At 39.0% G+C, this 124,451-nt stretch overlaps 1 protein-coding gene across 4 annotated transcripts; it reads left to right on the top strand.

The window, feature by feature from the left end:
- The first annotated feature begins 34,789 nt into the window (after positions 1-34,789).
- Positions 34,790-95,896, top strand: plppr2a (phospholipid phosphatase related 2a). 4 transcript variants are annotated; one of them, XM_057861563.1, is made up of 8 exons: positions 34,790-35,182; positions 52,763-52,881; positions 66,701-66,889; positions 81,490-81,610; positions 83,612-83,862; positions 84,134-84,310; positions 86,841-86,968; positions 90,622-95,896. In XM_057861563.1, the coding sequence occupies exons 2-8, from the start codon at positions 52,813-52,815 to the stop codon at positions 90,728-90,730; spliced, it is 1,044 nt and encodes a 347-aa protein (XP_057717546.1). In that variant the 5' UTR covers positions 34,790-35,182; positions 52,763-52,812; the 3' UTR covers positions 90,731-95,896. The 4 variants fall into 4 exon arrangements, with proteins under 4 accessions (XP_057717546.1, XP_057717548.1, XP_057717547.1 ...); XM_057861565.1 differs by having other exon boundaries at positions 34,791-35,182; positions 86,841-86,984; XM_057861564.1 differs by lacking the exon at positions 90,622-95,896 and adding an exon at positions 90,330-90,490 and having other exon boundaries at positions 34,791-35,182; positions 86,841-86,984.
- Positions 95,897-124,451: the final 28,555 nt, after the last annotated feature.

Here is a 124,451-nt window from a genome sequence, read left to right as displayed (position 1 = left end):
ATGAGTTATTTACCCAATACATGGTGAATGAAGTTGTTCCAAGATCAAACTGTCCTTCATGAAACACACAGATTTATTGTGTATCACAATATTAAAAAATTCTCATGTAAGCAATGTGTGAGAAAAATAAACTACTACTGCTACTTTTACAACATGAAATGGAGAGCACACGGCAAGTTGTTTGTAGCGCGATACTGTTGGAGTTAAATACCGTATTGGCCTGAATATAAGACAGCCCTGATTATAAGACGACCCCCTCCTTTTCAAGACTCAAGTTTGAAAAAATACTTTTTGAACACCAAATTCATTTTTATACAGAAAATAATTACAGTCCATCTGAAACAAATACTTATACCAATATATTTGAGAGATAAAGCATGTTATTTTGCCTCATTCAAATCTTAATATCTGAACATTTAAATATGTAAACTAAAGTGCAATCACATTTGTAAATGAATGGCTTCTGGTTTTTGGAATGCAAATAAACCAATCTATTGTGATAAAGCAACAAAATTGCAATAACTGCATTAACTATCAAAGTGAAGTCTAACTGTAACTGTAGTCTTGAAACAAATCTGAATAAGTAAAAATATTGCAATAAAATAATGCAAACTGGCTAAATTATTTGCTGAGATCTGTCATGATAGAACATCGCTTCAATGATATCTGGCGCCATCTAGCGTCGTGAATGGGGAGAGTAGCTGAGATCTGTCATAACAGAACATCGATTCAATGATATCTGGCGTCATCTAGCATCGTGAATTGGTACAATGTCTAGACTGCGAATATAAGACGACCCCCTCTTTTTCAATCTTATTTCAATGCAAAAAACACCGTCTTATATTCGGGCCAATACGGTAAGTGTCTGTTGGCACGCAACATAAGAACAAAACATTTCATTTGTGGTTGCTTAGTACTATGACCATGGAGGAGCAAGAGTTGTTTTTCAAATTGTATGACTTTTTGGAGTTTAACTTCAAAGGTCAACCTTTAAAATGCCTCTGCTACATTGCTTTGCTTTCAATTGAAAGTAGGACAAAAGAATATGGACGTTAAAGCGGTAGTTCAGAATTTTTGACATTAGGCTTAATCTTTGAGTTAACAGGGGTTTAATTAGTTGGTGGAGTTAATTTTGACAAATTCCGTGCAGTTTGCAAATTATTACTTGCTGTTGGCTACAACTTAAAAAATCAGCGGTGAAAAAAAACTATGTGATATCACTCCGCCCTGCTCATCTGCAGAGCTTCTGGATTACAAATGTTGCTGTTCATACTGCAATTATTGACATGCAATGGTAAGTTTTTATAACTTTATCATGAAAACAGCCAACACTATTGATTGCATGGGTCTTCAATGATTTTCATGTGGGCGTACAGTGGTATTAAAAAATATCTGAACCTTTTGGAATTTCTCTCATTTCTGCATAAAATCACCACCAAATGGGATCTGATCCTTGTCAAAATCACACAGATGAAAATACAGTGTCTGCTTTAACTCAAACCACCCAAAATTTATAGGTTTTCCATATTTTAATGAGAATAGCATGCAAACAATGACTGAAGGGGGAAAATATGTAAGTGAACCCTCTGCCTAAGGAGACTTAAAGAGCAATTGAAACCAATTTTTACCAAACAATTTAAGTCAGGTGTGTGCCCAATCACTGATGAGCTGCCCTGCCCACTATAAAACACACACCTGGTAAGAATTGTCTTAACGAGAAGCATTGTCTAATGCACATCATGACTCAGTCAAAAGAGCTGCGATCAAGGATTGTTGATTTTTATAGAGCTGGGAAAGAATACAAAACCATCTTATGAGTGGTTTAAAGCTGCCCTGCCCACTACAAAACACACACATGGTAAGAAATGTCTGGATGAGAAGCATTGTCTGATGTGCATCATGGCTCAGTCAAAGGAGCTGTCTGAAGACCTGCGATCAAGGATTGTTGATTTGTATAAAGCTGGGAAAGGACACAAAACCATCTCTAAAAATCTGGATGTTCATCAATCGACAGTCAGAGAAGTTGTCTACAAATGGAGAGAGCTTGGCACTGTTGCTTCTCTCCCCAGGAGTGGCCGTCCACCAAAGATGATGCCAAGAGTTCAGAGCAGAATACTCAGAGAGGCAAAAAAAGAACCCTAGAGTGTCTGCTAAAGAGTTACAGACGTCACAAAAATCTGTGCACACATCAACTATATATAAAACTATGACCAAGAATGGTGTCCATGGGAGCACTCCACGGAGGAAGCCACTGCTGTCTAAAATGAACATTGTTGTTCGTTTAATTTTCCCAAAAAGGCACTTGGACACTCAACAGAAGTACAAGAACAAAATATTTTGTGGACTGATGAAACCAAAGTTGAATTGTTTGAAAGTAACACATTGGAACAGCTCACCAACATCAACACCTCATCTCCACCGGAAGTATGGTGGAGGGAGCATCATGATTTGAGGCTGTTTTGCTGCCTCAGGGCCTGGACAACTTGCAATCATTAATAGAAGAGTGAATTCAAAAGTTTATCAGGATGTTTTGCAGGAAAACCTGAGGCCGTCTGTCAGACAGTTGAAGTTAAAAAGAGGATGGATCCTGCAACAAGAAAATTATCCAAAACACAGAAATAAATCAACTTCAGAATGGTTTCAGAAGAACAAAATACACGTTCTGGAGCGGCCAAGTCAAAGTTCAGACTTGAACCCCATTGAGATGCTGTGGCAAAGACAGCGATTCATGCCAGACATCCCAGGAATCTGACTGAACTACAACATTTTTGTCGAGAAGAATGGGCCAAGATTAGTTCTGATCGATGTGCCAGACTGATCTGCAGCTACAGGAAGCGTCTTGTTAAAATTATTGCTGCCAAAGGGGGGGGGGCACAAAATATGAAATTGTGATGGTTCACTTACTTATTTTCCCCCCTTCTCTCATTGTTTGCATACTATCCTCATTAAAATATGGAAAACTTATAAATGTTTGGGTGGATTCCGTTAAAGCACTGTTTTTTCATCAGTGTGATTTTGACAAAGATCAGATCACATTTGATTGTGATTTAATGCAGAAATTCCAAAAGGTTCAGATTCTTTTTCATACCACTGTATGTTATTTTTTTATTGGCATGCTAAGATGGTTCAGTTGACTTGTGCTAGCTCAGCCACTCCGGAGCCCTGAAACTAACAAATAACAAACAAACTACACGGAATTTGTTGAAATCAACTTCACTGACTAATTAAACCCTCGCTAACTCGAAGATTAAGCCTGATTTTAAAAATCCTGAACTTCCCCTTTAAGGAAAATGTATCACTGTATTTTTAGGACAATGAGGCACACTTAAAATCTTTTTATTTATCCACAAAATTGACAGTATGCCTTACAATCTAGTGTGCCTTTTGTATAAAATCCAGCTGTTCTAAACTCATTGGCTGCCAATGACGCCGATAGACGTCCTATCCATTTGAGGTTGGAAGGCTGGAAGTGAATGAATGCCCTCCCACTTCTATCGGATTAGATGTCTATTAGTGACAAAAAAAATTAAATTCAGAGCCGAAGGATAAACAGAGGCACACGATTGAACGTCTATCATATTTAATGGCAGTCAATGAGTTCATGACTTTGAATCTATTTTGTCGGCACATTCCTGCTACCGTAGTCAAATGACTAACATTATTGCAGATTAAAGTTTTAAAGACAATATAGGATTTTAATTTATTGATAAAACAAATTACAATTTAAGAAAGAAGTAGCAGTAAACTAATTAAAAAAAATACAATTAAAGACAGTAGTAGTAAAGTAGTATTAAATTAAAATAAACTCGTTCATTAATGGTGTGCCTTATAATCTTGTGTATTTTACAGCTAATAAATTTACTTAATTTTACTCCATAATACAGCATTTTTACTAGTGATATTTTGTGAATGTATTAGTATATGAAAAATCTATTTTGTTGTTTGTTTTGTTTTAAATTACCATAAGCAATAAATTACACAAGCCAATTATACAGTACTTCAATTTATTATTATCATTTTTAGTACAAACAGTTTAAAGTTGCCAAGTGATTTAGGCGACCTTTTGTCAATTGAAGCTGGAAGTCTTTTCAACTTAAAAAGCCGATATATAAAATGTTGCCAAAACATCATGCGCTGTCCATGGGAAAGTGGAAGAGACTATCTTTCTGGCGTGAAGCTGTAGATGGATGCAGAGCACATTCTTCACGTGTATAACTTTACACCCTGAACTCTCTTCATACCACTCAGGCAATAAAATGTCAGCCCATTTTAGCTGCACCTGTTTTCACAGTAGTAACATGGACATTGTTATATGTTTTCAGACTATAGATTGTACACACGACATGTTATGGTATAAATAGTGAAGTTTAAGGTGACTTCTACTGAATTTAATTAGTTAAAAACAGTGTGATGGAAAACAAGCAAGCAAACAAGCAATAAAGTAAGTAAGCAAACACACAAACAAACAAATAAACAACTTCTACTTCAATATTTCACATATTACTATATTTAAAGTTTTGTGCGATTACAACGTATTCTATGTTGATTGTCACTTGGGCTACGTCTACACTTGGACAGATAATTTTCTTGAGGGTATTTTGCTGATTATTTTTATACATGTCCACACTTATGTTTAAGGTGCATTTAAGGCCCCCCTCTTCTGCAAGGTACGCCTGCATTTGTGCAAACTATGCATGCGTAGAAAGGAGCAGCCTCATATGTTACGTCATCGCCCGCGCGGTTTCCCTTTGAACCGAAATTAATTACTCGCTAGCGGCAAATTTCGAAATTACTACACCTTCTAGACTGTCATTATTTCTTGATCACTGTTTTTTTCGTGATTGCAATTGAACGCATCACGCAGGAGCGAGAGTGAAGGGAGAGCTCGCTCGGCTTTTACGAGCAATTGCCGAGTTGATATAGAAATAAATCTTAGGAAAACAACGAAAGCCAGACATCGTTACTTGGGATGTTACAATCGATGCTCAGTTGCGCTCTCACCACTTGGAAAAAAACAAATAGAAGAATATGGTGAGGTGCTGCGTATATTTCCTGAAAGCTGCAACCAGGAGTGCTTGTGCATAATATTGGCGATCATGGAAGTTGCGACAGTTTTGAAGGACAGAAATATCATAGAGAAACTGATTGCGCGCCTCTTTGATTGGGAGTACCAAGCAGGTCACTTTTCGGGGTTTAATTTTTCTCTACGCATGATCGGAGACATTGCAGGAGACGAGCTCTGTAAAAAACGCTCATCCCCGCGTCACCCGCGACGGAAGGACCACAAATGGGCACTGAATTGAAGCATATTATTGCGACATAGTTTGAAGGTTCAAGAAAAATATGTGGAAAAGAAAAGAGGAGCAAGAATGCCATGTCGTGATCTTCCGCCTCCATTGTTTATGATCAATTATGCGGCACTAAAAATGGCAACGGAATGTCGTCGGTTCCCTAGTATCCGATTGTTGTACAGAGACAGCACTCCATATGAAGCGGCGTGTAATATTACACGCCTACAATATCCGTCTAAAACAGCGGTCTCAAACCGACTCCACAAAGGGCCGCAGTGGGTCCTGGTTTTTGTTCCAACAGATCCAGCACAAACAGTTCAACCAATGAGGTTTCTACTAACATAAGCAGCACCTGATTGCAATCAACTGATTACACTTGTAAGAAACCAGATTGGTGAAAAGGTATTTGTCTCGTTTGGTTGGAATGAAATCCAGTACCCCCTGCGGCCCTTTGAGGACCGGTTTGAGACCACTGGTCTAAAACTAATCCAGAAAATAAGCATACTAGTGTAGCCAGCATGCCGCATGGTCCAACTAATTACACGTTTAAGGCCATTATCCGTCATAGTGTAGACGTAGCCTTGATCAACGCTGCGTTATTTCTTTTAATACCAGGCTCATTGATCACCTATCAACTGAGTTGTAAGCAAACTCCTAAATTTCTTTAATGCCTCAATCATCCCCTACCTGTTATTCATTTCTAAAGCCTGCCTTCAGGAATATGTCTATTAGACAAGATGTTCACCTAAAACATTGTTTTTCTTTTCCATTTTGTTCAAAAGAATACTATTAACTGCATTAAAATATACAGTAGATGAAGGATGATGGCAGATGTTCTAGAGATGAAGAAGCACCACCTCATTGCTGTTTGAAAATGAAAAATAAACTTATTAAGAAGGTCACTGACATCCCAGGAGGGAACTGCTATCTTCTCATAACACCCACTGCCATGCACATGCATACTCAAACACTACTGTACATCCGAGTGGATGCTATCCTGTATGCTGCCTGCAGCTTAATGAGATGAGAAATCGTAGTGCTTGATGTGTTGGTTGGCACTGCTGCTGAGGTTTCACAGATGTACATCCTTATTTCCCTAATTTGGAAGACCTATTTGCAGATGTATGAAAATGCTAGAAAGCTGATCATGTCAGGGACACAGCGAAGAGGCTCTAAATGTCAAAAGAGCACTGAATTAAAATTTGGGGATTAAATGGAGTTCAAGCGGACAGTATGGATGAAGTAGTCTAACCAAATTGAATTTCAATTAGATATACTACATCCCCGGAGCAGAAACTACTGGACAGAACATATTTATAATGCTCTTCATACTTCGTACTTTGAAACGAGGCTGTTTTCATTCTAAAAACAAAAGACAAAAAAAAACTTTGTTTTAATAAATCATTTTTGAGTACAAAGCGCAGCAAACTTAACTTTTAGCTTACCAATGATTGAGGTCAACCACAATACTTCTGCATGATACAACAATCAATCAGCATTAGTGATTGAATATATTTTCCTTATCGAGGATGGCCTGAAAAAAGGAAGTAATTGAGAACCACTGTTGTAAATGTAACGTGTGTAAAAGAAAACTTGTTTTAGACAATCTGTGTAACTTTGAAAAGAGGCACTTCTGTAGTGCACCTCTTAGCCAAATTCTTTGTGATTGTTGTTCATGATGGTCTGCTGATTTTGTTCTCCAAATAAATATACCCCCTTTAAGAAATAAAAGTGTTCAACCAAACATTTGAAATAACATATACATGATGGACAGAGGTGGGTAGTAATGCGTCACATATACTCCGTTACTTTTACTTGAGTAACTTTTTGAGAAAAATGAACTTCTAAGAGTAGTTTTACAAAGCCATACTTTTGACTTTTACTTGAGTAGATTTGTGAAGAAAAAAACGTTTCTCTTACTCTGCTGCTTTGGGCTACACAAGAGTCGTTACAAATTTTTCCTCTGTATTCTACATATTAGACTTATCTTTCTTTTTTTTTTTTTTTTTTTTTTTTTTTTTTTTTTTTTTTTTTGCTAGCGATGCCATTGCCAAGACTAGCGCTACTAATTTCACCAATGAGATGTCGCAACAATAATCACGGGACTCCATTACACCAATCAGACGCAAGCTTGCCGTTCTATGATCACGCAAGCCTGTTGCGCGTACGCGTCTTTAAAGCACTGTAACAAATAAAGTATTTCCCAGTTCTCCCAGTTTTTATTCTGCACTGATTGACCAGATAAAAACAGAGATATGATCCTTTTAATTTCATATTAGTAACTATGAAGAAACTGCAGTACTCACTATTCAAACTAGGAACTATTTTGTCCACTAGAGGGCAGGGCACTCGTACTCTTTGGACAAATAATGCTTCATTACTGTTTTTTTTTCTCTCTTTAATTGAATGTTGTTGTTTTTTTGTTTTGTTTTTTGTTTTTTAAATTTCTTTAGTGTGGTTATGTAATGGGTTATTGTACAGTATCATTATAGCAATAGTTCATATCGATAAATTTGTGCTGAGAGAAAAAAATACCATTGTTAAAAAAATAAATAAATAAAAATCTAACAAAAATAAGCAGTTACTCAAAATGTTACTCATTACTTGAGTATTCTTTTAACAGGTTACTGTTTACTTCTATAGGAGTACATTTTTTGGGATGACTACTTTTACTCTTACTTGAGTAATATTATTTTGAAGTAAAGCTACTCTTACTTGAATAAAATTTTTGGCTTTTCTACCCACCTCTGATGATGGAGAATAAGTTTATATTAATACAGTATATTTGCATGAACTGTTAAATATGTTAAACTGTACAGGTAGTCGCAGGGTTACGAACGAGTTCCAATCTTACACTGGCAATGTAACCCGAATATCCACGTAGGTCAGAATTAACCCTTTAAGTACCTTTAAATACCCCCTAAATCTAAAAAATAAATATCGAAAACAAGTTCTTTTTTTCTTACGTCATATCAATAAAATAAAGTATAAAATAAGATACTGTGAGGTATGTGGTGTTAAATGGTATTATATTCAATGACAATTTGGGCTTTACTTGCGAGTGAGAAGTCTTGCTGAGAGAAAAGTGCTGTGGAAAGAGTGGGGAGGTGAGAGAAGAGAGATATCATGGCCGCCAGCATCACCTTTCTCAACACGAGTCCGCCGTCCGAACAAAAAAAAAAAAAAAAAAAAGGATCGGGACTCGCAAGAGGAGATGGTGCCGAGGGAGAAGCAGCAGCAACAGCAGCAGCTGCATGAGAATAAGGAAGTGGGACTTGACGCAGTCAGGAACTGCAGGGCGGCGGTGATGCTGCAGGGGGGATCCTGACATGAAGAACGGCAACGGGAATTGGGAATTAGGTACTGTTTATGTGAAAAAAAAACAAAAACAACTTGAGACAGAATGTCGGACAAGACTCTTGCGTCGTAAAGTCGAAAACATGTTAGTCGGGTACGCCACAACCCGGGGACTACCTGTATATGCACAAGAATATTTTAGAACTCATATTCAAGCAAAATGCTCTGAGAATGATTTTTTAGCTAGTCTCTGGCATTAAAAATGGGAAAAACATGTAATATAGTCCATAATTAGCGGACCGGACCACGGCACCTCTCTGCGAACCCAGAGCAAATGGCACTTTTGAAAAAAAAACTTTTTTTTTTTAAAACCATATAGGCTGTTATTTGTATGAATTGCCGATCTATCGCTATGCGCTACTATTCAATCGCTAAATTCTGTTTCATTTTTAGTCAGACATGTTCCATGTTCCCACTTCTGTTGTCATCTCTATGACAACGATGCGCTGATTGGCTGAGAGAGGCTGCATGGATGCGTTGTTTGGCTGAGAGAGCCTTCATTGATGTGCTGATTGGCTGAGAGAGCCTGCATGCTGCTAGCAGCTAGCAGCATGCTGGCTCTCTCAGCTAGCTAGCAGTTAGCTAGAGTGGATGGACCACAGCAGTGTGAAACACGAGTCGCACCCGGCACGTTGCAATCTGTTTGTTTACATGCCACCAGCAGAAGAACGAATCTAACAAAATGGCATGCTCAAAGTTGACCAAGAGAAGAAAAGTGGACAACGAAAATCGCAATAAGGAATGGACTAACAAATAATCATCCTTTTTACCAACTGCAAGTACCAAACCTATGTGCTTAATATGCTTCAAGACAGTTGCTCTGATAAAAAGTGAAAATGTGAAACACCATTATGTTAAAGAGCACAGCTCTTTTGAAGATAAGTTTCCTCCTAAATCAGAATTGAGAAGGCAAGAAATTAACAGGTTGAAGCAGTCATATCAAGAGTCAAGAAAGGTTATTGTTAAATCTATGACACAACAACAAATTGCAATGGAGTGGCTCACTCAGAGTGTTGTGGGTGTTGGCCAAACATAAGAAGCCGTTCTCTGATTGAGAAATAATAAAAGAATGTATAAGTGAAGAGATGGCAGCAATGCTCGAAGGAAAAGAAAAGGAGGAAATGACAACAAAAATCAAACAAATTTAACTCTCAGATTCATCAACCACAAGACGCACTGAAGTACTGGCTGATGATGTTAGTAAACAGCTTTGAGACCCCCAAATGCCCTTTCTCTAATTGAGCAGTGTTTTACAGTTAAAGTTACCGTCAATAATTACGTATTATGTTTGCACCTTAATGACAGAGCTTGTCATTTATGTTCTGTACATGTGAACATGTACAGGACTAATGACACTTTTTCTTTTTTTGTCCAGCATTGTTTTACACTTACAAAATGTACTGTCTGTCAATAGTTATTGTTTGCACCTTAATGACAGATCTTATCAATAATTTAGTGTACACGTGTAAACATTGTACTTGCCTTTTTTTTGTATTGATATTTCAAGTCAAGAAAATGTTTTCTTAATTTATTTTTATTTAATCGGAATGTGCATTGTATTTTTGTTTGGTCAAAACCTTCGACCTGCGTTGTACTTGATCGATATTAATAAATGGACCCATGCTTATAATAAAAAAATTAAAAAAAAAAACAATTGTGGACCTTCAATATTTGTATTTAAGGACCCCTGTACTATAGGCTCTAAATCTCCTCTAACTTGAGTGGGAGTGGCGGTCTTTAAGTCTTTCAGTGTCATTGGCGATGATATATGTCTCATCATGTGGCTCTTTTCATCATTCTGCTGTGCATTTTTTAATTCATTCATTCGCTGCCTCCATCCCACTTGAAATTAAATGGACGTCTAGTGCTGTAAGTGGCAGCCAATGAGTTAAGTGTAAGTCTGATGGACATGACAACAATCAATCCGATCTTCCAGATAATGCTTACACACGACACAGGTACTACTAGTACTTTTTAAAAAATGTGATTAATATTTTTCCTTTTCATTTCAGACCTCTTCTAAATGTCATTCTGATTTATTGCAATAGAGTTGACACCCTGCAACAGACAGATTGAGATGCACAATGTACGTGCATTTTCAGGCCTGAATGTAGCGTGATGTAAGTGTAACTTCATCATTGAGTCAAATCAGCATCAAAACCTCAGCATATGAGGTTGCTGCAGATGGCTGCTATGAGCTTTCTTGTCATGTTTGTCACAGAAGCTCTGTCAAACACTTGTTAATTAGAAGGAGGCGATGACTTGCTAACAGTCTTTAACTCTTTCCATGTCCTCATAGCCGTCTCCTCAAGGAACAAATCAGTGCAACATGAAATTGTGCAGTGTTGCATAGAATATCTGGAAATCACTTGCTCTCATTTTACGTCTCATTTTCAAACTCAGACATATTGAGATGCACTCTCACTTTTACTGGAATGATGAACAATGTACCAACTACAATAAAACATTTTCTCCTGTATAACCATTATTTTTGTATACATGTTATTTTTGTATTTATAAAGACACAGATACATCACGATTAGTTTGTAATTTTTTTCTTGAGGGGCCTCAGCTGTCTGTGGATGAAAGGAATATTGAACACTGGTTTGTTCGCCAGTCACATTCACACCTACAATACCACAGTAATCAGCAGCCAAAATGCTGATGGAAAAATTATTCAAATCCATTAATTTTAAAATGAGCAAAGCAAGCAGTTCATTTGTACATTTACAAGAACAAATGGATGAGTTTTTGTTGTTCCAAATTCAAAATCTGTAAAAAAAAAAAAAAAATGAAACTACAAATTAAATATGTGCACCAGAAAAATGCAAACATCCTAGTTTGAAAACTGATGTACAACGTTAATAGGTTTAGCATTAGAAGAACCTGATAGATAGTTTTTAATAATTATAACCATTAGCAACTGTAACAGAAGCATATTGATATCTAATGCCTTGGAGCAGTCAACCTGTAGGCAAGTTTCCTGAGCGAAATATGAGCCGTGCCATCTTGGAAAAATGTCTGCTCCGAACTTCTGGTTTAGAAAGAACAAGATGAATTGCGGTTGAAGTACGCAATGTGTTGACAAAATTAAAACTGCAAAATCAAGCCAGAAGAACCGACGGAATCTCCAAAAATGGATGCAACACGACGTAAATGAGATTGTATGATTGGGCTCACACGTATTTTGTTGTCACAAGGAAATACTAAAAGGTATGTACATATAAACAAAAATACCATATTGGCCCGAATATAAAACAGTGTTTTTTGCATTGAAATAAGATTTGAAAAGAGGGGGTCGTCTTATATTCGCGGTCTAGACATTATACCCATTCACGACACTAGCTGACGCCAGATATCATTGAAGCGATGTTCTTTTATGACAGATCTCAGCTACTCTCCCCATTCACGACGCTAGATGGCGCCAGATATCATGAAGCGATGTTCTGTCATGACAGATCTCAGCTACTAGTTTAACCAGTTTGCATTATTTTATTGCAATGTTTTTCCTTATTCAGATTTGTTTCATGACTAGTTACAGTTAGACTTCACTTTGATGGTTAATGCAGTTATTGCAATTATGTTGTTTTATCACAAAAGTTTATTTACATTTCAAAAACCAGAAGCCATTCATTTACGAATGTGATTGCACTTTACATATTTAAATGTTCAGATATTAAGATTTTAATGAGGCAAAAAAACATGCTTCATCTCTCAAATATATTGTTATAATCATTTGTTTCAGATGTACTGTAATTATTTTCTGTATAAGAATTTATTTGGTGTTCAAAAAGTCTTTTTTCAAACTTGAGTCTTGAAAAAGAAGGGGTCGTCTTATAATCAGGGCTGTCTTATATTCGGGCCAATACGGTAGTATGTCATTGTTTTTTTTATTGCAGATATTGATCGCAATAAAACATTTAGACAACATGATTCCATTTCTTGTTTTATTTAAAATGATTGTTGCATGTGCAAAGCAGGTCAATAAATCACAATGAATAAATTTGTTGGCAAAATAGCAAACGAGAATGTGATATCAGACAGCAGAGCTCCGGAGCCTCGCCAACTTTCACCCGACATTAAGGCCTCCAGACCGGCTTTATTCCACTGTCCTTGGTAATTTAAGCTCCAATAGCTGCTGCAGTTAGTTGCAGCTCGGGATCGAGCTGAGGTTCCGCCGCGATGTGAGCCACCGCCTCCAACCCCAGCCTCTCGGCTGCCCCCGGTTTGAATGATGTAGTCTCGATATACTGTATGTCCATCAACGTACAGTAACTGTTGCTGTGGGGCAAAAAAAACACTAGCATTTATGAGTTGACAAAATTGTGCCTTGCTACATGTACTGATTACCAACGGGCTAGCAGCAGATACAGTGGTTGAAGTAAATAATATTAAAGATCATCATAATTACAATCATCATTGTAATAACAATATCAAAGGTTAGAAGTCGTTTCATGAGCAAGATTTTAGCTTTAGTATTTTTTTGAGCACCGGACACATGAAAATGCAGGGATAGGAAGAACACATCTTCCATAACACAGCGGCAACATGGCTACAAAAACACCCAGTCTTTGTGGTGGCACGAGCTTGGTTTCACATCTGCCTTCATGAACATGTTGTCCTCCACTGTCGTGATGATGGCAAATGGATGTGGTATTTCCAAATTGTCTTTTTTTAAGGGATTTTGATGAGTAATGTTACTCCAGCTCCACTGTTGTTTTGGATGGAGAAATTCGGAAGTTGCTTGCAGACATAAGGAAGTTAAACATAAGTTCCTCGGAAACTTGTCTATATATTAATTAAATTAAAGCAAAAAAAAAAAAAAAGTTAAAATGTTAAAATATTTTGAACATATTAGCGCCGTCAATAGCACCCAATGAGTTGATGACAAATTACTCCTAATCAATTTGTGTATTAGAAAAAAAATAAAAGATTCAACGTTAGTCCCTGTGTTTCTCCCCTGCTTTTCATCCGCCCCCACCTCTGGATGGCCCACCTAATGAGGCGCCTCGCTTCAGCATGTGGGTGCATTACAGTACATTTCAGCTGCCCAAGGCACCAATCTCAATGCTGGGATCTTTGTCACAGCCTCAGTGTGCTGCGAAGATTTGGAGGGATTTGTGTGGAGAGAGCATTTTCTATTAGAAACCTTTATTTTTAGCATATCAAAAACTAAATAGGAAAATACAAAGCAGGAAGATAAATTCGTAGCACTTAATATGTTCTGCTTGATTTGCGGCCACCATCTACTGTGTATAAAGGATTTTGGAAAATAGTCTCATTGCAATTTTTGTCCACAACATTGTCATTGTGGTTCAATATAGAGATTAAATTATAATAAAGTAAAAGAAAAGTGCACACAGAAGACTCAGTTACAGTGGGGCAAATAGGTGTTTAGTCAACCACTAATTGTGCAAGTTCTCCCACTTGGAAATAATAGCGAGGCCTGTAATTGTCAACATGGTTAGACCTCAACCATGAGAGACAGAATGTGAAAAAAAAAAAAAAACAGAAAATCACATTGTTTGATTTTTTAAAGAATTTATTTGCAAATCATGGTGGAAAATAAGTATTTGGTCAATACCAAAAGTTCATCTCAATATTTTGTTATGTACCCTTTGTTGGCAATAACGGAGGCCAAACGTTTTCTGTAACTCTTCACAAGCTTTTCACACACTGTTGCTGGTATTTTGGCCCATTCCTCCATGCAGATCTCCTCTAGAGCAGTGATGTTTTGGGGCTGTCGTTGGGCAACATGGACTTTCAACTTCCTCCGCAGATTTTCTATGGGGTTGAGACCTGGAGACTGGCTAGGCCACTCCAGGACCTTGAAATGCTTCTTACGAAGCCACTCCTTTGTTGCCCTGGCTGTGTGTTTGGGATCATTGTCATGCTGAAAGACCCAGCCACGTCTCATCTTCAATGCCCTTGCTGATGGAAGGATATTTTCACTCAAAATCTCTCAAAACATGGCCCCATTCATTCTTTCCTTTACACAGATCAGTCGTCCTGGTCCCTTTGCAGAAAAACAGCCCCAAAGCATGATGTTTCCACCCCCATGCTTCACAGTCGGTATGGTGCAATCCAGTATTCTTTTTCCTCCAAACAAGAGAACCTGTGTTTCTACCAAAAAGTTCTATTTTAGTTTCATCTGACCATAACACATTCTCCCAGTCCTCTTCTGGATCATCCAAATGCGAATCGCAGACGGGCCTGGACGTGTACTTTCTTCAGCAGGGGGACATGTCTGGCAGTGCAGGATTTGAGTCCGTGACGGCGCATTGTGTTACTGATAGTAGCCTTTGTTACTGTGGTCCCAGCTCTCTGTAGGTCATTCACTAGGTCCCCCCATGTGGTTCTGGGATTTTTGCTCCCCGTTTTTGTTACAGTGCCTGGCAAAAGTATTCGGCCCCCTTGAATCTTGCAACCTTTCGCCACATTTCAGGCTTCAAACATAAAGATATGAAATTAAATTTTTTTGTCAAGAATCAACAACAAGTGGGACGCAATTGTGAAGTGGAACAACATTTATTGGATAATTTAAACTTTTTTAACAAATAAAAAACTGAAAAGTGGGGCGTGCAATATTATTCGGCCCCTTTACTTTCAGTGCAGCAAACTCACTCCAGAAGTTCAGTGAGGATCTCTGAATGATCCAATGTTGTCCTAAATGACCGATGATGATAAATAGAATCCAACTGTGTGTAATCAAGTCTCCGTATAATTGTACCTGCTCTGTGATAGTCTCAGGGTTCTGTTTAAAGTGCAGAGAGCATTATGAAAACCAAGGAACACACCAGGCAGGTCCGAGATACTGTTGTGGAGAAGTTTAAAGCCGGATTTGGATACAAAAAGATTTCCCAAGCTTTAAACATCTCCAAGAGCACTGTGCAAGCCATCATATTGAAATGAAAGGAGCATCAGACCACTGCAAATCTACCAAGACCCGGCCATCCTTCCAAACTTTCTTCTCAAACAAGGAGAAAACTGATCAGAGATGCAGCCAAGAGGCCCATGATCACTCTGGATGAACTGCAGAGATCTACAGCTGAGGTGGGAGAGTCTGTCCATAGGACAACAATCAGTCGTACACTGCACAATTCTGGCCTTTATGGAAGAGTGGCAACAAGAAAGCCATTTCTCAAAGATATCCATAAAAAGTCTCGTTTTGCCACAAGCCACCTGGGAGACACACCAAACATGTGGAAGAAGGTGCTCTGGTCAGATGAAACCAAAATTGAACTTTTTGGCCACAATGCAAAACGATATGTTTGGCGTAAAAGCAACACAGCTCATCACCCTGAACACACCATCCCCACTGTCAAACATGGTGGTGGCAGCATCAGGGTTTGGGCCTGCTTTTCTTCAGCAGGGACAGGGAAGATGGTTAAAATTGACGGGAAGATGGATGCAGCCAAATACAGGAACATTCTGGAAGAAAACCTGTTGGTATCTGCACAAGACCTGAGACTGGGACGGAGATTTATCTTCCAACAGGACAATGATCCAAAACATAAAGCCAAATCTACAATGGAATGGTTCAAAAATAAACGTTTCCAGGTGTTAGAATGGCCAAGTCAAAGTCCAGACCTGAATCCAATCGAGAATCTGTGGAAAGAGCTGAAGAGTGCTGTTCACAAACACTCTCCATCCAACCTCACTGAGCTCGAGCTGTTTTGCAAGGAAGAATGGGCAAGAATGTCGGTCTCTCGATGTGCAAAACTGATAGAAACATACCCCAAGCGACTTGCAGCTGTAATTGGAGCAAAAGGTGGCGCTACAAAGTATTAACGCAAGGGGGCCGAATAATATTGCACGCCCCACTTTTCAGTTTTTTATTTGTTAAAAAAGTTTAAATTTACCAATAAATTTTGTTCCACTTCACGATTGTGTCCCACTTGTTGTTGATTCTTGACAAAAAATTAAAATTTTATATCTTTATGTTTGAAGCCTGAAATGTGGCGAAAGGTTGCAAGGTTCAAGGGAGCCGAGTACTTTTGCAAGGCACTGTATCATTTTGACGCCACGGGGTGAGTTGAAAGTCCGTGTTGTCCAACGACAGCTCCAAAACATCACTGCTCTAGAGGAGATCTGCATGTAAGAATGGGCCAAAATACCAGCAACAGTGTGCGAAAAGCTTGTGAAGAGTTACAGAAAACGTTTCGCCTCCGTTATTGCCAACAAAGGGTACATAACAAAGTATTGAGATGAACTTTTGGTATAGACCAAATACTTATTTTCCACCATGATTTGCAAATAAATTCTTTAAAAATCAAACAATGCGATTTTCTGTTTTTTTCCCCCACATTCTGTCTCTCATGGTTGAGGTTTACCCATGTTGACAATTACAGGCCTCTCTAATATTTTCAAGTGGGAGAACTTGTACAACTAGTGGTTGACTAAATACTTATTTGCCCCAGTGTATATGCAAGCTGAACAGAAACATTTTCATGAACTCACGTCATTAATCAGACTGCTTCAGAGTTTAGCTACACAGAACTGAAACACAATTTTGTCGTGTTTGGTAACTTTACTGTAGACTATCGACTTCATAACCTATTGACATGACACGATTCATATTCCTATTTTCAAAAACTTCAAATTCAGATATTTTCAAAATCAAAGCTGCTACCAACCTAAAACCAAAACAGGCACCTACCTTGACCATATACAGTATGAGTCTCCATGAGCCGCGGCATGAAATTTTTCTTTAAGTCTTTTCCTAATAAAATCCTGATTAATTATTTTTTTATATAAGTATAACAAAAGTTAAAATGGCTGTAAAAGTTTTTGCCCAAAATACCAATTTAGTTTTCTTTTATTTGCTGCTTGTTTTCAACAGCTAATAAATCACTCAATTTTCACATCAGAAACTTAGTACTTGAGTCATGCGTGCAGAATCAATTATAATATATAAATAGATTACTACCGGTAATAAATTCTATATACAATCACAACTTTTTATAGAATAGAATATGCCTTTATTGTCAGTATACATTTGTATAATGAAATTGTGGAGCATTTCCCTTCACAGTGTATGTTATGGTTAAAATCTCAAAAGTGACTTGCAATTATAAAATCTAAATAAACAAATATAAAATGCATATGAGATAGCCCTATGCTCAGGCAGTGCAAATAATTGAAGTGAAGTAGCAGCAGTTTGATAGGTAAGGCTTTGAATATTGCAGGTGAGTAAGTATTGCACATAGAATATTGCATATAAATGAATATTGGACTATGCCTTGAGCATTTCCCTTTGCAGTGCATGATAAGTTAAAATCTCTAAAGTGACTTGCGAGTGTAAAATCTAAACAAACAAATATACAATGCGTATGAGATAGCCATTCTTTATAGATACGGACGTAAAACCGTCTCGATTCCTTGTTAAAAGCAAAAGAAACTGTACTGGTAGTATTTCTTTTACGTTAAAATGGCGAATGTGCGACTCGTCTTTTAGTTCAACTGTGGCCTTACCACAAGTCCACAGCAAAGAGCTTTTTACGTTGAAATTCTTGTCAATAAAATGCTTTAATCCCTGAATTCTTTATCGATATGGATGTAAAACAGTCTCGATCCTTGGTTAAAAGCAAAAAAAAAAAAAAAAAAAAGGGTAGTGTGGAATTTATTTTACTTAAATCTGTCAAAGAATGATGCTAGTCTTTTAGTGTTAGGTTTTGTGTTGGTTCCCTCCTAGTGTGTTCCTGTGATTACCCATTGAATACCTGTTGTGCCTGCTCCTAGTGTATCCGCCAATCTGCATCTCTCTGTGTCACCCATCTGTTCCTCGTTGTTTCGTTACCCCTTGTCTGTGTGTGTGTATATAAGCTCCCAGTTTCTTTTCATTCCTTGTTGCGTCATTGTCAAAGTCTATGTCAAGTCCTGTCCAAGCCCTCGTGTACCAGTCCCTCCGGTTAAGTAAGTTTTGTTTAAACATTGCCTTTTTTATCCCCAGTCCTTTTGGTTGTACTTTGTGTTTTTGTTAGTAATTATTAAAACGCTTTTTGAGTTCACCGCCACCTGCCTTGTTGTTTTTTTGTTTCCCTGCATTTGGGTCCACACCACCTGCCTGCCCGCGATTCCTGACATTTAGCTCTTTGTTATGATAAGGGGGCTGCCACAATGGCTTTTTCCGTTCAAATTTCTTGTGAATAAATGCTTAAATCACTGAATTCTTTATAGATATGGATATAAAACTGTCTCGATTCTTTGTTAAAAGAGCAAAAAAAAAAAAAAAAAAAAAAAAAAAACGGGCATATACGCATCTATTTTACGTATATATGTCGAAGAATGACGCCAATGCAGTAGCAGTTCCCATTCTCCCATTGATTTTTTTCACGTTTCAAAATGCATGCATTGTACAAAAAATGTAATATTTACCTGGAATCCTATAAACAAATCACTCCTTAAACAATCCTTCCTGTTTGTACGCGGTACAGCTTTCGTAGTTCTTAAAAAAATCCAACCTTAAATCCGACATGAGTAAAACACACCTTAAACAAAGTTTGGACAGGTATTAAAATAGTCGGCAAAATACCCTGGACAAAATTATCTGTCCTAGTGTAGACATAGCCTTAGACCCCAAACTTTTGAAAAGTGGTGTATACACAGGGTCACAGGACACGATCAGGTTGAGTGGCGAGAGCAAGAAGTAAAGTTAAATCAAGGAGGAAGGCCACTACCAAAATAAAATAATTCCACATGAACCAACACAAGCCATTAACAAGACTTTCGAGACGTGCAGATGGTTCTTCTTATCATTCCAACATGTTTTTTTTTTTTTTTTTTTTGTAAACCTGTCCTGTTCAGCTGTTTGACACGGAGAATGAAAGTCTAAGTGCCTGGATGATCTGAACAGTTTTAATGTTTCACATTGAGAGTCTGACATACTCCCATTGTGATCATTCAACATACCGTGTTTATTATGACAAAGCAGCGAACAGGAAGGGGTTATGGGGGAACAGAAGAAAAGAAACACAAGAGAAGAAAGAAAAGAAACACAAACTACAACAAGAAATACATTGAACGTCTAGAATAACTACTAATATGTTGGTGCTATCGTCAGCTAGATGTATTTCCGGTTGACACCATGTGGGGGGCCTGTTGACCAGGGAAAGAGGGGGACAGGGTTGGGGAGTCTATATGCTAAATGATTGAAAGGGGTACAGTGTACACAAATCAGCTCTGTAATCTTGAACCCAGTAATCGTGTGAATTCCTTGTGAGTGTAAGCCCATTGACGACCAACCCTACGCCGCCCCATCGCCAATCCCGGCACCGGAACCCCCCACCCGACCTATCACTTCCAGCTGTACGCGAGCCCCACCAGGCGCGCGACAGCCATGCAGACGAGCGGAGACGCCACGAGGGCGCAACCCAGGGCCACATCCCCCACCCAGCCAGCCCGGGGAGGGAGGGTGGTCGGGGGGGTTTCAGTGCAGCCCATCCCTCCTCCCGCAGCCCAGCAAAGAAGTAACCCCCCCCCCCCCCCCCCGGGATCCAGGGTGGTCCCCCGGGCCACCCACGTACCCACAACCGGCCTTCAGGGATTGCAAGAGGGGACGCACCACCAACCCCACGCCCAGCCCCACCCCTGTCCACCCACCCGCCCCACGAGCCACAGCCGCAGCCCTCCAACCGGCACGGCACGCCACGGGACCCCCAGCGGCCCACCAAGCCGAGGGCAGGGCAGGGTCCCCCGCCAGAGCTGGCAACACCCAGCCGATAAACCAGTGCCCAGCCAGCGACCCGCGACGGAGCACAGGGCGGATACCCAGTCAGAGAAGAGAGGGGAAGGCGGAGGCAGGAGAACACCAAGGAGCCGCCACGGGGCGACGCAAAATCGGAACACCAATCTCCCCCCACTCCCAAGGCCGGCAGCCCGGGCAGAGGGGAGGCCACGCCCCAGGAGCCACGCGATAGGGAAACAGTGTGGGACCCACCTCCCACCCTATTACTGTGGCTGCCAGGTTCCCAGCTGGCAGCCATTATCCAGCACCGTGATGGGATTGTGAGGGGAGGGTAGTGCTATGTATGCATTAAAATAGGAGAGCTTGGCTTGGGGCAGTGGGACCGCAGCATGGAATTTGGGCGTCCCACCGCCCTTTGCTGGAGCTCTCCTGTGGAGTATGATGTGTGTGGCGCGTTAAAAAAGGTGCAGGGATGGCGGAGCCTGTCGTGAGGAGGCAACTGTGAGGCACCCCCCCAACAGGTCCCATCCATCCCACAAACTTGGTGTGTGATGCATTAAAAACAGGGGGGAGCTGGGCCGGGACTGTATGGCCCCGTCCCAACTCTCCCCGGAGAAATGTATGAGTATGTAAGTGCCAGGGATAGATATTCAGGGATAGTGCCAGGCAAAGATATTTACCGTGAGAAGTGCTTGAGTTAAGAGGCAGGCTCCCGCGGGCGTGGCCCCATCCACTGGAACCACTGGCTGCAGGGCGGGAGAAGCACCAGGGCCCCGATCAACCCCCGCCCCAGACCACCCACGGCGCACCCGCAACTGCCCACCCCTCCCCCCGCCGCCCGAGCACCCACCCCGCACCCCGAGCAGGCGCTACGCCAAGCTCCGGAGACCAGTGGATGTCCACCCCACCGGCAAGGGACAGCAAGCCTGCGGGCCTGCGGGCCCCGTCGACGACCCCTCCGGCAGGAGGGCAGCGGCGGCCGCTACGGTCCAGAGAGGCGAACTGGGCCTGAGACAGACCAAGGGGACGGAAGCGCACCCCACTCCAACCCACCCCCGGGCCAGGAGGGGGGTGCGGTATGACACATGGGGGCACCTTCCCGGCACCCGGTATGAGGAGACCCAGCTCCGGCCGGGCCGACCTGGGAGCTATGGCTGCCGCATCCACTACCCAGCCCCCACCCCACCCCGCCCGGCCGGGGAAGGGCCGTGGCCGGCACCTGCGTGGCACCCCCACCCGCCCACGAGACTAGCACGCGCCCGACGGGACCCCCGCACGGCCAGACGCAACCAGATAAGCCCTAGCTGAAAACCCCGGGGCCAAGACCGGCGACAGGACGGCACACGGCAGGACGCCAACAAACTCCACCTGTGAAGCTGATAGAAGAAGAGGTTTATCAAACACCCTTGGATGTATACCAAGGACCAGTGAAGTGTATTATTTAAGCATAGGTCCTTAATTGTTCTGAGTCTGGTAATTAATATATAGGGTGTCCCAGAAAAATTGCATACGTTCCCCAGCAGCTGGCAACCAAATTGTCTATGGGTTTCTTTGTAGATTAAACCCATTGACCGACTAAACTGTGAAGGAAGAAAAATGATTTATTACATACTGCTGGGAGTGTATAAAGTAGTTCAGATTTAAACATGTGCAGTTTTCAGCTGCAAAAGGATACATACAACTTCCCCGGACACCCCGTATACATCAATTTATGTATACAATTGTTTTTATTTTTATGGCATTCCTTCGCAGGCGAGTGAGAATCCTTATTCTATGTTCATCATTCTTGCGACTGTTTCCCACTGCTGTTCGTATTTGTCCATTTTACTTGTCTGTTTGGCATATTTTCTATAATGTTATATATTCAATGTACGGGTGTAAAACGATTAAAATTTTTAATGGAGTTAATTACAGCTTAAAAATTAATTAATCATAATTAATCGCAATTCAAACCATCTATAAAATATGCCATATTTTTCTGTAAATTATTATTGGAATGGAAAGATGAGACACAAGATGGATATATACGTTCAACATACGGTACATAAGTACTGTAATTGTTTATTATAACAATAAATCAACAAGATGGCATTACCATTATTAACATTCTGTTAAAGCGATCCATGGATAGAAAGACCTGTAGTTCTTAAAAGATAAATATTAGAACAGGTTATAGACATTTTATATTAAAACCCCTCTTAATGTTTTCGTTTTAATAAAATTTGTAAAATTTTCAGTCAAAAAATAAACTAGTAGCCCGCCATTGTTGATGCCAATAATTAAATACACATTGCTCATGGGTGCTGAAGCCTATAAAATCAGTTGCACCCAAGTGCCAGCAGAGGGCGACAAAACTCTAAAAAACACAATAAGTACACATTTCACTGTGCTGTCATTTTAATGTTTGAGCGGGGCATGTGTGTTAATTGCGTCAAATATTTTAACGTGATTATTTAATAAAATTAATTAACGCCCGTTAACACGATAATTTTGACAGCCCTAATTCAATGATTATATTTAGCCATTGGTTCATGCTAATGTTTTGTCTGTTTTTTCAATTCAACAATATTGTTTTTCTGCCTGTCGTTAAACTTGTTAGTAGTGGACGGGTTTGATGGTTAGAGATATTCACTGTAATCAGATCGCCAAGCAGACAAAGAGTTGGAGACAATGGAATCCTGCAGTTCAATAGGAAAGAGAGTTTCTTCGTTACCTGTGACCAAAACTCTTGCACTGGTTTACATTCCCAAAGAGCATGAAGGTATGTGTCTGAAGTATCTTCGTTGCAGCTTGTACATTCATCTGATTGGGAGTACCCCATTTTGTACATTTTAGATTGAGTAATATTCCATCTGTGGAGTATTTTGAACTGTATGAGTTGAAGGTTCTTATGCTTTGTCATTGTAAATGTATTTTCACAGATGTTGGACCAATAGTTATTCTCTAATGTTACCGAAAGTTCGTTATTCCATTTTTCGATTGGTAGACAAGTAGAGTTGCTACATGAGAAGGCTTTATATACTTATATATTGAAAGTATTTTTGTTGTTGTTGAGGATGGATGTTTATTATTTTATTTGCAAAAGGTGGTGGGTCTATAACATACCCATTAGACCCACCACCTTTCGTAAATAATCAGACCAACATGTTTAATGGAAGTCCAAACAGAGACTTATTCAAAAGCAGCGCTGTGCAGGACTGATACGGTAGAATTCCTGGCCAAAAATGGAGCATCAATATTCATGATGTACGGAAGCTGTCTTTCAGCTCATGTGCGGAGCCAGTTATATAACCTGGTAGGGATACATTACAGAAATATGTCTGTTGAGTGGATTGGATAAGTAAATTGTTGCTATTTTTGAGATGTTACAATGCTGATAATGCTGTTTAGGAATTACAGTTGTAAAAGCTGAGGTCTGAAACTGAGTACATTGCTACCTCATGACTTCCAACCAAAATTTATACAGATAAAGTGTGTGAGATTTAAGGAATACCGTAGATATTTTCACTAAAGAATACTGCAAACTCATTGCAGTTACGTAGATATGGACAAAGTTCTAAAGGCAGTGGAACAGTAAGGTTAACCTGTGGACTGTGAAAACCAGCACGTGAGTGGACTTCACAATCATTTCTGAAAGCAGCCACATGATGGGCGTCTACCATCAGGCAAATGATAGGCTATCTGCTCTTACCCAAGGGAAAGGCTATTTCCATGAATACATCGTAGAATAGAATGTCTTACCTGCCTTTTTTGAATAATATAACTTATTTTTCATGCAGGTTTGTTACCTGTCACTATCATCCATCGAAATGTGTTTCATTCCAAAGACTTACCATAAAGTCGAATCTATTAACATCTCATTATAAAGAGATTGCTGTTCCCCGGCTTCAGGACCCCATCTGGTGTGCTCACAATAACATGCATCATTTCCTTCTGCCTGAAGGTTTTATTTCAGGCCAACGCGATGGAGTATCAACTTCAATGGAACCCTTGTAAATGGGAATATTAGCAAATTGCTGCTCAGGCAAAGAAATCACTTGAGATGGAATTTTCCAATCACCGTAAAAAAGAGAAACACCTGCACTTTTTTTTTTCTCCCATTTTGACAGTTGTGGAGTCCCTTCCCCACATCTGTCAGTAAGCATTTACTCACAGCAAGAGCAAAAATGTTTATAACACATAACAGTATTTTATTGGTGATGCATTAGTTGAAAGTTTTTTTTTTTTTTTTTTAGATTCAAGCCTTGTGCGCTCTGGTACAAAATACGAGGCAAGCACATTTTCGTGCTTATGTAGCACAGCGTAGTAATGTTATTTTTACTAACATTTTATTAATTTTCTTTATCAATAAATAATGATTTATTAATACTGAACAATGTTCTTTACCTGCCAGCGCGCCCAGATGGATTGAACGTCAATTACCTTCAATGGGAGCCAATGAGTTAAGGAATTGATGTTAGCAGACCACAGCTGGAACCCTCGGCATAACGATACAGGGCAGGAAGAATTGGACTGGGGGGTTGTGTTTTCACAAGCACACTGCTTTCAGTTGATAGGTTTTACACGTATGTCTGTGCATTGTGTTTATGATGATGGGCTTCAAATTGCAAATTGCAGTCATGCAATGATGTGGCCTCTTGAGATTAGTTGTATATAAAATGTTGCAATGACTGCACAGGTATCTCACCTAAAGGAATGATGTGTTAGTTTAAACTTAATTACTGGCTTTGTTGCTAGTTTCTAAGCTCATGCGTCCGCTGTTACCTTTTGGCTTAAATGATTTACATAAATTTTGGAATACTTTGTCATCACATTGACCAAAATCCTGCACAAGGACTCATCTGAGGTTGTACTGACACTAAATCGATGATGTGAATAATTTAAATGAGATATTTCCAGTGACAGTATGCGGCAACCGTAACGGAAGGCATCCATCTGTATCGAGCAAGCTGTGAATGCATTTATTTGTGCATGCATTTCACTTTGTTGAATGTTACTGGATTCGTGTTTGTGCATGGATGATTACTTTTTCTCTCCTATACATTTAACTCCAATTGGTTGATTTTTTTTTTGTATGTTCATACTTCTGTGTGTATTATAAATTATAACGATTACATAGTTTCATCTCTGGCATTTACATCTCATTTACGGCTGACCGATTTTGGATCCAAGTGGGGGGTGGACTGAGAAAGGCAGCAGAGTAAATACTGTAAATGGCCTAAAGAAGAGGACACCCATGGGACAGCTACCAAGGTGCCGTAAACTATAACAGCCTGATAACATACATTTTTCATTTCCACGACGGTGCAGTCATATGTCATCTACTTTCATGACAATTCCAAGCAGATGCATGTTAGCTAAGCAACATTACACACTCGGTAGTGGAGGAGGTCAACTGGAAAAAGGTGAAGTAGAAATTCGACAACAATGGCCAAAAATAGTAAACTAAATGAAATCTACTTGTAAATTAACATTATTCAATGACATAACCTATTAACTACTTTCCCCCCATTGACAGTCATAGATGTCGAATCCATTTGAATGACGATAGCTGGCAGCGATCATTCGATCATAGCCAGCCCCTTCCAGTCCAAATAGATTGGACGTCTATCACCATCAATGGCACCCAAAGTTAATTTATGAAATAACATTAAAGCCGAACTTACAGTAGGAATGTTGTTGGTGTTTCCTTAGTTTCAACTCGTCCATTTGTTGTTGTAAATATACAAATGAATGGTTTGTTTTGCTCAATTTTAAATGACTGGATTTGAATCACTTTTCCATCAGCATTTTGGCTGCTGATTAGTATTGAACTGTAGGCAAGGGCGTAGGTTTGGTCCAGGCATGTGCCGGTATGAGATTTTGACGGTTTCACGGTATCACAGTATTGCAATTATAGCTCCAAAATGTGTTATTTTGAGATGTATGGGTTAAAAAAAATGAAATTTTTCCACTGAACAGGATTAAAAAAAAATTTTTCAGAACATTGTTGTAAATTGGAATGTGAATATATTGTTAAAATAAATTATCAAATAAAAAAAAACAAATATTTTAAATAAAATTAAAATAAATATAACTTATAGACTATACCCACAGCCACAGCTCAAGTTGCTCAAGATTAGAGCAAGAACAAAATAGTTTCTACAAAAAAGTAAAAACACTTCTGAATAAATTTTTTAAAATTCTACTGCATGACTTTTTTTTGAGGGTGGAAAAGCTCAAATGAAGTTTCGCCATTTTCAGCCACTGTGTCAGCTCTAGTCTACATGATGTCATGCCCATGTGTTAAAAAACAAAGAATTCATAAGTTAATAAGTAAGTTAAAAATGTATAAGTTAGTTTAAAGTGTAAATATTGTTGTGGAAAGGTTTCATCTAAACAAACAAACAAACAAACAAACAAAACATTGGGAGTGAGACCTCTCCGTGATCCAGCGAACGTGGATTTGTGCTTAGGGCAAGAGCATCTTTCGCAATTAGCTATCTTTGATGCTATCCCCTTTTCCCCTTCATTCAAGCAAATCAAGCTTGTTTTCTCACTCTGCGGCTGTAACACTCGACGAAGTTGCTCTCCCAGCTAAGCCTAGGTTAACATTCATTCGTCTTTGTAAGCTTTTAGTTAGTTTGTATATTGAATTTGAAAGGAAAATGTGTGTTTTGTTTTTGGCGAACTTTGTAATGGTGCTAATTTGTTGAAGCTACTCACACATGGAAAAATACAATTGTACAACGTTTTAAATGTATTCATTTTGTATATTCCACTTACCACGATTTGAGAGCTCAATAAATTGAAGAAAAGTACGCCTTACGTTTGTAGTATTTGTTTTTGGGTTCACTGGCTGTCTAGCCGATAGCGTCACTTTCACACACACCAACAAACGGGAGGGGGTGAGCGCTGCTAGCCTGGTACTCCAGACCCACCGCTGTTCCAGCTATTGAGTCTGGCCACCATTAAGCGGATAAAATTTCCAGGGTGGAGCAAACCACAGCAAACAGACAGCGGAGTGGACCGATCAGCGAAGGGCAGATGTGACGTTAGAAACACGATGAGCGACTTGCGCGCGGAAGTAAACATACGAGGAGAGTGGAGTTTATTCAACATGGCTAGCGCGAGACAGACTGTTGTCAATGACTTGAGTCGATGTGTTTTTGGTAATTTAAAACTGATTTTACCGTGGATTGGAACATATTCTCGGCTCTCCTGTTCGCCATCTGTGTTGTTGTGGAGACGACTTCCGACGCGGAAGAGTGACGTTGCTCGTTAAGAACACGTCACGAAAAATAAACGAATCTGATTTGTCGATTGATTTCGTACTTACTCGAGAGGCCGTTAACGGGCTGGGTCCCACACTATACTCTCAGTGTATGAAAAACATGGGGAGAACAGTCTGGCCGTGACAGGCAAGGGCGCTGCTGCGCCAAGCCACTTCTGGCTGCATTTTTGACACATGAAAAATAGTGAATACCGTACTACGGTCTGACGGAAAATTTTAGTGGTTTTGAAACCGCAACGTTTTCACACCACGGTAAACAGTGAAACCGGTAACCGGCACATGCCTAGTTTGGTCTCAACATTGGCGGACAATATAACAACATAACCTGCTAACACTTTTTGCTGGGGTCGGGACATTAATAACACGAAACATTAATAACCCTAACCCTTTCTCACAAATATGAACCTAATTAGCTGACAGGCTAAAACAGGGGTCGGGAACCTATGGCTCGCGAGCCAGACCTGGCACTTATGACGGCTGTATCTGGCTCGCAGACAAATCTTTACTTATTTAAAAAAAGTAAAATAAAAGTTTCGTCATACTCCTTTGCGCATTGCGCGGAACGATAGTCACCGGTCATATGCTGGTGTTGTGCAGTAATAAGCAGACGTGACTTTTGCGGCGTATGTTAGCTTTTTTATTGCTCCGACAACACGCGTGCAATTCGCACTAGATATTTTCCAATAGCAACCTAGATGTGCTATGTTAGATCCCTCTAAGTACTATGCCATTGGCTGCGTGAGCCCAGGGTGATCATGGGACACGTAGTCCGTATACTACAACCGGCGACTAGAAAGCCGGTTCGCAGTAATTTTAGTGGGAAAGTGGCAAACATACATGTCGCTGTGTCGGCGTTACTAACGGCGTTATTTTCTTCAGTTGTGAGTAATCTAATTAATTACTTTTCTCATCTTTGCAAGGCCATTACCGTTACTGAGGACGTAAAGGCGTTCGTTACTTTACGTTACTATGTTGGTTGACTGACGTGAGAAAAGTTTGCGAGACACGGAACGAGAAGAGTGGGAAAGAAGGAGTTGTGACGCAGTTGCAAACGCGATGCTAGGCTCGGCGGCTCCAATAAAACCTGATTGTAGCTGACAGCCTACAAACTACGCCCACATGCTGCTACTCTAGATATCACATGCATATGATCTAGATGCGAAGTGACAGACACAGCGGCGTTAGCAAATGTAAAGAGAAGTAGATGCGAAATGATACACTTGCCGGCGTTAGTAAACAGCCGCCATCTCAAAGCAGTAGACTTCTCAGAAAGGCTCTGTTGTAGAGAACCTTTCTAGCGAACCAAAGTAACTTTTTAAAAAAAATCTAAAATACTCCTAAATTGGCAAAATTTTGAATTGAATCCATCTTTAAATAATGAAACAGTTTTAAAACTTTCTCGTGTTGAAAGTAGACAGAAGCGAACTAATGCAATAACGGGAGCAATTTTAACAACTTTAACGGTTGATTCACAACATTAAATGACTTCCAAACATAGCAAAGGTTACTATCTAGTTATCGCAATATCCACAATACCCCTGTGTCTAGTTAAGTTTGGGGTAAAGAATTGGGCTAGGGCAACTGTCCCAAAAACCCTTTGAACTATGTTTTTTTTTTTTTTTTGAATGGAAAAAAAAATCCATGAAAATTAAAATCAGTTACTTTACCAAGTAACTAATTACTCCTACATTCAGCCAACTGAGTTACTCAATTACTTTTTGGGAGAAGTAATTTTGAACTGTAATTGATTACTTTTTTAAAGTAAGATTAACAACACTGGCGGTTGTCAGCTAATTTTAGAAACCCTTTTGAGAAGATGGCAAAAAGAAAAAAAGACGAGGCGTATCGAACTTTTCATCAGGAATGGACAGAGGAATTTGCCTTTGTGGAGAGTTTTTGACGACTTTTCGGATAAAGACAGGATAATTAAATGGATAAAAGACATGCCTCTGTCGGCAAAAACTGTTCACGATCTTACCGTCATAATGGCAAATCAAATTGAGGCAACACATGTGAAGGACATAAATTCGGCACCGTTTTTTTCTCTCACTTGGATAAGTCAAAAGACGGAAGCGATTTATCCCAATTCAGTGTGATAGCAAGGTTTTGACTAAGAAAGGGACAACAAGAGGGGAGGATTTATTCAAGTCCTTTACTGAGTTCGCTAAAGAAAAAAAAAATCTATGGATTTATCGATGGATAAACATGTTTCGGTGTGCACTGATGGTGCTCTGTGCGTGGTGGGGAAAAACAGGATTCGTGGCACTTCGTGAACATGAAAAGAGACATGTCCTAAGTTTCTCAACGCCAGCATGAAGCTTAAGCCCACCAGGTATCAACCAGACTATAAAGCCATCAGCAAAACCATGCAGCACAAGAAGTCTCATTAGAAAGAAATATTCATCATTGATTAGCAGCGGCACAAGCATGTTATTAAAAAGAATTCAGAGACTGTACTTTAAAAGTGTTGAAATTAGATAATATGCGCACATTACCTGTATTTTCAGTTTTAAACATATTGTATGGCTCTCATGGAGTTACATTTAAAAACCACGTGGTGTTCATGGCTCATTCAGCCAAAAAGGTTCCTGACCCCTGGGCTAAATGATCAATGCAAAACAAATCTGTCTTGATTTATACTAACTTTCATATGTATTGGATCAGTTGATACATTGATTCAAACCTTTGTTTTCAAAAACAACTAATGAAACATTTTGAACGCTTCCAGAATAAATGTCTGGATTTTATTAGCAATTTTAAATTGCAATATTTGACCATAACTTGAATTATATTAACATGCACAATAAATACAAACTTGTTAATAATCTCTTAACTATCCAAGAATGCAAAAAAATAAACATTTGTCTTAGAAAACTCAAAATTGTATGTCTAAATTAAGAAATTAATAAATATAACAGAAAAAAACTTTTTAGTCACGTAATGACAAAAATGGAGTGGAATCTTCCTTCAGGTAAAACACGACTGCTTTTCTACAGCCAAACTCAACAAAAAATGAAAGCTCCTTTGGGCTGCTTTAATACAACATAAATAAAATAAAAATGAACATTGGGGAGAAAGGGGTAGACCTCGGTTCACTCCATTTCTCACAGTTAAATTAACGTTAACTGTAGAAAACACATACAGGAGGACAATTCTCTCTAAGCAGCTTCCTACTCAAGTTTTGCAGGTTATTTAATTCACACAGTTTAATGTTATGCTAACTCTGATGCAGGTCGGATTTTAGTAGCAAAATTAGTGATGTGTTCCCAACCACCAATACATTGCCCTTATTTTACATTACTTACAGTGGCTGCTGCTGCTGCTGGCCGAAAAAAATACTTTTAATCTTCAAAGGGGGCGGAGGAAGCGGCATGTTGTCGACATGTTGTATTTCTGTCGAGGCTGTGAGTGCGTGCGTGTGTGTGCATGTGTGTGTGTGTGTGTGGGGGGGGGGGGTCAAGTCATCACCCAATCAAACGTGCATTTGAGGGGGAAAATGGGTTGGTACATTCAGTAAATGAAAAGGGTTAAATGTAAGTCTGAACATAATGAAAATAATTCACTTAATTATGGTTGGGTCAGTTCTATCCTTACAACGTATGGGAAGACAATCTAAATGACCTATATAACCAAACTCATTATACAATGCAAATAAGGTTGCTGAAAAGTTGGTGGGGACAATTTGAATATCCTGAAAAGATGGTAGTGTTATGTCCCTACTCTCTTGGTTTCACTGTTGAAAGTGGTAATTTGACAAAGTTATAGTGTGGTCAATGTTTCAACAGTTTTGTAAAAAGAACTTCTGGTTCAGCTATCACTGTCATTGGCAGCTAATGAGTTAATATGCAATATGTAAGTAAGCTAAACAGAGAAGACTGCAGGTCTCAAACAGACCCATAGATTCCCTCATTGAAATTTTAACATTGTTTTGTTTTTATTTATTTATCTTTTCTTATTTGTTCTACCCCAGTTCACCATTCATAATATTCTGCCTTAGTTGTTCCTCCTAATTCTAGTGCAATATGGTGTTCTTTCCGAATGCAATCTGTAGTATTTTATAAAATATAATCTTGGTTGCCTAGTGGCTACTACTGGCTCAGAGGTAATTTAATATTAATGATAGCAAGGCAAGTACTGCCAACACAGAATAGAGCTGACCTCCTGATTCATTTAGTACACCCAAGGGTGTCACTGAGTAAGAGTTCACCTGTACTGCAGCAAATGTCTGAGAGACTGCAATGCTTTATTCCGCTGGGAGATCAAGTAACCACTCTCATATCAAAGCTTGCCCATATACTGGGACTGTATGTGATCTGTTTAATTAATTTTTTACTGCTCAACTACAGTCGATCAGACAGTAGGGATTGATTAAATGATAGCCGCCAACCATCCCAGTCTAAATGGATTGGATTGGATCAAAGGCTGAAACATCATCATTCAATGGCACCCATGCCAGTTAAAATGTATTTGACATCTATCACTGCAAATGGCAGCCAATGGGTTACACGGTTCTTGATATTAGCCCCCTGGCAATTACACTTGTAAAAACAAAGGACACAAACTTAGTCAATAACACTACCCTTTAATTTGCAGTGGCAAATTGAATACATCTCAGAGCAAGCATTTCAAAATTGCAAATGAAAATATCATATTAAAATAACAAAGATATACAATGTATTTTTTTAATTTCTATGTATACATTTTATTTCATGATATTTGCATGTATGTATGTATTAGAGGTGTCCGAAATTTTCTATTCTTAGATTATTCGCGATTCAGCCGTGGAAGGTTCGAGAATGATTCACAAACATCCAAATTCCAATTATTGAAATATGTCAAGTAAAGCGGAAGTAAAACACACTCAGCGCGCCGCAATGAGGAATGGAGCGAGAGTAGCTAAACATCATGCTTGTCATTAGCCGGCCCCTCCGGTAATGCCAATGCTCAACTCACGGCTCTAGCTCAACTCATGCAGCGAGATAAAAAAACAACAACATACCTGACTGTTGCCAACAGCTGCTACAAAGTACGTCCACATAATGTTAAGGTAGATATCATATTTATATAGGACTAGATGCAAAATAGACTCAGTGGCGATAGCAGCACATGTGCAGAAAGCTAGATGCGGGCGTTAGTAAACGGCCGCCAACTTAAAGCAGTAGACTTCCCTGCAAGGCTGTTGTAGCGAACCTTCCAAGCGAACCTAATTAACTTTTTATCTAAAATACTCCTAAATCGGTAAAATATTGACTTGAATCTATCTTTAAAATAGTTTTAAAACTTTCACGTGTCGAAAGTAGACAAAAGGGAAATTATGGAATAACAGGAGCAATTTTAACAACTTTAACGGTTGATTCACAACATTAAATTAATTGAATGTAGTTTAAAGCTGCTGATACAGAATGGGGATTTGAGTACATTATTTATTGTTTTTAACTGTTAGCTTGATACTGAAATAGTTGTTTATTTAAGCCTGCGAGGCTTTTTTTTTTTTTTTTTTTTTTTTTTTACAGTTTTTGTAACTATTGTACAAAACATTAGCAGCTAATAGCGGGGGGAGAGGTGTCATCAATAAGATTCCCACCTCTAGTATGCATACAGGGGTTGGACAAAATAATGGAAAAACCTTAAAAATTCAATTTAATATGGTGTTGGTCCGGGTTTTGCAGCAATTACAGCCTCAATTCTATGATGTATTGATTCATACAACTTGTAAATTGTTTCCAAATGAATTTTAAGCCATTCCTCTGTTAGAATACCCTCTAACTCTTTTAGAGACGATAGCAGTGGAAATCATTGTCTTAATGGAATCTCTAAAACTGACCATAAATGCTCGATAATGTTGAGGTCTGGGGTTGTGCCGGCCACACGAGATGCTCAACTTCATTAGAATGTTCCTCATGCCATTCTTTAACAATTATGTTCAATGATTATGATGCCAAAATTTTAGGTGTTTCCATTATTTTGTCCAACCCCCGTAGATATTTTTTGCTGCCTGACTCTGTCGCTCATAATTAGCACCATTGACATCATGCATGTTTACGGAACAAGGGGGCAGTGTAAAAAAAAAAAAAAAGAAGTAAAATAAAAACATCCTCAAGCACCAGAATATTTGTTTTTATTTCCGGTCCGGTTACTACTGGTTACTTTGGAAGTTGGAACTGATACCAAATTCATACTGGGTTTTGGTATCCAACATTATAAGACATTGTGACAGGCTAGGAAACTACATGCTCCAATCAACAGAACCTGTCAACAAGATTCCTGTTATGAAGGAGTCTTACACATCCTAAATGGAAAGAATTGACAAACACATGATCCTCCTGTCCCAAGAGTCTGACGTGTATCCAGCTGTAGATGTTCCAACAGGGCAATCGGGCTCAACTGTACAAGTTGATTTAAAAAAAAAAGTTTTTTAAAGGAATTCTGCGAGAGGCTGAAATACATGAGACATAGCTCAAGACAAAGTTAGCAAGTAGAGGGGGGATAAGGTTTGAGGGTGTAAAGAGAAAAGCGTTCACCTTTGTCAAGAGCCTGCAGAAACAGAAAGGTTTCATTCCTCAATGGCTTCTGATTCCCAGTAGGTGTCATTTAATTATGAATAGTAGTTTGTCTCATTTTTTTGTTGGTGGGGGGAGGGCACACTTTGATTTTTATTGATTTGGATTTGAATGAGGTCGCATGACAGAGTTTGTCGCTCTTTCTAAAATTTCAGTATAGGTAATGTATTCTTTCAAAAGATTATTCCATCTTTTCCATTCATCCTCTCATGCAAGCACAAGCAGAAAAACAATGATTTTCTTGTCTTATTTTCTTATCCTTTCTGACTAGGGATTTTACATGTGCCCTCAAAGGGGCAGATCAATAGTCATCTTTCATCTCAGACAGAAGCAAGCTGTAGCACAGCCTTAGAGGGAGAGGGAAAGATCTTTTTTTGGCTCTTTGCTTCCTCCCTGGTCTGCAGCACCCCTCCTACTTTGCTCTAATGTTTGGGGCAGGTTCATGTCCTCTTGGTTTCTCACGACATTAACCAAGAGGCAGGGGAAAGAATGTAAGAGCGACGGGAGGAGGACAGAAAAGGCAGAGTGAAAAAGAATGGAGGGAGGAGAGATGGACAGTGGAAGACAAGGGGAGTAGAGAGGGAACACAAGCTCTGAATACAAATGAGCTGACACATATAATGCATCCCCGCCCTCTCTTTCCTTCTCTCACTATTTCACACACATGCAGCTACACTTGGACTACTTCACAGGCATGCTTTCCAACTCTCTGTTTCTCTATGTGCAAGTAGCTGCACCACAGCAAATATTGCACAGGAGGCTATTTCAGCCACTTATGTCATTAGTCATGGCAAGTGTGTGGACTGTGCATGTTTGTGCGTGAACGTGCAAGGTTTCGGAGGGTGCTGAACACCGCCTTCTCTTCGTCTGACTGGACTAGGAGAGGGCAAGGAGAAGAGGACACGGAGAGAGATTTGTCACAGCACTTTTACATCATCGACACCTGATAAGAAATGGTCACCGCATAGGAATCTGGCGCCACGGCAACCGTCAGCCCAGCAACGAGATACCCGAGGTAAGTAGGGAAAGAGGCGGGAGGAAGGGGGATGACTGCATGGAGGGATGGTAGGATTCCCTCTTTCATGAAGAGTGAGATCTTAACTGCCATTATGCCTCTGGTGCAGGAGAGGCAAAATCTGCATGTGATTTGGAAGGGACTGTTTTACATATGCAACACTTAAAATGAGTAACTAGAGGATTTGTTTGTTACAGGGCTCATCCTATAATTCTCAAATGTGCCTGTGGGTATATGTGATTGGAGGAGTGTGTCTTTGCAATCCAGAATTTTGCAGTGGTACTCCCTAAACAATGTCCAATTGTACAGCTGTGATAATCCTATTAACTCTTCCAGTGTCATGGACAATGATAAACGTCCAAAATGAGTTTTTCACCAGTAGACGCCCAATATATCTGAACTGAGAGGGTGGCAGCGAATGAACATGCCAGCCCTCCGGTTTAAATTAATTGGACATCTATTGCTGTCAATGGCAAACACTGAGTTAAGGTATTACACTTTTGCTTTTGTAGTATATCACTATAGTTAGAGGATTCACGTGCTCACTTTAAGAGTGTTCACTGATTGGCACTAAATTTATAAGCACTTGCACAATATGAAATATAGCAAAAGAGCTGTATCATGCTTTAATTGACTCTCAAGGTAACCGGATAAATCGAAACATGTTTCAGTGTAATTAACTACACCCACAATAAAAATCAAATCAAAACAAAACAAAAAAAAAAAAAACAACAAGCAAACAAAATAGCTAACGTACAATTAAATCAACAAATACTACAAATAATTTTGTATTAAATTTCTGTTGACAATGTTAAAAATACACTATATGGCAAAGAGGCATTCAGCAGGTAAGGGGTCTTATACTCCTGAGCACTCTCTTGAATATTAATTTGGATTGTGGCATTGCTTGCTACGAAGTGCACTGAAACAGAAGACTGACTGACTGACTGACAGTTGGCACTTTAATGCTGCATCACTGCACCTTATCTCTTGTTACTGTTGCTTGATTGAGGATTTATGCTCAAAATGAGACGTGCGCTGTATTGCAGAGATGAAAATTTGGGTCAGGGCAATGTTTGCTAAAATTACTTTTACTTTACTCATATGTACTGTATGTTTCCTGAGGCATGGTGATGGACTGCAAAGCCAGAATAGAGGGCATATGGCTGCCCTCATCACAGTGCTTTGACTAGAGTCCTTGGAGCAGCTCAGGACACTAATGTCCTTTGCTCCACACTGTGTGCATGTATTTGCATCAACTAAACCCTCTGTGGTTTGACTTTTTGGCATTAAGAATGCATATTCATTTCATCCTTCTGCTATGAATTTAAATGTTTTCACTAGTAGATCTATTGGACATCTAGCACTGTCAATGACAGCCAGTGAGTTAAAATAAAATTGGCATTGGCATAAAATTGGCTGTAGATGTGTTGTTTCATTTTTGTAACATTATAGAAGGCACATAAATGGGCCGATATTAGAGCAGGGACTGTCGAGCTCATCTTCGTTGCGTATCACATTGCGGTTATAGTTTCCTTCGGAGGGCCATATGTTGGCCAACCTATATTAATATTTAACTCATCTGGTTGCCATTGGCGGAACTACACACTTAATTTGATCCATCTACTAGTGAAAAAAATCATTTACGTAAATTCACAGCAGTAGGATGAAAAGAGTATGCATTCTTAATGGAAAAGGTAAATCACAGAGGGTTTGAAGCAAGTGAAATGTCAAGCCTCTTAGCAGGAAAAAAAAAAAAGGTTCACAATTATAGAGGACCAAATAGGACAGAATGCAAAATTGAAATATATAAACACATCTTTGAATAATTACTAAAATGTGTCATGAATTAATTATAATGGGAATTACATTTTTTTTTTTAAAAAGTGTCATTAAATGTGTCAATGTGTTATTCATACCATTCTGAAGTTGATTTACTTCTGTGTTTTGGATCATTGCTTTATTGCAGCATCCATCCTATTTTTAGCTTCAGCTGTCCGAAAGACGGCTTCAGGTTTTCCTGCAAAACATCCTGATAAACATTCTTAAAGATTGTCCAGGCCCTGAGGCAGCAAAACAGCCCCAAATCATGATGCTCCCTCCACCATGCTTCATGGTGGGGATGAGGTGTTGATGTTGGTGAGCTGTTCCATTTTTCCTCCATACTTGACGTTTTGTGTTACTCCCAAACAATTCAACTATGGTTTCATCAGTCCACAAAATATTTAGCCAAAACTTCTGTTGAGTGTCCAAGTGCCTTTTTGCGAACATTAAACGAGCAACAATGTTTTTGATTTAGACAGCAGTGGATTCCTCCATGGAGTCGTCCCATGAACACCATTCTTGGCCATAGTTTTACATATAGTTAATGTGTGCACAGAGATATTGGACTGTGCCAGTGATTTCTGTAAGTCTTTAGCAGACACTCAAGGGTTCTTTTTATACATCTCTGAGAATTCTACGCTGAACTCTTGGCGTCATCTTTGGTGGACGGCCACTCCTTGGGAGAGAAACAACATTGCCAAACTCTCTCCATTTGTAGACAACTTCTCTGACTGTCGATTGATGAACATCCAGACTTTTAAAGATGGTTTTGTATTCTTTCCCAGCTTTATAAAAATCAACAATCCTTGATCGCAGCTCTTTTGACTGAGTCATGATGTGCATTAGACAATGCTTCTCGTTAAGACAATTCTTACCAGGTGTGTGTTTTATAGTGGGCAGGGCAGCTTATCAGTGATTGGGCACACACCTGACTTAAATTGTTTGGTAAAAATTGGTTTCAATTGCTCTTTAAGTCTCCTTAGGCAGAGGGTTCACTTACTTATTTTCCCCCTTCTGTCATTGTTTGCATGCTATCCTCATTAAAATATGAAAACCTATAAATGTTTGGGTGGTTTTAGTTAAAGCAGCACTGTTTTTACATCTGTGTGATTTTGACAAGATCAGATCACATTTGATGGTGATTTTAAGCAGAAATGTGTGAAATTCCAAAAGGTTCAGATACTTTTTCTCCTCTGTGGACACTATGTTTTCAGATGACAGCAGTCCATTAGACTGAAAGCAGCCTTAGTCCCGCCCACTGACTTTGATGGGTGAGTTTGATAGATTTAAAAAAATTGTTAAGTATTTATTTAAAGATGTATTTATATGCAGTATATCAGTCTGTCCCATTTGGTCCTCCATACAGAAGAAAGTTCCACCACATGACTTGTAGATCAGCCCAGACGTCCAGTACAGCATGAGATGGATTTGTCATTCCAATTAGATCATCCCTGGCTAGCCGTCCCACTACACAGTATATCTTTTAGATGATCAAAGCTTCTCCCACTCTTCTCTGGCACCCTAAGACGTTTTTCCCAAAACACAGCTGCTGCCACCAACACATCCCTGTACATTCTCCGGCAGTGGCCCACGTTGAACAAGAGATATTCTTTCTGTTACCTTCCACAGCAAAGAGGAGGAGGAAATCTCACATTTCAATCATCATCCCCCCAAAAGTCAAATTTATTTAAAAAAAAAAAAAAAAAAAAAAAAAAAAAAAAAAAAAGGCCACCATCCCATCCCCTTGTGTCTTGGAGACTGCAGTTGTGATTGTAGTGGAAGTGAAATGGTTGGAAGTAATTCCTACCGTTATTTTTTTTTCTTTAATTGAGCTTCTTGTTGCTCACCTGACATCTTGTCGATTTACACACGCGTGAATGCTTTGTACGTACACATTGATTCTTAATGATCTTCCTAAAAGCAGTTCTGTTTTGCACACAGCATTGTTCTAAGGGCAGCTAAAAGCTCGGCGTCATGCCTTATTCATCCCATAGGCCTTTTCTCTCCTCTAGTTCAAGGATAACATTTGAAAAAAAGAAAGTTCTCCTGCACATAACCACTCACCTCTGCTAGAGGCTCCCTCTTTGTTATCAGTGAGGATATTTTCAAAAGACATTTGGGTTTGATTACAAAAAAAATGAAAAATACTCACTAAATGTACAGTTGATGTCAAAACTATTAGCTCCTGGGATTCATGAAATATTTTCGTAGTGTTACAGCATTTAGGAAACTCGATACAATTAAACCTCTTGAGTAGCATTTGATGAATCTTAGAATATAAAATACATTTTCAGATTTGCTTTACTGTATATCAAATATACTACAAAGTAGGTTGGTCCCCAAAAAAATATTTGCCTTATGTGAATGCTTGCTTTCCAAACACCTAATCAGCCAATGAGCTTCCAAACCACAGCTTTGCAGTCATTTGTCTTTTTAGCTCTTTGACTGTCAATGACATCTAATCCATTTTAAATTTTCGAATTGTTCAGATGGATTGAATGTTCACTACTGATAAACTCATTTAAATTCACAGCAGGCTGAAAGGCTGAAAAGGCCTATGATTGGACATCTATCATCGTCAATGGAAGTGAAAGAGCTAACAACACATTACAGTTGACAACATTTATGAAAGTAACATAAAACATAGGGGAAGGCAACACCACAATTTCCAAGTGTTTTAGAGTGTCTAGAACAGGGGTGTCCAAACTTTTTACAAAGGGGGCCAGATTTGGTGTGGTAAAAATGTAGGGGGCCGACCTTGGCTGACGTCCTTTACGTAGAACAATATATTTAAGCAAATTTTAGCAAGCCATTCTGTGCGTCACATTTGCTTTATTATTTTTTTGAATTAATAATTTCAACAATCTCGCAACTAGCCTTTGAGGCGTTCTCTTTCGACTCTCGGGCTCTTGTGAAATACTACTGTGAAATTAAACTAGCTTCAAGTTGCTTCAATTTCTCGCAACGTATCTTCCCTGTAATCTTGTCGTACATGTCAGCGTGTCTTGTTTGGTAATATCGCCTCACATTGAACTCTTTAAACAGTGACTGTCTCTTTGCAAATGAGGCAGACACAGTTGTTGCGTATTTTAGTGAAGAAATAGTCCAATTTCCACCGATCCTTGAAGTGTCGGCCGTTGCAGTTAACTTTCTTTTTTTTGTTGATTGTCGCTATTTTAGAAAATTGGGAGTAAAGGGTCACACGAGGTAATGTGCTTAGAAAAGTCTTAGAGTGCTGCTGCCTTTTAGTGGGTAAATGAAGAGTAGCATTTCGTGTGTAAACTACTTCATATGCTGGTAGCAGTACTCCTGACCAATTTATTAAGTCTGCGTGCGGGCCAGACGTTATTGATTTTAGGACAGAGGCTGGGGGCCGGATGAAATTTGACCACGGGCCGCATTTGGCCCCCGGGCCGGACTTTGGACATGTCTGGTCTAGAACAATTGTACGCTGTATCATTGCCAAGTACAAGGTAACACATTCTGTTTGAAACGAACTTGTATATAGTCGTGACCACAAATTACCAACAATTCTGGTGTTGATGTTTCAAAAAACACAGCCGTGAGCGTTCATCATCAAAAGTCTGAAAGGGCAAGTTCAGAATTTTTGACATTAGGCTTAATCTTCGAGTTAGCGGGGGTTTAATTAGTCAGTGGAGTTGATTTCAACAAATTCCGTGCAGTTCGTTTAGTGTTTTAATCTTACTTTTAAAACAGTAATTACAGTTACAAATTACTTCTCCCAAAAAGTAATTGAGTTAGTAACTCAGTTACCTGAATGCAAGAGTAATTAGTTACTGGGCAAAGTAATTGGTTTTACGTCTCATGTACTTTTTTCAAAAAATAAAAAAATAAAAATAAAACATAGGTCACACTATGTGAAGTTCAAAGGGTTTTGGGACAGTTGCCCGAGCCAAATTCTCTACCCTAAACTTACGTAGACACAGGGGTATTGTGGAAATTGCGATAACTAGATAGTAACCTTTGCTATATTTGAAAGTCTTTTAATGTTGTGAATCAACTGTTAAAATTGCACCCGTTATTGCATTAGTTCCATTCTGTCAACTTTCTACACGTGAAAGTTTTAAAACGGTTTCATCATTTAAATATAGATTCAAGTCAAGATTTTGCCGATTGAGTATTTTAGATAAAAAAGTTAGTTAGGTTCGCTTTGAAGGTTTCTACAACAGAGCCTTTCTGAGAAGTCTACTGCTTTAAGATGGTGGCTGTTTACTAAAGCCGGCAAGTGTATCATTTCGCATCTCATTCTCTATACATTTGCTAACACAGCCGAGTCTGTCATTTCGCATCTAGTTCATATACATGTGATATCTAGCGTAGCATCATGTAGGCAAAGTTTGTAGGCTGTCGGCTACAGTCACGTATCATTAGAGCCACCTAGCCTAGCATCACATCTGCAACGGGGTTACAACTCCCTCTTTCCCACTCCCGCTCTTCTCTCTGTGTCTCGCAGACTTTTCTCGCACCATTCAACCAACGTAGTAACGCAAAGTAATGCACGCCTTTAAATCCTCAGTAACGGTAATGGCGTTGCAAAGATGAGAAAAGTAATTAATTATATTACTCACAACTGAAAAAAAATCACGCCATTTGTAACGCTGTTATACTCTGACGCCGTTATTCACAACACAGAGTTCGTTAGATATCTATTAGTTTCAGGGCTCCGGAGTGGCTAAGCTAGCCCGAGTCAACTGGCCCGTCCTAGCATGACAATAAAAAACAACATATGCACGCATGAAAATAACCGATGACCCATGCAATCACAAGAGTCAATAACTGTAGTATGAACAGCAACATTTGTAATCCAGCTGTGCTATAGGTTACCGCTGCAGAGTGGAGGGATATTATTTCCACTGGTGTGTTTATGTCATAGCCAGCAGCAAGTATCCACAGTTTGTATTGTTTCTTGATCTTCATAGGGAATTTGTGGAAACTCTCTTTTGCCCATTTCTTATGTCTGTTTCCACAGCCTCTAAATCCACATTTCACTATGTTGCTGTTCTTCAGTCAAGACTCCGTACTCGGATGCTGCATTCGAGGAGGTTGGGAAGTCGGACTTTTCCAACCTCCGACCAGGAAAAATATCATTGGAACGCCACTCGAACTGGGAGGTAGTCAGAAAAAAATGTTATCCGACTTCACGAGTTGCTTCAATCAGACGTTACTCAACAAAATGCGCTGCCCATCGAAAAAAGGACCGTCAACTAAAGAAGGCAGTTTACAGTGTGGTCTGTATACATTAGCCATAGTTTTTCCTCCACCATTTGATCGCTTACGAGAAGGCAGCTTTGTTGGAGGTCTACATGTCTTTTGATGGCTAAAATAAAAAACGCTTGGAAAGCTTTGAGGTCGCAACTGGTACCATCTGAGTGGGATAAGTCCGACTTTCTACCTTCCTCGAAAGCACCATGAGTACGAGTGGTGAAGCACTCCTGTCTATTGTAGTGGCGTTACACATCTAAAAAAATAGTCCTGCAGAAATAACGGAATTAAGGAAGTTTGGTGTGACATTGTTTTTGCCGTATGGGTATTTTAAACAACGATCTCCATTTTTAATTTATTTGACTATGTTAGATATGTTAATGTTGTTTTTATTAGCATGCTAGGATGGCACAATTAACTCACGCTAGCTTAGCCACTACAGAACCCTGAAATTGATAAATAACTAATATACTGCACAGACTTTGTTGAAATAAACTCCACCGACTAATTAAACCCACGCTAACTCAAAGATTAAGCCATAGACTTCATTATCAGCTGATGGGACACGGGGCTCGGGGCCGATCCTTTGGGGGCCTATTTTAAAAAATTAAGTTCAAATATTTTGGAAACCAAAGTCGCCAGCGACCTAAAACCAAAACAGGCACTTCCCTTAGGCATATATGAGTCTCCATGAGCAGTGACATAAAAAAAAAATTCAAAGTCATTCCCTCATAAAATCACGATTAATTATTTTTTCATACACGTATAACAAAACTTAAAATGGCTATAAAATTCTCAAATTTTACACTAGATGCACAAAAAACACCAAATACAGAGATAATCTCATATATTTTCAGGATAAATAGCAATATTTAACATATACGAATTATTACCTAAAATAGCAACTTATTTTTTCTTTTAATTTAGTGTAAGTTTTCAACAGGTAATACACAATTTTCACATCAGAAACATAATACTTGAGGAAAGCATGCAGAATCCTCTTAATTTTACTCAAGAAAAGCACATTTTTGCAGTTATTTATATACAATCACAACTTATTGAGGTTGAATTCCGCTATTATGTAGAGATACAAAATCCAACATGGCGGCCGTCAAATGACAAAGAGCTTTTTGAGTTGAAAATTCTTGTAAATAAATACGTAAATCGCTGAATTTCTATAGATATGAACGTAAAACATTCTAGATTCTTGGTTAAAAGCAAAAAACGGGCAGTTCCCATTCATTTTATGTAAATATTTCAAGCCAGTTACACTAATTTTATCCATTGATTTTTTTTTTCACAACATTTCAAAATGTATAGATGGCTCTTTTTTAATATAACAATTACCTTAATCCTCGACCAAATCACTCTTGAGCCACTCCTGCTTGCTTGTATGCAGTAAAATATTCGTCCTGTTTCCACCTAAAGTCGGCGTGAGAACGCAGCATGTGTTTGAGTTTATCACAGTGAAAGCCAACTGAACGTTCTGCCTGGGTCTGCCTCTTATGAGAAGGTGTGGCGCAATGTCTTTGGGAGCTGTCTTGTCAACTGATAGTGGAGTCTACGATTAAGCCTAATTCTGAACTTCTGCTTTAAAGCTTGGTTTATGCTTCTGCGTTGGGCCGATGGCGTAGCCACATCATTGACCATACGATGTCGATGAACATTTGAAAGTCTGCATAGAGGTTACTGCCCAGGCACTAGGGGGATATAAAAATCTTTATGTTGTTTTGCGGGCTTTTGCGGGGCTTCGCATAGCACTCCTTGGTTACTTCAATGTCAGAGACAGACAGCTGTTTTTCAAGATGGAGCTCATTGAAATCGAAAAGGAATTCCTTATACTCCAAATGTTGAAATAGAGGAGACACAGATAACATTTGCAGAGATGGTCTGTCCGTCCACTGAACTAGTCGAGGCAAAAAACGGGGGAATTTAACACACTTGTTCACCCACTGAGGGGCATGGACGATGAGATACACTTTCGATATTTTTGGATTTCAGTAGGCAGATTTGACAATTTTCTACGCCTAATTCAACCTTTAATATTATACAAGCAAACACACAGCATGCCATGAAAATAAAATGAAAGCTATGACTGTACTTATGTCATGTTTTATCTATATTTATTTATGTCATGCTATTTTTTGTGTGGACCAATCACAGTCCTTGCCGTTCACCTAAAAATGCGTCACCGCGGAAGCACAAAAAGCCCTTTGGGCCATCATCCCAGAAGAACCTCTTTCTTAAAAAAGTGGCACATCCCAGTTAGCTGAGGTGTGCCTCTGAAAATTGAAAAGGTAAAAATGAGTTTTGGAAGACTCTTCTTTGCTCTGACATGAGCAAACTGGAACTGTATTGCCATATGGATATTGCTTATGTTTGGCGCAGAAAGGGGGAAGCCTTCAACCCCAGGAACACAATTCCCTACTGTTGAACATGTCCTGGGGCTGTTTTGCAGCCTCAGGCAATAAAAGCCTTGTGGCATTATGGGGGAAAAAATCTTGACATTTTGAGGGGAAAAACTGAAGAAACAACTTGGTTTCAGTCATCCCTGGGACACAATGGTCCAGAACATGCACCAAATTAGTAAAATACCAAGGTCCCGGAGTGGCCTGCACAGAGCCCAGAACTCCATCCTATTGAGAATATGTGGCAGGTGTTCAAAGTGAATGTCCATGCTCGGAAACCATGCAATTTGGACCAAATAGAACTATTTGCACTTTGTACAGAACTATTTCATGAGGTGGTTGCCAGTGGTGGCTCAGAAAGGATATGGTAGCTATTCATGGCCAAGGGTCTTATAATTTTGGGTGTTTCATTTTTGCCTTTTATTGTTTTAACTCAGTGTTTCTATAAAATATCCAAGTTAAAATTAGAGCATATTTTCTATTTAGATTTTTTTTTAAAAAAATCAACAGTGCTCATTGTTAAGGAGAAACTAAGAGTCTTGTCTAATTCCATGAGGGGGGCTAATAATGTTGGCCACAAGTTTCAGACAAATTTCATCCTAATTTTTGAAGCTTACAAACAGTCACATCTCACTCATTCGTTATTCAACCTCATTTTTCAGTAGAACACAGTTGAAGTACTCTATTAAAATAACATTGTTTACGTAAATTATTAATTTGATGTTACACAATGTAAATAAATGAATAAATATATCTATACGTACGGTATGTTTCATATTTATTGATTTACTTAACATTACAGACGACATCATTTGGATGCACAACAGGGGCCAATATCATATTTTTGTATTTGGCAGCATGCATAGGAGGTGACCATCCATTGAGCTGCCTAAAAATGTATTTCCATTAATGTTCTTTATTATAATTTGTCCAATGTCTGCTTGCAATGATACATGTCATAAGTGCTAAAAAAGCTACTAGTTCCCTCTAAGTGTCTTCTCTTGGCACACATTCAAAATGTAGACTCAAGAGTCTAGACCAGGGGTGTCCAAACTTTTTGCAATGGGGGCCAGATTTGGTGTGGTTAAAATGTGGGGGGCCAACCTTGGCTGACGTCCTTTACTTAGAACAATATATTTAAGCAAATTTTAGCAAGCCATTCTGTGTTTCACATTTGCTTTATTATTTTTTTTTACCAACAATCTTTTTTTTTTTTTTTTATTTTTTTTTCACAACATAACAAAAATACAATAACATGTATTAAACAAACACAAACACATCAAAATACTCTGTCTCTTAGTTGGGGGTCAAGATAATGAGTTCTAGTCCATTTCAATTCACTATATTGCAAAAAGGGGGAAAAGATAGACCCCCACACACATTTCTATTCTATTGATTACTGCAGAGGGCTACTGTTTACATATCCCCGGGCTCTTCCATCACACATGACAGATCTGTTCTTGACACATAATAAATGAAGGGGTCCCATATCTGATGAAAATGATGCTGTTGGTGTTTTATTGTATAGGTAATTTTCTCTAAGGGGAGCGTTGAAGATAACTCAGACAACCACCTGCTCAGTGTAGGTCTCCTGGTGTTCTTCCATGAGAGGGCTACTACTCTCTTTGCTGTCAGTATACTTAAATCTACAAATACTCGTTGATTCTTTTTAATCTTCAATTTATCTGGGTATAAACCTAATAAAAACAGCTGTGGAATTAAGGGTACTTGAATTTGTAAAATATTTTGAAAACATTGTTTCACTTCTTGCCAAAATTTTTGTATTTCTGTACATTGCCAAATACAATGGAAAAGTGTACCTTTTGCTTTTTCACACTTAATACAAGTATCTGGTATAGCACTGTTATATCTGTTAAGTTTTTCTGGGGTTATGTACGTTCGCATCAACCAATTGTATTGCAGTAGTCTTAGGCGGGTGTTAGTAGTTCTCAGTTGTGCTTTAGTACATGCCTCCTCCCACTTTTCCACTGAGAGATCTTCCTCCAGGTCCTCCCTCCATGCCCCCAGTCGTCCTGCAGATGATTCTGTGCTTCCGTCTACCAGGTGTTTATACATTTTGGAAATTAAACCCCTCCTTAAACAGTTATCATTCATTAGTTTTTCTGTGGTAGACATTTCGGGAAAGCATAGCATTTGATTTTGGTGCGTTCTGATGAAATTTCTCAACTGTAGATATTTAAAAAAGTGATTACGTGGTATATTAAATTTATCAACTATTTCTCCAAATGTCATCAGAACCTTTTGCATGTTGTAAAGATCTCCTATTTTTCTTAGTCCTTTGGAAGCCCAAGATTTAAATCCCCCATCTGTTTTCCCTGGAGGGAAGGATTCATTTCTCCATATTGGGCTGAAGGCAGAGAGAGAGGACGTTTCTCCCAGATATTTTTTAACTTGATGCCACACTGTAATCATATTTTTTACTATAGGATTTTTTGTATTCTTTTTTAGGATTTTAGTGCTTGCTGAGTATAGGTATGTAGGAAGGGGCATACTTAGTTGGAGTTCCTCCATTTCCTTCCACAGAGGAGCGTCTCCTTCTGAGAAGTGAAACATCATTGCTCTCAGCTGTGCTGCCCAGTAATACCAGAGTGGGTTAGGACACTTAAGTCCCCCTCTATCAAAGGGTAAGTACAATAGTGAGAGTCGAGTCCGAGGCCGTCTATTATTCCACAAAAATCTAACAAACAGTTTTTTAAGCTGAGTGAACAGGCTACTTGGAGGAGGAAGTGGAATATTTTGAAACAAATACAACAGTTTCGGCAGTACGTTCATTTTAAGGATGTTTATTTTCCCTATTAGTGACATTGGTATGGGTGCCCACCTATCCAACGACTTTGAAATTTCTTGAATTAATGGTTCATAATTACTGGCTGCAATATTTTCGAGGCGTGGGACGATTTGAATGCCCAGATATGTAAAACAATCTACGGTTTTAAATTGAGTGGCAGTTTTAGGGGGGCTTCTACTTTCTAATGGATTTAAAAGCATTATTGATGATTTTGATTGGTTTAATTTATATCCTGAGAATTTTCCAAATATGTTAATAAGTTCTAATAATTCAGGAATGGATTTTTCTATATTTTTAAGAAATATTATTATATCATCTGCAAATAGAGCCAGGCGGTGTTCCTGTTGCCCAATTGTTATACCAGTTATATTTTGGTGTGCTCTTACTGCTATTGCCAAGGGTTCTATAGCCATAATAAATAGTAAAGGGGATACGGGGTCTCCTTGTCTACATCCTCTTTGTATTTTAATAGTTTTGGATATATTACGATTGGTCATGATTTCAGCGTATGGTTCTGTATAAAGTAATTTTATCCATTTATTAAGATTTTCTCCAAGGCCAAAACGTTTAAGAATTTCAAATAAATAGGGCCATTCGACCCTGTCGAAAGCTTTTTCAGCGTCTAATGACAGTAATGCTGTATCTGTTGATCCTTTTTCCTTGAGTAATATATTTAAAATTCTCCTAACGTTATGGAAGCCTTGCCTACCCTGTACAAAGCCATTTTGATCTTTGTCAATAATATTTGGCATTATATTCTCAAGCCTCCTGGCTATTATTTTACTCAAAATTTTTAAATCCACATTTAATAGACTGATTGGCCTAAAATTTTCACACTTGTTATTTGGTTTGCCTGGTTTAGGCAGCAACGTGATTAAAGCTCCTCTTAAGGATGTTGGGAGGATTCCATTATGGAAAGATTCTTTAAACATTTCTAATAATGGTGTTAACAGTCTATGTTTGTACTTTTTATAAACCTCTATGGGTATCCCATCCGGTCCAGGGGTTTTTCCTCCTCTAATGTTGTCAATAGCCAAAGATAATTCTGCCAAAGTTATATCTTTCTCCAATTCTTCTTTAATTATGTTTGATATCCTAGGAATTTGAATATTGTTCAAGAAATTATTCAATTCAGTTGTATTTGGATCTATATTTGAGCTATAAAGCTTTTCATAAAATTTTTTGAAGATTTCATTAATTTTAATTGGATCTACAATATTTTCATTATTGTCGTTTTGTAATGAGCTTATAAGTCTTTCATTCTGTAGTTGTTTAATGCGCCATGCGAGCACTCTGCCAGGCTTTTCGCCTTGATCATAGAATGTCTGTTGAAGTTGTAGTAAACTTGATAAAGCTTTGGTAGCAGATATTTCATTGTATTGTGTTTTAAGTTGGAAAAGTTCTTGTTGAATATCCTTAGAACCTGAGTGGTAGTATTCTTCTTCTAATTTCTTAATTTTTGTTTCTAAAGATTTTGTTTTCATATAAGTTTCTTTGGCTTTAGAGCTTGTAATGTTAATTATTTGTCCCCTAATAAAGGCTTTAAACGCTTCCCATCTAATACTTCCTGACGTTTCTGTTGTATTTGTTTCAAAATAGTATTTAATTTGTTCATCTAGAAAATTAACAAAGCCAGTATCAGCCATCCATTTTGTTTTAAATCTCCATTTAGGAATATCATTGACCAATTTGGGATCATAATAGACTAAGGAGGTTGGGGCATGGTCTGACAGGAGAATGGCATCATAGGAAACATTCTTTATTTTACATCTTAGTAGTGCTGAAACCAGAAAGAAATCTATACGGGAATATGACTGATGCGTACTGGAGTAACATGAATATTTTTTCCCGTTGGGATTGTCCGCTCGCCAAACATCAACTAGATTCATTTCTTTCATGAAATTATGAATTACACTTCTGCTTCTCGAATGTGATTGATCTATTCCTGTACTTTTGTCCTTCTGTGGATCTAAAGTGCAATTAAAGTCGCCTGCCATAATACAAGCACCAGGCAAAGAAGCAATAGTAAGAAATAAGTTCTGGAAGAATTTGGGTTCATCTGTATTTGGGGCATAGATATTTATCAGAATTAATTGTTCCCTGAGAATTCTTCCCTGAATAATCAGGTATCGTCCTGCCTTGTCCTTGATAACATTGTCAATCTGTAGTGGAATAGAATCGTGAATCAAAATCATAACACCCCTTGCCTGAGAGGTAAAGGGAGCTGATAAAACTTTACCTTTCCATCTCCTCCTTACTTTGAGCTCATTTTCTTGTGTTAGATGGGTTTCTTGAAGGAATACTATATTGGACTGTAATGTTTTGATCCTGTTCATAACTTGTTTGATTTTTTTTGCTTTTTGTAGCCCTCTGCAGTTCCAGGATGTAATTTTAACCTTTAGATCAACGGACATATAAGTAAATGATTTTGAATTTCCCCAACACTAGAGTAATTTCAAACAAAACAAAAAGAACAAAGAACAAAAAACCATTTCCCTTAACCATTATCAATCCACCTGAATGTTCTCCCATCAGGTGTTACCCCCCTCTATTGACTAGACTTCCAGAAAGCAAAAAGCTGGTCCACACAATGTGAGGAACAGTATAGCTATGCTGATGTAAAAATTAAAATACAGAATAAATCTAACTACTCTGCTACTGTAATTCAAATAAATCTTTTAAAACAGTTCAACCAAATGATGAGGCCTTCATATTTTCTTAATTGAACAGTGTATATTAAATCAGTAAATTGTCCCTTAACAATAAGCAGGGGAGTGAGAGAAATCAGAACTGTGTAACAAATTAACTTTCACTCTAAACTCCACTCATGTCTCTACAGCCTCAGGATATCAAATTAGTGTTCCAACAGTAGTTTTAGATCACCTTTCCACGGTGTCATCTGTTCATCCATACCTCAATCTGGTTGGTCATCCGACTGGATTTTCTTAACGAAGTGTTCGGCTTCATCGGCGCTGTTGAAGATGTGTGAGCGTTCCTTGTAGGTCACGATGAGCCGGGCCGGAGGGATGATGCCGTACCGCAGACCCAGTGACCGGAGTTGTCGCCTCGCCTCCTCGAACTCTTTCACCTTCTTGTGCGTCTCTGCTGTCAGGTCTTGATAAAATCTAACCGGCTGGTTTTTGTAGAGGATCTGCCGTTTCGCCCTCGCCGCTGTCATCACCGCTTCTTTATCCCTATAACTCAGGAACTTCATTATAAGGGTTCTGGGTGTGGGGTTAGATTCGCGTTGTCTCTTTGGACCGATCCTGTGGGCTCTTTCCACTGTAATTCCTCCCCGGAGCGTAGCTAGCTCCAGCGCCTCCGGTATCCAGCCCTCCAGGAAACCACAGGCGTCTTCTCCCTCTGCACCCTCTGGTAGATTAACAAGCCGAACATTGGAGCGACGAGACCGGGCCTCCAGGTCCAGTATTTTCTCCTCCAGGCCTTTATTTTTCCCCTCTAGTTTTTTCACCTTCTCTCGGAGCGCAGCCACGTCGTCCTCCGTTGTTGAAATTCTTGTCTCTGCCTGTGTAACTCTCTCTGAACAGTCTGTAGTGTCTTTCCTTAAGTTTTCAATTGCAGTGAGAATGCCATCAAATTTGGTTGAGAACTCAGACTTCAAGGAGTTGATAGCTGCCAGTATTACTGACAAAGAGGCACCGGATTCAGGAGTAATGTTTCCCTCCGGCTGCTCCTCGGGGTTGACGCTAGCCACGATGTTAGCATCGACGCTAGCCTCCATGGCTTTGCTAGCGGTGAGCTTGGCTTTGACCGTCGATGTAGCAAATTTAGTAAGGTCGGATTGTTGTGTCCGGCCGCGGCTTGTCTTCTTTTGTGACATCAGTATTCTCTTTGACACAGGAGTTATAATTCGGCTGAGTGGCACTCACGATTTGAACTTTTTAGAAAGGATTTAGAAGTCCAAGTAGCAGCGCAGACTTACACGCGTCCGCTCAGCAAGCCGCCATAACCGGAAGTCCCTTTATTATTTTTTTTTAAATTATAAAATTTCAACAAACTCGCAACTCGCCTTTGTTGTGTTTTGTTTCGATTCTCGGGCTCTTGAGAAATACTGCAGCTGTGAAATTAAACTAGCTTCAAGTTGCTTTAATTTCTCGCTACGTGTCTTCCTTGTAATCTTGTCGTACATGTCAGCCTGTCTTGTTTGGTAATATCGCCTCACATTGAACTCTTTAAAAACAGCGACTGTTTCTTTGCAAATGAGGCAGACATAGTTGTTTCTTATTTTAGTGAAGAAATAGTCAAATTTCCACCTATCCTTGAAGCGTCGGCCGTCGCAGTTAACTTTCTTTTTTGTGTTGATTGTCGCCATTTTAGAATATTGGGAGTAAAGGGTCACGAGGGGTAGTGTTGCTTAGAGTGCTGCTGCCTTTTAGTGGATAAATGAGGAGCACCATTTGTGTGTAAGCTACTTCATATCCTAGTAGCAGTACTGCTGACCAATTTACTAAAGTCTGTCAGCGGGCCAGACGTTATTGATTTTATGACCGAGGCTGGGGGCCGGATGAAATTTGACCAGGGGCCGTATTTGGCCCCCGGGCCGGACTTTGGACATGTCTGGTCTAGACAGTACAACTTAAAATGTATGAAGAATAAGTATACAGATTTAAAAAATCAAATTAGTTTCATTTGATTAAATGAATTAGGATGGTGGTATCATGTTTCAAAGATTATTTTTCTTAGTATTTTATTTCATTTTATTTAACTCAATTGCTGACTGATTAGGTAAATGGAATGGACATCTAATAGCAATTACAATCAGGGAACGGTTAACGTAATCTTTTTGTTTGTTGACATCTTTTAATGCAAAATAAATTTGCCTTCTGGTGCATGTTATAGGTAACTGTTCTTATTTTGATATAAATAGATATTTTTACAAATGTCGTTTTTTTTTTTTTTTTTTTTAAATCCAAAGTGTTGTATTGAACATGATTATGCTGTAGATGGCCAGCTACATGTACGTTATAGCTTACTGTATGTTGGCTATCAATGAAAAATTGATACTTGACATCAAATATATTTCAAAACAAAATCAAATTGTAAATAACAACATAGTGATAGAAAAGGTGTAGATTGGAAGTGTTGTTTGTGCATGCACCCATCTGTACAAGTTAAATTAAAAATGCAGGTATCCCCTCATTACAGAATAACATTACGTGTACTTTTTATCAACTAATGAATTCTTACAAATATTAATTAAAAAGATTATAATATAAACCCCTGGCTGACTTGTCTCACATTCTGGTTACCATTCTAGCTGCAGGACTAATTTACGGCAATTTTCTTGACTTCCAGACTAGGCGGTTGAGAATTGAGACGAGAGGTTGAACCAAAAACGAAAAGGCATGGCAGTAGAGGAGAAGCCACGTGTGAAGAGCAGCAGCTCCATTGTCCCCTGTTTCCTGTTTGTAGAGGTAAGAAACTGTTGATTTATTTAAAACGTGGAATTGCCAGTGTCACCAACTGTGTGATTCTGTCTTGGCTGTCACTTGTATCCCTCTATGCAATTATTAGCTCTCTGTCACTGGGGAAAAACCACATTTTGCCTTGAGAATTGATTCTTTATCTGCAATCTCACTGAGATAAATATTTCAGGATGGACTGTGGAGTTTGGGACAGCTCAGTAAACATCCTCTCTGACAATCCCACTCTTACTTCACATCTTGCTTGTTGATACACTGGGGGTAACTGAGGTGTTCTTAAGTGGCTGCAGTACTTCTGCGGCGCATTAAGTGTTTCTCAGCATATTTGTTAACTGCATGATTCATGGAGTGTTGTTGCAGCACTAGACATTTTCAGTAGCTCTACCGTGCTTTAGAGACACATTTTACACATCTTACAGTGATGCACCAATGAACAGTGGGCACAAAGCATTAATTGACAATGTTTGATTCCTGGTGTCCTCATACTTTAACATTTACATTCAAATTAAAGTAGCATAATGTGCAGACATCCATAAGCGGATTTTATGGGGTGGGGGTGGGGGGGGGGCAGTGGGTCCAGGCCCCCACTGGTGGCGGAAAAGTGTCATTAACTTTCCTATGTATGATTTTAAAATTAAAGAATTTTCCTGTAAAATATTGTCTATATAAGTTGTAAAGTAATAAAACAAACAACAAAAATGAATGAAATGAACAAAAAAAAATTATAATGGATCAAAATTATTTTTCAAACAGATCGTGTAACTATTGTAATGATGTGAGCAAATCGTATCTGCATGTTCGATTAGTAATGTCTGGTCGCCACAGCACATGAAAGTCAGATATACACAGCGAGCTCGAGACAGCTGATAAAAACCCGGCCAGTGGACAGTTAATGTTGATGATGCCTCTCTTCAGTTCTGTAACTAAAGATCTGTCAGTCAACCCTTTCAGTAAGTTGTCTTATTCAAGAAACCCACAAAGTAACACAACTAGCACCTTAGACGTTTGTTTGCTTTGCTTAGCAAAAACCACCTAAGGAATAAAGAGGCAAGATGGATAGGCCCTATATGTAAATTTTTCAAACCCAAGCTTTCAAAAGCGACAACAATTACTGCGCAAGAACCAAGGATCGAACATGTGGACCATGAAAAGCCAGAGAGCACCGCCAAAATAGTGAGCGGAGTTTCAATTTGCCCCACTAAAGACACTGATTGTACAACAAATTTTGCACCCTTATAATAGTTTGCTCCCAAAGCTGTTGTGGTGGTGAATAAGCCCTCTTTTACATTCTATTGGATTGTCAATGTTATCCACAGGTTGTTAATAAACAAGTAACATTGTATACATAGATGTTCCACACGAATATGGCGTAAATTAATGCTTAACTACATGGCGAAGACGTAAACAGTGATAGAGCGGCGTGCAGTTGTTATGTGCAGCTAACATGGCAGAATGTGTCTGAGGAGAACTTTTTTACGTGTCCGTCCATGATGAAAGTAATTAAGTAAGTAATTATTCTTTTATTTAAAGAAAGTTTGTATTGTTTACTTTGTAACCGCTGTATTATTGGCCATTTTTAACACAAAGTTACATTTCTAATGGGGTGCAAAATTTGAAAGAACACCTTTTAACACTGGCGGGCGTACTATATTCAATGGATGACGATGGATTGGCAAAAAGTATAGCTGTCCTAAGCAGCCTGATTAAGAATTCCCCTCAAAAATGATGGGAAACAAAAAATGCTTATTTTCAACTTATTATTATAATAGGAAGTTGATTTTATTGCGGAAACTGCGTTTCAGGTTCATCAAGATGTTGTGCACCTCCGCCTCAAAAATCAAACTCTGCCTATGCAGAAATCTATCTATCTACAGCAGGGGTGTCCAAACTTTTTGCAAAGGGGGCCAGATTTGGTGTGGTAAAAATGTGAGGGGCCGACCTTGGCTGACGTCCTTTACGTAGAACAATATATTTAAGCAAATTTTAGCAACCCATTCTGTGTGTCACATTTACTTTATTATTATTATTTTTTTATTCAAAATTTCAACAATCTCGCAACTAGCCTTTGTAGCGTTCTCTTTCGACTCTCGGGCTCTTGTAAAATACTGTTGCTGTGAAATTGAACTAGCTTCAAGTTGCTTCAATTTCTCGCTGCGTAAATTCCCTGTAATCTGGTCGTACATGTCAGCGTGTCTCATTTGGTTTAAAAACAGCGACTGTCTCTTTGCAAATGAGGCAGACACAGTTGTTGCGTATTTTAGTGAAGAAATAGTCCAATTTCTACCTATCCTTGAAGCGTCGGCTGTCGCAGTCAACTTTTTTGTTGATTGTCGCTATTTTAGAAAATTGGAGGTAAAGGGTCACACGGCGTAATGTTGCATAGAATGCTGCTGCCTTTTAGTGGGTAAATGAGGAGCAGCATTTAGTGTGTAAGCTACTTCATATGCTGGTAGCTGTACTGCTGACCAAATTATTAAGTGTGTGCGGGCCAGACGTTATTGATTTTTGATAAGAGGCTGGGGGCCGGATGAAATTTGACCACGGGCCGCATTTGGCCCCCGGGCCGGACTTTGGACACGTCTGATCTACAGTATGTCTTTCTTGCGCTTATTTCTTCAGATTGCTAAAACAGGCCCATTACGTGTGTGTGTGGGTGTGTGGATGATGTACAGCACAAAAATGATTTTAAAATGTGACTAGACAAACAGCTGGTGCAAAAATAGAATATCTGAAAAATAGAAAAGGAGATACTGAGTACTTTAGCAAAATATCAAAACACTGTAGAAAAAACAAAAACACCATACCGGTAGATCTAAACCAAAAATATGATACTGCAGTATATGAGACAGATACAGTATATCAAAGCAAGAACGCTATTTATTGTTTTGCTAACGTGTCATTCACACATTGCCTAAATGTAACGCCCTGAAATCTTTAATCAGTTTTCCTTTGACTAGATTACATTTGTATGTGACCCTTGTGTGGATGCACAGTACAGTATTTACAGTGGTACCTCTACATACGAAGTTAATCCGTTCCAGGACCTTGTTTGTAAGTCGAAATGGTCGTATGTCGAGCAGGATTTTCCCATAGGAATACATTATAATTCCATTAATTCGTTCCACAGCCCAAAAACCTTCACTAAATCCTTAAAAAATACTGCTGGTACTATTACAAATGGCAATTACACATAGCAAAACAAATAAATTATAAATCAAAATGGGAATAATAATAATAATAATAATTCCTGTATTAATGTAACGAATCGGGTTCTAATGTGGCGGACGTTTTTTGCTGACCCTGAACGCACCGCGGGGCTGACGTGACCGGTGAGCTTGAGTTTCACTTTCACTTTGAATGTTTTCTTGAGAACGCCGTCAATTGCTGCAGACAGAAGGTGTTTTTGTTTTGAATAAGTTGTGAAATAAATGATAAAAACGTGGCGAAGTTGGCGATTTCTCTGGAGATGTTACCACAATAAGAATTGTCAGCTTAACTTATAAAGACTGGCGAACGATGGTCGGAGGAGGACCGTGGAGATGTATTGTTGAGCCATTTCACGGATGCCCACCCTACGCTCATATTTTTCTGTCATTTGCATCTTCATTTAGAAGGTAAGCGTCAACTTTTTCCTTGTTTCACCACCTGTACCAACCTTTTCTGAAACCAGTGTTGATTTGTCACACAAGAAAATCCGCGGTGCATTCGTCTGCGGTGCTGCCACTGTCGTCGTATTTCGAGCATGTCGTCGGATGTAGAAACAAATGGCGAGTCAAATTTTACGTCGGATGTCGAAAAGTTCGTGTGTCGAAGCGATCGTATGTAGAGGTACCACTTGTATATACTTGCCTTTACTTAAACACTGTTCTCGAGGGAGGGAGATAAAATGGCACCTCCTATCTACTGTGAGCACAGGAAACACTGGTCCGCTTGGCTATAACACATAATATAATAATACTCTGAAAACTCTATTACACCACTCTGCCATGTGCCTCCCACTTGTAATCTCTCCGACCTCAAGTCTAATTCCCGTGCCAGTATGGAAGTGTGCCTATGTGTGCGTCGGGGAGATTATTTTGAGTGTGTTATTACTAAGATGTATACATCAATTGTGTTAAGAGTTGGAAAAAATCCAACAGAACAGCTCACACCTTAACCTAGATTATATTTTGACATCATAAGAGTAAACACACTTGAGTGATTAAAAAAAAAAAAAAAAAACGTTCTTTTTATTCTTAGACATCGCACTGAACCTACATACGACGAGTGACTATTTTTTGCAATTATAATTAACTTAGCCTCACAAATACCTGGCGTTCACATATGTGGAAATCACATGTCTGAGTTATGTAGGCCACATGCAAAAGAAAATAAAAGAATTACTAAACTAAACATAGACTTGCTTGTCAGTGTTGTGTTATTTTTTGTTTGTTTGGAAGATTAACATTAATGGGAATCCAAACCAAGTCAAAACGACTGGCCATTTTCGTTTGCCCCACACATCATCAACAGTTACTATAGAAACCAAACAGTTAGCCTCATTCCACATCTCTTTCTTTTCTTTGAGAATCCTTTCATTCACTGTGCCCTAAGAACAAATCACAACCTTTGATATCAGTGTTACTCATTGAGCCATCTTTTTCTGCTTGTCGACTCCATTTTGCCTTTGTCCATTTTTCCTTAATTCTTTGTTGATGTGCTTTGTGTGTTATCACGATACACTGCTGGCAAAAAGGATTGGCACCCCTGCATTTCTGTCAGATAATGCTCAATTTCTCCCAGAAAATGATTGCAATTACAAATACTTTGGTAGTAATATCTTCATTTATTATGCTTGCAATGAAAAAACACAAAAAAAGAATAGGAAAGAAAATTAAATCATTACCATTTTGCACAAAACAGCACCTGTTACTTACCTGTGGCACATAACAGGTGGTGGCAATAACTAAATCACACGTGCAGCCAGTTAAAACGGATTAAAGTTGACACAACATCTGTCCTGTGTGTACCACATTGAGCATGGAGAAAAGAAAGAAGACCAAAGAACTGTCTGTGGACTTGAGAAGCGAAATTGAGAGGAAGCATGGGCACTCTCAAGGCTACAAGTCCGTCTCCAAAGACTTGAATTTTCCTGTGTCTACTGTGCGCAGTGTCATCAATAAGTGTAAAGCCCATGGCACTGTGGCTAACCTACCTAGATGTGGACAGAAAAAAAAATTGACAAGAGATTTCAGCGAAGGATTGTGTGGATGGTGGATAAGAACCTCGACTAACATCCAAACAAGTTCAAGCTGTCCTGCAGTCCGAGGGTACAACATTGTCAACCCGTACTATCTGTCGGCGTCTGAATGAAAAGGGACTCTATGGTAGGATACCCAGGAAGACCCCACTTCGGACCCAGAGACATAAAAAAGCCAGGCTGGGATTTGCCAAGTCTTACCTGAGAAAGCCTAAATTGGAAGAATGTTCTCTGGTCAGATGAGACAAAAGTAGAGTTTTTCGGCAAAACCATCAACATAGAGTTAACAGTTCAAAAAAACGAGGCCTTCAAGGAAAACAACACGGGCCCCACAGTCAAACATGGCGGAGGTTCCCTGATGTTTTGGGGTTGCTTAGCTGCCTCTGGCACTGGACTGCTTGACCGTGTGCATGGCATTATGAAGTCTGAAGACTACCAACAAATTTTGCAGCATATTGTAGGGCCAAGTGTAAGAAAGCTGGGTCTCCCTCAGAGGTCATGGGTCTTCCAGCAGGACAATGACCCAAAACACACTTCAAAAAGCACTAGAAAATGGTTTGAGAAAAAGAACTGGAGACTTCTAAAGGGGTCAGCAATGAGTCCGGACCTGAATCCCATAGAACACCTGTAGAGAGATCTGAAACTGGCAGTTTGGTGAAGGCATTCTACAAATCTCAGAGACCTGGAGCAGTGGGCCAGAGAAGAATGGTCTAAAATTCCAGCAGAGCATTGTAAAAAACTCACTGATGGATACCGGAAGCAGTTGTTCGTAGTTATTTTGTCTAAACAATGTGCTACCAAGTATTAGGCTGAGGGTGCTACTACTTTTGTCCGGCCCATTCTTGGAGTTAATTTTTTTCATTCGCTTTTTCATTTTTTCATAGCAAGCAAAATAAATGAAGATATCACTACCAAAGCATTTGTAATTTCAATCATTTTCTGGGAGAAATTGAGCATTTCTGACACAATTGCAGGGGTGCCAATACTTTTGGCGAACAGTGTACATTCAGTTGCAATGGATGTGTACATTCAGTTGCAATGCATTACTATAAAAGTTATGGACTGATAAAACTGAAAAATACTAATTGTTTTGTTGTTTGTTTGTTTGTTGTTGTTGTTGTTGTAAATGGTAATTCATCTGAACTTGTTGTTTATTTCAACAAACTGGGAAAGGAGCATCTGTACCACTGTGTTCAGAATTTCCTATTTATATTGACTCACTTCTAGTTAATTTTCAGAAATTTCCCAGTCACTTTCTGTTGATATTGGGCCACTTTCTGGTAATTTGAGGGCAATTATGGGTCACATCCTGTTCATTACAGGTCACTTTCTGTTGATTTGTTAAATTTAAAATGAATAAAAACAGAACAATTTTGGTTATGCTCCCCAAAAACACTCTAAAGTTAATTGTTTTTATTTTATTCAAAGTTAGTATTTCAATGACTGTTCTATAATGTGCTCACTCTAGAGTAGTGTAACTTCAGAAAAGTCATTGTTCATCAAAACAATAGAGTTTAAGAACATATAGCCAATTAAAGAAAATAGCAACACACATATGCGCCTCAATTTTGTTGCCTAGAAAAAAATCACATCTCTAGTGTTTTATTGGTCGACTTGCATATTCAGGTCAGACTAGAAAGTGGCTGAAAAAATTAAAGCTTCTGTATGGGCAAATTGGTAAATCTCAGTTCAGTTGCCACATATTTGGGAGTTTTTCAAACAAAATTAGACTGTTGCGTTACTTACTAATTCAATGTTTTCAAAAGAAACCCTTTTTTTTAAAATGGTTTGTGGGATGTTCAGTTATGGTGTGATTTATGTGATGGTTTTACAAGGAGAGTAAATATTGTGCAAAATTTTGAGTGCAATTACACCACTAGATGACACTGCTGCTACACGATAGAAGCTCACTCCCTAACAAGTAAAAAATCTTATGCATGTAAAACCAAATATTTTGATGCAAGTTATAACTAAACCTATGACTCATACCATTCATTATTAGCATGCTTGTGGTGTGTGTGAGAACGTTTGACTAGTGTGTGTTAAAGGTAATCCTGAATTATGTCCCTAACGGCCCCCCATATTTTGATCTGTAATTTTTTGTTTATCTGTATCCAGTGTTTTCTTTCCTCACTGGAAGTTCATAAAAAAATCAATGAATGAAAAACATTTTAATCCCCCTGAAAATGTTATTTTTAAATTAAATGTTGCTTTACAATAGTTTTATTTGAGTCATTTTACCACAACAGAAGGTACATTCTGTCTCACATGGTTGAGGTTTACCCATGTTGACAATTACAGGGCTCTCTAATATTTTCAAGAGGGAGAACTTGCACAATTAGTGGTTGACTAAATACTTATTTTCCCCACTGTAAATATTGTCATGTTCTGGGATGTTTTGAAATGGTGACATTTTCATCTCTCCCTATATAGATCAGTGGGTTTTATAGTAGGTTGCACACTGATAACTTCCTAACTGAAAAAGAAAGTCACATCTAGTCAACAAAATAAAAGTCAAACACTTCCATGTAGGACTTTTTTTATTATAGAACAGCAGCAGAGCTATGCCGGGATGCTCTTTATGGATTATAGTTCTGCATTTAACACCATCATCCCGGACATTCTCATTACAAAGCTCGGCATTCTGCCCCCCCCCCCCCCCCCCCGCCCCCTCACATACTCCGAGATTAAGTATTTCTTGTCCAATGGACCCCAGAGTGTAAGACTTGGCCCCCACCATTCTTCCATCCGCACACCGATTAACTGTGCTGAGCCCCCTCCTGTATTGCCTCTATACCTACGACTGCAGTCCAGTCCACAGGAGCAACGCCATCGTCGAGTTTGCTGATGACACCACAGTGGTTGTACTACGAGACAGCCTAAAGAGACAAACTCCACAAAATCTCAGCCTGGTGCTCAAACAACAATCTGGCCCTGAATATCACCAAAACCAAAGAGGTCATTATGGTCTTGAGGAGGAACAGAACCGATCGGCCGCCCCTGTACATCAAAATCCAGTGTGAGGAGAAGGTCCACACTTTTGGATTCCTGGGAGTCCAGATTTCAGATGACCTCTCATGGACAGCAAACATAACAGTTATCATGAAGAAGGCTCAGCAGCGTCTGCACTTCTTGAGAGACCTCAGGAAGAACAAGCTGGACAGGAAGGTGCTGCGCTGGCCTTCTACCAGTCATCCACTGAGAGTCTGCTAACAAACTGTATTTCCACCTGGTACGGGAGCTGCACTGCCGCAGACAGGGAGAGGCATCAGAGGACAGTTAAGGTAGCACAGAGGATCACTGGCTGTCCTCTCCCCTCTGTAATGGACATCCACATCTCCCGGTGCCTCAGCAGAGCTGTAAACATTTTCAAGGACAGTTCACATCCTGGTTTCCAGCTGTTTGAACTGCTGCCCTCTGGTACACGCTATACGTGTTTGTAAGCAAGAACAAACAGACTGAACAGTTTCTTTCCTAAAGCCATCTCCATCCTGAACTGCCATACGTACAGTAACACCACATCACCCAATGTCCAATATTCATTTACATGCAATACTCTATGTGCAGTACTTACCTACGTGCAATATTAACGTGCAATATTCAATGCCTTCCTTGTCAGACTGCTGCTACTTCACTTCGATTATTATCACTGCCTGAACATAGAACTATCTTATACACATTTTATATTTATATTCATTTAGATTTGATACTTTTATACTTACAAGTCGATTTTGAGATTTTAACTTATCTTATCCTGCACTGTAAAGGGAGATGCGCCACAATTTGATTGTACAACTGTATAATGATAATAAAGGGCTATTCTATTCTATTCTATTCTATTCTATTCTATTCTATTCTATTCTATTCTATTCTATTCTATTCTATTCTATTCTATTCTATTCTATTCTATTCTACATCTGAACAAATGTTGCTCACAATGTTAGTATCTTCGCGAATGTGTGAGCAGCCAAGAAGTTTGAAAACAAAACAGAAAAATGATTGCCGTTTGTTTCTCTGCAGATGCTGTATTAGTAATTTATGATATTGCTTGTATGCATGATTTAGTAGGCACAGGAACCTGTATGATGGTCAGCAGATTATTTAATCAAGAAACACATACACACAAAACACTTTTTCTGTGATGCTGTGAATTTAAATGAGTTTGTCACAAGTCGACGTCAAATCCATTTGTACTGGGAAGAGTGGTGGCGATTCATATACGTAGATTGGACGTCTATCGCTGTCAATGGCAGCTAATAAGTCAATGATGACCATTTATGTTCATTCATCCTTCAAATATTTTATTGCTTAAAAATGTTTTAATTCACAGTAGTTATTTTTATGTTCCACAATCAAACAAAAGCAGTAACATGTTGTCATATGCATTTTGTAGAATGAGGACACATGAGGATTACAAAAATATGGATTTAAATGTACCGACTAGAAATGCCAAAGTAAAATAGCTATCTCTCGATTTCCCCAATCTGTTCATGTCTGTCTGCAGGAAGCCTTTCATATTATTTCAAGTGACAAATCAGTCTTCAGTGCAAGCCAATGATCATGTCCATCTCCTGCTGAGAAGCTCTAATTAGTTCTGACTGCCTGTCAGTATCTTCTTCACGCGATGTAACCTACATCTCTATGATCGGCATCTTCCTTTTAAAAGATGTGTCGTAACATAACTGTGGTGTTAATACAACGTAGGAAGAGACACAAAGGAATTGCAATGGTTTTGGAGTATAAAAGTGGGAACAATATGTGTGGGCAGATTTGGTGTATGTACTGGCAATATTGGAGTGAGTGGGTGTTTTTTTTTTTTTTTTTTGGTCAGAGTTTAGAACACTATAAAACAATACAATGTCCCAGATTGACACTGTCTCTGTAATACAAAGTTACAGATAGCTGCAACAACATTCCCGCATAATTTGTATTTGTACAGCGATGGTGCTTCTCTCAGTGTGTCGGAATCTCATGATAAGAATGCACCAATTTTTAAAAAGTCATACAGGTATGACCAAAAAACACAAGTGACTGCAAGGTTTTCACAGGGGTCACAATCAGAAAGGGATACAATGAAGGCCATACAACAGGTCAACTTTGAGGGATGGAGTGCATGATGAGTGATACTACAACATCATTAAAATATCTTGTTAAAAAAATATTTAATTTTTGGACTATAACCCACTACTTTTCCTCCACTTTAAGCCCCGCGGCTTATTTATAGATTTTTATTGGGTAATGAGCTGCATGTCTTTTAGTGTAAATATCCCATAATACATTGTGGACACCTGTGGCTTATAGTCTGGTGCAGGGGTCATGAATTAAAAACCCTCTGGGTCCGAAATTAAAAAATTACAAACTCGGGTCCGGAAATATTTTTAATGTTTTTTTTTTTTCCAAAAAATACAAACGTATCTTTACGTGGCCATGCTGATAATTACAACATTCAAAAATGTAAATAAAATATAAAAGGTGCATAAAGCTAAAAAAGTGCTTTAATTGAATCATTAAATAGCAACATAAGAGCATGTTCGACTTTTTTTTTTTTAATTGTGGATGCTGACAGGGGGACTTGCTTTATTTTTTGACAGACCTCTTCTTTTTGCTTTCCATGAAGCAAAGTTTCAGCAACTGCACTCATACAATCTTTGACAATCGGTGCGTCACTGAAAGACTTTTTTTGTTTTGACCCAATAACCACGCTATTCTGAGGGAGCATTCATTTGCACGTTGCTGTGCAGAGAATGAATGAACCATGAGCCTTGAGGTGCGATCATATTGAGCCCTTAAGTCCGCTATTTTTTGAGAGCGGATGGCAGAGTTCATAGGGAAACTTCGCGACAAAGCTGCGTGCTTCGTCTCATGGTGCCTTTTCAAATTGCTGCTCTTTACATGCGCTACCGTCTCTGAACAGATGAGCCATAGCGGTCTTGTGCTGCCGTCAGGTAAAATGAACAAAAATGTGTTGGTCCATTCCTCCTTAAACACTCTGCTTTCTGCATCAATCTTGCGTAGTTTTGAGCACGCCATTTGCCGTACCTTTCTCGCCTCTTCCTCCAACTTCATTCGGCTCAGTTTTTGGCTGTCACTCCGCGGATTCTGGAAAGTGAGTGTGAGACATACTGTTCTAAAAATAACTTTCAAATGCTTCACTCCCATTGGCTGGCACACGCGCGTCACCGCTAAGGTTTTTGTTTGTTGCCCACCTCCGCTCTGCAAACCCGCAGACAAAAATGATTTTTGTTGTTGCAACGTGTATTAGTCGCGACAGCTTAAAATCCGGTCCAGACGGCTTCGGGCTCTGGAACCGGACCGAGGTCCGCGGTTCCATGACCTCTGGTCTAGTGCATCTTACACTGCTGGCCAAAAGTACTGGCATTCCTGCAATTCTGTCAGATCATGGCCAACTGCTCCAGGTCTCTGAGATTTGAAGGGTGCCATCTCCAAACTGCCATTTTCAGATCTCTCCACAGGTGTTATATGGGATTCAGGTTTGGACTCATTGCTGGCCACTTTAGAAGTCTCCAGTGCATTCTTTCAAACCTTTTTCTAGTGCTTTTGAAGTGTGTTTTGGGTCATTGTCCTGCTGGAAGACCCATAACCTCTGAAGGAGACCCAACTTTCTCACACCGGGCCCTACATTATGCTGCAAAATTTGTTGGTGGTCTTCAGACTTCATAATGCCATGCACACGGTTAAGCAGTCCAGTGCCAGTGGTAGCAAAGCAACCCAAAACATCAGGAAACCTCCGCCATGTTTGACTGTGGGGACTGTGTTCTTTTCTTTGAAGGCTTTGTTTTTTCCCCCTGTAAACTCTATGGTGATGCCTTTTCACAAAAAGTTCTACTTTTGTCTCATCTGACCAGAGAACATTCTTCCAAAATGTTTTTGGCTTTCTCAGGTAAGTTTTGGCAAATCCCAACCTGGCTTTTTTATGTCAGAAGTGGGGTCTTCCTGGGTATCCTACCATTAAGTCCCTTTTCATTCAGACGCCGACAGATAGTACGGGTTGACAATGTTGTACCCTCGGACTGCAGGACAGCTTGAACTTTTTGGGATATTAGTTGAGGTTCTTTATCCACCATCCGAACAATCTTTCGTTGAAATCTCTCGTCAATTTTTCTTTTCCGTCCACATTTAGGGAGGTTAGCCACAGTGCCATGGGCTTTACACTTATTGATGACACTGTGCAATTGCCCATAGGTGTGAGTGTGCGCGTGAATGGTTGTGTGTCTCCTTGTGCCCTGCGATTGGCTGGCAACCAATTCAGGGTGTCCCCTGCCTACTGCCCGAAGTTAGCTGGGATAGGCTCCAGCACCTCCGCGACCCTCGTGAGGAATAAGCGGCATGGAAAATGAATGAATGAATGTGCACGGTAGACACAGGAACATTCAGGTCTTTGGAGATGGACTTGTAGCCTTGAGATTGCCCATGCTTCCTCACAATTTTGCTTCTCAAGTCCTCAGACAGTTCTTTGGTCTTCTTTCTTTTACTCCATGCTCAATGTGGTACACACAAGGACACAGGACAGAGGTTGAGTCAACTTTAATCCATTTTACCTGGCTGCAAGTGTGATTTAGTGATTGCCACCACCTGTTATGTGCCACAGGTAAGTAACAGGTGCTGATAATTACACAAATTAGAGAAGCATCACATGATTTTTCAAAGGATGCCAATACTTTTGTCCGGCCCACTTTGGAGTTTTTGTGTAAAATGATAATGTTTTATTTATTTTTTTCCATTCTCTTTTGTATTTTTCCATTGTAAGCAAAATAAATGAAGACATTACTACCAAAGCATTTGTAATTGCAATCATTTTCTGGGAGAAATTGAACATTATCTGAAAGAATTTCAGGGGTGCCAACATTTTGGCCAGCAGTGTATATGAACAAATATTGTTAATAATGTTAAAAAATTAATAGAATTTGGTCAGTGCGATTTATAGATATGTGAGCATTATGATTAAAAAAATGGTTCCCTGATTGTAATTTTTTTCCCCAAATGCTGCATTACTCAGTTAGTGAGGCTTGCATTGATGTTGTCCTTTTCAGCATGTCAGTAGCATGTCCCACCACCAAGAGTACATGAGCGTGACCACTATTAATGCACAAGAAAACACATTGTTTGAAAGATAATCATATAAACACTCGGACAGGAATGCTTATTATTTGGTGCCGTTGACGGATTGGACGTCTAGTGCCGTCAATGGAGCCAAATGAGTTTAAATGAGTGCCCTTTAAATGGTTAATGTATGTTCTTTAGAGGCTATGCTAATACTGAATATGACTGTCATTTTACACATTTCACTGTATATGTAATGTAAAACGCTCTTTATTATCGACAACTGTCATTGTCTTTTCATGAGTACGTTCCCTCGCTCCTTCTTCTCAGCCTCTAATTTGGGTCCAAACACTGAACCTCTCACTCTGTCTGTTATTTGCCTATGCATCACCTCACTGCAAAAGGGACCTGGGAATGGACTCTTCCCTCCCCCCTTCCGCATCTCTCCCTCCTCTCCTCTCTACTCTTGTCCTCTCGAATCCTACCAGAGTGATAATGTTTTATTTCCAGCTGGTGATCATGGCTGGGACGGTTCTCCTGGCTTACTACTTCGAGTACACAGACACCTTCCCCGTGCATATCCAAGGGTTTTTCTGCTATGACAAAACCTTCTCCAAGCCATACCCTGGACCAGACAACACCAGCAAGATTCCCCCTATTCTCATCTACTCGCTTGTCACTGCAATTCCTACACTCACGGTAAGAGTTTTACTTATTCATGACAGTGTGAGAAAAGCAAAACTGTCAAGAGAGTGTGCATCTGGTATAATAATATTTGAGTGAAGAAAAAAACTTGGAAGGGCATTAATACTGTTAACCCTTTATATGGCAAGTGATTATTTTTTTAACAAAAAGACAGGAGCAAGACTTGGCATCCACATTTGTGGACTTCACATTTTGGGTCAAGTAGGCCACAATATTAGGTATACAAGTGGCCTACTACATCAGATCTCAATAATAATTTGTTAATATTTCATTTCATAATCATTATACAGTATATGTAAAATAATTTGACATTTCATAGCATTTAAATCATTGACAATGATAGACATCCGTTTCATTCCTTCACCATTTCTCAGTCAATGGCAGCCAATGAGTTAAATGAGTGCCCCATATAGCTACTGCCAAGTACTAAATTTATTTCTTTTGTGAGATTTCCACCACACTGTGTTGATGCATTATTTTTGGTATGTGCTGCTATAGCTATGGTGAGCAGATTGGTGAACTGCATGGAGGTGACACCCTCCCCCTCAAGCATGACAAGCAGGTGTGTGTGTGTGTGTGTGTGTGTGTGTAGGTGTGCGTGTGTGTGTGTGTGTGTGCGTGTGTGTGTGTGTGTGCATGCGTACATGCACATACACTGCAAATTTATAACGTCTTAATCAGATTATTTTTCTTAAATATAGTCAGATCATTTTCTCCGTCTTGTTTTCAGTGTTAAAGACTAGTTAACAGATTGATGTGTCAGATTATTCCACTTACTTTAAGTAAATATTAGTATTTATTAAACCCATACATCTAAAAGTTGGCCATTTTTCATCTAAATCAAGAAGGATTTGCTTTCAAATAATGTTTTGAACAATATCTATTCTTGAATTAAGAACATTTCTGACAAACAAGCTCTTTAAAAGACTAAATATACTCTACTAATTTATTGCTTAAAGGGAACCACAGATAGCAAGACTTAAAAGATAAACGTTAATTTGAGTTAAAATAATTTGATATCAAAACCCCTGTTAATGTTTTAATTTTTATACATTTTATAAAATTAGTAGAACTAATAGGGCGCTATTGTTGTTAAGTTACAGGAAGGTGACATCACTGTACTATGCTGCCGGGCTTCCAAAGCGACATAAACATGTCATCTGTTCAACCCTTTCAATTTGAACTCGAGTGGAACATTGATGAGCATGACAGCACTGTGGGTATTTCACAAAACGAGTACCAAAAAAAAAAGCAAAATGAACAGGAAAGACGGGATGAGACAAGACAACAGTAGGACAAAACCGTTGTTCTGCCAAAATGTGCTACACCGGCGAAACGTCTTACAAGAAAGGTGAATTTGACACCCAAAGTACTATCGTGCACTTTCAGCTAAAGATGCCTAAAGAAAATACTTAAATGTTGTAATATCAAATAAAGGTAGTTTAAATACGCTACGTGACTAATGTGGTCAACAGATCAACAATCTGCTTTAAAGGGTATGTAGTGCCCTGGGAAAATTTTAATATTCCATCATTTATCCATAAACGCATGCCTTTTGTATTCATATCATGCCACTTCGTGTAATTACACACAAGAAAATGAGAGAAATTTGGCTCGATTGTCAAGCTAAAACGACCGGCGCCCGAGATCTGGCAGATTGTGTGCGTGACGTCACGACAAGTGAAGAGAGCGCCACCGGCCACTAGGGGGGCAGCGCCTGTCTGCATAAATATAATTCCTTCTAGTGAGGGGAGAATTAGGGGTGTTTTGAGCTGTTTATGCTGATGCATTGTTTTCGTCCTGCACATATTCCAGGTTCCCTCATGAAGAAACACCCTTCGTTGTCAATAAAAGAGAATTCAGAATTGACAGTGAGGGGTGTTTCTTCAACAAGAAAAAGGCTCAGTGCTTTAATACTGAATGGCGGCGATGATGGCAGACAATTTCGTTTCTAGTTTCAGCGACAAATCCGACGTAGAAGGACGTAACGAATGTTCATCTAATGGTGACGAGGAGAGTTACGAAGCTTTAATCGGTGTTTTAGGTTACCAGTTGGAGCCCAAACGAACGCCAATGCAGCGTAATGAAACGGTCATTGAGGGGAGCAATAACACTGATGAAACATCGGCAGCAGATCGTGTGGGAAACACCAATGATTTGTTTTGCATTTCATTTTGTGAAGCTGATACACCGTGACTGCAAAATAAAGGAATGCATAGAATAATTATCATTTATTGCGCTATCATAGCTTTTCGCTCTGCCAACAGACACAAATATTAATGGGATCAGAGGATTTGTTCTATATATTTTACGAACAATAATTTATACATGTGTCCAGTCCTGTAACCAATGCGTGACATTTTTTTATTATAAAAGAGTACTCACTCTGGCCATTTCGAGCTTGGCTGCTCCCCTCCTTTGCTTAGCTTTAGCCTCCTTTACCAGTCATCGTCCTCTTTCTTGATATCTCGGGACATTTAGGTGGCTGCGCCTGTATGGTCGGCACCGCATCTCCTTTGAGCAGCAATCTTTTAGCAAAACCCGATTTCGCTTGTCCATAGTTCGAGAAGCTTTCAGGTGGAAAATGCGCACCACAGAAAAGTGTGCTGGAGGCTGTGTCTAGAAAATTAGCCCTCTTTGCACGGACGAACTTTACCCATTGTCTGTATAGTCCAGCTTTTTTTTTTCGCGTTCAGGAACTCATGGATACTATATTCCGATAAATAACTAGTTGTACACCACATAGCACAGCAGTTTTGAACCATTTTTGTGATGTTTTGGTCAAACAAACCCCAACGCTACTCTCTCGTCGTTAAAAAACAATGGCACCTGGCTCCGCCTCGACTGTCAATCACTTGTCGTGTCGTCTCCGCCCCATTCGGCTATTTCCGGAACACTTTCGGAAATGTTCGTCATTTTCGATCTATTTTCGATAATTGCTCATTAATGTGATTGATTTTTTTGTTAACTTTATCAATATTTGATATCTTGGCACATAACGGTTCTATTGATGTCTCACACCCCCTTTGCCGCTACATACCCTTTAAAGCTACCACAAGAAAACACAATGCTTAAAAGTTTGAGGGGGAAACACATGCAAAAAGTATTTTGAGGCAATGAAAATGTAACAAAAGACTGCATAAAAACACAAATAGTAAGTAATCGCCACTTTTAACCGATGTGCGCATGTGTGTCTCGCCGAGTAGGAAGGAATGTCTAGTGACAATGAAAAACTACGTCAACACCCTGAGTGTCTATTGCGCGCATAAAACATGGCACCCTCTGCAGGTCAAAACATGTACTAAATATTATAGAACTTTAAAGCAATGGCAATATTTAATGTGTTTCTAATAAGATATTTCAGTAAAAGAGAACAATTGTGGCTTATGAAAGCCTACAAGTCTTTAAGTCTGAGGTTCCCTTTAAATTAAGTCTTTTAAGCTTATTTTCAGCTACCTATTTTTCTTATATCAGGAAATCTGAGAACATTTTACTTGAAGCACTGGCAGATAATTTTACTTATTTTTAGTAGATTTACACTGAGAACAAGTGAATTTAAGTAGTTTTAAGGAGGTGTATTTTGGCAGTATATGCCCATACGAGTGGCTACGTGTGTGTCCACAAAAAGAAATAGGCAGGCATAACATTATAAAAACATAATGATAAATTCATGGCATACTTATTCATTTTTAATGAAATATTATTATCTTATTTTTGTGGCATGTTATTTGAATGCTTCTCATTAAGGTGTAATAAGACTGTCATAATCATGGCATGACACCTGTCATGACCATGAATAAATACATATGACAGATGCCATTAAGTACATTCGAAAGAATGTAAATTTCGCATCAAAAGTGACATAATTGACTGACTGAATGAATCATAATTAAATTTGGTCATTTGTTGCCATCACGCCAGGTCAAATGCTTTGGGCGTTTATCACTGTCAATGACAGCCAATGAATTAAGAATACTGTTGTAGTTATACTGCAATACATAATTTTAATTTTACTGTTATTCCCTCGCTGAGCTTAAACAATTTTAACATAATGTGCTCCAGCAGAAGTGAGTGGGGGTTTACTTTTTTTGTCCAAGTGCAGCTGTTTCTAATATTTTACATGAAATAATATTACTATGATGAGTATTAGTGCACAGCTAGATAAACAAAGCCACAGCATTCATGCTTGCATATGAATATACTGTAGTAGTGGACTCATTTACAAGCCCCTTTAGAGTCCTTCAACACTGCAACAGCTGTTTAGGCTTTCCGTCCCTTTGATCTAGGTCATTGCTCATCACTTACACCTACAGTACTAGTGTTTCTTCACATGAGCTGACAGAGCGTTTTTGTGTTCTACAGCAGGAAGGTAAATCATTCCGTTCTAACTCTCTGTGATGGGGACAGTCTGGTACTAATGAACTGTGCTATCAATCATTGCAGTCCATCCTTATTTTATCATATCAGAAGCACCATAGTGCTTGGTGGAAATTCTAGCTTTTCTATTTTTTACTTTGTGGCTACAAATCAGATTTATAATAAGCATTATTTTACGAATGATTTGTAAACAGAATTTTTTTTTAAAAAAATCGCCGTTTTGAAGTAAACAAAGGGTGACTTACTTAATTGTGTGGATCCGAGGAGAAATTTATTTCAGGCTGGGGTTGGGGTGGTGGAGGTGGGTCTGGTCAAGAGATTTTTTAATGTCCGACGCTTGGTATACAAGTGAGGAAAGCGGCACAAAGCCTAAAAAGCGCACAAGAGTGGCCAGAACATTGACTTATTTCAACGAAACAAAGGAGGGTACACTGTTGTGTCCTGTCTTTTCAATGCCAAGCTTGGCTGCATGTTGGCCGTGAATGAACACCTAAAACGCCGTCACCCGGTTGTAATTTTGGAAGGCGACAGGAGAAAATTACAAACTGGCAGATTGTAAATCCATCTAACTAATTAACGACATGTTTTATTGAAGTTGCTAAGCCTGTCGCGATATGCAATGAGTCCATTTATCGCACGGTAAATAAAAATGAGCGTGGTAATTTTCACGGCTGTGTTTTATTGTCATGTTAATACATTTGTGCGTGTGTGTACATGTGCGTGTTGATGGCATATGAGACTCCAATTCCTTTCACAGATGTTTATTGGTCATCAATACGCCGTAGAATTAAAGTTCAGACATACAAAATAAGGAAATACATCTATATTAAACACTGTAAACATTAGCATTGCTACATTGAGGCTAATAGGGAAAAAGGACAACCTACTTTAGCCTGCTATAAAACATAGGCAGTCCTCTCCAAAACGCAAACTTGCGGTTAAAAGGTGACACTTCAAACATGAAAAATCGCTGGTTAACAGAATTTGCAAACGAAAAAAAAAAAAAAAGAAAAAAAAAAAAAGATTACTGACGCCACATGGAATGACAAAAAGAGCATTTTTTTGTGGAGTCTAAAGCTTACTGTTAGCGGTTTAGCGAACGTACTTCCGGTGAACATTTCAAAATAAAAGCATGTCATGTTCGTCATATAAATAACGATTTCTGGAATTCATCTCTATACTTCAGAATTCAGATTCTACACTAAGAATAGCTTTAAAATGACACCCTTTATGAAAAATCTGATTGGCAATGATTATAATTCTATTATATATAATAGTATACTATAATATTAATGCTAGATTTTTTTTTTGAATAATTGTTTTGAATCATGTCGGAAAAGCGAAGTCAGTGTTCTGAATCTGTTTACATTCCATTATTTTGCACTAGTTAATGCTATCAGCATTTGACCTTATCGTTTATTTGTGATCTATTGTTGTTATTCACATGCCTATTTGTACTTTAATAAAGAATTTAAGTGTTCTGAAATGTTTTTGTGAATTAATAAGCGTCATCAAAGATTTCATTGCTAAGATAGTAAAAAAAAAAAAAAAAAAAAAAAAAAAAAGGAGGGGGCGGGAATTATTAGATTAGTTGACTAATCGTAAAAATAGTCAGCCGACTAATCGGGAAAAAAATTTGTCCTTTGGGACAGCCCTAGTTGTACAGTGTACCGGGACATATTTCCTCCTCACCCTTCTCACCTTTTTATCCCCTGACCCATATTCATGCCTGCATGTTACATCAGCATATTTTCCCCAAAGAATAAAAATCCCTAAATCTAGCTAAATGGTGTCATTTTTTCATTCAATATTATCTCTCCGCTTACTGAGGGTGTTAAAACAAGACAACAATAATGCTCACTTCCAATCAAGTATAGGTACTGTATATTGAATTGCATAAGGATAGCAAGACATGATTGATGTTTCACAAATATAACAAAAACAAAATGTCCAAATTGATAATACAGTTTAGATGATGGTAATACAGGGGGTATTATTTACCCCATGAACTCCACTGACCATATCATATATTATTATTTCACAGTTGTAACTGTTTTAAAAAATATTTATCCATCCATCCATCCATTATCTTCCGCTTGTTCCGGGGTCGGGTCGCGGGGGCAGCAGCTTTAACAGGGAAGCCCAGACTTCCCTCTCCCCAGCCACTTCAACCAGCTCCTCCGGCGGGATCCCAAGGCGTTCCCAGGCCAGCCGAGAGACATAGTCTCTCCAGCGTGTCCTGGGTCGTCCCCGGGGCCTCCCGCCGGTGGGACATGCCCGGAACACCTCTCCAGGGAGGCGTCCGGGAGGCATCCGAACCAGATGCCCGAGCCACCTCAGCTGGCTCCTCTCTACGCGGAGGAGTAGCGGCTCGACGCCGAGTCCCTCCCGGATGACCGAGCTTCTCACCCTATCTCTAAGGGAGAGCCCGGACACTCTGCGGAGGAAACTCATTTCGGCCGCTTGTATCCGGGATCTTGTTCTTTCGGTCACGACCCAAAGCTCGTGACCATAGGTGAGGGTAGGAACGTAGATCGACTGGTAAATCGAGAGCTTTGCCTTTCGGCTCAGCTCCTTCTTCACCACTACGGACCGGTGCAGCGTCCGCATTACTGCAGACGCCGCACCGATTCGCCTGTCGATCTCCCGCTCCCTCCTACCGTCACTCGTGAACAAGACCCCAAGATACTTGAACTCCTCCACTTGGGGCAGGATCTCATCCCCGACCCGGAGAGGGCACTCCACCCTTTTCCGACTGAGGACCATGGTCTCGGATTTGGAGGTGCTGATCTTCATCCCAACCGCTTCACACTCAGCTGCGAACCGCTCCAGTGAGAGTTGGAGGTCACGGCTTGATGAAGCCAACAGCACTAAATCATCTGCAAAAAGCAGAGATTCAATGCTGAGGTCACCAAACCGGACCCCCTCAACGCTTCGGCTGCGCCTAGAAATTCTGTCCATAAAAGTTATGAACAAAATCGGTGACAAAGGGCAGCCTTGGCGGAGTCCAACCCTCACTGGGAACGAATTCGACTTACTGCCGGCAATGCGGACCAGACTCTGACACCGGTCGTACAGCGACCGAACAGCCCTTACCAAGGGGCTCGGTACCCCGTACTCCCGGAGCACCCTCCACAGGATTCCCCTAGGCACACGGTCGAACGCCTTCTCCAAATCCACAAAACACATGTAGACTGGTTGGGCGAACTCCCATGCACCCTCGAGGACCCTGCTGAGGGTGTAGAGCTGGTCCACTGTTCCACGGCCGGGACGAAAACCACACTGCTCCTCCTGAATCCGAGATTCGACTTCCCGACGGACCCTCCTCTCCAGCACCCCTGAATAGACTTTACCGGGGAGGCTGAGGAGTGTGATTCCTCTATAATTGGAACACACCCTCCGGTCCCCCTTTTTAAAAAGGGGGACCACCACCCCGGTCTGCCAATCCAGAGGCACTGTCCCCGATGTCCACGCGATGTTGTAGAGGCGTGTCAGCCATGACAGCCCTACAACATCCAGAGCCTTTAGGAACTCCGGGCGGATCTCATCCACCCCCGGGGCCTTGCCACCGAGGAGCTTACCAACCGCCTCAGTGACTTCAACCCCAGAGATCGAAGAGCCCACCTCAGAGTCCCCAGACTCTGCTTCCTCAAAGGAAGGCGTGTCGGTGGAATTGAGGAGGGCTTCGAAGTATTCTCTCCACCGACTCACGATGTCCCGAGTCGAGGTCAGCAGTACACCATCTTCACTATACACAGTGTTAATAGTGCACTGCTTTCCTCTCCTCAGACGCCGGATGGTGGACCAGAATTTCCTCGAAGCCATCCGGAAGTCGTTTTCCATGGCCTCACCGAACTCCTCCCATGTCCGAGTTTTTGCCTCGGCAACTGCCGAGGCCGCAGTCCGCTTGGCCAGCCGGTACCTGTCAGCTGCCTCCGGAGTCCCACAGGCCAAAAAGGCCCGATAGGCCTCCTTCTTCAGCTTGACGGCATCCCTTACCGCTGGTGTCCACCAGCGGGTTCGGGGATTGCCGCCTCGACAGGCACCAACCACCTTACGGCCACAGCTCTGATCGGCCGCCTCAACAATGGAGGTGCGGAACATGGCCCACTCGGACTCAATGTCCCCCACCTCCCCCGGGACAAGGGAGAAGTTCTGCCGGAGGTGGGTGTTGAAACTCTTTCTGACAGGGGATTCTGCCAGACGTTCCCAGCAGACCCTCACAATACGTTTGGGCCTGCCAGGTCTGGCCAGCATCTTCCCCCGCCATCGGAGCCAACACACCACCAGGTGGTGATCGGTTGACAGCTCCGCCCCTCTCTTCACCCGAGTGTCCAAAACATGCGGCCGCAAGTCCGATGACACGATTACGAAGTCGATCATCGAACTGCGGCCTAGGGTGTCCTGGTGCCAAGTGCACATATGGACACCCCTATGTTTGAACATGGTGTTCGTTATAGACAAACCGTGACGAGCACAGAAGTCCAATAACATAACACCACTCGGGTTCTGATCGGGGGGGCCGTTCCTCCCAATCACGCCCCTCCAGGTCTCACTGTCATTGCCCACGTGAGCGTTGAAGTCCCCCAGTAGAACGAGGGAGTCCCCAGAGGGGGCGCTCTCTAGCACACCCTCCAAGGACTCCAAAAAGGGTGGGTATTCTGAGCTGCTGTTCGGTGCATAAGCACAAACAACAGTTAGAACCCGTCCCCCCACCCGAAGGCGGAGGGAGGCTACCCTCTCGTCTACCGGGGTAAACCCCAACGTACAGGCGCCAAGCCGGGGGGCAATAAGTATGCCCAAAAATATTTATTATTTATTTTTTAAGGAATCTTAAAGTGTAGTATTCTTGAAAATAGAAGATGGAGCACATATACGTAGATTGTTTACCGTATCTTAAAGTGCATAGGTAAGTGTATTTCCTTTGCACATGTCAAGCAAAGACAGATAATAATCACACATTGTCTACTGTAAATGTTCACAGCAATGCTTAAAAGATGGATTGAACCAACTCCCAAATTAAAACATTTCATTTAAATAAAAAAATATATATTTCTCCTCATTTATTTTCTTTTTTTTTCTATCATTTTTTTGTTTTGTTTTTGTTGTTGTTGTAATTTTAGCTTGTCTACTTCACCCTATGTGGCCATTTCTTTATAGACCAAGTCAGTCTCTGCATCAACTCAGTGGATTAGGCAGTGATAAGAGTGATTAGACAGAGAAGAACATGCGTGCTCATGCCATTCTGTTTTTAATATACTGCGTATTCCAGAAGTGAACTACTCATAATAAGATGTATCGTCTTTATTGGCCTTCTCGCCTGTCAAATTTTTGAAGACAATGACAGTGGAAATATTATTTCTTGTCATCTGATTCTCTATTTTTGTTAATTAGTTAGTACAGAGGCGAGTAGAGGTCAATGTAATCGAGTCGTGGTACCACTGTATATTATGGAATGTTTTCTGTAATACATAGAAAAATCGCATGCAAAAGTGATAATTAAAGATATGGTGATCTGCTATGCGAAATGTCATCGATTGAATGTTCTAACCCAAACTCAAAAGTCTGTACTCTTTGTTAAATTATGGTAGACAGTTACTGGCAGATTGAAAGGATCAAGCCTGTTGTAAAAAAGGACAATTAAATTGAGTGTTTGACCCCGCCCACAAGTACACCGCTTTATTTCTCTTGATTAAAATAGTCATGGATGGATATATTAATACATACTGTATCGTCCCGTTTTGCACACATGTATAAATTCTTACAATATAGGGCTCTCCACATCTCTGTCCCGTGCAACTGCAATCAACATAAGCATCTAACTTGAATAAAGACAGTGGTCTAAAAGTCAGAAGAGCCACATTAGTACTACTACACGCTTCCTATCAGGCTGCCACCCACTGCTATTTAACTATGCCTGAGGCAAAGTGCTCAAGAGTGCTTGTCCAAAAATGACAGCACAGTACCTTGATTTGCATACATATGTATGATGTGCGCAATGCTCAATGGAACATCCGTCCCAGAGGACTCTATGCTGTCTTTAAATACCACTTCAGTTGATATGCAGATTGTGACAGAGCCATGACTTAATTCAACAGATTAAACACCCCTTCATCTTTAATTTTTTCTTGTATTGTTCAGATGGATGCCAAGGACCAGCACCCTAAAGGGTTATGTTCCATTAATGGTAGAAATAGCAAGCTATGGCATGCAATTGCAAGGCCTCTGCAGGTTTTACCTAATCGAACCTGGCTGCACCTTCTTGGAAATTCCTCAAACATTTTCACCCTGTCTCTCAGGTTTTGTCACTGTTTTAATAGGCCTATACTTCCTCTCTCCAGCGTTTTAGTCCTGCCTGAGGTGATTATTACGTATATGTAAGGAGCATAAAGTTACACATTTGACAGTATCAAATAGCCAATACCAAGCAGATGATGATTCAGGGTTTTTGTCCCTGTGACACCACACTACACAATAATATCTACTTTAAGATAAAGAGTATTTTAGAGTTGTTTGTTGGCTAATTTGTACGGGGGCTGAGATGTGTCAAGCGAAATGCAAAGTCCAAACACTTTGCAAATAGAAAAAAGCACAAACCCCAATTGCAAACTTTTTGCAAAAGAAAAAAAAAAAAAACACGAATGCAAACTGCCACAACACGATGCCGAATTCCTAAAGCACAATTGCAAATTAGCGAAAGCATGAACCCCAATTGCCACAACACGAATGCAAATTCCTCGCAACACGACAGCAAATGGCTCGCAAGACATATGCAAAAAGCCACAGCACAACGGCAAGTAGTCACAGCATGACTGCAATACGACGACCTGGAAGTTTAAAAAAAAAAAAAAAAAAAAAAAAGAGAAAACGTGAAGGTGCCAATCAGACGCAAATTTATCTAAATATTGATGTCAATTGTTTGAGCTGTAAAAATTGTCGTTTATGCTGCGATCATTTTATAGATATTGAGATATTAATTTGGCATGAGGACGTCATAACTCCCAAGGCTGACGGTGCGTATCAACTTTCTCAATAAATGGTGTGTCAACAACTAGCACAAACGAATTTGGGTCCATTTTGCAGTAAATGGGGCAGCTTGCGATTTGAATTTCAAGTGATGCCATCACTCTCAGCCCCTCATTTACTGCAAAATGGACCTGATGTGATGCCATCTGTTTCTGATACGTTCTCGTAGTTGTTTGGACACCCCTCTGTTATTGAGAGAGTTGCTACGCTCCGCCAGCCACTGGAGTTTGCACGTCCTCACTCGAAATTAATATCTCAATATCTATAAAATGACAATTTTTACAGCACAAACTATTGACACCATTTTTTATCAAAATGGAAGGCTGATTGACCTCAGACTTATAAAAGAGTTAAAAATATCTCAAACGATAACAGCTTAAACAACAATTTTTTACAGCACAAACGGTTGACATATTTTTTTATATATATTTGCGTTTGATGGGGGTGGACTTCACGGAGGTCCGTAGAGATGGTCACAAAACACATACAGTGGGGCAAATAAGTATTTAATCAACCACTAATTGTACAAGTTCTCCCACTTGAAAATATTAGAGAGGCCTGTACAATTCAATTCAATTCCTTTATTGTCATAATTGTCAACATGGGTAAACCTCAACCGTGAGAGACAGAATGTGGGAAAAAAAAACAAACAGAAAATCACATTGTTTGATTTTTAAATAATTTATTTGCAAATCACTTTCTTCAGCAGGGGGACACGTCTGGCAGTGCAGGATTTGAGTCGCATTGTGTTACTGATAGTAGCCTTTGTTACTGTGGTCCCAGCTCTCTGTAGGTCATTCACTAGGTCTCCCCGTGTGGTTCTGGGATATTTACTCACCGTTCTTGTTATCATTTTGATGCCACGGGGTGAGACCTTGCATTGGGCCCCAGATCGAGGGAGATTATCAGTGGTCTTGCATGTCTTCCATTTTCTAATAATTGCTCCCACAGTTGATTACTTTACACCAAGCGTTGTACCTATTGCAGATTCAGTCTTCCCAGCCTGGTGCAGGTCTACAATTTTGTCTCTGGTGTCCTTCGACAGCTCTTTGGTCTTGACCATAATGGAGTTAGGAGTGTGACTGACTGACTGAGATTGTGGACATGTGTCTTTTATACTGATAATGAGTAAAAACAGGTGCCATTAATACAAGTAACGAGTGGAGCCTCATCTGACCTCGTTAGAAGAAGTTAGACCTCTTTGACAACCAGAATTCTTGCTTGCTTGTAGGTGACCAAATACTTATTTTCCACTCTAATTTGGAAATAAATTCTTTAAAAATCAAACAATGTGATTTTCTGTTTTTTTTTTCTACATTCTGTCTCTCATGGTTGAGGTTTACCCATGTTGACAATTACAGGCCTCTCTAATCTTTTCAAGTAGGAGAACTTGCACAATTGGTGGTTGACTAAATACTTATTTGCCCCATTGTATAGCCATATACAAAATATCACACTTTTTTTTTTTTTTTTTAACTTCCGGGTCGTCGTATTGCAGTCATGCTGTGGCTATTTGCTATCGTGCTGTGGCTTAGTCTTGCAAGACATTTGCAGTCGTGTTGCAAGCCATCTGCATTCGTGTTGAGGCAATTGGGGTTCATGCTTTTCCCAATTTGCAATCGTTTTGTGGCAGATTGCATTTGTGCTTTTTTTCTTTTGCAAAGCGTTTGCAATTGGGGTTCGTGCTTTTTTCTATCTGAAAATTTTTTGGACTTTGCATTTCGCCTGACACCTCCCGGCCACCATAAATTTGTTAGCAAGATTAGTAGGAGAAAATCACAGTTAATTTAAAACTTTTTGGAGGAGGTGCATTTGAGCAAGTACAAAAACTCACTACTTTTATACAAATTACATATTTTATTTTTCCATAATCCTTACAATAAAACAAACTGTCCCAATCCTAATAGCAAAAAAACAAAACAAAACAAAAAATCTGTATTAACAGAAGAGTAGATTACTAACTTGAAAAACAAGAATTGCAACTTTGACTCATTAAGTGGGTATACCCCTAACCCCCAAATCCCAAATGGTATAGTCCCATCACGGTACAATTTCCTTCTTGTGTATTATTTTTTGTTGTCGGAGTCAGCCTGCATTGTTACATTTTATAGATTGTTATGATGTATGGTTTTATGTTGCACAATATATAACAAACTACATTTGTGTAATTTCAGAATAAAATCATTCTTAACCTATCATGTCAGAGCATACTCTGCTGGTCACAGAAAGTGACCTTAAACCATGTGATCTAGTTGACAAACAAAACCAAATATGGTTCTTCACAAAACAGTATTGTTTATATCTCCACTTTGATTGAGGTCTTCTTGCTCTACACATGTAGGCAAAGGGGTATATAATAGGGCAGTTTGAGTGCTCAGTTACTCACTGAAGTCCACAGGATGATTTGAACCTTCCCCTTTTTAAATGCAAATCCTCATGGATTGTGTTTGTTGGACTACTAGGAATAAAATTAAATACAGATCACTAAACATGCAATCCAGAGTTGCCTTGACAATGACTGAGAAGCTGCTCTTCCATGTAAAGTACAGCATATCAAAATGGCATATTGATATTAAATAAATGAATTTGAACAACTGCCCAAAAAATAAGGGGTAAAACAATGATCCTGAAGTCAGATTAAAGCATGTCCTAAACTATAATTCAGACACTAACAAAATGATCATTTTCGGAGGGCTTTTTGAAGCACAATATTAGCATGCTTAATTAATGTTAGTTGCTTAATTAATGTTAGTTGACATTAACTCGTAGACTACCATTGACAGCACTAGATGTCCCATCCACTTGAACAAGGATGGTGGCAGCGAATGAACAAAGGTTTACAGCTGCCATCCTCCCAGTTCATTCAAATTCACTGCAGAAGGATGAGAATAACCAATGATTGGACGTCTATCGTCAGCAATGGCACCGTAAGAGTTAATGAATGTGTTCCCTACCTTGAACAGTGCAGTTGATTCTACGAGTAATTTCCAAATCCATCATTTTTATGGCTGTTTTGGTGAGGTGCATACGCAAAATTCAGTGGAGTTTAATCCAAGTAAGAGTGTGTTTTTGCTATGCAGTTTAAAAGTTCTAGGACAGTTATCTCTTGTCTTGTTGACTTCAATAATGTGAAAAGAAAAAAAATGTTCATGTGCACCAATTCTTAACACATTTTGTGCATGTTTCTGCAGATTCTTGTGGGAGAATTATGTGCTTTCTTCACAAAGGCTGAGGGATTGCAGGAGAAGACCATTGTCACTGCAGATTGCTGCTACTTTAACCCCTTACTGAGACGTATCATACGCTTCTTAGGTAGGACAAGTCAGTTGAAGAAAACCTAAATGCCCTAAAATTTTGGCTCGTGATATTTCAAAATTTGCCAGCTATGTCCACTCAACATATGGAAGTCATTTACGTAACACACAGCATTGGGAAATTAGCATTCAAAGCCAAATTATCTGAGGTGAATGCATCCATTACAATTTCACAGCTAAACTGATAATAACGTGCTGATGCTATTTTGAGAGGCAAGACTTGTTATCGCCTGTTTTACCTCAAAGTGTGATTTGTTTCACTCTCTCTTTGGCTTGATTTGCCTCAACATCATTTTAGATAGAATCAGCTTTTAGTTATTTTGTCCACAGTGTGTGTTATACTCACACATTACATACACTCAATGATTCAAGTAACAGTCAATGATTATAGGAATTACTATTTTTGTACCCTTACTGTAATCTAATCTTCCATTCTAAATTAGATGTTTGAAAGCATTAATAGTATATGGCGGAAAACACAGACAAGGCTGAAAAAGCAGTTTCTACTCTTGCACCCCTCTTTAAAATAAACTGCTGTATTTTAAGCCAAAAGAACTGTTATGTTTGATAGAACAATATGTCTATATGCTGCCATAGCAGATTCATGGCGCATTAAGCCCCTGAACTATTTTTATTTTTTCACTTTTACCCTGGAAACCCCCGTTTACAGACGTCGCACAACCACTTTTGTTTCAACCCAGCCATAAAAAGAACGTAAGTAATTATATTTATTAATCATAATGTCTGTTGTTTTTAGCTCAGAATCATTAATTGATATCTCATATTTTGTTTTAAAAAAAAAAAAAAAAAAAAAAATAAACTACTTAAAAAATTATGCACTCACATATTGTAAACTTTTAAACAAATTTTATCACAATTTAAAAAATGGCGTCTGTAAAAAAGTCACGGATATCTACCTCATAACTACCGATTAATTGTATTTTTTTTTTGTTAATGTCACATTTTCTCCGATATGTTAGATGATAAATAATCAATCCAAACAAAAAAATAGAAAAAAAAAAAAAAAAACGTTTAAAAGGGTAAATACATGAAAAAGAAAACCACTCCTTGATGTCTGAAATTTCAGCATCGCAACCCATGTTATATTACTGTGTTTCACCCATAAAATCCCCCAAAATCCAGCTGTGGCCATTCACAGCTGTGTCTTGACACTCAGTGATACACGCTGCATGGAGTTTTTGGATCGAAACAAGGTGAGTAGATAATATCTCCTTAAAGTCATGGTGTCTGTAATTCTGCTCTCGCGTGCTCTCACCTCCAGATAGGGTTTTGGTGTTTAAAAAACATTAAAAAAAAAAAAAAAGCCCTCCTGTTCAAATTTTTTTTCCCCCAGAAAATTGAGATTTTAAGCTTTCCAATGATGGATCACACATGCATATCGGACAATTTTGAAAGTCGGCTAAATTGGGGGTCTCAGAGCGGAACTTCAAGTCACCTGAGTGTTTTCCGCCACATGCATTCATTGAACATAAAATATTCCCTGACTCATGGACCATAATTTAAAAAAGAAAAAAAATGTTAAAGCCTTGCCTTGAATGACGCCACCTACAATATGGCTGCCAGTTTGAGTCTAGTTCATCAGAGAGAGAAATTTGTCATACTTTAAGAAGATGAGCGCTCAAAAGTCCCAAAATTATTGGAAACGTGATTCATGTTTTTAACTCTTTCAATGCCATTGACGATGATAAATCTCCAATCGTGTGGCTCTCTTCATCCTTCTACTGTGAATTTAAATTGGTTTGTCACTCTTAGACATCCAATCTATTTAAACTTGGAGGGCTGTTTATTCACTGCCAATCATCTCAGTTCAAATGGATTGGATGTCTATCGCCGCCAATAGCTGCCAATGAGTTAAGTCCAGCACTATTAAATATGTGCCTATACATTTCCTTTATTGTAATCCAGTAACAGCACTAAACAGCTATTTATTTCTGACATCTAATATCTACCTTCACTACCCCTATTCATCTGAATACAGGTGTTTATGCCTTTGGCCTATTTACTACAAGCATCTTCGCCAATGCCGGGCAAGTAGTGACAGGAAACCAGACTCCTCACTTCCTTTCAGCATGCCGACCAAACTACACAGTCCTGGGCTGCCAATCCAACACGCAGTACATCACAGAGCGACGGGCATGTACTGGGAATCCTCTCATTGTCATGTCTGCTCGTAAATCCTTCCCATCAAAGGATGCGGCGCTCAGTGTCTACTCTGCAGTGTACACAGTGGTAGGTTGATGTATTCTTCTGAAAAGAGCCATAAGACTCATGCCATCAATCTTACTTTCTCACTTAAAGTTACGTTTTTTTGTTGACCCTTTCAGTAAGATTTAACTCAGTCATACATCTTGCTTAGAAAGCAAATGTGTAGTTCACTTTAACCTTTAGCTGGAAGGAAAAAATTATGATACTCTTCAAACAATGTAATTGGGTGGTTACACAGGGGCTCCCTGGCTTTTCTGTTCCCTACTGTGTGTGTCTCTCACATGCCTTTCTTCAGATGTATGTGACACTGATGTTCAAGACCAAAGGTACACGTCTGACAAAGCCCACCGTCAGCTTCACCTTGCTGTGTCTGGCAATGATCGTAGGCGTGGTCAGGGTGGCTGAATATCGCAACCACTGGGCCGATGTCCTGGCCGGATTCTTCACTGGCGGCGCTATAGCTGTTTTTCTGGTAAGAAGAGAAAGTTAATTGTATTAGGACCAGGGGTGAAAGTGGCTGGAATTTCTTGCCGGAACTCCCCGACGTGAAGGTCGCCACAGAGCCAGAAAATTTATTTATTTTGGGGGGTTGGGGGGTGGGGGTTAAACCCCTTAAACTACTGAAATGTAAAGAAAACTGTTTTAGCAAAGTTATTTCTATAACACATACAAAAACTGTTTTTCATTCAAAATTGTATTTTTTCAATGATTTGCAAAATAAAAGTTAACAAAAACAGCAATAACCCCAACCTCCATCACCTAATTTTTATTTTCCCTCTTTTCCTCACATACTAAATGCCAAATCTCAATTTTAACTACGTAAGAGCATAGGATGTAGATTAAAATTGAAGTAATGTAAATTGATGTAAACATTTACTTTTTTTTTTTTAAATAATAAAGATATACGTAAGTAACATACATTCAGAAAAATAAGTACAAATGACTTACATCATGCAGAGTGAAATGGAATATATTTTGAAGATCGCGCAAACATTGACTTTTTTAAATCATAAGGAAATGACTAAGTAGCCTAACATAAATTAACAAATATATGTCCAAAGTGCACATTGACAGCTAAACTGTTCTGAACCTCCCCATCAGAGCAAATAAAACTAATTATGATAAATAAGCCTCCTCAACTCTTTCGTTGCTCTTAAAGATTTGATCCATTTTATGTTGCATTGCCCTTTTTTTGTTGCATCAATTCAACAACGTTCTTTTTTTTTTTTTTTTTTTTTGCTGTTCGAGAAAACAAGCACATTTGAACCAATCCGAGCTAAGTATCTCTGCTGATCACATGCCATCCGTGGAATAAAATAAATATTAAATATTGGTGGAAACGGATTACGCTACACAAGCAATTTATTACGCTTGTTGTTAACAGTTGTGTATGTAAATCTGATGTTGGTAGATTGTTTTCTTCTTGGAGATGAAATGCATGTGTGGCATCTTAAGATTTTTTTTTTTTTTTTTTTTGCATAGCGTTTTTACAGTTGCCGTCATATTTTCGGAATCAAAGCACCGTGTACCGGAACAGCATTCCGGCTCTGAATTTTATACCGGAACTGCGTTCTGGCCCTGAATCATATACTGGAACTGCGTTCTTGACCGTTCTGGCCCACTTTCACCCCTGATTAGGACGTATGTTTACATTTTTTTAATGTTTAATCACACAAGTTGCGCATTCATAGGGCCCTTCTCTGCTGTTCTGGAGGACGTTCTAAAGAATGTCGCATCTCAAACTATTTCAAAAATAAAATTGAAGGCATACCTATAAATCCTCATGAGAGTTTTGTATAGAGATATTTAATTGATTTCATTTAAAAAAAGAAAGGGGACATAGTAGCATCTCCATATTTCAAATTCAATGAGAAAGTTGGCCTGATAAAGACTGCCTGCTGAAAAACAAAGCCAGCTCTCTAAATGAAACCTTTTAGGACGTGCAATAATTGCCATTTGCACTTCTATACTATGACCGATGGGTGGCCCAACGGTGACTTGAAAAGCCACCCAATTAGGCTAGGTTCATACTGCAGGTCTTAATGCACAATTCCGATTTTTCGTCATATCTGTGTTTTTGACGTGCCGATTCAGACTGCCTTTGTCCATTGAGCCCGTTTAAGTTTTATGCCTGTGCACTAATTCGCAGTCCGACACGCGCTGAGCAAACTGACCCGCATGCGCAGAAGCATCAAAACAAACAACTACACATGCTGGTTGTATGTCATTCCAGGGTGATCATATTTTGATTTCCAAAAAAAGGACACAAATACCATACATTAATAATCCCTGTTTAGTCTTATATTTAAAGTTTATATGGACTGACAGTACGCATGCATGCACATAAGCCTTATGTGTGTGAAGAAAGTCGAGCATTATCAGGCTCATCCTTTTATTCATTTTATTTTATTTTTTTTATGAATGTGGTCAAGCCCGCCTCCAAGCTATTCGCTAACGCTCATGCACAAATACATCGCTGCTGTCCCGCCTGCCGCATTCGCTCTTTGCTGACGTAATTGCTGCATGATTCCGTTTTGGGAGACTTGACAGTTCAGACCGCCACCACATTCTGGAAAAATGTGACTCAGATCGGATTTAAACGACATACGAAAGTGACCCAGATCGGATTTGAAATGGTCAACTTCTATGCGACTTGTCACGTTCAGACCGTCAGGTTAATGCCTCACTCGAGTTGAAAAAACACAAAAAAATCAAATTCGTGCATTAAGACCTGCGGTCTGAACCTAGCCTTATTGGATAATCAGACTGCATGACGACAGCTCTCTCACAGTTAATTGGCTTTCATTGTTTTAATTCATTGGCTGCCACTTATGGCAATAGACATCCCCTCCATTTGATGTGGGAGTTCAAATGGATTGGACGTCTACTAGTGACACTCATTTAAATTCACAGCAGAATGATGAAAAGATCAAATGATTGAATGTCTATCATTATGAATGATATTGAAAGAGTTAAAAGCATACCTCCAACTCTCCCCCCAGGTAACTTGTGTAATTAACAACTTCCAGCAAATGCAGCCTACGCCTACTGCACAACTGCCCCAGTGCCATGAGTCGACAATGGGTATGCCAATGGTGACGCTGCCCTGTGTAGAGAGTCCAGTAGAAAAGTTAAGTGGCCCTCAGGTAAGGGCCGGGGTATGTCTACAAACGCACACTCACAGGTGCATGCAAACCGAAGCCCATGTGATAAACACTCCTTGTCTTATGCCTAAATCCTCTATCCTCCTTTACCCCACAAAACAACCAAATACACATGCATGAATGAAGTCCCAACTGCACCACTAACACAAATAACAGATGAATCCTTTAAATCTGTGCACAAGCACGTTGTGCAGTCAGTTGATAAGAGAAGAGCTGGGATTTGTTCTAGTGGCGTGAAATGTGCTGTGGTTACATTTCAACAAAACAATAGAACAAGTTCAATAGCGTACCACACGAATGCTATTTGTAGACCGCAAGGCTGCGTGGAGAGAGGAAGAGGGTCAATATAGCAGCGCGCCCGCATAGAACCCAAGCAAGTACTTCTTGTTTTCTGCTGGTAATCTTTCAAAAAAGAACATGCCGAGTAAACACTGCTGCTATGGAACTTGTACAAACGACTCTAGACATTACGACCATCCACATATAAAGGATGTTTTCTTCGTACGTTTCCCTAAGCCAAAAACTCAGAGGGGAAAAAATGTGAACAATGTATCAACTTTTGCAGACGCCCAAAAGACCAGTTTAATGCCAGCTACGTGGAGCCATTCACCTTCATATGCAGTAAACATTTTATTGGGGCCAATGGTCCTACAGATGAAAATCCCGATCCATTACCTACCACGAAGAGGTAACCCATTTTGATATTTTCACTTCTTTTTTAGCGTGGTGTTTTGCCGTGCTGCTTCTGTCTGACAAAAATGACCTAAAAAACATTCAAAATTATATTTATATATCACAGCAGTCATGTAGTCCTATTTTTCTAAAATACGGATATTTAAATAGATTAGCCATGTTTGGCCTTGTTCTTTTTGTAGTAAGCCTGTTCATGCCTATACTGTAGGTATGATCTAGATTTAACAGCTTTACTTTTCTGGTATAAAGAAACAACCTCAGTAAGGGGGAAGTGTAAATATATTAATACAATAAAGATTTGTTAAGTTGTTAAAATTAAAAGTGTTCATTGGCTGTCACCAAGTAGCATTTGCGATCGCTACACAAACATAGCAATATAAATTACCCCAAGGACGGTTGTAGAGAGACATAAGACAAGAGGATATAAAATATAAGAAAGACAGGGCATATGGTGGTAAAGGATAGCTTGTTGAAACAGGAGAACATAATTGTCAGTGGCGTAAGGCAATGCACACAAGAAAAAGGTATCGATAAAAAAGCTACCTCTGGATCAGGTCGGCACTTTTCCCCGTCTTTTTCAGCCCTCGAACTCAAGCCATCTCTTTAACTAAACATTTGTATGTTCTTCCACATCTTTATCAGTGAGCCGAGGATATCATTTTCAGACAGAATTGGTAGGTTTAGCTTGGTAAACATCTAGTTCGTACACTATTTACATGCATCTAGCATGAGGGACAAACGTGAGTTTAACCCCCTTAGCAACAGTTGCTAATATCATGAATATTAATGAGCAAAGGTGACGTTTTACATGTGGTACGCTATTGTTTGTTTGAGTAGGGCTATTTCTGCCAGAAAAAGTGGAAATGAACTCCCCAAAAAATCTACTTTAGTAAAACTTCTGTTACATTAATGACATTTTACTCAAGTAAAGGTTCTGGTGTAAAAATCTACTCAAAGTAAAAGTATAAAATAAGTCATTTAAAATTTAGGGGCAGTTTACATGGCGACTCTGCGACACGAAGACGCAATGACTGTGTTGCGGAGTGGCCTCGCGTGCATATGGTGTCGGCGAAGACTAATAATTCTGAATCCTGCCTCCAAAGTGGAAGAATTCGATTGTGGGGGATTGGGGGGGGCTATCCCCACATGCATATCAAAGGCTCCCGGGGTGCGACACCGCGCCGATAACGTCAGCACTCGTACACGTCAGATTGGGCGTGCGCAGCGGTGCTACTAAACATTAAAAACAGCAAATATGGCTGAATGTCGGCTTTAATTTACTGTTTTAATAATATTTTTAAATTAAATATGTTGAATGTTTCCATTTTTGTGCCTTTTTGAACAAAAGAAAAATGCCTTCGCTTCGAGTGGGCGGGCATATTTTTTTCCGGGCTAAGGAACTTTGGTGGGGTCAAAGTGCATCATTCGCTGCCGCCTTGTAAATCTGCACTGCCACCTTGGGCCTGGCATGAATACTACATCGTTTTCATGCGGAATTGCGACATTGTTCGAATGGAGAAGGGCCCATATAAATGCAAATATGAAATTTTTCGTCTTCTCGGAGAGTCACCATGTAAACGGCCCCTTACTGAAAGTAAAAGTTAATTCGTTACTTTCCACTCCTAATTTCCATTTAATCTATCTGCATTGTTATGCAGATTACCACTCAAGTATTTCTTGTGGTGTATTTCAGCATTGAGCTAGAATGCAAAAAAGCAGCTTGTAGAAGCATGCATCACAATGGTCATATTTACTATAAGTCTGTATTGATGGGCAGGTGTTGTCGCTATATTCACATGGGTATCATTACTGTATTCTGGTGGCATTTTTGGACAGTTCTGCATACTTTGCGAAAGCTTTCCACTGATTGACAGACACTGCAAAAGTTTAGAAATCAACTAATCTGATGTGTTTCTGAGTACGTGTTGTCAGTGGAAGTACTGTTCGTGTAACGTATAGACAGTATGTTTGTTGTGAGTGCGCCTTTTAAAAACACAGCGAGAAGTGTCTACACTGTTGTGGAAATGTACAAAGTAGTTGGCTACCTAATGAGTATGAAATTAAACTTGAGCTGTCACTCAATGAAATCCATCTTGGTAGTGTGTCAATGCTTATGTTGTGAGTGTGCTTTTGGCATCTCACTCCATCAAAGCACAAAACCAAGGGATTTTGCCAAATGTTTGTTCATTCGGTCCCAGCCCTCTAATGGATTGGACATCTATCGCCGTCAGTGGCAGACAATGAATCAAGAGCCCGTGGGCCTGAGTTCAGCTTTATTTTGCTGTCCAATCCTGTGGTTGTTTTCATCCATCTGCTTTGAAGTGAAATAAGTTAATCACTATAGACGTCCAATCCATTTGAACTGGGAGTGTGGCACAAATGTACATTAGTTCATAAGTTCTGTCTTAAATGGTTATCGTCCTCTGTTCTTGCACTGCATATACAGTTTGTGTGGTCCAAATGCCTTCAGAAATACTTTCTATTGATGTGAATATAGCCACTGTGTTTGGAAAATGTCTTGCGCCCTGTGTGGTCTGTCACCTGTTCTAACCCTCACCTGATTGCCTATTTTCCTGTGTCTCCCACCTTGCCTCTTTCCTCTCAATCTACTCCCTATTTCCCTCACTCCTCCAGAATCCAGCACTTTACTCACCCCCACCCCTATACAACACCTATGTTCAACCATTCTAACCGACTTTAAGTCTTTTTGGATCACACATCCCTTCCTTTATTCTCATATTCCTCACTAGCTTCTGAATTTTTTTTCCTATTTCTGTTTTGTACATGTAAATGATCACAACCAACAAAAACACTCTCTCTCAACCCTGCATCCATGTGCATCTCTTGATTGTCCTTCTCTTCGCTTTCCTCTCTCTTCGCCTCTACCCACCCTCTCCTCTTTCTCACTCCTCTCTTTCCCCTGCAGACTTCACGGAGATCTCCGTTCACCGAGATCACATGACCATCAGCCCTATCGGTTCCCCACCAAACCCGATGTCCTCATACTGTCTCGCTCCATTTCCAGCGAAGTCTAGACCAGGCCGAACAGCATTCTCCTCAGTGTGCCGCACATCCAGCCGGGCGGTACGCAACTCTGCCCCGCTCTTATTCCACACAGGTCTAGACTCCTGGTACAGAATTTTTATGTGCACACACACCCGTTGCCCCCTCAACCGCCATATTACCAGGGAACCGATAGGCAAGACTTTTTCAAAAGACTTTCTCTTTGCTGTTACCGCAGCGAAGGTCCTGAACATTCACATTGTTTTCCAATACCTTTTTTGGTGTATTTCTACTTTTTTATATAAAATTATGTGAATCTCATGTGTTTTAACTGGTGTGCTTTGTTCGGAGAGACACATCAGTCTGTGACCACAAAGAATGTTTTACAGTGAACCCGTTTATTGCAGGGGATATGTTCGGTAAACATCCATAGAGATTTTACCCCTTTTTTTCCTCCTTTTAACATATGATAAATGAAGAGGACTCATGTTCTGGTTTTATCAATACCATTTCAGTGCCCAAAGAAATACACATTCACACAACAGAAGGTAGTGCTGTTGCCATGCAAAGTGCTACCAATGTGCCCAGTGGAGGAATTTTGTGTTCAGTGTCTTGCCCAAAGACAGTTAGAGTAGTATACAGTGATCCCTCGTTTTTCGCGGTTAATGGGGACCAAAACCCACCGCGATAAGTGAAAAACAGCGAAATAGCCGCCCCCCACCAAAAGTTTTTTGTTGTTGTTTTTTTTTGTTTTTGTGTGTGTTTTCAATGTATTTATTCAGATTTAGCATTGTTAAGAGATATATCTATTAGAAATGTTTTTTCACTTTTTTTCCCCATAGTATAATTAAAAAAAACAAAAAAAACATGTATATATTTTAATAACTGGTTTTTAAGCACTTCAAATGAAATAGTTATGATAAGTTTTGCACCCATTGAATTATTTTTCAACAAGAATGAAGCAGAAAAATGCTTGGCTTTATGTCCACTCAAATCCGCTCACGCTGGTCACTTACACACAATGATTTGCTGCAGCAACTGTTTAACAAGTTAAAACCAATCAATGACTTTTGGGAAGAACATTCATGTGAAGATGAAAAAAAAACAAAGGGAAAAAAAAAAGCTGCTCATGTATCGCAATGTATAATGCCTACTCTACCATGTATTGGTTGTGCGTCCTTGGTTGAAGGGGACGGGACTTCTCGCGTCAGCCCTTGTCTTTCTCTTCATTTTTTTTCCTTCTTCGGGTTAATCATATCAAAAAGCCATCTTGTAACTGTCAATGATACCGATGATGATGATGACAATAAATAAATGAATAAATAAATAAATAAATAAATAAATAAATAAAAAAACGACGATTGACGCATGCGGCGCTTTGACCTTGTCAGAGAACAAAACTTCAAATATTAAACGTCTTTCAGTCATTGTCAACTCCAATGCACTCCATGCCTGACCAACAAAGAGCAGGGAGAGGGAGGGAGAGTGAGACTACGCGATCGGCTCAGGACGTCATCTTTTTTTTTTTTTTTTTTTTTATTGAACAAAAATGCACGGTGGACTGAGGGTGCGAAGTTTGAAGCGCAAAGTAGCGAGGGATCACTGTAGTCAGAGACGCATCAGACAGATGACTTTTGGATCACTGGATGACCTGCTCTCCTAACTGTGCTTAGGCCTCCCGCAACTATAATGAAAGACACTCAAATACAGTATTAAATATTCCTTTGCGCCTGTTATGAGGCTCTCTGTTTCTCCTTCAATTAAATTTGTCATTCCGAGTTGAAGTTTACTGTAAAGCTGACATATAAAACAAACAAACAAACAAACAACAAAACTGTCTACTATCTTATGGCTAGTTTAGGACTCACTGGTTTCACTTAACCCTTAAAACAACTGTTTATTTAACACATACACATACATGTGGCACAAACATTGCACGCATACAGCTCTGAATTTGTGCTTGTCTTTGTATTTCAAAGCTCAAAACAATGACTTCTTAAAAACCTGAGCTAATGATCAGCTATATGAAAAATTTACGAGCACCAGATGTTAAATGTAACGTGAAATGTGAATCAAAGTATGATTGATTCGGTCCGCCATCATGAACTTGAAACCTTGGACCAAAGAAATCAAATTAAAGGATATGTTTGCTGCTGGTTTACATTAAAAAAAAGAATAATAATACTTTTTATAATACTAGTGCATGATCACAGATATACATTTTGCTTCTGTGCTCACACTCACCATTTTCTGTCTTGTATTGATGTCAACAGATTCTGAAAGCCATGCGTGACGTGCAAACACGCACACTCACATACACAAAATATTGTGCGCACACTCACGATGTAGTTAAAGTCGTTAAGCTCTAGTCAACACTGCTTGACGTTTACTCAAATCACAGGATCCATTTATTGGTTCACAGTACAAAAGTATACGCAATTCAAGCATACAGAATCCAATCCCAGTCAAAATGGCTTGGCTTAACACTGTCAATGGCACTAAAAGTTAAGCTTTCACAGCCAACCATCCCAGCTTAAATTTTTTGGACATCTATTGTTGTCAATGGCAGAAAATGAATTAATGAGGAAACACCTTCACGTGGCAATTGATATCATGTTTCTTCCCTAGACAAATGCAAATTAAATACATGTAACCAAAAAAAATACTATGCTCTCTACTGTTTTGACAAAAGACTATCACAATCAGGCAAAATACAAGCGGATTTGGCAAGGCCAATGTATCTTGTATTTTAGTGTTTAAATGACACAGCTGAGTTAGATAATTGATTTCTGAGCACGGTTGCAACTCACATAAAGTTACAGATTTGGTGCTTAAGCAAAGTCTGTAACTAACCGGGGTACACACTGACAATTGGGGCAAATGTAAGGTTTTACCGTCCCTTGCGATAAAACTCAACAATGCTAGACTTTTTAAATTTTCTAATGACTCTGGAAGATTATACAGAGCCATTATTCTGTGCATTGAGTGTAATTTTTCTTTCCTGATATGTTTAGATAACACTGTGTTCATCCTGTTGTATTTTTCCTAATTTCAAATGTGTTTGTGTAGATTGTGACATTAAATGAAACATTTGAAAATTAGGAAGTGACCTAAAGTTTGCATTGTTGTCAAACACAAAAAGTTGTGTTGAGTGTTTATAAAAGTCCTGCGTCTATCAAGTCGGTCACCAAAATGAAAAATGACCAGAGTTCGACATTGTTACCCAAAAAGCTAGCCTAACTTTGTCAATTTCTTCTGCTATAGCTGTTTTTTTTCTCTTTTCTTTTTTTTTTTCTCTAAGTATTGTGCACTATGTATGTCATCTTGATTACCCCAACAAATATATAAGAGTAGCAAAAACACATTTCCTTTTCCAACATGCATACAGTGGCATTAAAAGATGGCATTAAAAAAAAAAAAACCTCTATTCATTCAAACAGTCAAACCAGGGAGCGAGCACAATTTTTAACAAATTTCCATCAAAGTTCTTGGTATTTTTTTCTATTTGTCAGAGTAAGATATGTTGCTGTCCATATGATGTGCCTTGTTACAAATCAGGCAAAAAAAAAAAAAAAAAGATAAATATCTAAACTGTCAATGAAATATTGCAAGCACTGGATACTTAAATGAAATAATTTCCTCTTATTTAAAAAAAAAAAAAAAAAGAAAAGAAAAAAAAAAACAGCCTTTTGTCTTTACTGATATCTTACTAAAAATGACAGAGATCAGTTGTAATTGAAATAATTGTCTTTCCAAACTCACAGTTATTAGCCCAATTTCTTCAAACATGCACAAAGAATTATTATTATTATTCCAATACCACACCAGCGAAACCTATCACTTTTGCTCTGGTTAGACCATAATTTACTTTCATGGGTTACAGACTGTATTATCCTACTCTAACTGTATGTAAGTTTTATTTTTCATGCATTCATCCTGGGTGTATACCTTTGATGGCCACTCACTTTTGTTCATCACAATTCTACAGAACAACAAACAAACATACATCTCAGGCTTATGCTACATCTCCATCAGCACCGTAAATTGATTTTTCTTTTGTAATGTTTCCCTCTGCTGGAGAATACACATAAACCAGCGTGCACCCTGAAATTTGTCTTCACTTAAGCAGTTGATGTTGTCCAGCATTTACATTTAATACACTTTTTACATTGACAACTGTAAAATATTGTACATATTTTTTTTCTCTATTAAGCATCACATTTTTAGGCAAATACCCCTGACTTTTTTGGCTGGGAAAATGTGATTTTATTTATTGGGTTACTAGAGATGGGGTCACAAGAGGGTCTAGCTACTTGTTGGATATACTGCTTGGAAAATGTCTTAATAATTAGGTCACAAATGGCCTAATAGTTGATAATTATCCAAAACAACGTTTGGGGTATTTTTTTATACTCAAGCTATCAATAAATGAAGATGTGGACAGTTAAATCAATACAAATGTATGAACAATGAACAGTTGATGGCAGCAGCTATTACAATACTTATATATTTCTTCCCAATGAAAATGTGAATTAAAAATGTTTTCACCTTTTACTTTTTAAGCACTACAACTGTATTATTTGATTAGAAACTATGTGCCGACATTTCAGCTATTAAAATATTAAGTTCGACTGAACATTTACTGACTTGCAATGCAAAACATAAAAGAAATTAAGTTCTGTATGCTAAGAGTATTGGTCAGTGTAAAAACAAAACCAAATCAGCACATTTTCCATCAGTCATGCAAGCAGAAATGCCTTAAAATTACCGTACTGTATACAGTAATTTAATGAAACAACAGCACAAATAGCAGGCGATAGTTCTGAGTAAAATGTGTGGTAATATTTCCAGTGCACGATAAATATTGATGCATTGTATCTCAATGTCTACTGTCTGAGAGTGGCTTTCTAAATGTGTCAACTTGAAAAAAGAAACAAATGATCAGTATATAATTTCCCCTGGGCTTCATGGCAGGTTACTTGCTCCTAAGTAATATCTGCTTCAGTGAAAGAACAAAGATGTTGCGGACTGAAAAGTGAAATGAAAAAGAAAAAAGCATTGGTGTCCTTCAGATCTGCAACACTGAGGGTCACATGATTCCTTCTTTCAACTGTTGTTGCTGCAAAATGTCTGTTTTGTAAGCATTGTGTGATGACAACAATAAATGCGTATTGCAATAAGAGACATTTTGTGTGTTTTTTTTTCTATCTAAAGGAAAAGGTTTTGGTATCAATCCATAACTTAAGTAAATTCATAAGTAAATAAATCGTCGTCATGCATTAAAATATATGCGTTGATGCATCTCATAACATTTCTTATTGTTGATGTGCAGTGATTTTTTTTCTTTTGTACGTTAGAAAGTCACCTGTAAATCACATCACAGAGCTACAGTATCATTTCTGTGACACCAAGCCGCGTTGATGATTGTCTGATGATGAAAATATAAATTCAGATAAGTGCTAGTGATGTTTTTACGCTATCTATTATTTTATAAAGATAGTTTGTCGCTTTAATTTCTTTATTTCAGTAAAAAAAAAAAACAATAATAAATTACATGCATTTAAAATAACATTAGATGATGCGAAAAAATCTTTAACTTCAAATTGCCATCGACATTAAATGACAAAAAAATTTTTTTTAAATGGAATAATCATATACTGTAAATTCAATAGTACTGAATAACTAGAATTTATGCTACATCGATTCCTTTTGCTCTTCAATGTATGCCTTTGCAGGTTGCATCCAAAAGATGGCACTATATGTCATGGATATTGCTGGTTAAAGAGGGTACCTTAAAATGAGTATTTTTTTTTTCATGATGATATTTCTCAACCTTTGTCATGAAATGAAATATTCTTCTTTTTTTTTTTTTGTGTGTAAGATTTCATAAATATCTGTATACAGTATCCATCCGTCTTCATTATCAAGAATCCAAAGCTGGAGCGTTTTTCTCTTACTTTAAAGAATAAAGTTTTTATTTTATTTTTCAGTGCCATTGATGATGATGATAGACGTCCAATCATGTGGCTTCTTTCATCCTGTAAATTTAAAATTAGTTGTCCCTCTATTGCCGTCAATGGCAACCAATGGGTTAAATTAGCCTTATAAGAGGTGCTGCTTGTTTATTGCTGCCTGCTCATTTCTACAAACTCTGCAGATATCCACCTGCAATTCCTGGAAACCTCTGGTTCACTGAGTTTAGAAGACTACCAAGCACCCCATCTAGAGGGATTCAAAGGATGATACTGTTTCCTTGGTAATATGCCACCTGCAGCGCCTTTCTGTTTTATTTATTTATTTTTACTTATTTATTTTTTGCCTCATTAGTGTGGGCAGTACAACACCCACTGTTACTTTGCAAGGAATGTTAATTGTGTGAAGGTCTTTGCTGAATTCCAATTACAGGCCTTTGCGGGTAAACTGAGACCATTTCATTTTCAAGCAACATTCCCTACTTGGGTTTCCAGGTGAATTCAATCAATGAAACTGATGCTTCAATTCCAGCGCAATGCGGAGTAATTTGCAGGGTCCCAGTTGTATCAAAGTTTTCAAAATTATTATTTGAGGGTTTTGTATTTATGAAATGTATTACATATACTCAGGAGAGCTGGATTTGAATCCATTTGCTTAGGTGGTATTCTTGAGAAGATTCTAAATTGTCCCTATACTTGAATGTGAGTTTAGTTTATTTGAAAGGGAACAATGCAACTTAATGAAACACATAATTGCACATTAGTTAAAATAATTAAAATTAAATACCCAAATTTCCGACTATAAGGTAGTCCGAAAGTCCTGAAGTATAAGCCACCACCCACAAAATTCGACACGAAAACAGCATTTGTTCATAGATAAGCCGCACTGGACTATAAGCCGCAGGCGTCCTCACTGTATTATGGGATATTTACACCAAAACATAACCGGTAACAATTTATTTGACAGCGGCATCATAAGACTGTCATAAGACCAAAGGAACCACCATTAGGCTTTGAACCAATTGGCCGCAAACCTTCATTGCTTCACGAAGCTTCATTTGGCCATCACTGCTCCCTGCTCCCAACCTCTGCTGCCATTTGCTGTAAACACTGTTGTCACCCAACATGCCTCTTAGCATGCATTGCAACGGTACAGATGTAAATAACAATTAATATTCATGTTCTGTGCTAATTATTTCTTCATTTACTGCTCCAGTTGTTTCATTAATTGGTAGTTGCTGGTATTTGGTAACACTTTATTTGACAGTGGTGCCATAAGACTGTTATAAGACCATCATAATTATGACATGACACTACCACGAGCCTTAATAAATGCTTTTGGCAGATGTCATTCTGTGTCATCCGGCAAATTATTTTCAATTCAATTTCATCCATTCAGTTTTGAATAAATGTAAAAGAGCTGGACCTAAATGGAGTTAGAGACACAATTTACCGGAATACACCTAGTTACATCGGTCACAGCATTCATTAATGCCTATGATAGTGTCATGCCATAATTATAACGGTCTTATGGCAGTCTGGGTAGCAATGTCAATTAACTCATTTGATCCCCAAATGTATGAATACGTTCTATTTTTAATTGTTTCAGTGTCCCAAAAACGTATTTATACGTCTTTTACGTTTTTTTTCCACAAGAGACATCACTAGATTCTGATGCAACTTCGCTCCATAGCACAATGCTGAAAATGCATTTTAAAGCAATAAAACTGGCCACTGGAGTGCCCTCCAGTCGCGCATTTGGTAAGACCCGCAACCCGATTCAACGGAACGAACGGCCGCTCTGCACGACCGGTGCGCCGGCGGAAGACGGCCGAATGGACGACCAGGAGAACGTCCAGAACGCCAGGCGTGGCAAGTCCGAGCAGGACGACCGGGAGGACGTCCGGGATGCCAGGCACTGGACGACCGAGAAGAACGACTGGGACCACCAGTGTAGCGGACGATACCGTTGAGTCCGTGCTGCTCGCCAAGCAGAGCCCGCGCCGCCGTGCTCGGCCGCTCAGGTCCCCCGCGACCCTCCAGTGTCCAGCGACTCAGCCAGAAACATGCACAGCCAAACCAGTTCCCCACAGGAACATAACATGTCCCACACAAGTTCCCCAGGCAGACCCCGCCACGAGGCAGTGATCACCACAAAAGAAAGACTAAAAAAATCCATCTTGATGAGACAGGCGGCGATGAGGGAAAAGTTTACCCTGGCTGTCGCGGCCACAACAGCATCATCTCTCAGTTCAATAGTTTAGTTATGTGTAAATAAATTGTTACTTTGCTACCAAAGTATTCTTTGCTCTATTTGTCTTGTTGTTTATGTTATTTTGTAGAAGGAAAACATTATTCAGATGTTTGGGATGTCACAAAAGCAAAAATTTGCTGTGTTAAAGTCAAAGTTATGTTTGAAATGTATGCTTTTACAAAAAGCTCAATTTCTGTTTTTTCATCAGAAATTGGAAAATTGATAGTCTAATCTTTCTTTTGGTGGGCTCCATGTTTATATAGCAATAGAACAGAATTTTCTGGGGGCCTTGCAAAATCAGTCAAAATCCAGTAAAACAGCCGGGAGCGAAGGGGGTTGCACTGGTGAAAATGGCTGGGAGTGAGTTAAAGTGTTACCTATTAACTCAATAAATCAAGAAAAAAAAGCCGCTCTGGACTATAAGCCACAGGATTCAAAATGAGGTAAATAAGTTGCAGGTTATGGTCCGAAAATTACGGTAAATAAGCCAGAAGGCTAGTTTTCATCCGTAGTCCCCTCACCATGATGTAAAAGAAAAGCAATAAAATTAAATTAAAACATGGTTAAAAAGCACTAACCATATGCATAAAGTGTTAAAGGAATGCAAAGTCCACAATAACTACACAAAATAATGCAGGACATAGTCAAAGACATGCTATTCATTATTAGTGTGGATAATTTTATTGTTTGTATAGGGTATGCTAAGATAATAATAGTGTCTCTGTTAATTAACTCTATGGCTGCCATTGACGGCCCTAGACGCCCAACGGAACGAACGGCCGCTCCGCACGGCTGGGAGGGGCAAATAAGCATTCGTTCATTTGAAACCAGAGCATTTGCAGCCAGTCTTTCCGATTTTAGGGATGTTTACCAGTCACTTTTTGTTCATTTTAGGGCATTTACAGATAACCTCCTGTTGAGTTTGAGTCGCTGCCTATTCATTTGGGGAGATTCCTGGGTCACTTCCTGTTGTGCAACCCAAAATCAACAGGAAGTGACCCATAAATGCCCCCAGATCAACAGGAAGTGACCCATAAATGCCCCAAAATCAATAAGAAATAACCCTGAAATGCCCCAAAATCAATAAGAAATAACCCTGAAATGCCCCAATTTCAACAGGGAGCGATTGAAAATCAACAGCAAATGACCTGAAATGCCTCCAAATTAAACTCATTGCTTGCCATTGACCGTAACTGACGTCCAATCCGTTTGGAGTGGGAGGAATGGCAGCGAATGAATGAATGTTCATTCGCTGCCACCCACCAGATCGAATTGACTGGACTTCTACTAGTGATAAACTTACAGCAGAAGGATGAAAATAGGTTGTTTTTCTGTTTATTAGTTGTTTTATAGAACATCCTAGAATCCTGACCAATGTTTCGATAATCGTTGTATTGCCTTATTGTAAGATCATTGTTATCATAATCTTTGTATCGTACCATGAGGTTCCCAAGAATCCCACCTCTAGTGTATGCCCCCTCCAATTGACTGGCGGCCTGTTCGGCATGAAACATACCTCTTCACCCAATTAAAATGGAATAGAATTAAGTTCCTAGTGACCCCAATGTGGGCGGTTGGCACGGAAAAAGTATGGCAAGATTAAGATTATGTCGTAAAGGAGAAAACCATTAAAATGACAAAGCATTATCTTATCAGCAAGGAACAATGTGAATTTTTGCTGCATGACGTGTCTACACTACAAATTTGTGACATCTTAATCAGATTATTTTTACAAACTATGTTTTGATCAATAGCTATTCTTGTAATAAGAACATTTTGACATTGTAACGCTTATTTAAAGATTAAACATACCGTATTTTTCAGACTATAAATTGCTTCTGAGTATAAATCGCACCAGCCATAAAATACCCAAGGAGTATAAGTCGCATTTTTGGGGGAACTTTACTTGATAAAATCCAACACATACAACAAATATGTCATCTTGAAAGGTAATTTATTATAAAAATGAGAGATGTCTCGATCACGTCATTTTCAAAGTATCGGAATCAGCAATATATATATATATTTTTTAATTAAATCGTTTTCTAATTGTATTTAACGTTACAGAAATAATGTGTTACACTCTCCCAGAGTCTTTAGTTTAAGCTTAAGGTAGGGTTATCAAATTTATCGCGTTAATGGCGAGAATTAATATTTTTTACATTAATCACATTACAATATTTAACGCAATTACACATTGTCACGTTCAATCTATAATAGCACCGTTCTACCCATAAAGTATATAGAGCCAAAAGGCAGCGTAAAATGAGTAGAGTGAATTTTGGCAGCCTTTGGAGCCTTTTTTTAAAACGCTCAAACCTTACAATCCCTCTCCCAACGATTAGAATAATTGTGGGAAGCACTGTGGGGAAGAAAGGTAGTAGTTGACCTTTTTCTTGACACCTTATGGTATTTCCCAACGCAGAGAAGATATATCAATTAGTACCACGACGCACAGTCATGGTTGCACTTCCCATCATGCATTTGGGCAGAAGTTAAATGGCTACAGTATCATTTACTGAAAGCTCAACAAATACACTAGATGGCAATATTTAGTCACAATATACAAAGTCACATTTATCCTTTAAGAGTTACAAGTCTTTCTATCCATGGATCCCTCTCACAGAAAGAATGTTAGTAATGTAAATGCCATCTTGAGGATTTATTGTCATAATAAACAAATACAGTACTTATGTACTGTATGTTGAATGTATATATTCGTCCGAGTTTTATTCATTTTTTTCTTAATGCATTGCCAAAATCTATATGATCGGGAAAAATGATTGGGAATGATTGGAAATGAATCGGGAGCAAAAAAAAAAAGCAATCGGATCGGGAAATATCGGGATCGGCAGATACTCAAACTAAAACGATCGGGATCAGATCGGGAGCAAAAAAACATGATCGGAACAACCGTAATAAAAATACAATAGAGAACAACAAGCTGAATAAGTGTACAATATGATAATGTTACATGATGCATGAAAAACAAAATACGAATATATTGTCCTCACCAGGACGCTATGGCTCGGTCCTGGCTATACAGCACCCTAAACTCCATATAATTTGCTGACTTTATTTTGGCCGTCGTTATGACACCATCATTTGAAGAGTGAAACTAAAAATAGAAATAATACAAATCAATTTCGCCCTCGATACCAAACAGGTTCGCATCAACGTAAATAAATGATAATTAGCTGCTATTACAGCGTGACACAAACGGTTAGCATGCGTTCACTAGCATTAGCACATCATTCAAACAAGCACACAACTGGCTCTAAGTGTCTGATCGCGGGTGGAAAACACACAACAACAACAGAAAAGATGATACATACAGGCGTTGCCTCTGTAGAGGTATTTTACAAGCATAAACAATGAACGCAAGTTCGCAGCCGTGTTTGTCTCTCTCTCTCTCTCTCTCTCTCTCTCTCTCTCTCTCTCTCTCTCTCTCTCTCTCTCTCTCTCTCTCTCTCTCATTCTCTCTCTCGCCCACTCGCTCAGACGCTGGGTTGCTGTCCGTCTTCTTCTTGCGTGTGAGTGCTCTTCTTTGCGTAAACAAGTGCGAGTGCAAACCCACTTGGGCGTGAAAGTGCCACAAACTAAAAGTATGCATTTCAATATAAAAAAGTCAATAATACAATTGAACACACATTGCCAAATACCTCTTTCCCAATGGCCAAAAAACCCATGTCAACCCACTAACAATCGGCTTTTGGTGACAGTGGGAAAGCGACCCGCCTCGACCCGTGCCAATCAACCCGCCAAGGGACCCGCGTTAAAATCACCTCGGCTCTGATCGTCATGCAGTCTTTGCTGCATTTCGACCAATTTGAGGGCAGTAAAAAGCATGAAAACAGAGAACACAAACGGAAAGGAGGCTTCCATGTTGCTCTGCATTGTTTACTTCCTTGAACTGAATTAATTCGGTCGCACTTGTCGACGTTTATCTTAGCATAGTGACGTCACGTAACCTTACGCACGGCTGAGGAGGGGTGGGGTTTAGACGGGTGGAAAAAAAAAAAAAAAAGACACGTTTTTTTTTGTCAATGGGAAAGGTGCCAAATGCCAATTGCTAGTGGGTTGCATCGGCTTGGAAAAAACGCATGTTGACCCACTTGTTTCAGTGGGAAACGGGCAAAAGGCAGACCGCGAACGTGGCCATAGCTATTAAGAGTTATATAGATAACTAGAGCATAAAGAACATGCTAACAAGTTTACCAAACCATAAGTGTCACTCCAAAACACCAAAATAACATGTGAAATGATATCATAATGTGTTAATAATTTCACACGAGTCGCTCCTGAGTATTAGTCGCACCCCCAGCCAAACTATGAAAAAAACTGCGACTTATAGTCCGAAAAATACGGTACTAATTTATTGCTTAAAATAAGTATGTAAAGTTTATTTTCCGCTAGCTAATTGTTCCTATTTCAAGAAATCTGAGTAAAATTTACTTGAAGTACAGCCAGATAATTTTACTGATTTCTTATAGATTTAAACTGAAAACTAGAATTTAACTAGTTTTAAGGAGTTGTGTGTTTGCAGTATGACAGTTGAGAAAAGGACAAAACTGCAAAAGATATTTCAACATGAAATTAAAAAAAAAAAAAAAAAAAGATGTTTCTTATAGGTGTTTACTATATTGGCTCACACATCAGGAGTTCATCATCACGACAAACAAACAAACAAAAAACACCCATTGACGACAATAGACCATAGGCGGAGTTTGACTTTTGGGTCGGGGGGGGCACAACATGTTAATGACCCCGAAACGCAGTGTCAGCAATGAAATTAACTTACATGAATATTTATAATAATAAATTGACAATGAGTGTTTTTTTGTTTCCCATCATTCTTGAGCGGAATTCTAAATAAGGCTGCTTAGGCAATACTTTTAGCCAAGATCGTCATCCATTGAATATGGTACGCCCGCCGGTGCCGTGCCAATGTAGTTATCTCAGTCAAAAATTGTATCCTCTGGGCGGAGCCATATGGATGTAGATTTGTGTCTTTATTATTTAATTAAAAAAAAGTTGGTTCAATTTAAAAAAAAAAAAAAAAAAAGTTGCTTCAATTAAAATACATATTTTCAACCAAAAAAAAGTCGCTTCAATCTAAAAAAAAAAAAAAAAAAAAAAAAAAACGTGTTTGAATGCAAAAATAAATTTGAAACTTTGAAGCTATTTTTCTATGATTTTTTGATTTTTTTAATTAATTAATTTTGTTATTGAAGTCAATGTTTTTTTGATTGAAGCAACTTGTTTGATTGAAGTAATGTTGATTTGTGTTTGGGCCACATTTTGGCTAGGACAATTTATTATTATTCAATCAAAAAATAAGTTGCTTCAAAAAAAAATTTTTTTTTTTTTCAAAAAGAAAAATCACTTCAATCAGAAAAGAAAAAATTCAATGATGGTAAAAGTTTTTGAATGCGAAAAAATATTTGAGATTGAAAAATTTGCATTTGAACACTTAACTTTTCATCAAAAAAGTTTTCTTTGATTGGGTTAGGACATTTGTTTCTAAATCATTTAATCCCCAAAAAGTTGTTCCAATAAAAAAAATATAGATTTTCAATCAAAGAAAAAAAATCATTTGAATTTTTTTTTTTTTTTAGAAATTTATATGCAAAGCAAATGACCATCTAAGTTGCTAATCACATGATCTGTTCGAAAAATAATTTTGACCCATTGTAAAAATATATTTTTTTGTACATTTCATTCATTTTGGTTGCAGTTTTATTGCTTTACAACTTTTATATATATGCAATAGATGTCTAACCCATTTGAACTAAATGACGTTTATCGCCATCAATGGCAGCCAGCGAGTTAAATATTACATATGGTTCACTTGAAAGTGACTGTAATCAGTCTTATTCAATGGTATGCAGCCATTGATTCGGAAAAACATCACTGGTGCGGCAAATATCTTTTCAATATATTCGTAGCAGCTTTTCACAAGTTGGTTGCGGACATTCAAGACATGTCAAGGGAGTGGAGTACTCCCACTCACAATCCTAAATTCCTGAGCTCATATTGTCTTCTTTCTGAGAAATGCAGGGTCTGTGTTTTAAAAGCAGGTGCTGTTGGCTCGGCCCATCAGTTTCCCCCTGACAGTTTGGAGGCGAGGAGCAGTCGGCTGAGGCGTTCCATTGAGGAAGTAGCACATGTCATCATTGTGGTTAAGTGGCGGAGAGGAGGAGAGACATGCTGGATGAGTCATGATGGGACAGACAGAGATGTAGAAGGCAGGGAGGCGCCTGCGAGTGCATGTGAGTGTGTATGTGCATGTGTTTGTTTGTACAGGACATTATTACTTTCACCACACAGCTTTACTGTCTATTGTACATCCTTTCTACTAACTTGAAAATAAATGCAGGGTTGCTCTTCCTTTATTGCATTTACAAACACATATATAGTCACGTGGCTCACATGCACACAGCTCAATATTAATTTAGTTAGATTATAATTGTCCAAGCAAAACTAAAGACTGACAGGAAGAAATTACACATAACCGTGAGTTATTGATTTTGTGTTCGGGGCAGAGGGTGTGAAATAAATTGAAGGTATTACCGCAGCATAGAGCAAAGTGTGCTGTGTCGACAAGAACATAATGTATACCGCTTAAATGGTCCCTCTAACATGGCTAGCAATTACAGTTCCCCATTGAAAAAGAGAGATATCCAATCAAGCAAAGTTGAGGCTCATATCAGTGGTCGAGTGGGGGTTAATTAGTATATTTGGCTCTAACCAAGCGAAAAGGAAGTTGAAGGGTTGAAAGATAATGTTTGTTTCCATACAAAGACAGTGTGTCTAGTGATAAGGTTGTCATTAACTATTGATTAAACAGACAGGCAGAAAATCGTGGTTCAACACTCACACTGTCTCTTCCAGCATATGTGTTGCCTCCATGCCACCTTTCTCTTCACTCCCTTTTGCTTTATTCAAGCATCCAGGAAAAATCTGTCACCCTTCCTCTTCATGCCTTCGCAACACCTCGCCTCCCCTCCCCCATCAAGAATCTTCACGCCTGCATTCTACTCTTCGGCCCCTGCTCCTTCGTCTCTCAGCATCCCCATTCACATGTCCCTCATCATGGTGTTCATCCTCTCCTTATTTCTTTCTTTCACTTAAAAATAAGCGCAAGGTACGGAGCACCCATCCACCCCCATCTCCAACATCACCACCACAACCCTCCCAGACACACACAGCCCTTCACTCCTTGCATTATCTTTCCCGGAAATTGCATTTCCAGCACAGCCTGGGCCCCATTATGAAGAAGGAGCGACATGCTGTAACCTTTTTAAAAAGCCATTAGTGATGCACCTGCCCCTCCCCCTACACCTCTCTGTTCCCCAGCACCCATCCTCGAGACACCCCTTCAACTAAACCTCACCCTTAATAGTACGTATATCCCCGAGCACCCTCTTCCTTGTTTTACCCTTTCTGACCCCTCCCCATCCTCATAGTAGCTGTAATGTTATTAGGCTGATTCTACAGCCATTATTCAGCTGGCTCTTCCCATCCCCGGCTAAACATGGAGCAAAAGCAGAGGGAGCAGCACAGGGCAACAGCTACAGTGATAAGTTTACAAAGGGTCAGGTAGTCCTTAAGAGTATGGATGGATGGATGGATGGATGGATGGATGGATGGATGGATGGATGGATGGATAATAAATGAAGGCCAGTATGGTTTTAGAACTGGAAGAACAACCTCAATGGCTATGATTGAAGCAACGGAAGAAATCACTAATGCGTTAGAGCAGAAAAAATATGCAATTGGCATTTTTTTGTGATCTAAAAATACATTTGATACAATCACCAAATTCTGATTCATAAACTGGAAAAATAGGGAATTCGTGCGGTTGCAGGGAATTGTTTAAAAGGTTATTTAAGCAAAAGGGTGCAGTATGTCAAAATGGGACAGTATACATAAAAACAACTTGGCATTGCTTGTGGTGTTCCTCAGGGGTCGGTGTTGGGGCCAAAACTGTTTAATCTATATAAAAATGATATTTTGAATGTATCTCAACCTCTAAAAAGTAATCTTTTTGCAGATGACACCAATGTTATTCTATAGTAGTAATAATTATAATGTTTGGGTAAAGGTCATGAACAAGGAGCTAATTAAAATTAAAAAATGGATGGATATAAATAAATTATCATTAAATTTAAGTAAAACCAAAGCTATGATATTTGGTAGCTTTAAAACTAATCTTGATTTGCATGTAATTATTGATGGTATCCAAATTGAAAACGTAGATGTGAATACATTTTTGGGTGTCACAATTGACAATAAAATGACATGGAAACCCCACATCAGACATGTAAAAACAAAAAATTTCAAGAGTCTCTCAATTATAAATAAAGTTAAACAGTTCCTTGACCAGAACGCACTCCGCACTTTATACTGCTCTTTAGTTCTCCCATGCTTCTCATATTGTGTTAAAGTCTGGGGAGACACTAATCAGAGCGCGATAAATCCTTTAGTTACCTTACAGAAACGGGCCGTGCGGATCATCCATAAGGTCGGGTTTTTGGATCACACACATAATTTGTTTATTCAATCAAAGCTGCTAAAACTTAACGATCTTGTAAAGTACAGTGCTCTCCATAATTATTGGCATCCCTGGTTAAGATGTGTTTTTTATCTTCTAATAATTTTTTTTTAAATTCAAATAATATGGGACCTTAATGGAAAAAAAAGAGAAAAATCCAACCTTCAATACAAGTGCAATTATTCAGTGGGGAAAAACTTTGTACAACCCCTTTTTACCAACAAAACATGGTCTGGGGACTGAGATGGCCATGGGAGGAGCTTGATTTTGTGTCTGGTGAACCATTTCTGTGTAGATTTGGCCATATGTTTAGGGTCATTGTCTTGCTGAAAGACCCAGTGACGACCCATCTTCAGCTTTCGGGCAGAGGGCAACAGATTTTGATTTAAAATGTCCTGGTATTTCAAAGCATTCATGATGCCATGCACCCTAACAAGGTTCCCAGGGCCTTTGGAAGCGAAACAGCCCCGCAGCATCACTGACCCAACCCCATACTTCACAGTGGGTATGAGGTGCTTTTCAGCATGCGCATCTTTCGTGGCACGCCAGACCAACTTAGAGTGTTTGTTGCCAAAAAGCTCAGGCTTCAACTGGCCTCATCATTTTGATTTAAAATGTCCTGGACATTTTAAACTGTGAAGTATGGGGTTGGGTCAGTGATGCTGCGGGGCTGTTTCGCTTCCAAAGGCCCTGGGAACCTTGTTAGGGTGCATGGCATCATGAATGCTTTGAAATACTAGGACATTTTAAATCAAAATCTTTTGCCCTCTGCCTGAAAGCTGAAGATGGGTCATCACTGGGTCTTTCAGCAAGACAATGACCCTAAACATATGGCCAAATCTACACAGAAACGGTTCACCAGACACAAAATCAAGCTCCTCCCATGGCCATCTCAGTCCCCAGACCTTGTTATGTTGGCAAAAGGGGGTTGTACAAAGTATTAACACCAGGGGTGCTACTAATTGTGACACACATTATTTGATGTCAAATAATTATTTTTTTATGTGGGATTTTTTCCCCACTGAATAATTGCACTTGTATTGAAGGATGGATTTTTCTCTTTTTTTCCATTAAGGTCCCATATTATTTGAATTAAAAAATATATATATTCGAAGCTAAAAAGCACATCTTAACCAGGGGTGCCAATAATTATGGAGGGCACTGTATAATACATCAATAATCCTCTATAAAGCATTCAACAAAGTATTGCCAATTAAATTGCAAAACTTTTTTACAATGAAAGAGAGAAGTCATAACTTAAGAAGATATGGAGACTTCTTAATACCAAAAATTCGAACAACTTGTAAAAGTTTTTGTGTGTCTGTGTGTGGAGTGAAACTTTGGAATAATCTGGGAATGCAACACAAGCAATGCCAAACTATCTACAGATTTAAAAGGTTATACAAATTTATGGTCTGGTCACACTATACTGATACTGAGGTCTTAATTACATCAATGAATTGTCTTGGTATGAGTGCTGGTTGTTTCTTATCATTGCTGGTATATTGTCCGTGACTGTTGTGGGTATAGTTATTGTTGCCATTTATAATTTGTTGTCCTGTGTGTGTGGCCTTTACCATTGTTGGTATGGTTTTACTTTCATTTACCATGTTGGTATGGAATTGTTTTTGGTTTGGGTGTTACCTGTGATAAGTTCATCACAAGGGACACAATTTGTTACAAAAATGTGTGTGTGCAAAACTGTTAGGACTGACTTTTTGGTTGCCAACATTTTTGGAATGAAGTAGCAAGATTTTTTTTGTTCTAAATTAGATGAGAATAGGGGTGGGATTAGATAAATTTTCTTCTTCCCACTCCTTTTCAGGCATGTAGTTGATGTTGCAATGTTATTTAGTTTTGCTGCTCTTTTTTGTTACATGATTATATGAGCTGTATATATTTGCTGTCTTGACAAGGAATCATGGCCGTAAATAAACGAATGAAATGAATGAAAGTGGATGGATGGATGGAATAAGTAATTAATTCTTTGACTGCTACTGATGGCAATAGACGTTCATTCCATTTGAACTGGGATGGTGGCACAAAATGACAGTGTTAATAATCATACTTTAAGAACGTTATTAGTTACAGTTAAAAATTGTTTCTCCCAAAAAGTAATTGAGTTAGCAACTCAGTTACCTCATTGTGAGAGTAATTAGTTACTAAGCAACGTAACTGACCTTACTTTTCATGTTCTACATGTTATTACATTACACATTCTATAACATCTTTCACATCAATAATGTTTATATTAACTGGTTGAATTGAACTGATTTTTTTTATTCCCTTCTAAAAAACAACGTAGGTCACAAAAATGGTGGAAAACACAGACAAGGCAGAAAAGGCAGTTTTTGCTCTTGCACCCCTCTTTAAAATAAACTCCTGTATTTTAAGCCAAAAGAACTGTTGTGTTTGATAGAACAAAATCTTTATATGCTGCCATAGCGGATTCATGGCGCATTAACTCCCTGAACTGTTTTTAATTTGTCCGTTTTACCCTGGAGACCCCCATTTACAGATGTCGCGCAACCGCTTTTGTTTCAACCCAGCCACAAAAAGAAGGTAATTATATTTATTTATAGACCATGATTCATTATTCAAAATGTCTCTCATTTTTAGCTTAGAATCCTTAATTGATGTCTAATATTTAGTTTTAAGAATTTTGACTTTAAACTTTTAAACAATTTACATCTCAATGAAAAAAATAGTGTCTGTAAATAAGTCACAGACATCTACCTCATAACTATGGCATAATTGTATTTTTGTTGTTACTGTTGCATTTTCCCCAATATTTTAGAGGATAAATAATCGATCCAAACAAAGAAAAATAGGGAAAAAAAAAAAAAGTTTGAAAGAGTAAATATATGAAAAAGAAAATCTCAACCACTCCATGATGTCTGCGATTTCTGCATCGCAACCCTTGTTATATAACCATGTTTCACCCATAAAATCCTCCAAAAATCCATCTGTGGCCATTCACAGCTGTGTCTTGACACTCGGTGATACATGCTACATGGAGTTGTATGATCGAAAAAGAGGTACAGTAAGTACGTGAAAATATCTCATTGAAATCATGGCGTCTTTAATTATGCTCTCTCATGCTCTCACTTACAGTTACGGTTTTCTGTTCAAAATCTTTCCTCCCCTAGAAAAAATAGATTTTAAGCTTTCCAATGATGCATATAGGACAATTTTGAAATTTGGCCAAATTGTAGGTATCAGAGCGGAGTCACCTGAGTCACCTGAGTGTTTTTCACCATAAATATACAGTATATATACAGTGGGGCAAATAGGTATTTAGTCAACCACCAATTGTGCAAGTTGTCCTACTTAAAAAAATTAGATAGGCCTGTAATTGTCAACATGGGTAAACCTCAACCATGAGAGACAGAATGTGGAAAAAAACCCAGAAAATCACATTGTTTGATTTTTAAAGAATTTATTTCCAAATTAGAGTGGAAAATAAGTATTTGGTCACCTACAAACAAGCAAGATTTCTGGCTGTCAAAGAGGTCTAACTTCTTCTAACGAGATCTAACGAGGCTCCACTCGTTACCTGTATTAATGGCACCTGTTTTAACTCATTATCGTTATAAAAGACACCTGTCCACAATCTCAGTCAGTCACACTCGAAACTCCACTATGGCCAAGACCAAACAGCTGTCGAAAGACACCAGAGAAAAAATTGTAGACCCGCACTAGGCTGGGAAGACTGAATCTGCAATAGGTAAAACACTTGGTGTAAAGAAATCAACTGTAGGAGCAATTATTAGAAAATGTGTCCCCCTGCTGAAGCCAGTACATGTCCAGGACATCTGTTAAAACACTAACTTTTCACAACTGTCAATCGACTTTTAAAATGGCAAAACTGATTTAGCAATTGAGAACCATGTTAGAACTATTTCCAAACAACATGTTTCTTTAAAGTCCTTTGAAACATTAGGTCCACTTAATGAATAATTGAAATAAACATTCCTACCCACTCTGGTGTACATGCAGTACATACAGTACAGTACAGTGGTGGATGCTAGTATTTCACGGAGGGAGAGCTCAAAGTGTGTCTGCTTGTGAGTGCTTTGTGATGGTGGAGTGGCTCAGCGGCACCCGCTGCTTGGTAGGGAAAGAAACTAGAGTGACAGAAGTCAGTCCCCAAACACAAGCAGCTCAAAAGAAAAAAAAAACCCACCAGAAATAGAAGCTTTATTTATTTATTTATTTATTTTTACTAGTCATTTTTAACAAAGAAAGCGTCGCTAGGATGATTAACTCATTTGCTCCCAAAAACTTATAAATACGTTCTACTTTTAATTGCTTCAGTGTCCCAAAAACGTATTTATACGTCTTTTGCGTTTGTTTGTTTGTTTGTTTGTTTGTTTTTTTCTTTTACAAGAGGCATATATAGCTTCCTATGTATCTAAGATACAATGCACAAAGCTCATAACCCATTTAAAAACAATAAAACTGGCCACTGGAGGTCAGTAGCGCATTTGGTAAGAACTCATCTTGGGCCAAAAAAGGAAGTGAAGAAAAATACGCGGGAGAATTTGAGAAAAATGTGGAGAACGATCAGGAAAAAAAGGCAAATGACACTGGAGGAGTGTTTTGAAAAGAAAACGAAACCATCGTCAAAGAAGGATTCAAAAAAATCTATCTTGATGAGACAGACGGTGACGTCCACAACAGTGTCAGGTTCCACACGCGTTCTGCGGAGCTCACATTGCGTTACTCCTTAGCCCGAGGTTGAAACCAACGATGAAGATGATGAAAAAAGTGAGACCAATCTTGATCCAGACCAATCAGATTAGCCACGGGAGCAGCCGAGAGCCTTCCCCGTTGTTATGTGCACAAATAGTTCAACAGTTCAATAGTTTAGTTATGTGTAAAAAAAGTGTTAGTCAAAAGCTCTATTTGTCTTATTGTTATTTTGTAGAACGAAAACATTATTCAGATGTTTGGGATGTCACGTAAGCGAAAAATAGCTGTGTTAAAGTCATAGTTATGTTTGAAATGTATGCTTTCACAAAAAGCTCAATTTCTCAGTTTTTTCATCAGAAATTGTAAAATTGCTCAAACTAAGCTATTTTCTAATGCTGATTTCTAAAGAATGGAAAAAGATATGAACTAACTTTTTTTTCTGCTGAAAGAAGAGAGTATAATCTTTCTTTTGGTGGGTACCATGTTTATATAGCAATAGAACAGCATTTTCTGTGGGCCTTGCAAAATCAGTCAAAATCCAGTAAAACGGCCGGGAGCGAAGGGCCTTGCTCCGGTGAAAATGGTTGGGAGTGAATGAGTTAATAAAGTCTCCTGTTCAACTCAGAACAATGGAATGAAAATTGAAAAATTCGTCGTCGTCGTAACCAGTCATAAGGAAGACGATTCTGAACAAAAATTGAGTGTGTTGTTGCCTATATTTCGTCCATGACATGTACACACAACAGTATGCATTTGATCACTTATTTCATTTGATCACTTATTTTTTTTAGACAATCTGGGGTAAGTCAAACTGAGTTTCCCGTGCAGTCTTAGAGCAATCACCTCTGATACAGTATGTATACAGTAGATGAATGCAGGTGCTGGGGAGTCGCGAAAACAAATGAATTCAGCAGAAAATCAACGAACGTAACCATGAGTAAGGGTGTTGGCATACAATTGGTAAAGTTAAACAATGGAGCGTATGGCCCCATCCCCCATACAAGCTGCCTCATCTGGCCATACTCTAGGAACACAAACAGTGCCTGTAACATCAGAGCCTCACACGTCGATACTCAGCACACCTAGAATCAGAAACTCAATACACAGTCAGCCTGTCAAAGGAGCACAGTGATTGTTGCACTGTCATGTATTGTCATTTTGGACCACACGGTCTGCATTATAGTACAATTACAATGCAGTGACAAGCCAAAGAGCGCAGTAAAGAGAGAGAGTGGAGTACCAGGGAGAGCAAGGATAAAGAAAGTGAGTGGGTTGAGACAAACCACTAACCAGGCACAAACATGGACATTAAATCCAATTGCATGGGCAGGTTCCAGGAAGCCAGTAGTGAGCAATATAGAGGAGGAGGAGGAGATGGCGAAGGAAAAATCTTTTTCTCCTCTATTTCCTTCGTAAAGCACATGGCAAAGCCTGTGAGTCTGAATTCAGCAGCTGCAGCTTAACTGTACTGTACAAGAATTCTCTCCAACAATAGAGCTCATACACAGCTCAGCCCAATGACTGACTGTCAATGTGATGGAGGTGCTGCAATTTACAGAGGCATTGCACTAAAACCCGGAGGACACAAATCCATAAACGCAACATGCTGCATATTGTATGATTCTGATCACGTCATTAAAGCTGCACTGCACTGCCACTTAATAACCTTAATACCTACCTACCTACTGAAGAAAAAAGTCATTTTTTTTTAACAGGTTCTTTTATTCTCCTAATGAACAGGAGATGACGACACACAATTCAGGAACATAAAGAAAGTACTGAGTTTACATTTAGTGAGGAAAGAAAAGTGCAAAGCCAGCCAGCAGGCCGGTCCGGGACAGGTGTCAATCTCGATCTGCCGCGACCTTAAAATTCATACCGTTTATATTTGTCGTCTACACAAACAGTGGAAAAAATCTTGGTCACAGCGTAGTGGCGGACCCTACTTAGGTAAAACAATAGAAGAAAAGTCCTTGTATGAAGGCAGTACTGTAGATAACACACAGTTATGAGAACAAAGAATGATTACTGTATGTGCAAGGATGTAAAATGAACAGATATATAATCAAGTGAATAAATGGAAATTTTTATCCACACTACCTACCTACATGCCTACCGGCCCTACACAAGGCACCTACTCAATCTGCCAACACTTCCATCCATCCATCCATCCATCCATCCATCCATCCATCCATCCATCCATCCATCCATCCATCCATCCATCCATCCATCCATCCATCCATCCATCCATCCATCCAACCACCCGAATAAAAGTATCCACGCTATCTTCCGTCTGTTTGCTGTCTCCAGACACTGAAACCTAATCCCTCCACAGACACCCTGCAAATCGATGCAATGACATCATCATCAAATGGGCATCATCAGTGAGCTCGGGCTGGACTGGTGACCAGAGAAAAATCACAGACTTGCAAATATACTTAGGTATGGTCACACGTATCCGTAGATACAAGAAGGCTAAGGCACTGCCAAGAATTTGCAATCTACTGCTGTACTATTTTCAAGGGCCCTCTCAGTCCTCTGCCTTTGGTTGACCATGCAAGAATGACCAGAGAAGTAGACCTGCACATCCTTTCTCACACGAACGGCCGCCTATAAAACTGCCACCTACCTGCTGCTGCTTCTATAGTAAATCAGACTGATGCCAGGCTCAGGACCTTTTCTACTCAAGCGTGACGATATGGATACACTGAGCTGATAGACAATGAGAACATTCCCCTTGAGTGAGCGGGCCAGAATGATAGATTTGAGCACAGTCAGTTGCATCTGTCACATTTTAACCTACCTATCCGGATGAATGAAAAACAAGTCTATCACAATCATAATTGTGTGTGATCAAGCATTTAAAAGGAACAATATAAAAGCATGAATGTCACTCTCCGTTGATGAATGTGACAACCTTTTCTAATCCCCCATGGTTGACTGACAGAACAAGTCGTCGCCTGACAGAGCTGGTGAGTGAGATTGAGTACGGACAGCAATGTACAGAACACGTGGTTTCATACTGGTGAAGCAGTCACCTACTTCAAAGCAGACTACTACTGCATCTAAAGGTGGAAAGTGGACCTATCACAAAACCACGCCCCCAAATCACAAAAGTCAGACACCTAGCCGTATAGAGTTCATAGGAATACCGTGTGATCATGACTTAAAATCTAACTTTTTTTTAAAATCCTGATGGTTTAGTGCCGTGCGTACCTGTAATTTCGGCTAAATACCCTGAAAGATTAGCGCGAGGAATACTTTTATGTGCCTTCTTCAATGCCTAAAAGAAGGCTTGCCAAATGCACGCTATGGATAAGGCTCTGTCGTCAACCACATAAACAACTGAATGACAGGGCAGTCACTCAAGGACACTAATACTTGCTTAGCAGTAAGTTAATGATTGATTTGATAGCGTGTAGTAGATTTAACTATTAACGTTAGTTTGCAAACATTTGACTGCCTACTTGTTTACTAGTCTGTCACTACACAAATAGAATATCGTATTGGCCCGAATATAAGACGGTCTTTTTTGCATTGAATAAACACTGAAAAAGAGGGGGTCGTCTTATATTCGTGGTCTAGATATTATACCCATTCACGACGCTAAATGGCGCCAGATATCATTGAAGCAATGTTCTGTCATGAGAGATCTCAGTTACTCTCCCCATTCACGACACCAGATGGCACCAGATATCACTGAAGCGATGTTCTGTCATGACAGATCTCAGCTACTCTTTTTAGTTTAACCAGTTTGCATTATTTTATTGCAATGTTTTTCCTTATTCAGATTTGTTTCAAGACTACAGTTAGTTAGTCTTTACTTTGATGGTTAATGCCGTTATTGCAAATTTGTTTTTTATCACAACAGATTGGTTTATTTACATTTAAAAACCAGAAGCCATTCATTTGCGAATGTGATTGCACTTTAATTTACATATTTAAATGTTCACATATTAAGATTTGAATGAGGCAAAATAACATGCTTTTTCTCTAAAATATATTGTTATAATCATTTGTTTCGGATGTACTATAATTATTGACTGTATAAAAATTTATTTGGTGTTCAAAAAGTCTTTTTTCAAACTTGAGTCTTGAAAAGAGGGGGTCGTCTTATAATCAGGGCCGTCTTATATTCGGGCCAATACGGTATATCTACGCTGTCAAGACCTCAGCACTTTCTATAATAAAAGGAAGATGTATTTACGTTTGGTCACGGACATACACCAAGGAAAGTTCCTAACACACACACCCAGCATTTGCCTGCGGTCAACTCGAATGCACGCAGCTCTCTCGACGTTGAGCATTTATTTACGTCGTATTCATGTTGTACATGTATGTTTATGATGTAAGGTGTTCATTTAGCACCTCTGGATAATATTGAGAATCCAACTGAATGTAATAGACTGCTAATTCATCACCACAAAAGCGTCGGGAGAAAAATCTGACAGAATACATGACATAACATTACTAAGTAGTGTTGGAGGCACTCGTTCAGGTCCTCCTCGTGTTCATTTTCCATACCTGTTAAGTTGTAGAAATTGCAAATAGGGAGATTTCTGTTGCCAATCCCGATGACGCGCGCGCGCGACAATCGCTAAGACAAAATGCAACCATTTTTTTTTTCACGTTCATTTTGGTCACAACACGTGTGTAAAAATTAACTACACTGTCAAAGAACCTCTTTTTGGTGGCATCAGAGATAGTCTTCAACTTGCTCCATGTATTGTCTGGCATCATGTGATACTGCTATGTTGCCTGTGTCATGCCAGTTCTCCTTGTTCCTGTAATCAACATCTAGGATATCCTCAGCTTTCCTGATCACATCCATTTGCACAAATTTGGACATCAGCTTCCTCAGCAGCCTCTTCATCTCATCAACCATCACTCCAATTAGGGTTTCGTCAGACTAAATCAACAAGATTAAAAACATTAATTACATCATTTAGAAAATTAATCATATTTGTTTTTAGAAGTATCTTTGTCATGGCAGTTTTTTAATTGAATTGTAACCTAGAATTGAAACCTTATATTTTTTGTTTCAGCACAGTAATAATGATATAATGTAATAAAGTGTATAGTATACACTTTAGCTTTAGCATAATAGCGAATCTAAATGATTAAACTTCAAGTAAGTAACGATATGCTTTCTCACTTAAATTCATATATTGTGGGGGTAGGACCGCAGTGGTTTAATATTCCATGATGTTTGATCCACGAAAACACAGAGTAAAGCAGCTACTTCTTCCTCATCGTTCTCCCATCATTAGCTCTAATGCTATTAGCATTAGGCTAGTTAGCTATCGCTGGCAGGTAAGACTTACGGCAATTACATTAACGAACGTCGTTTTTCCCGAATACTGGAGGCCGACCAGGGTCAGCTCCATCTCTTCCTTCCAAAATAAAGACTTGAACCAGTCTAAAAGCCGGTTTATTAGTGCCAGCATCTTGGGAAGTCGGTGGTGCTTCGCCTCTTCCCACCCTGTCAGATGATTGGTTGGGCTTTTCCAGCTCTGAAGGGGAGTGAGGGCGGGGAAGTCGGAGACGGCCAGGCTATTCGTTGTTGGTCACTTTCCGAATCGGGCCGAATGGTATCGTTACAAAACGGTGACAAACAAAAACGTAAAAAAAAAATAAAATTGACATTTTTGGAAAATCGGGAGATTTGGCTTTCTAATAGTGAGGCGTGAGCATTGGGGTCAAAAGCGGGAGTTTCCCGACCAAATCGTGAAACTTAACAGGTCTGATTTTCAATTCAGGTGAGACTGCTAGACTGGATTGCAAAGTAGAAGACTGGAGGCAAGAGATCACTACAGTTTTAATTTCGGAAATTTCTGGGTGCATTCAATGACGGAACAAAAGCTGTTTTAAGGAATGCACGCTAAACAGAGAGCTTGGCATTGCTTATATGCTGTATAGATAAGGAGGTCATGAGCCTTGGTGGTTGGCAGTTAAAAGTCCATGATTATTGTTGGCAGTTAAAGTCCATGATTATCTGAGGCAAAACTAACTGTCTAACAACTCCATTTATGGACATGATTGCATTAGGCGAGATGTATACTGATTTCAGTAGCTAACATTATACGTAGCTATAGATAGATATTCGGCCTGTGGGGTAACTCGTTTTTAAGTTGCGAGTGGTAGAATTTCACCTTTATTATAACCATGGTGTCCTCTCTGTAAGGTTTAATACCACGGACATTGCATACTGCAACCTTCTCTGTCTGCTTTTCGACGAAATTCATTTTGAAAAAAACACAAAAACATTTCATTAAAAAGAAAAACAGGTCTATTGCCAGCTTTGGTAGCGTATATTCAGAAATTTGAACTCCCGCCATCATCCATAAATTGTTGGTTCACTCAATCACTGTCACGGAGAGAATTTGACAAAGCCTTGGGTTGACAGAGTTTTACAAGAGGGCGGGGCTTTGATATAGGTCCATTGGCATTTACACCAAGCAGTACAGAATAAAATCATGCACTGTCATACAATCCTCTCTGTCTGTCTGTCCATCTGTCTGGATAGATTATAAATCGCACGGTCATAAAACTTGGTGGGAGAGTTTATATTTTTTAAGTGATTGGTCAAGAAACACCCTCAAAACCTCTAAAAATCTGATATGATACAAATCATCAAACACAAAGACTGCTCCAATCTATTTAACTGAAGAGGCTGGCAGCAAATGATTCGTTGATTCGCTGTCAGCCCTCCCAGTTCAAATGGATCAAACGTCTATGTGGCAAACTCATTTAAATTCACAGCAGGAGGTTGAAACAAAAGATACATAGGTAAGGGGCGAAATTTGATATTCTAATATATACAGTAGCATAGTTTTTTTTCACGGTACAATATGATTACAACAGAATCAAATAAAATGTCTTTCTTTTTTGGGCCAAATTATGGGGAACTAACAAAAACATTAAATTAAAAAAAAATCCCTAAAGTTTATGGAAGGTAAAATTACATTTTTATAAGGCCTCTCCATCTTTTGTTGTTGTATTTCTTACCTTGCAAGAATTGGATGAGAAAGAAAAATCATGGGCTTGAAAACAAAACAGTGTTTAATGGTTAAATTCAATCTGTTCCAATGTCTTGCACATATTAATTTGTCAATGCATGTTGCCTTCAGTGGATGTTATGGTAAAGAGGGTCCCTGGAAAGGGCTGTAATGAGCTCCTGGCATCAATCACTCTCCTTTGGGTGGACAAGGCCATCCAACTCTGTGCGCATGGGCCCTTCTCCATCGAAAGTAAGCTCCCTTATCATCTGAAGTAAGGCAGCAGCTGTGGTCGGGACTTCTGCAATTTTCTCAAGTGTTTGCTGAGGATCAATTGTGTCGAAGGAGCCCATAAGGAAAGCCTCTTTGTTGTGCCCACACTGAAGTGGTTGGCCGCTGGTGGTCCATTATTTTAAATCTCTTCCTTGTGCACTGGACAAGAAGAACTCATGATAGCAGCACCTGTGCAGGGGCAATTTAACACCAAGGCAAGTGGCACATTGCCCCTCATTTCCAGAAAATGACTTTTTTGGTGATTTTATTCCCCCTTTCCTATAAGGTTTATTAAAGGTCCTATGAAATTTTGACCATGTAAAAAATGTCTACACTGATGTAATTTTACATGTAGAAAATTAATTTGTCACTCAAATCGCGCTATTTTACCGTTTGCTTGTTTTTCCAGGTGGCACTGCTCATAATCATAGATAGAATGTCTTGATGCAAAATTACTGTTAAACAATAGATATTTAAAATGACTTTATGTAATCCAAAGTCAATTGTACTTACAATTGAAGAGCTGATGTTTTCAAAAACGAAGCTGTGTCAACACATTTATGGCAATAATTGGTCAATTTTATTTTAGCAGTGAACAGCTCTGTAGTCTGACTTTTAGGCAGTGAAATTACAGCCGTGTCAATCCGCAGACCACTTTAACCTCACACCGATAGGAAAAGGCGTCAAGAGTGTCACTCAGGCACCATGGCGAAGTCAAAATGAAGCCATTTTTCCGTTTATACCGCTTTCCTGATTTAAAGCACTTTGACAATAATTTGATTGATATGAAATGATTATACTTTATAATTGTGCCGAGTCTAAATTAATCAGCACACACTCCACCTTATTGGGTAGTATTTTTTTCAAATGTGGTTCTGTCTTTTAGGAATTTATTAATTGCTTTGGCCTCTTATTTAAACCACATTTTGATTTGTTGGAGAGTAACATGGCACTATAATGTAAAATGGGCTGTGAAATGACATTCATACAAATGTCTTTTAATTTTTTTTAAATGAAAGATACAGTACCTTCTTCCAATTCTTATATTGGCTGTTCGACTCCAGGTGACACCTGAACACCAACTGTACTTGTTTGTGTTACAAATATTGAACAACAGATCAATTCCCCAGATTGGGTTTGTAATGCAACTATGAATTTATAATAGTTATTTTTATACCTATGGGTAGTCGATTTGATGACTGATGATGTTATTACTATTATTTATTTATTTTTAGAGGAGGGGGGCGGGCAAGGGGGGGGGGGGTAATTGTTGAGACTTCCAATATATTTTTTAGCTCGACTCAATGTTATTCAATCATCAACCATAGTTGCAAATGCGCTCAACGAAGTGCTGGTACATAAAAGGAACTCCAACGATGTAACATCATGATTTGGAAACATAACAAAGTTAACAAGTATAGTTAAACGTATAAATAAAATACATGAATGAACAAATAAATGAATGGCTATACAGGCAAACAATTAAATGAAACTATTTAGGGCTCAGCGAGGGAATAAACTCAAGATGTGTCAATAGCCAAAGAAATGAAATGATATAAAAAGTTTTATAGTTTATTTACTATTTATTTAAAGTTTATAGTTTTGAGGGAGGATTTTAAAAATGTAGGAAGAACAGCTTACCTTAACTTAAGCAATAATTTAGCAATTTAAAACTTGGAATCTAGAGTAAAGTTGCAAAAGCACGTAAATAAATGTGAACAAAAAGGTGAGCTCCAATGCTACTGCTAAAACAAAATGAGAGTTGTCGTGGTGATCTGTCTCAAAAAATACATATACTGTAAGAGTATAAATACTATTCTTCTTCATTTAAAGACAAGTAAAAGACGTAGTTTTAGTTTTGAAATCACATTCACTAGGTTTTGAAGTGGTACAAATATTATCAATTGTAAATGAAATCAGAATGAATTGTAAACCAAATCAAAATGAATTATAAATGTATGATTTCCAAATAAGTATTTTGAAGCCGAGTGTAAACTAAAAGAAAATTGAACTTTACCACATTTCTCCAATGATCTGTAATTATAGATGAGTGATTCAGAGTTATATGTGCATGGAATCACCATTTGCTCTTGTGTTATTTACCAGCTTGGGGAAACATGCAGGCCAAGAGCAATATTTAAAATGCAATTAAGAATACATTTGCTTCTGTTCTGTTCCACTGGCTTCCTTTGGACAGTGATGTGTTAGCATTCATATGCTGTAAGCATATTGTATCATTTCCACTTGCCCTTGTCTCTGTGTTCCTGATATCACACAAAACAACGTCAAGCAGAACAAGCCAGCACAAACTGGTGAGCAGCTCATTAATCTTATTGCCCAGCATCCCATTTCAAATGACCTCAAATGGAATTGTTAGTGTTTCTTACAACAACAAGCGTACCCCCAAATTACTTTCTCTTCGGAGCATATCTACTGTATATTTATAATGGCTTCATCACGACTAGACAACTTCATAATTCATTCAGGACACTGTTGACAGTCACAAGGTGAAACCAGCTTGAAACTAGTCAAAAATTGACAGCAAAATATAAAAGAATTCTACATCTGACTTAAGGCAGCTATTTTGCATTCAAATGCTTCATATATTGATGTTTTTTTTTCATTGCGTGTAAGATTTTAACGGTTACCCATAGCCAGACATTTCGCAGACACAAAAAGTACATTTAGGCAGTTCTTTTCCTTTAAATAATGTAAATTTGAGATATAATGTCACACATCACAATGGTGAACAGAACACATAGATAACGTGTATATGGCGGAAAACACAGACAAGACTGAAAAAGCAGTTTCTGCTCTTGCACTCCTCTTTAAAAGAAACTGCTGTATTTTAAGCCAAAACACCTGTTGTGTTTGATACAACAATATGTCTATATGCTAGCATAGCAGATTCATGATGCATGAACTATTTTTAATTTGCCCGTTTTACCCTGAAAACCCCCGTTTACAGACGTCACGCAACCACTTTTGTTTCAACCCAGCCATAAAATAAGGTCATTTATTATATTTATTATTCAAAATGTCTGTCATTTGTAGCTTAGAATCATCAATTGACATCTACTATTTAGTAAAAAAAAAAAAAAAACTATTTAAAAAAATTATTCACTCGCATATTTTAAACTTTTAATCAAATTACGTCACAATGGAAAAAAATGGCGTCTGTAAAAAAGTCACGAATATTTAGCTCATAACTATCGCTTAATTGATTTTTTTTTTGTTTCTGTCGCTTTTCCCCCCGATATATTAGATGAGAAATAATCGATCCAAACAAAATTTGATTAAAAAAAAAAAAAAAAAAAACGTTTAAAAGGGTAAATATATGAAAAAGAACATCTCGACCACTCCATGATTTTTGCGATTTCTGCATCACAACCCTTGTTATATTACCATGTTTCACCCATAAAATCCCCCAAAAATCCATCTGTGGCCATTCACAGCTGTGTCTTGACACTCAGTGATACATGCTACATGGAGTTTTCGGATCGATACAAGGTAAGTACGCGATAATATCTCGTTAATATCATGGCGTCTATAATTCTGCTCTCGCGTGCCCTCACCTCCAGAAAGGGTTTTGCTGTTTAAAAAAAAAAATGTTTTTTTTTAAATGCCCTCCTGTTCAAAAATTTTTGTTCCCCCAGAAAATTGAGATTTTAAGCTTTTCAATGATGTATCGCACGTGCATATCGGACAACTTTAAAAGTTGTCTAAATTGGGGGTCTCAGAGCAGAACTTCAAGTCACCTGCATGCTTTCCGCCATATATATAAAGTGCAAGCATATCCCCCGCCCACTCAAAAAAAGGAAAGGAAAGGCTTTTATTGTGATGCACGGTGTGAAATCAAGGAGCTATATTATTCATGAGCAAAAATGTTAATTCACATATTTCACATGTGAAGTTTTATGTAAGAAAGCATGGCTTGCTAGGCAACAGTACCTTAAGGTTGCTGAGCTATGCACGCAGCATTTAAATTGTGCTGCAGTATATTTGTTCATTATCTCTTGATTTGAACCTCTCACACATAGCTTGCTACACGACCAGATGAGACTAAGCAGTAGAAGTGATGGAAACAGCAGGTTGCTTGATTTTAAGTTTCAAAGCCCCCGCCTCTCCAGGCCCCAATCCTCTACTTGCCCACCCTCTTTCTCCCATAGCAGGTGGTGCCACTGGCAGTGGGGCAGAGAGGGGGCTTTGATTCCTAAGCCAGTGGGCTCAGTGAATATTCAAACGGGGGCCTTTTGTTTGTGTTGCTCCAAGGCCAGAGTCAGAGTTTCATGCAAAGAATACAAATCAGACCTTTGACAGAAGCAGTTAACCTGACGCTAAATATAGCTGCCCCGGGTCTGAAAAAGATGGAGAAGGAGCAGGAAGACGCAGTATCAGGACTCAGGAGTGAACAAAAGATGAGCTGAAAATGAAACATCGAAATAAATGAGAATTCATTAACTGCATCACTATTATCTATCATTTTTTACACCTAAGAAAGCATGATGGTTATATACTGTAGCTGTGTGGTTAATATATAAGCAAAATACAGCGATGTATGCTAAGCCAGTGTGATGTACGGTATGTGAGGAAGGGAGGTGCAAACAGTGTCAGAGAGGAAAAATGAACGATAGGGAGTGTCTGTTTAATAAAGCAGTACTCTTAGGGGAGTAAGAGAGAGGAGGAGAGCGAATGAGAAATGCGCTCATACTACTGAGATCTGAGCAGACTGCAAAAGAGGGAGGACCAAAAGTCTAGGATTTTTTTTCTCTTTGCTTCATCTAGATTCTACATCCAGTACTTAAAACACAGTTCTTTACATTATACAGGCTGTAAGTTTTAAAGTCTATATAAAATAACTGTTCCACACGCTATTAATCATACAACACCACAGTTGTATTTTGGCATCTTGGTCTCTCGTTTTTTTAAAAACTGGTGACAATGTGAAAAATCAGCATGATGTAGACCACCTCAGGAAATTCTACCCCAAAAACCTACAATATC

This window comes from Corythoichthys intestinalis, chromosome 16 (genome assembly GCF_030265065.1).
Source record: "Corythoichthys intestinalis isolate RoL2023-P3 chromosome 16, ASM3026506v1, whole genome shotgun sequence".
Taxonomy (NCBI): domain Eukaryota; kingdom Metazoa; phylum Chordata; class Actinopteri; order Syngnathiformes; family Syngnathidae; genus Corythoichthys; species Corythoichthys intestinalis.
This window is presented reverse-complemented; position numbering and strand designations above follow the sequence as displayed.

Bases quoted from the DNA above. Each gene is read 5' to 3' on its own strand.
- plppr2a (XM_057861562.1), top strand. From the start codon at position 66,605: ATGGACTCTTCCCTCCCCCCTTCCGCATCTCTCCCTCCTCTCCTCTCT. The intron at 66,890-81,489 runs GTAAGAGTTTTA...ATGTTTCTGCAG, and splicing joins CTGCAATTCCTACACTCACG to ATTCTTGTGGGAGAATTATG. The intron at 81,611-83,611 runs GTAGGACAAGTC...ATCTGAATACAG, and splicing joins ACGTATCATACGCTTCTTAG to GTGTTTATGCCTTTGGCCTA.